The sequence below is a fragment of the Balaenoptera acutorostrata genome, chromosome 8, assembly GCF_949987535.1.
Source record: "Balaenoptera acutorostrata chromosome 8, mBalAcu1.1, whole genome shotgun sequence".
NCBI lineage: Eukaryota > Metazoa > Chordata > Mammalia > Artiodactyla > Balaenopteridae > Balaenoptera > Balaenoptera acutorostrata.
The window spans coordinates 46,527,937-46,672,115 of NC_080071.1; the positions used below are offsets into that span (position 1 = coordinate 46,527,937).

Genomic DNA, 144,179 nt, shown 5'->3' on the forward strand with positions numbered 1-144,179 from the left:
ATTGTATAAGTGAGATGAATAAACTAAATGCATGTTGGAGAGAAAAGAAATATACAGATGGTGAAATGTTTTAATGTATTAATCAGGCCAGATCTTAATCTTTTGACAATACATATTTTCTTTGGCTTACCAACATACTCAGTCCTGAGTGGAAAAAATCCAAAGAAGTTTCCTGGATAGTAAATATTTCTATTAAGCAATAGTCCATTTAAGTTAAATCCATTAAAAAAAAAAAAGTTTAGAGAAGAGCTGCCTTTTTGTTTTTGAAACTTCGAAAGATTAGTTATCCATGTCTTGTTCTTTAAACAAGGGAATGAAGATATCTCCACATTTTTCCCAGCATTTATCTCAAACTTCTCAAGTTTGTAACTAACTTTTCTTAGTACATGGAAAAAGTGTTCTAAATGCCACAAATAATTGATTTCCTACTGTTACGAAAATATAAATATATTACTTATAGATGAGGATGAGAAACAATTCTCCTCCTTGATATTCATGGATGTGAGCCAATTTCTCCTCAGTGGACATCATTATTCTGCCTAGTATGGGGGAAGGAGATTTGAATGAGACCAGATGACTTTGTTCCATGGGGCTCTCAACAACCACCCTAGTTACTCTGGGGAGGTCACTGAGGCCCCAGGTTCTCAGGGGTGGGGAGGACCTTGGAGATCATCACCAGGGCCCTTCCTTGACCACAAGGATATGGAGGTCAGAAGATGTGAAGAGATTAGAAGATGGAATATACATACAAAATTGTCTCTTCTCTTTCATATTAACATCACAAAAAATTCACTTACAACTATTTTCTTCATAATAAAACTTTAGTAGATTAAGACGATTTCTAGTCTTTACTACAATTGTTCAGTTACTCTTTTATAATTTCTTCTTAGACAAACCTTGTCAAGTTAGTGACGAATACAACCAATAATAAAGTTTGATTAAAATATTTTATTGGTAAACATGCTACAGCATGGATTAAGGGTAAAGATAATTTAAGTAAACTTTCAGATCACTTTGAATATATTACTCTTTTATCTTTGTTATTCTTGTATTGTTATATTATGTATCTTTATACCGTAAGAGGCAACTTAGTGCTAATGGGTGTGAGCTTGGAGTCAGACCATCATGCATTCAAAATCTGCCTCTGCCACACTACCTTTGTGACCTTGGAAAAATTATTCAATCTAGTAGAGAATCAGTTTCTTCATCTTTAAATTGGGCATATTAATAGAAACTACCTAACAAATGACTTTATGTATACACAAAATACTTAGCACAGTTCCCAGTACATAATGAATATACTTAATAAAAATGTTAGTTATTATTATCTCTGAACAATGGAATTAATTCCATTGCTGTGCTCAGTGTTGAGCTCAGAGGATACAAAAGCGAAAGGCATGGTTCCCGGTAGAAGGCTTCCTAGAGGACATGATGATGCCTGATACACATCTTGAAAGAAGAGTAAGAAATAGCCAGGTAGAGGGCATTGTGTAGGTTTGTATGTGGCAGAAGGATGAAGGCTGATTGAGGAGGAGGGCTAATGTTTTCTAGGAAGATAGAGACCTGTGAACAAAGATGGCATTCTGGGGACACTGTAAATAATTAATTTAATATGTAATTGATTTAATATGGCTAAAAGTACTTTGTGAGGTGGAGAGTGGTAAGGGCATGACAGTGAGTAAGATCATGCTGGGGATGTGTCGAATGAGAAATGCAGTGAATCAAAGACAGACACCAGGACAACGCTAACATTGAAGGAGCAGATTAGGAAACAAAGCCCAGAAAGGAGACAAGTTTTCTGCCTTCCTTCTCTTCTCTTCCACACACCTAAGGGCTGGCTGGCAATCTTTTGTGATACAGAGAGGAAAAGGCAGCTCTCTGTAGGGTACATAGAAGTAGAAATATAATGTTGTACCCATGAAACTTATATAATGTAATAAACCAATGTTATCTCAATAAAAATAAATATAAAAAAGAAAGGCAGTACTGGGGGGTGAGGTGGCCAAGTAAATCTCCCTAATAAATAGCTGGGAGAGGAGAGGCAAGCGAGAGTTGGACAAAAAAGCAATGTAACAAACACTGTAGGGTCTGTTGTGTTTAGTGGATTAAGGGCTCTAGAGAAATGGAGAGTGGAAAAAGGGGATTTCAGAAGGGTTTCTGTGGATTATGAACTGAATCCTCCTTGATGTTAGCTGAAAAATAAAAATTTGAAATTCCTTATGGTAACTGGACTGAGCTCCTTTGATAAGAAAACTGAGGCACATGATGATTGGAGTCATTTGCCTAGGGTCACACAACTAATTGAACTCAGGCATTTGAATTTATAGGAATCAGTAGAATCAAGATTTTAATCATAGGATAAAGCAGTAGGGGGTAAAATTCAAAGTCAAAATTCTTTTACTATTTTATGTTCTCTGTAAAAAAGTGATTATACGTAATGTCAATATATTATATAGTTGTCTTAAATTGGAAAATTGTTTATGTATTTAGTTTAAAGAGTGCCATGGGAATGGGGGAGGTGCATAGGTTTTCATCTGTAGCATAAAATACACTCTTTCCCTCTCCTATGCATACAGTACGCAGCACATTGTGGATTCTGAATAAGCACTGGCTGAATTGATATGTACTGTAATAAACTCCCTCAGTTTGCAAGGTGCTGGATAGATGACTGCTCAAGCCTGACTTCTCTGTTACAAAAATGCCTGCATTTACAACCCTGGGTGCCTTAAGATACTGGCTCATCCTGGTTCACAGTCTCCTCATAGAAATGTGGTCCTCATTCATTCAAGTTTCAGGGGGCACATGCATGTTGCCATGGCTTTGGCTTTTTCCTTTTCCTGGTTTTCTCATTTCTTCCCTCCACTCCTCTTGTCTGTTAGACCTCTGTCCTGGATCAGATGTTGAGGAGTGAGAGGGCTTACTGGGTCCAGCCAGAGTTTAAACACTCTTCTGCCCTCCCTATCTGGGTGAATTTCCAAGGGGATTGGTTCTCAGGCTTTTAAGGCATAAATGACCCTTTGGGTTTGTGTGTACATACCCGTGGCCTCTCCGTGTACCACAGAACATGGTGAGGAGAAAGGTACATTTGTATTTATGCGTTAAGTATTTGTGTAGGATTGCCTGTCTCACATGGTAATTTCCTTTAGGCAAGTGCTGGACCGTATCTTGTAATACATGCCTGAGGTTTTGCTGCATATTTTTAGTCACATTTAAAAATCAAAATATATGATGCAATTAAGTACTATATATTCAAATTAGAGACTAAAGTTTACATACATGTACCTTCACAGGATTAAACTCAATGTGCATTGTAATTGAGTGTTAATAGTTACATTCGAAATTACTGTTCTAATACTTGTAAGTTTTTAAGATCCAAACAGTGCCATTTATACTGTTTTGTTCACCAAATTCTTTAGCACGTGAGACACAATATGGGGAAGTCACTTCTCTGGGCAAAGTTTACTCATCATTTCCTCTCCATTCATTCATTCATTCAACATTTTAATGATTGCTTACTATCTGCCTGGCAAGGTGCTAGGACTTGTTAATATAAAGGAAAAGGTCAAGGTTCCTTCCTCGCGCTGGCAGGAGCCTGGGCGACGTGGAAAACACCAGCAGCAAGCAAGCCCCAAGGGACCCCAAGGTGCATATTCCTTCTTCCAACTCTAAAATCATATTTCTACCCAAATGTCCTAAATCAACCAGTTAGTTATCCGAATCATGCGACTTCCCCTAATAAACTAGGAATAAGGTTTTGACTAATCTGATGTGATTTAAAACGATTTCTGCTGATTCTTTGCCTTGCCCATCCTTTCGTGGACGGCTGAAGTTCAGCTTTAATACAACTTGCCTGGAAGAGGCTGTGCTAGCATTCTGAAAGTTTATAATTAAGTTCAGTGTTTGCGTGTGGGCTAGAGTGGGGAGGAAAACGACCATTAATTATAGAGTTTCGGTTGTGAGTGCCTGCCAGGCTTTTAAGTAGCAGACACACGAGAAACGGATAAAGCTTTCCTCACTTTTAAATAAAAGTCGCACAGCAGTTGCCAGCGGCATTCGGGTGCCCTTGGCGCGCTGCTGGACGCGGGCGGGTTGGGACGCTTGAGCATCTCCCCCACCCCGCCACCTCCGTCCTCCCGGTCCTGGGTCTGAGGCCCTAGTCCAGGAGTGCTCCCAGAGGGCTCTGAGGGTCTGGGGCCTCGGTACAGGAGCTCTGTTCTTGGGACAGCAGGCGAGAGTGCGCACGGAAGTGCGCTCGACTTGCCCCAGGCCGAGGCCGACTCTCCTCCCCCACTTCCTCCTGCGCGTTGGCTCAGCCTCCGGGGCGGCTCCTCCTCCTGCTCTGCCTCCTCCCACTAGCCGCGGCGGCACTCCGGCTGGGGGTGCGGCGCCCAGCCCTGCAGTCCCGAGCCCGAGGCGCGGCGCTGAGCGGCCGAGCGAGAGGGAGGCGAGGGGCCGCCCGCGCTGCTGTCCCCGCCCCGCGCGCCCTGCGCCCCACTTCCCGGGCGGCCGCTCGGAAGCTCAGCCCTCCTGCCTCCCCCGGCGCTGTCCGGGACTCGCCGGGAAGCGAGCAGCTGGCAAGTTTCGGCGCGCGCAGGCGGCGGGCCGCGGGCACCGTGCGCTCCGGGCGGGGTGGCCGCGTCTCCGGGCTCGGCGCCCCGCGCGCACTTCGGCGATGGCTTCCCTGCCGCGGCGGCGGCTGCGCCTTCGCCCCCGCCGCCTCCTGCTCCTTCTCCCCGGATTCCTGCTGCCTCTTTGCGGCGCCTTCAATCTAGATGTGGACAGTCCTGCGGAGTACTCTGGCCCCGAGGGAAGTTACTTCGGCTTCGCGGTTGATTTCTTCGTGCCCAGCGCGTCTTCGTAAGTGGCCGCACTTGGAAGGGGAGTCGGCCCCCTCCCCCATCGCGCGCACCCACCCTGCGATTTCCCACAGGGAGAGATCTCTGCAAGAGATTCCGGCGCCTTTCTATCCATTCCCTCTAACCCTCCCTACCCCCACTGGGCGATTTAGGTTCTGGGTGGATGAAATACTTGGGGGAGGTGAACCCGTGCACCTCCCACCACCCAGTTCCCCCTTCTCCTCTCCTCAGAGGGAGCGCTTTGAAGCAGACCTGTGATTGAAATTAGGGGAAAGTAGGAAATCAACAAAGGCTGGTCTGGCTGGACACCGCGCCGCCTCTGCTGGTGTCCGGGACTTGGTCAATTTCATTTCCGAACTTCTTTTTCTCCCGTACCAGTTAGCCTTCCCTGTAGTCTTTTTGTTTTTTGGCTTCACAGACTTAAACACCCGTGTTTTTCGCTCTCCCTAAACAAGCCCTCCCCCATTCTTTACGCCTCTCAGTCTGATTCTGTTTCTCCTCATCTCCTTTTCCAGACATTCTGATGACTAAAATGACCATTCTGTTTAGTAAATTCATTATCAGTGTCTTATCTCTGAGACTGTCAAACCTTTGCACATTTGAGGGTGAACAGATGAATTGGATGTGTCATCTGTTCTTTTTATAGTGATTCATTATTTAGGTCATTGTTCAGAAAGAACAAGCATGTTTGCTGAGTTTTCACTCACTAAAGGTCATTTGAATACTGTAGTATTTAAGAATTCAGTTATGTTTCAAATTGGCAGCGTTTCGCGTTGCCCAGGATTTGTCATTATTGGATTAAAAGTTGTCTCTGACCTTACGGAACGCTGACGTCATTCTCACCACCCCACCCCCTTTTTTAGCGTTAGAAGTACTGATTTAATGTGTTCCCTGGATGTCTTCTGATGTTTAACTCTTGTTTCCAAGAGGGAGAACTGTTCTTAGAGTTCTTTCTAAGCTCGTAGAAATTGTAACAACGTATTTTTGTTTTTAATTTTTTTCTATACTCTAAAGTATTTTTTTTTGTGGGGAGAGGGAGGATAATTTTAATGGTCAGTACTTTTTAGTACTATTTTTCCTATTCATACATGACTAATTTGAGGATGATCTAAATATTTTTCCATGACTGTTACAACATTCGGCAGGATGTATGCCTTTATAGTGCAGAGGATTTTAGTTGCTTCCAAGGGTGCTCTTTTGGATTTAATTTCTACAGAAATTCTAATAATTTTGAAAATATTGTCTTTCGTCGAGAGTTGGTACTTAGAGTAGCCAGAGTTAGCACTTAAATACTTCCAAGTGGATGGAGTGGTTTGCAAATGTGGCTCTTAATTCGGTGGCAACCCTCTGAGTTCTGTAGTGTAAAGATACATGACAAAATGATAAACTTTAAGTGTTTTTACTATGGAAAATGCAGTAATACTGAACTGTTAGCATGAGATATTTCCTATTTTTGGCTGCGAGGCTGGATGGCTAGTTTGTGATTAGTCATTGTAGTTGTTGAATATACTATGACCTCACAGGTTTGTTTACATGACCTCCCACGTGGGCCTTTAATGGTAAGGTAAAATTGAACTTGGTTTGGTTTCATACAACATTTTGAAACTTTCTTCAGTGACTTTGTACTGATAGACTAGTGAGGTCTAGGTATAGCCTAAGATAAAAAATATAAATCAACTTGGAGATTAAAAAAACCAAAATATATGTAAACAAAGGTTTCTACTTCTGAGCTTTTCAGATTTAACAAAGATTAATGCAAATTTATGCTTAATTTTGTAAAAAGGTACTTTTAAAGTTAACAAGCATTGGAATCCAGGGTGCATGTGGATGCCATTTACAATATTACCAGCTGCATTTATTGTTGTTATTTGGTGTGATAACAAACTTCTAAAGGGAAAAAAAATTCACATAATAGAAAAGTGCTAATTAAAGTTTCCTTTCTTCTGAAGGAAGAGTGCCTGTATTAATGAGGATGCAAGGGTAATGAGGTCTCCTGCTGCTTCCGGTTTCTATAGGTGTCTAAATACCTCTGGCAAGCTATAGAACTGTTTTCTGTCTCATTTTTCTTGTTACAGAAAATTGTTATTGAATTATCTCCATATTGTTGTGAAAACTAATGAATCGATGTTAATTAAAAAGAAGGAAAAAGGAAGTACTAAGCAAAAATATTAAGGTGACTCCACAATGAAATTCCTCCAGAAATGAGCCTTAGGTTTGAAGTGAAAGGTCACAAAAATTATGATTTGAAAAATATAGAAAACAAACTTATGGTTACCAAAGAGGAAAGGTGGGGGGGGGGGGATAAATTAGGATTTGGAGATTAGCAGATACAAACTACTATATATAAAATAAATAAACAACAAGGATTTACTATATAGCACAGGAAACTGTATTCAATATCCTGTAATAAACTATAATGGAAAAGAATATGAAAAAGAACATATATATGTATATGCATATGTATGTATAACTGAATCACTTTGCTGTACACCAGAAACTAACACAACATTGTAAATTAGCTATACTTAAAATAGGAAAAAAATTGTGAAAAATAAAACATTAGCACTCCCTATTATTTTTCCTGTATGAATTAATTTATGGTGACTAGATTGCCAAACTTACGTAAAATTTAAATACTGTATACAGGCCAAGAAGTAAAGGCATGTTTTTCTTGTGGAGAATAATTGGAGAAATTAAAAATTACACCCTAGGCTTAGTTATAATAATGATATCTTACATTGCTTGACCTATTTTATAATTTACAAAGCACTTTTACTTGTGATATCTCATTTTACTCTACACCACAGACCACCAGGGGAAATAGGGAAGCAGATAAATTCACTCTTACAGAACAGGAAACTGAGGCCAGAAGAGTTTGCAGCCTTTAGTTGTTTGAGTGGGATGGTGTGGGGTAAGGGAAAGGATGGGAACAAAATGCAGAGGAAATGAAATTCAAATTCCATTTAATTTTTGTATTCAAATTTTAAAATTTTAAGAAGAAAATGAATAATTTTCTTACTCTTAAGATATGTTATACAGTTCTTATTTTATGTATATATTTATTTTAAAATAATGCTATAGTGAGCAACACTGGATTACAAGGCTTGCTTTTTCCCCTGTTAAACACTATTGGGCCTTATTTACAGTTACTTCATGTCCTATGACCCCAAAGACAAGGTGTGGATGAGTGTGCCCTGGTCGCAGAAGGTCCCACAGACCATACAATGGCTCTCAATCCCAACTTCCTATTTGCAACACTTGGAGAGCTTTTAAAACCATACTGCTGCCCTGGCTTCATCTTCTATCTAAAAGTAGAGCTCTAACTTTATATTCAACAGCCTGTGGATCATTTCTTCTTGACTAGCCTGTCTTACCTCAATTTGACAAAAAATGAACTCTTTTTCACCAAGTGATGTCAGTTGTACCTCTGTTTCTATTAATGGTACTATCATTTTCTCTGTCGCCCTGCAAATAATTTCATATTCCTCCCTCTCATTTTCTATTTTTCTTTGTCTCTCCTACTGGACACCCCTAATATTAGTCAGTGATTAGTTACCAGGCAGAAGGTCCTAGAAATTCTTCCTTGTTAATGTTTCTTTTTTTTTTTTTTAATTAATTAATTTATTATTTACTTTTGGCTGCATTGGGGCTTTGTTGCTGGGTGCGGCTTTCTCTAGTTGCAGCGAGCGGGGGCTACTCTTCGTTGCGGTGCGCGGACTTCTCATTGCGGTGGCTTCTCTTGTTGTGGAGCCCGAGCTCTAGGCACGCGGGCTTCAGTAGTTGTGGCACGTGGGCTCAGTAGTTGTGGCTCGCGGGCTCTAGAGCGCAGGCTCAGTAGTTGTGGCGCACGGGCTTAGTTGCTCCGCGGCATGTGGGATCTTCCCAGACCAGGGCTCGAACCCGTGTCCCCTGCATTGGCAGGTGGATTCTTAACCACTGTGCCACCAGGAAAGCCCTTGTTAATGTTTCTTGCATCCATCTTTGCTTTCCACTTGTAGTTTGACCAGTCGTTACAAGCGTGGTCTGTGGCACTCAGGTCATCAACCCTCTGCCCATCATTTAGCTCTCAGACCTGCAAAGCATCTTACATGTTTCTAATAGTTTTACCTTTCTGAAGCATCTTTTAATCCTGGTATTCTGCTGCTAAAATTTCCTCGAAAATGTTCTCATGTCCAGAGATAAAGTCCAAACTGCTTAAACTGGATGAAGGCCCCTTTCAGTCCGTCCCAGTCTGCATCTACTTTTAAAAGCTTATGTCCCCTTTCTCTCTTCACCTTTGTAACCATCTTCACAACCCTTTACAAAATGACACCAGCTTATTTTAGCGTGGCTATGGCTATATTGGTTCTTCTTTCTTTCTTTTTTTAAAAAATTTATTTATTTATTTTTGCCTGCGTTGGGTCTTCGTTGCTACACGCGAGCTTTCTCAAGTTGTGGAGAGCGGGGGCTTCTCTTCGGTGTGGTGCATGGGCTTCTCATTGCGGTGGCTTCTCGTTGTGTAGCACGGGCTCTAGGCGCATGGGCTTCAGTAGTTGTGGCACGTGGGCTCAGTAGTTGCGTCGCACAGGCTTAGTTGCTCCGTGGCAGGTGGGTTCTTCCCGGACCAGGGACCAGGGCTCGAACCCGTGTCCCCTGCATTGGCAGGCAGATTCTTAACCACTGCACCACCAGGGAAGCCCCTGGTTCTTTTTTCTTATCATAAATAATATATATGCATAGATTCTATCATCATTATATATTTAGAAAGCAAATCCTATGTTGATTTCTCCTGATTAAGGCCCAAGGTTTATAGGATATTATAGAAGAGAAGGGAAAATGTATAGGATTTATGGTTAATGCATCTGTTTTACATCACATAAATGTTGACTGTAGCTTTTTTTTTTAGTGAAAAGTAAATGAGACTGGAATTATAGCCCTTAAGTAACATTCAGTAACACGTTTCTTTCTATATACATATATGATAATTTTTCAGAAGTTCCTTTTGGTGAAGCCTCACTGGTCAGCCAGAGTCAGCCAAAATATATTAACCATGCTTTATCTTGGAAAAGTCAGTGCTGAAAGCAGCCAAATAACTTAGTTCGTTTGGAGAGTTTAAAAAATGTACTTGTCATTGTTTGGCTGGTTGTCTCTCCTTGGTAGTCAAGGTCATGTTCCCTGAAGCAGCTGCCCTTAAAGTACACTTTGGATTGAAAGTGCATCCGAAGGGCATCCTCCTGGTTGGCTTCTCGAATCCTCTTGTCTCTCCCATTCTCTTCCCCTTCCTCCCCGTCTCCCTTACTACCTCCCCTTTCTTCTCTCCTTCCCCCTCCCTTGCCCTTCTGCCTCTCCTTCCGCCATCATTCTGTCCCTCCCTCTCTCCCTTCTCCCCCACTTTCCCTCCCTCCCTCTTTCTTCTTCTCTTACCCCCCTTCCCCCAAACACACATTTCTACTCTTTATCTTTCAGAATTTCTTGTCATGATATTAATGGCCTGCTCATATATATGTAAACCTTAATTTTAAAGTCATTTAATGAAAATGATTCAAGTCATTTAAAAACAATGGTGAGGATGGGGATCCTGATATTCTTGGGCAAACTTTTTGGAAGGGAGATGGATTCTGTCAGGAGGAAGTTGCAAGCTTATGAAACTAAGTTGCTCAGCTTCAAATTTTTGCTGCTTACCAAAGAAATCTGTCAGCCTCAGCTAACTCTGTGTATCTTCCCCAGCTCTCCACCATTGTCAGGAAATGTTGCAAGCCAATTATTACCTATCCTTTTTTTTTTTTTTTTTTCTCTTGAGAGCTTGCATTTGGGTTAATTAATGGCCCTTGAAAACAGATTTTAACTTTTATTCCTACTTTATTAGGGAGTATTTTATTGTTGTTTTTAGTTCTGCTGTCATCTTGTATTTTTATGATGCGTTCACATTTTCTAAGTTTACTTTTATCTATACTATCCACATTCAGAAATTTTCTTTTTTAAGTAATTATAGTGGGCATTGTTATTTCCATTCAACAGAACGGGAAACTGAGGCTCAGAGATTTAAAGTGACTTTCTCAGTTGATTTATATGGTGACTGGAGCCTTTAGTCCCAGACTGCCCATTAGACAATGCTGCTTATATTGCAAAATTTTTTCTGGTCTGTCACTTCTTTTACTTTAATTAAGCTGTTGTAGACATTCATTAGACATTCCTAGATGAACTTCAAGTCGTAAAGATTTAATATTTCTGTAAGGCGTTTCATTAACAGGCTGTTTTTTTGTTATTGTGGCAGAAAGACACAAGACATAAAATTCACCTTCCCAACACGTTAACAGGCTTTTGTTTTCTGTAATATGTGTTGCTTTTGTAGTCCTTAATTTTCTCATATAACATCTTTTACCATTCTGTACTCTTTAATCTCTACAAATATTTAATTTTTCTCTCCACACCTCCCTCTTAGGACTTATTTGTCTAAGACAGTCTTACTGTCTTTATCTCTCCATTTTTCTCTTTTAAAGCTTTCTATAACACTCTTAAAAGGAACTTAAATATCATGTTGACACTTTGCACAAAGAACTTTATTTCTCAGCTTTTTCCCCTCATTAACCTAGCACTTAGAAATTGAGAATGCTCACACATTCCTTTTATATTATTCTACCATTTCCGTGGCATTTCACCAATGTGCAAGACTGCACATGCAGGTATGCTTAGGAAAACTTGATGAACACCCATATTAGTACATCTAATTACCATCATTTCATGCCTATAACGTGCAAATGGTCTGATGCAAAGCAGCAGCCTTGTTCCTGATCCTATCCAAGGAACTCGAGCTCTGTGCTGCCAATAATGAGTGCAGTTTCCATTCAGAACTCTCCTACGATGCCCTTTTTTCTGTCTTTGCTGAAGTCCGTGTCCCCTAATAACTTTCCAGCCCTCTCTGTCTTTAGTGCCAATAAAGAAAGTATCTGAAATCCAAAATTAAGAAGAGAAACGTTACAGAAAGCAATTATTTTAAGGATAATTTAAATAATCGGATGTTTATTAGAGGATGATTTCTGCATTCTACAGGGGTTGGTGATAGTGGAGATGGCTTTTTATGTATGGCTGTTTTGATTGAGACTTATAACTATCAAATTTACTTGCTACTCAATTGTCAATTTAAAAAGCTTTTCTTGAGTGCTTGTTATGTGGCAGCACAAAGATGACTGAGGGTCCCTTCCATTCAAGGAAGCAGTTTATTATAAGGTAGGAAGAAGTGCTTTGACAAAAAATTATTAAAGATTCTGTAGTGTGCTATGTGAGGACAGTCCAGAAATGAGTTTGCTTGTAGGTTTCTAGGCAAATTCTGAGAATCAGCTCCTCTGTCCTGATCTCCTGGAACTGGCCATTATCCACAATATGAAAATCATACACATACCTGTGCTCGTATTACCCTTATTAGGGCTATTGCAGGAATGAGCCTATGCCTCTTCAGGTGTAGACCTGAAAAGTATACTTATCTGAAATATTTTTTTTTGCCTATCATGTACTAAAAACTCATTTAATTCAGATGTGATTTTGTGGCCAAATTTTTGGCCTGTTGAAAAAGGTAAATTTCATATATATGTGTGTGTGTGTGCGCGTGTGTATAATTTAGCTGTTAACCAGCTCTGCTGTAGAAAAGGAGGGCATAATGATACTTAGCTGCTCTCTTATTCATGGGGGCTGAGGGCTATCTTACTCAGCTTTATTTTTTTTCTTGCTGAATGAAAACTAAGTTGGCTATGAGGAGAAAGGCCAGCATTGGTGTTTTACTGATGCCAACTATGACTGCATAAAGCTTTCTTAAACAGGGTGTGGTTTGGTTGGGAGTTTTGTCTTTATTTTGAGTATGGAGTTTTAAGATAAGTGTACGAAAACAGGGTTCCAGCATTTCATGCAGCCATCTTTCGACTGGTCTAAATATGATTTAGCAGATACATCCAGAAGAAATGAAATTGATAAATAAAAGTTAAAACGAAAGCATTCCATATTTAAGATGTAGGTTTGTTCATAACTTCACAAAAAAGTGAAAAGCAATTATGAGTATTTTCTTTGCTAGAAGAATGTTAAGTGGCTTAGTGTTTAACAAGGAAATGAAATGATAATGGTGATAGCATTTATGGAGGGCCTTCTGTGTCTATCTGTATCCTGTTTTCTTCTCCTGTATTTCAGTTAGCTTCTTCTCAGCCTCTTTTACTCTGTCCTCTTTCTCTGACTCTTAAATGTTGTTGCTTCCTCTCTTTCCTCCTCTTCTCTCTGAAGCCTCTCCCTGTGTGAACCCATCCGTTCCAAGCTGACATTCTCAACACGTTATCTCTAAGGGCAGAACTCTCCTCAGAGCAACAGACCACCAATTAGGTGTCTCACAGGTATTTCAAGCTAACATGTTGGGAACCGAACTCGGTTTTCCTGTAAATACTTAGTCTGCCTTCTGCTTCCCTACTCTCTGGGCTTTTCTAGCACAGTAAGTGGTTCTCCCATCCCTGCACTCCAGAAAGAAACCTAGGTGACGTGCTTTAATCTAATCTTCCCTTTCTACCGCATTCAAGCCTCCAGCTGTTCCTGTTCATTCTACTCCAGATATTTCCCAAATCTGCCCATCCATCTCTTTCTCCATCTGTCCTGCCAACCTAGTTTACCGTCACCTCCTTCCTCAGGAGCTGAAAGTCTCTTGCTTTTCTTGTTCCATTTTTGGCCCCCTCCCCCTTAATACTTTCCCCATAAGGCACCACATTTCATCTTCTTTATTAGATTATGTCATTCTCTTGCTTTAAAAAACATTCAGAAGCGTCACATGGACCTTATGATAAAATCCAAAAGTTTTACCTGGCTAAAGGACCTTGTGTGATTTAGCTCTTGCCAAGCTCCGCAGTTTTATCTTGTGCCATTCCCAGCTTGCTCTCCTTTAGCCACACCTCTTTCCTTGTAACTCTTGGAGACTAAGCCCTTTCCTGCCTTGAGTTTTTGTACCTCTGCCTGGGGCCCTCCCATCCACCTCTCCATCCCACTCACTTAGCCCCTCACTCCCAACACACAGACACTCCTTGGCGACCTTCTTCTAATCCTGTACATCTCAATTTACTTAGAGGTAAATCCCTTTGCTGCTTTATCTGAAAGAGGTCTCTTCTCCCTGTTCTTTAAAGATAACTTCCTTAGACATCCCTTTATCCAAAGGAAGTGTCTCCCCTCCATTCCTTAGAGGTAACTTCCCTTAATCTAAAGAAGGTCTCCTCTCCTTGTTCCCAAATAATACCTCTCAGCCAATTGTTGGTTCTTTCGTAGCACTTGTAACAGTGACCAATTTTCTTGGCAAGTTTCTCAATTTCTTCCCAAAGGGAATGTAAGCTCCACTGAGAGCAGGAACCAAGGTTGTCTTATTCATCCTCGTTTCTCTAGTGCCCAGATCTGTGCCTTAGTAGAGGAGACACTCAATCCATATTTTTTTTCTGAATGAATAGAAACAACTAAAGAAAAGATCTCTTTTACTTAAAAATTTGACTCCTGATTATTTTGTCTTTTGCTAATTTTATCCTGTTAAGAAATTGAATAGTGCTTCTATTCTTTGACTAGGAATTGATTAGATTTATCCAGTGAAAAAAGACATTTCGTTAGTCACTATTAAAAAAAAAATTGAAGTATGTAGTTTTAAAACAAGATAAGTTTTCCCAATGGAAAAATGATAATATTTAAAGTTACCATACTTTAGAATCATTTATTTCTTTGTTCAATATTCAGGATATAGAAAGTGTACAGTAAATCACACAAAAAAAGCAAAAATCAAGACAAATGTCCCTGTCTCTAGCCAGCATACATTTTTAACAAATTAATTGAGCTATAATTGACATATAATAAACTGTACCTATTCAAAGTGTACAGTTTGGCCAGCATAAATTTTTAAATAACATGTAACCCTGAAGTTGCCTTATAATGTGTTACTAGGATGAGTAAACTATATTGAATAATGTATGTATGTAAAAGAGCACCAAATGAATAATGAAGGTGGATTATGCTCTCAGTGAGTGGTTTTTAAAGAATATTTGTGGATAAAATCAAGAGAATGATTGCTCTTCCTAAATCATAAGATATTGTTTATGCTTTGTGCCACTTAAAGTCTTGTCTTGCCTTTTGTATTTTAGCAGGATGTTTCTTCTGGTGGGAGCTCCCAAAGCAAACACTACCCAGCCTGGGATCGTGGAAGGAGGGCAAGTCCTCAAGTGTGACTGGTCTTCTCACCGTGGGTGCCAGCCAATTGAATTTGATGCAACAGGTAAATGCTGATGCAGTGGTCCCTTTTCTTAATTTCTGTTATTTGATATTTTCCCCCTACCTTTGCCTCTCCCTGTTTGAATAGAATTTTATTTTTTTAATAAATTTATTTATTTATTTATTTTTGGCTGTGTTGGGTCTTTGTTGTGGTGTGGTGCGTGGGCTTCTCATTGCAGTGGCTTCTCTTGTTGTGGAGCACAGGCTCTAGGCTTGTGGGCTTCAGTAGTTGTGGCACGTGGGCTCAGTAGTTGTGCTCACGGGCTCTAAAGCACAGGCTCAGTAGTTGTGGCTCACGGGCTCTAGAGCACAGGCTCAGTAGTTGTGGCTCACGGGCTCTAGAGCACAGGCTCAGTAGTTGTGGCTCACGGGCTCTAGAGCACAGGCTCAGTAGTTGTGGTGCACGGGTTTAGTGGCTCCTCAGCATGTGGGATCTTCCCAGACCAGGGCTCGAACCCGTGTCCCCTGCAATGGCAAGCAGATTCTTAACCACTGCGCCACCAGGGAAGTCCCTTCCCATTTGATATGTTTCAAAATATGATTTAATTTTTGAAAGTACTTGCTTTAGCTTAAATGTAACAATTTAGTGAAATAATATGTATAAGCACTTCAGATCCCCAGGGAAAGTTATATAAAGACAAATGACTTATTATATGATTTTTTGTACAGTTTCGTGGCATATAAAAGCCTTAAAAATATATTGTGTTTCCACACTGCTTTGGATGTCTTCAACTTCCCTGATAATGTCAATCTGCAGAAGCCTGGGGAAAATCTGTTAAAATGTTTTTGCACCTCTTCTGAGAAAGGCTTTTGTCCTTTCTCTTGTCAGCAAAATTGACTCACTGACTCCTTAATCGTGAAATAATCTAAAGTCTTGGGTTGTGCTTTCAAAACCAGTTGAGGAATATTTTGTATTCAAGTGGATTTGGTTGACTTAAAAAAAAAATTCTTATCCAAAATTTATTGGGAAAATAATATGTTATGGTTCTGCTAACATTAAAGTTTTATCTAACAGGGACAAATTCCAGTGTCAGATTGTGGTGGTAAGGAGGAAAATAGCATAAGGAAGATGAGAAATAAGAAATAAGTTTTACATTTACATCAGTAAAATAAAATATACGTAATCCTGTACACATTTGTATTGATATATTTATCTACATTTGTGAAAGTTTAGACTCCTCAAAGAAATAGTGTGACATTCTTCTGGTACAGTAGTTCTGCAAAATTTTTTACCAGTTTTGATTTGCTGGCTTTGACAGAATATTTTAAGATAAGCCTGAAGAAAATTAATATTTTTTTCCATATTGTTATTTCCTGCTAGTTCTAAAATATATTCGTTCTGGGAATTACAATACCAGTGAAACAGAAATCATGATGTGGACTGTTACATTTGATATCATGACCAGTACCAAAATGAGTGTCGTTAAGCCAGTTCTTCATAGAGATTGGGTCACATGTTTGCTTTTTTCCATTTGAAACTATCTACATTAAACTTTGTTGTTCTTTGCATATATGGCTGGCATTTGGAAAACCCCAGGAGTATGTAAATAGGCTCAATTTTACCACAAATAGAGAAATATACCTGTGATTCAGGATATTATGGGTCAGGGCATTTATATCTTCTAACAACATGTGAACACTAATAAAAAAAAATGTTGAACTGTTCAGATATATTTCTGTATTCAACACCACAGGTTTTGTGCAGTGCCAGATAATTTATTACTGGTCTTTTTTGAAATCTGGCTTTAGTATTATTTTTATTGAAAAAATTTCAGACAGTCCAAGAGGGTAGACAGTGAAAAAATAAGACTTGTTCCCATTAGCCTGCTTAGAGGCAATCACTTTAAATAGTTTCTTTGATCTTCCTAGAATTTTCTTATTCCTATGTATCTGTACATCCTTAAAAAAAAAAAACTCGCAAATAGGAATATACTAAATATTACTATTAGGTACCTGACTCAACCCCCACCCCTCCCTGCCCAATATAATCTCTCGTAGACATATATAGATATAACTCATTCTTTGCAAACCACTGATAGTATTCTGTTTTATAGTACATATAGCCTAAATTATTTCACTCATATTTCCTGTTGATAGACATTTAGATTGTTTCTGTTTTTTTGTAATTTTAAACACTGCTATAGTGAAAATCTTATACACAGGTATTTGTGCAAGTGTGTGAGTATGTCTGTATGATAAAGTCCTAGCAGGATTTTTAAATCAAAGTATATGTATTGTTTTAATACTGCAAAACTACAGTAATCAAAACAATGTGGTATTGGTACAAAAACAGACATATGGATCAATGGAACAGAATAGAGAGCCCAGAAATAAACCCACACACCTATGGTCAATTAATCTTCGACAAAGGCGGTAAGAATATAAAATGGGAAAAAGACAGTCTCTTCAGCAAGTGGTGCTGGGAAAGTTGGACAGCTGCATGTAAATCAATGAAGTTAAAACACACCCTCAAACCATGCACAAAAATAAACTCAAAATGGCTTAAAGACTTAAACATAAGACATGACACCATAAAACCCCTGGAAGAGAGCATAGGCAAAACATTCTCTGACATAAATCATACCAGTGTTTTCTTAGGTCAGTCTCCCAAGGCAATATAAATAAAAACAAAAATAAACAAATGGGACCTAATCAAACTTACAAGCTTTTGCATAGCAAAGGAAACCATAAAAAAACCCAAAAAGACAACCTACGGAATGGGAGAAAATATTTGCAAATGATGTGATGACAAGGGCCTAGTCTCCAAAATATACAAACAGCTCATTCAACTCAACAACAAAAAAACAAACAACCCAGTTGAAAAATGGACAGAAGACCTTAATAGACATTTCTCCAGAGAAGATATACAGATAGCCAGTAGGCACATGAAAAGATGCTCAACATTAGTAATTATTAGAGAAATGCAAATCAAAACTACAATGAGGTACCACCTCACACTGGTCAGATTGGCCATCATTAAAAAGTCTACAAATAACAAATGCTGGAGAGGGTGTGGAGAAAAGGGAACCCTCCTACACTGTTGGTGGGAATGTAAGTTGGTGCAGCCACTATGGAAAGCAGTGTGGAGGTTCCTCAGAAAACTAAAAATAGAATTACCATATGATCCAGCAATCCCATTCCTGGGCATATACCTGGACAAAACTTTAATTCAAAAAGATACACACACCCCTATGTTCATAGCAGTACTATTCTCAATAGGCAAAACATGGAAACAACCTAAATGTCCATCAACAGATGAATGGATAAAGAAGATGTGGTACATATATACAATGGAATACTACTCAGCCATGAAAAAGAATGAAGTAATAACATCTGCAGCAACATGGATGCAACTAGAGATTATGATACTAAGTGAAGTAAGTCAGAAAGAGAAAGACCAATACTATATGATATCACTTTTACGTGGGATTTAAAATATGGCACAAATGAACCTATCTACAAAACAGAAACAGACTCATAGACATAGAGAACAGACTTGTGGTTGCCAAGGGGGAGGGGGCTGGGAGAGGGAAGGACTGGGAGTCTGGGATTAGCAGATGTAAACTGTTATATATAGGATGGATAAACAACAAGGTCCTACTGTATAACACAGGGAACTGTATTCGTTATCCTGTGATAAACCATAATGGGAAAGAATATAAGAAAAGGAATGTCTACATGTGTAGAACTGAGTCACTTTGCTGTATAGTAGAGATTGGCACAACATTGTAAATCAGCTATACTTCAATGAAAAAAAAAGTATATGTACTGTTTTGATAGAAATTGCAAATTATTTTTCACAGAAGTTTACACCCCTCCAGTGTTTTCTGACATCCATGCCAATACCATTTATCACCATATTTTTTATCTTTGTCAATTTTATATTATATATCATTATCATTGTTCTATGTATTATATATGTATAATTTATATATGCAATGTTGTATTATTATATTATTTTATATTATATTAATTTGTATTCCTTTAATTAACAGTAAGACTAATCATCTTTGCATTTGTTTGTAAGCCATAGTATTCCTTTTCCTCTGAGCCACTTTTAATATATTTGCACATATTTTCTGTTGATTAGTGGATTAAAAAAAATGAATCTCAGTTGATGGCACTCCATCCTTTTGGTTACTTAGGCCAAAATTTGGAGTCATGCTTGACATAAAATCTCAGCAAGTCAGAGTCTAACTGCTTCTTTGTCCTTCTGCTGCTAACATCCTAGTTCAAGCCACCACTGTCTTTCACCTGGACTGTTGCCCTGGGCTCCTGAATTAGTAAAGGAAAGAGATGGCACACTTAAATTGGGATAGTTTGAGGAGCTTTTAGTAAGGGGACTATTCACAAAGTAAGTGGGCACTAGCTAAAATTTGGCCTCTAAGCCTGAAGGGAGAAAGGGAAGGGAGCAGTTACCAGAATCCAGGCAGTGGAGAGAGCCACGTGAGGGAACTGTGGCTTTTGTCAGAGGACAGTAGCCAGCCCAAGGTGACTGGAAGGAACACGGGAATAAAACCCTGGCCTCGCTCTCCTTCCTCCCTTTCACCTCTGTGCGTGCTCCCCACTGGCTGAATCCAAGTGGGAGCCAGCGGGCCCGGCTGCCCGTGAGTTCACACTGGTCAGCGTCCTGGGCAAGGAGCAGGGTGGGGAACGGTGGAGAGGAGGAGACCTGGAGGGGCAGAGGGAAGAGAGCCAGCACCCCCCTCACAGTTCTCCCCGATTCCGCCCTGGGCCACTGCTGTTTGTTCTCTAGAGCAGCCAGAGTGATTCTTTTAAAATATTCAGATTATGACACTTCCGTTCAGATTCCACTAATATCTCCCCATCTGTCCCGCCGTAGCCGAGAGGACTGAGTATTCCAGCCCACCATTTCTGTCTTTACCTTCATCTTCTAGTGTTCTCCCCTCCTTCATGCTCTTCCAGCCTCACTGGACCTCTTTGCCGTGGCTTGTGAACAGTAGGCACATTCCCACCTCGCCTTCCCCTGGACTGTTTCCATTGCCTGGAGCATTGATTCCCCCAGTGTACAATGGGTGCTCCTCCACCACCCGCTGTGGGAATTGCTCAAATGCCATCTTCTTAGTAATGCTCTGACCAGCTTATTTAAAATTCCAGTTCCCCCTTTCCCACTTTGTGCTTCCATCCACTTCTCAGCTTTATTTTTTCCTTAGTACTCACATTGCTATAGAAGTTATTTATTTTTAGTTAATGCCTCTTTCTTTCAGTTAGGATATGTATTCCACCGGGATAGTTTTTATCTGTTTTGTTCACTGCTGAAATCCCAGGGCCTAGAACAATGCCCGGTGCCTGGCACAAGTGGTACCCAATAAATTGAATAGATGGATGAATGAATCATAAGAGCTTTTTCTATAGTGTGGGAATAACGAAAGTCCTTTCGTTATATGTTTACAAATATGGGTTTTTTGTTCTATTCTCTTTTTGTCCTTGCTTATGATATTTCTCTAATCATTTTGTATAACCTCTGAGACTTCTCTTATGAAAAGAATATACAAATTGACTGCATTGTTTACATTGGAATTTTTATCCAAATAGTGTTTGAATTTAAAAGAGGAGAATATAGTTTTCAATAATCTAGTCATGAACATGTACATATATCTGGACACAACACCATTAGACTGTGTCTTGACTGTGGAAGAAATGCTTACAACTTACAGAATCCACCTGAACTTTTCTTACACCTCTGTCCCATCTGAACCCAAACACATAAACATCTCTGCCCCACTGATGCCTTTTATCTTCTCCGTTATCTCGAGGGAGATAGTGGCTTTTCCCTCTTTCTCTCCCTCACCCCTGTCTTGTGTTGGGAGACAGTAGCTGAGTGGATAAACGTGGTTTCTGAAGGCAAACTGCCTGGGACTCAAGCCCCAGATCTGTCGTTTACAGCTGTTTAACTTGCACAAGTTACTAACAGGTTACTACCCTCTCCCTGACTGACATGGTGTCCTCATCACCCCTGCTCCATAGGAATGCGTTAAATGGAATGAGGTGATTTACATGTGTTAAGGCATGTAAGGTGCTTAGTGTAGGGACTGGCACACTATCATGGCTCACTTAGTATAAGCTGTTTTATATTTTTATTACTTCTCCCTTCTCAGAAACCTTCTCATTTAACTCTATGTTCCTGCTTTTCCCCTGCTCCCTTCTTTCTTTTTTTTTTTTGAACTTTCAAACATGGTTAAATTTTTCCTACCTGAAAAACTAACCAAAACAGCTTTCCCTTGAGCATGTGTCTTCTTTTAGCCATTTTCCTTTCTCCTTTTCTTCACAAGCAGGGTATTGAACACGGTGCCTCTCTCCATCACCTCCCATGCTCAGCCATTTCAGTCTGGCAGCTCCCTAAGCCCAGCCCAGCAGCGGCCTGAACTGAAATCGCTGGTGGCAGCCTACTTCAGTGGACACTTGATCCCTCATCTTATTGAACCTCTCTCTTATAATTCACCTCACTCTCCATTCCTTCCTTATTTAATGTCTCCACTCTTTGCCTGTCTGAAACTATTGATATCTTGTCCCCTTATTCCTCCTAACCTTTTAAAAAAATATTTTATTGAAGTATAGTTGATTTACAATATTGTGTTAATTTCTGTTCAGCAAAGTGACCCAGTTATACATACGTATGTATTTTTTTTTAAATTATTTATTTATTTATTTATGGCTGTGTTGGGTCTTCGTTTCTGTGCGAGGGCTTTCTCTAGTTGTGGCAAGTGGGGGCCACTCTTCATCGCGGTGCGCAAGCCTCTCACTATCGCGGCCTCTCTTGTTGTGGAGCACAAGCTCCAGACGCGCAGGCTCAGTAATTGTGGCTCACGGGCCCAGTTGCTCCACGGCATGTGGGATCCTCCCAGACCAGGGCTCGAACCCGTGTCCCCTGCATTGGCAGGCAGACTCTCAACCACTGCGCCACCAGGGAAGCCCCTGTATGTATTCTTTTTCATATTCTTTTCCATTATGGTTTGTCACAGGATATTGAATAGAGTTCCCTGCCTCCTAACCTTCTTGATACTCTTGTGGAGTTTACCCTTTAACTCTTCTTTCTTCATTCACTCCATCCATATTTGCTATACGTTGTTGTGTCATGAAAAGGAAATAGGCCATGGAGTCACACAGGCCTGGGTTCAAATCCAGCCTCTGCCATTCTTCCAGTGTTACCTTGGGAAAATTACCTACCTTTCCACAGCTGTACTACATTCCCAGGGTGATCATGAAAAGTTTCAACTAGTTAGTTTATTTTCTCTACTTTATTGTGTTTCTGAGTCCAGAAGAGACTTTAGTGCTTAAAAGGGCTCCATCCTCATGTTTTTAATATTTGGGAAGTAAAATTTATAAAATTATTTTATTTAAATTAGCTCTTACATGATATGGTAGATATTGCAACTATTCATTAGTATCATATTTCTGGGAATAACCTCGAATTTAGGTAAGCCCCTGTGATTTTTGCTAGCCAATGAAACATGAGCAGAAATGTGTCATCTATGGGTGGAGGTGTTTAGGAGTTGGGGCATTGTTCTGCTTCTTCTCTTACCAGATGCCATAGTGAGTAGTGATAGTGTAAATAATAGAACCTCCCTCAGCCTGGGTCCCTGAGTGAGGAAGACATGAAAGTTAGACGCTTACTGACCCACAATGTATGTGTATAAAATAATCCTTTGTTATTTTTGACTAATAGGTATTGGGGATGCTTGTTACTATAGTGTAATGTAGCCTAACTAAATAATACACGTAGGGATATTAAAGTTGGGTAAAATTATCAGTAGTCAGCTTTTGGAAAAGGGCTATTAAAACCCTTTCCTATTCTGTATGCCAACTCGATCTTCTGTTAAGTTTCTTGTTCTGTTTTACCGGGTCCTGAGTGGCTAAGTGACTAGGTATCATTGCTTATGCTAAGAATAAGCCCCTGGTTGGTATATCGCATTTAGACTGGGAGAAACTGTAAATAGACTATAAATACCTGATGGGGAAGCCATAGCTTTGGAGTTACCTGAGTGCAGTGACTCTTACAACTGGCATGTCCTTTGCGGGAACTCTGAAAGCTCTGGCTGTGGGGTCATTACAAGAGATACCATTCCTATGGGGCAGGAGGCGTTGAAGCATGGGTAGCTGCTGTACCCACCAGATCTTGTTTCTTCACATCTGAGCTGTCTCCTGATGAGGCAAAGAGAAGAGCTCTGGACAGCTGTGTGTACTGCTGCACAGGGAAGTTTGTGTAAGGACTCTCATCAGGGAGGTTATGCCTGGTTCTGTCCTATAGCCTCTAAATAGACGGGTGCTGTGTGTAGCCTTTGGTAGTTTTGTGAGTCTGAAAGTTTAGTTGAGCCCCGAGAAGCCCTCCTGATAGTTGTTGCATCAACATTTGAAGTTTGTAACTGTTCGAAGTACTGCTCTAGGCTCATTTGTTTCTTGGGCTATTTCTCTTTAGAAAAAACAGAATAATGACTTTATCCCTTCCTGTGAAAAGAACAAACTTCAGCTAGCTCCAGGATCACAATAAAATTTTTTACAGTAAGGTACTTTTTGGAGATACTATAAATGCTTGGTGTTAAATAGTATATTATCAATGTCCTTTCCCATTTCCTTCTTCTTCCTTTTAGATCAGGTTCTGCTATACAGGCTGTCAGTGCACTAAGTACAGCTCTTTTTCTTCATTTAGCTGAAATTTATACTTGTTTTTCTTTTCTTTTCTTTTCTTTTTTTTTTCTGGTTATCTTATGATGTGTTTGTTTTCCTGATTAGACTGTAAACTCTCCAGAGAGGGAACAGATGTGTTTCTGCCCACCATTGTGTGCTAGTGTATGGAGAAGTGCCTGGCATATGGTAGGTTGTATATGTGTGTTTATTGCATGCAGGTGTTGGGTTCTTCGTGCAAAGCAATAAAAATTCACTTTGGCTAAATTTTGCTGAATAGGAATTTATTGGCAGGATATTGGTAACTTGATAGTTTTCTGAAAAATGGGCAAGAGAAGCTAACAGAGGAACCAGTAGTGTAGGGTTTTATTGCTATTGGAATTGCTCTTACTGACTATGGGGCAACACCATGGGAATAATTTCTTACCCATCCCTGGCTCTCTGCATCACTTGCTAGAGATTCAAAGTTTTTATGGTAGTATCTGACTGAGTCTAAGCAATATGCCTATGAAAGTCAGAGAAAGTCTATCTTATCTGGCACAGCTAAGAAATGATAGATTAGAGCTTGTTTAGAGAACTAAAACTTAGGGTCCTTCAAAAGAAGAAAAAGAATAGTAGTAAGAGAGTACCTTTTTCTCTTTTGGGTTGGAAAAAAAGATAATAGTCAGAAAACATCCTTTACAAATCCAGTGTGTATCTGTTACTGTTCAATAATTCATGGACCAATTTTATGTTCTGTTTACCACAGATATACCTAGATATTAGATGGTGTATAATTTATTAGGCTATTTTACGGTGGCTCGTCACATGCATTAAGACATGTAGTAGTATCTAAGGAAGAAAGTCTGGATTTTGGTATTACGATAGTGTAACAGTTTCTTAGCTCTTAAGGAGGAAAGATGAATACTTTCAGTGTGCTTTTCTTCTTACTGCAGGGCATGATTTTGGGTAGAGGGAGAGGAAGGAAGATTTCAAAAATATGTTTGGAAGACCAATCTAAATTTACTTCACTTTAACTCTGAGCAGTAGACACAAATAGATTTATACCAAAATAAATGAGGCATACCTGGAAAGTATCTAACTCTGCTTGGGGCCTTTGAGGAAAGCTTCCCAGATCGGTTGGTGATATTTTAGGTAGCTAATAAAAGATGAGGTAGAATTCACCAGATGTGGAAGAGGGTTCCAGGCAGAGGAAACAATATATGCATAGATTAGTAAAAGATGTTTATGAAGGAAAATCAATAATTCCATGTGACCTGCATATATGCATCTATCTATAAGATGTTTATGTGTAATGTGAGGGAGTTGAGAGCATGTTGAGAAATGAAGCTGGAAGTAAACTGAGGGAGGATCTAAATGAACTTTAAAAAGATATTCTAAACCAGCAGTCCAATCAAATAAATTCACCATCAAGCCTAACACACATAAGAACATTGTATTAAAAATAAAAGGATCTAGAGCTCAGTGGGTAGATCTTGGTTCCTTGCCATGCTAAGTAGATTTGATGTGAACATTACAGAGAAAGTAACACTTTCAGTACCCATTCTATTAATTTTCTTAATCATTATTTTTGGTAGAATTATGCAAGTTACATGAAATAATGAATATTATCATATGGATATCTCCAAAATATTGTAGACATGCCTTTTAAACAATTAAGGGATAATGTAGGGTTCTGTGATGAACAGTTTAATTTAGCAGAAAATTCAATCCAAGATGGTAAGCTTACTTAGTGCTTTGATTTTTGAATGGTATTTGTGCATTACTGAGTCTGAAGGAACAAAAGGAAACCTCAGTCTAAAATTTCTTATTTCATGGATTTGTGAAACTTAGTGCCCGAACATGCTCTCTGTTAATTTTCTTTCAAGCTTTTTACTTTTGCTTGTCTTCTTTGTTTTGTTTTGTTAACTTCTAAACATAAACTTTATTACATTTCTAGTTGTGTCCTTTTGTATGATTTGTCTTCGTTTTCTTTTTCCTGCTGATTTTCTTGATGTAATATGTAAAGAAAACCACAACTAGGATGTAAAAAGGAAAACCTAGTGTCTTATTTTACATGCCTGTATAGTGATTGAAATATTATATCTTGCTTCAAAATACTAGTTGCCCACTTGGATTTTTAAACCCCTTCATCTAGTGACTCCACAAAATTTGTAGGTTTTAACCAAGGTTTGCATAATGGCTGAAAACTGATTTTTCCCTAAATTGACAGAATAATCTGGACTTTGAAACATTGTTGAATTAGTGAAAATTAAAAGATCATTTTGGAGTATGATTTGTTTGTTTTGTACTAAGATGATTTTTTTAAAAAAATTAAGGTATAGTTGATTTACAATATTATATACGTTTCGGGTGTATAACATAGTGATTCACAATTTTTAAAGACCATACTCCATTTATAGTTACTATAAAATATTGGCAATATTCACCGTGCTGTACAGTGTATCCTTATAGCTTATTTATTTATTTATTTATTTATTTATTTTTTAAAGACTGTGGTGTGGGATGGAGTTTTTTTTTAAAATTTATTTATTTATTTTTGGCTGTGTTGGGTCTTCATTTCTGTGCGAGGGCTTTCTCTAGTTGTGGCAAGCGGGGGCCGCTCTTCATCGTGGTGCGCGGGCCTCTCACTATCGTGGCCTCTCTTGTTGCGGAGCACAGGTTCCAGATGCGCAGGCTCAGTAGTTGTGGCTTACGGGCCTAGTTGCTCCGTGGCATGTGGGATCTTCCCAGACCAGGGCTCGAACCCGTGTCCCCTGCATTAGCAGGCAGATTCTCAACCACTGCGCCACCAGGGAAGCCCTAGCTTATTTATTTTATACATAGTAGTTTGTATCTTATTCCCCTACTCCTAAAAAAAAGTAGTTTGTATCTTATTCCCCTACTCCTATTTTATTCCCCTCTCCTGATATAATCTGTTGTTCTCCAGTAGAGAATTATTTAATTATTTATTTATTTTATACATAGTAGTTTGTATCTTATTCCCCTACTCCTAAAAAAAAAGATGATTGTCATGTAGAAAACACAATTTATCTGAATGTAGATGTGGGAAAGTAGAACTTAAACAAATCTGCTTTAGTTTAAGGATTAATGATCTATGTATTTTAGGAAGTAAAAATATTCTAAAACTGTATTATGCAAAATACAGTTTGTTGGTACAGATTTGTTGGTATGCAAAACAATATCAAGAATATTTATGTAGCAGGCTAGGGGTAGTCTGTTATCTCAATTTTGTCTTCATGCTTCAATTAGTTTCTTATTGCTGTCATAACAAGTTACTATAAACTTGGAGGCTTAAAAACAACACAAATTTATTGTCTTCAGTTCTGAAGGTCAGCTGTCTCACTGGGCCAAAATCAAGATGTCTGCAGTGCTGCATTCCTCTTGGGGGCTCTAGGGAAGAATCTGTTTTCATGCCTTTTCTAACTTCTAGAGGCCACCCACCTTCCTTGGCTTGTAGCCCCTTCCTCCGTTGTTAAAGCCAGCAGTGGCTGGTTGAATCTTTCTCAGGCTACACCACTCTGACACTGATTCTTCTGCCTCCCCATTGTGACTATATCAGACCTACCGAGAAAATCTGGAGTAACCTTCCATTTCAAGCCCCTTAATTTAATCACTCCTGCAAGGTCCCTCCTTGCCATGTAAGGTCACATATTCAAATGTAAGTTTCCAGGGGTTAGGACTTGGACATCTTTGGGTGGCGGGGTGGGGGGGATCATTCTGTTACCACAGTGCCCTTTTAAATATTTTGTTTGATATTGGTTATACTATAAGCTACTTTAGGCACAACCATGCTTATGTAAGTCGGCCTTGTTCCCTCTCTTGTTGTTTTTGCTTTGGCTCTGTGGTTATGGGGAATGCAAACTAGAAGGTGATGGCTCAGATTCAACCTCTGACACGCACTAGATGTGACCTTGGGCAAGTGATTTAAGTTTGCCAGCCTCAGTTTTTCCCATCTATCAAATAAGCATAATACCTACTCTTCAAGTTTGTCATGTGGATTTAAGGAGATAATGTCTATGAAGGTACTTTATAAGCGATGAAGCAGTGTACAAATGAAGAAAGGATAGTTTACATTATGCCCATACTACAGTTGTGGGGAAGTGAATGATTATGGAAAAGGAAAAAAACTAAAGATAATTGTGGATATTCTTAAATGGATTATATCTTGGTTTGTGTTGTAACCGCTGTTATGGTGGCATTTGGGAAAATCTTCTCTTTGCAGCATGCTTTCCTTTTTTAGGAAGCAGATGTTACTAACAGACTGACCCTTGCCCAGTTTTCTTAATAGTAAGTCTTTTCTCAAAAGATAGACTGATGATGTGCACTGACAGAGGAGAACATGTAGCACCTGGCACGGTCAAAGTCCTTTGTGTAGAAAGACGGGCTTGCCTGCATGATTGTTAAATACGTCCCTTAATAAAAGGAGAAGCGCCTATGTTTATGTTCCAAATTCAGTGAATGGATGTCACCTCTCACCAACAATATCTGTTCTAGAGAAGGTCAGAAGTCACATTACTGCCCTGCCACCGAAATGGCTTGCTGGAACACTTATAACCTGTTCCCATAAGGGCTTGGCTGTAGGCTGGGCAAACCCTGGCCGTGCCAATTTTCCAGTCAAGAAAAATGCTGTGGAGTATTTTCTGGATATTACTGCGCTTTGTATTTAATAGAAAATAGAAAACTTAGCTGCTCTCTGGCCTCTCTGCCATACAGTTGCCAACTCATTGCAATTAAAACAATCAGGCCATCTGAAAAACAGCCTCCTAAGTTTGCTTTTGTCCTCTAGGTGAATTTTCTGTCTTTCAGAGTGGTGTCTAGATATCTGTCCAGTTGCAACAGTCCTGCAAATTAGAAAGTTAAAGAACACAGAGAAAAATAGTCTCCCTTCTCTTTGTTAATACAAAATAAATTTATACTAAAGAATTATATATATGTGTGTTTTTTAATGAAACTGTTTCTCCTGATATAATCTGTTGTTCTCCAGTAGAGAATTATACAATTGGAGAACTGGCAGGCAACCTAGAAATCAATTAATCCAATTCCTTTATTACTAGTTAGTTGTTATTTTAACTCATGCAGTTAGTTGGTATTTTAACATTTTAAATGTTTTACCAAAACTGAGTTCATATGTTCCTTTAAACTCATCCTCTTCCTGGTCCGTTTTGACCTGACTCACACCCATTATTTTAAGACTTAACATGGACTTGGGGTTTTTTTTTTTGGACTTGGGGTTTTTTGTTGTTTTTTTTTTTTTTTAACTTTAGTAAAGAGTTTTTGTTTTAAAATGTTAGATGCTTTCAGGATCATTTCCTTCTCATCACTAGGAGGAAACAAACCAGCATTGATGGAGCAGTGGGTGTTTTCAAAGGGCCTGTATTCTTTGTGCTGGCTCCATGAGAAGCATCAGAATTGCTCACGGAAGGAAGGAGAGGGAGATTTTGATTCTCTGTTCCCTGTGGTGGTAATAATTCAATAAATAAATAAATTCCAGTCCCCAGTGAAATGAGCTTCATCATATTTTCTCTGGCTCTACTTTTCTGACTCTTCTTGTTTGCTTTTTTTTTTTTTTTCACACACACACACACTGTATTTTATTTTTACAAGAGATAAATAGACTGACACCAAGCATTGTACATGGATGACCACAACAAAAGCAACAATGATTGCAATTACCAAACATGAAACACACTCATACTATGTCATAATATTGACATTCAGTCCAGTAATCCTCCACTGTAACAGCTCCTTTACTTTGCAGTGAAAATTGATTTGTATATTCTTTGCCTCTGAGTCCTTGTGGGATTTTTTTTTTTTAAATTCAGACAGAAAGTCACAAAAATTATACTCATCCTCATCAGTTCACTCAGTCCCATGTAATTAATTTTTTTTTTCATCTTGATCTTTTGTTAGCACTTTTATGAGTTCATCAGTTTTTCATTAGAGTTCTGAAAATGCTTATTCATTCAGTCCAGCAGTACAGTCAGTTACCAGAAACCTGTACTTGTCAGAGTCTTTTCCATGAATTTCTTGAAGATGAAAGCCTTTTATAGGAACATATTTGCAAAATCATCAGAGTACACCCAGAACTGTCTGTAAATGACAAAAGACTTAAAAATGACCACGGTTAAAGATTTGATGAAAGTTCATAATAATGCAGTTGACAAGAAAATTAGTTATTTCTGAGATATACATTTTAAAGTAATAACTAGGATTATTACTTATAACATTATACCAGAACATATACGATTTTTAGAAATTTCATGTAATTTCTGAAACATTTATATTAACATATTTCCATACATATTTCCATACAAATACAAATAAAAGATTTTTAGAAATTTCATGTAGTGTCTGAAACATTTATATTAACATATAAATATATTTCCATATTCTTGTTTGCTTTTAGAAAACAGTTATATCTAATTTTATATAAAAGATGTTTTTGGATAGCTCTAGGTAAATTAGTATCACTTTCTCATGTTCATAGACTGTGATTTCAGAACTTATTTTTAGATTCACAAGTGATTAGTTTTTCAGTAGTCTGTGGACCCAAACACTGGATTTAGAGACCTTTATCTCTTGTTATTTTAAGTCAATGCAATTATGCTTCTAGAGACATTTAAAGACACTTTAAAGTTATACAGCAAATCATCCTTGCATTAATACTGATACCTAACCACTGCATATTGTCTTTCAGAGTTTCTTAAATTAAGAAACTGTATTTTCTTACTAAGTCAAAGAAGTTATTAACTTCCATTTTGATCTTCAGTAATATCTGGAATTTTGATTTTTTTTAATGAATTATTTTTCACAGTATTCTACTCTAGTAGTTTGAGTACTAGGAAGTATAATGGTTATTGAATATAGGAAGAATAATGCTTATAAAAATTGCTAGGAAGAGCTTGCTCAATTTAAATGTTCTTGAATTTCATGAACTAAAACTCTTTTATGTGTGGGAGATGAAAATGTAAATAAAGTTAATTAAGAGGGGATGTGGAAGCTGTAACTAAGCTTTTGTATGTGAAGATTATTGGATACGTTTCCACACTACTTTTTTTTTTACCTTTTAAAACATGCAAATAATATGTATTCATTGATTGAAAAAATGAGATAACTTTGAGGGGCAAAAAGAAAATAAAAATCTCCCAAATCCCACCACCCAGGAAATCAATGGCCATAAGATATATTTGGATGGGTGTGTATAACGTGTTTGTGCACGTACCTTGTGGCCTTTGTATATACTGTTTGTGTGTGTGTGTGCGTCTCTGTGTATAAATATGTAAAATTATAATTTACTCAATTTATGTCCTATTGTGTTGGAGATAGATTCTTTTTTTTTTTTTTTTTTTTTTTTTTTTTTTTTTTTTTTTTTTTTTTTTTTTTTATAATTAATTTATTTATTTTTGGCTGTGTTGGGTTTTCGTTTCTGTGCGAGGGCTTTCTCCATTTGCGGCGAGTGGGGGCCACTCTTCATCGCGGTGCGCGGGCCTCTCACTGTCGCGGCCTCTCCCATTGCGAAGCACAGGCTCCAGACGCGCAGGCTCAGTAGTTGTGGCTCACGGGCTTAGTTGCTCCGTGGCATGTGGGATCTTCCCAGACCAGGACTCGAACCCGTGTCCCCTGCATTGGCAGGCAGATTCTTAACCACTGCACCACCAGGGAAGCCCGGAGATAGATTCTTTTTGCTGTTTTTAAAATCTATTATAACAGTGCTTTGAACATGTTTATTGTTTGTTCATATTTTAAATTATTAGGATTAATTTCTAAAAATGAAATTTGGAAGTCAAAGTGATGTGTGTTTTTTAACGTACATTTGATAGATATTTGCAAAGTAGGAAAACATCGATACAACCTATCTCTGAACCAAACTTGATATAATCTTTCTTAGTTTGGTGGGTGAAACATTTATCTTGTTTTAACTTGCATTTCTTTTTTTTTTTTTTATAGGTTTTTTATTTTTTTTTATTTTTAATTTTTATTTATTTATTTTATTTTTGGCTGTGTTGGGTCTTCGTTTCTGTGCGAGGGCTTTCTCTAGTTGTGGCAAGTGGGGGCCACTCTTCATTGCGGTGCGCGGGCCTCTCACTGTCGCGGCCTCTCTTGTTGCAGAGCACAGGCTCCAGACGCGCAGGCTCAGTAGCTGTAGCTCACGGGCCCAGTTGCTCCGCGGCATGTGGGATCTTCCCAGATCAGGGCTCGAACCCGTGTCCCCTGCATTGGCAGGCAGATTCTCAACCACTGCACCACCAGGGAAGCCCTTAACTTGCATTTCTGATTTCTAATGAGGTTAAGTCTTTTCTCATATGTTTATTAGCTCTTTCTGTGTTTCTGTTTTGTATTGTCTATTTGTATTCTTGGTCTATTTCCCTTCTGATGCATCTATTTTTTTTGTTAATTTTGAAAAAGCCTTTATTATATACACGCATTTCTGTTATGTGGCAGCTACTTTTCTACCTGACAAGTTTGTCATTTTTTAAAAACATTTTTATTGAGATATAATTTATCATAATAGTCACCTGTTTTAAGGGTACATTTTAAGAGTTTTGCAGATATTATTGTAATCTAATTCCAGAGCATTTCTGTCACTCTCTAAAAAGAAACCTCATGTTCATTGCCAGCCACTGCCCAATTACACCCCCACTGATGTTAAAATGTGCTATTTAGGTACTACTGAAAAATGCTGCTAGTTACAATTATGTCACCATTGACTGTAATACACATTCATATTTCAAAGATGTTGATATCTGAATATTTGCAGCTCTGAGTCAATGAAATACATTATTTCACAATAGCATTATGTTACAAATACATGATACTAGCAGCTGTCTGACTACTTTTTCATTTTCTCTCATATTTCTTTTATAGTATTTGTAACTCTCTGAAAATATCTTATGTACTTGTTTATTATTTCTCTCCCTTGAAAGCAGGGACCTTATCTGTCTCATTTAACTGCTATATTTCATGCATTTAGACATAGGAGTTACCCATGATTTATTTATTTAAATGAATGATCAAAGAGATTTCTTTCTCTGTCCTGTTAATTTTCACATAAATAAGTAAACCATATTGGGAGATTTTTCTTTCAGGCAAATTTGTTATAGGAAGTGTGACTGAGCAAAAGTGATGTTTGAGAAAAAGCTGCTTAAGGAAGCCTGCAAATTGTCTATTTTATTAAAGGGTGAATATGGGATGGCATTTTTTTTTTAATTGAGGTATAATTGACATACTAGTTTCAGGTATACAACATCATGATTTGATATTTATATATATTGCAATATGATGACCACAATAAGTCAATTAACATCCATCTTCGTACATAGTTACAAAATATTTTTTCCTTGTGGTGAGAACTTTTGAGATCTGCTCTCTTAGCCACTTTCAAATATGCAGTACAGTATTATTAACTATAGTCACCATGCTGTACATTACATTGTTTTAATAGCCACTTTTTTGGGGCAAAATATAAACTCTCTGAGGACCTACATCATTATTTGTAAAGTAACAAATGGGAGCTGAATGACTAAATACAGGTCACTTCCAAATAAAAGTTTACTGTTTTGCTTTTCTAATGTTTTGGCATTCTTCTGGCCTTTGGCCTTTTCAAAAAAGGTGATGTCGTCTTGTTGTTCCCAAGGATATTCTTTAGGCATGAAAAGAAGAAACAAAAAAATGTAGCTTTAGGGTGATAAGTTAACTTTGTCTTAAAAAAAAAGCATCTCCTGTAATTCTCCAGCAAGTTGAATGTTCGACAGTGTCTTTTCAAACACTTGGAGGAAATGAGAAAAAAATGAGAGGAGTTGGTTACTAATCAGCGGGCAGAGTCTAAAGCTATGACAGTTGGCGTTACCCAATATGCTTCTGTCCTGAAGTCTTCAATCATGGGAGTCTGATAAAGTGCAACTGGCAAGTTTAAAAGCCGACCAAAATAGATGTTAAATTTTCAATTCTCTGGTGATGTACTTGCTAATTAACTTTAAGGTTCTCTAGCAGCATTTTCTTCTATGAATTTCCAAAAGTGATAGTATGGAGTCTTATGTTAATTTACCTAATACGGGGCAATTTCTTCTCATTTTTACCATTGTGTGAGACACTCTTTTTCCTTTTAATTTACTTGGGAGATCAGAGCTAATATTCCAAGGTGTTTTACAGAATTATGGACAGAAATCGTTGTTCTTTCTTGACTGTTCCCTGAGGAAGCATTTCCTTCAGCACTGGAATTTCTGCTGTTGTCTGTATTCTATATCCCTTTCAAGGTTGGTGGCATGGTCCAAGCAGCCTGGGGAGTTCCGGCATCACTCGACATGGTGACTCAGGGCTGTGACTCAAAATATTTACTTCCGTCATGCGCCCTGGATTAGCTGCCAGTTTCAGCCAGGTCATGAATGAACTTCTTGTCAGTGTGTTTGGAGAACAGGCTTTCCTTTTCTTTCTCCCCACCCACCTCTATTCACACTTCCTCTGAGTGAAACTTCTGCCTGAGGTTGAATTGGGTATTTTAAGACTTGGTCTCTGGGAAAAAAGTTCTGATTGGTAAAGAAGAACTTCCCATTGAGCAAACTTCTTAAAAAGATGGTAATTTGAGGTTGTGACCCTGTTGAAGCCAAAGGCGTTCAAAGCAATGGGTGATAACATATTTTTTGGAAAACTGTTGACTAAGTTTTGGATACCAATATATGCCAGTGCGTTATAGCCAAATACATTTGACTTCTTGGGTTTGTTAATGTAATTGGAAACACCTTTAATCACTTGATGCTATAAGATATGGCTGTTGCCTTGGTTTTTCAAATGTACTTTTTAATCAAAAAGAGCCATATTGCCTGATGTTTTTTCACCTTTGACTGGTGCTGCTTCATTTTTCTTAAATGCTGTGGGTAAATTGCTTGCCATATTGGTAAGAACTATGGATTTTTATGCTCCATAATACTTGATGATAAAATAAAACCAAAATATATGTAAAATTTCTATTTATTTTCCAGGACATTTTTTTAGCTTAAGCTAAACCTTATGTCCACAAAGGCAGGTAACCATAATCATAATGGTAAGGGATGTTTTTGATGCTTTTTTTAAAAAAACAGGACATAGAACATGGTAGCAATGAGAAGCACATACTACTTGACTGTGCACAGCAGCGTGCTATGCCACCACTTACAAATTTAGAGAAAAGTCCATTTGTTTAGGGGAAAAAAATCTATGGAAGCAGTTTTTCAAAGTAGTAGGAAGAGAATGGGATAACATTTTACAGATGAAACTTCTCTTCCTCCTTTCAGAAATATAATTGAAGAAAAATTGCTTAGCATAGAGGGCAATTCAAAAATGCCATGAAGTCCACTCTTAGCATTGCATGAAAGCTCTTGACCACTGTTCCCCTCTAGACCCTTTTCTCTAGTCACAGTGAACAACTCACAAGTCTCTAAAAAATCCAAGAATATCCACTCCTTAGTTTCTTTGCACAGGATCTTCTCTTGGCCCAGAAAGCATTCCCTCACTTGTACTCTGCCACCCTTTTCCCAGTACTCTTTACACAGTCCTCTACCATTGCTCCACTGTAATTACTTGTTCCCATGACTGTCCCTTGTATCAGATATTTCCTTCAGGGGCAGACTACCATTTCATCATGCATTGGGGTCATGGACAGCTACACCTGACTTTTCAGTTAGGGTTTGGATCAAACATGGAAGCAATAAGGTTTTCTAGGTCAGAGGCCCTTGGGTACAGAGGCCTACAGGTGGGAATGAGCAGGGCTTGTATAAGGGACTGGGGACTCAGGGTAAGGGAACTCTTACATATAGAAATAAGTTTATCTTGGAATCTTGATTAAAATGTAGCCATTAGAATAATATTCTATATTACATACCATTTTCCAGAAGGTTTATCATCTTCATTTAGCAAAGAGCTCATGCTCAGATAGCTTATGATGAACTTCCGTGTATATTGGAAGAGGAAGTAGATGTGACTTTGAGGGAATATGTAAGTCTCTTAAATCAAAATAGAAATATTCCTAAACTTGAAACTGAAGGAGATACAGGGGGTTGATTAAATAAACTGCTGTACAGCTGTATAATGTTGTACTCAACAACAATGAAAACAGTACTGTAGGTCTACTTTTATTGACATATTGTTACAGGGAAAAAAGTATATACATTTATATATATAGTAATAGCTTGAATTTTTTTTAATATTGGCTTAAAATATCTACTTTGCATAAAAGGATATGCACGTATTTCCTAAAACAAGTGTTTAGGAATAGACACCAAAATGTGAGCAGAGGATATTTCTTTATGGTGGGATGGTGGTATTTAGATTCATCTTTACATATGGCTTTATTTTGTGTTTTATGTTTTCATTTGTTTTGAAATATTTTTAATGATTATTATTAGAGTAATATAATAAAGAGTGCAAATAAAGAGAAAGAAGATATTCTGTTGTTGGCCTTATAGTACATTATATCTGTACTTGCTAACTGCTGTGCTTTTATTTTGAAAAATTTTAAACTTACAGAAAATTTGAAACTGTAATACAATGAACAATATACCCTTCACCTAGATTCAAGTATTCTTGCAGACCTTGTGAAACTTTACCTCAAAACACTTCAGCAGGCAGTTCCTCATAACTGCGACCTCCCCTTATATAACCACAGTACTATCATCATCACATACTAGAAATATGTCATTATTACAATACTGTTATCTAATAAAGTCCGTTGTAACTTGAAAAATTTCTTCAGATACAAGATTCAATCAAGTATCACATCTTGCATTGGGTTGCCATAGATTGTTCTCTTTTAATCGTGGATCTTACTTTTTTTGTCTTTCATGACATTGACATTTTTGAGGAAACTATACCAGGTGTCTTGTAGGCAGGAATATTGTATTGGCAAGAATATAGTGATGTTGGGTCTGCATGTCTTTTTTTTTTTTTTAACACATAAATTTATTTATTTATTTATTTATTTATTTTTGGCTGCGTTGGGTCTTCGTTGCTGTGCACGGGCTTTCTCTAGTTGCGGCAAGCGGGGGCTACTCTTCATTGCGGTGCATGGGCTTCTCATTGCGGTGGCTTCTCTTGTTGCGGAGCACGGGCTCCAGGTGCACGGGCTTCAGTAGTTGCAGCATGCGGGCTCAGTAGTTGCGGCACACGGGCTCTAGAGCGTAGGCTCAGTAGTTGTGGCGCATGGGCTTAGTTGCTCCACAGCGTGTGGCATCTTCCTGGACCAGGGATCGAACCCGTGTCCCCTGCATTGGCAGGTGGATTCTTAACCACTGTGCCACCAGGGAAGTCCCTACATCTCTCTTTTTTTTCTGAATCGAAGTTTTAGAGTATAAGGAAATACATGGAGTCTTAAATTAATTTGAGTACCACCTCTCTAATATGGTACTTTCGTTCATGGAAGATTTCCTCTAATATAGAAAAGTTTTGCTTCTGCTTTGACATCTTTAGGGTCTTGCTGAAAAGGCTGTTTTAAATGAAAGCAGAAGCAGGAGGTAGCAGTTGTGATAATGCTGTACTTTTTGTTCAGATACATTAGATCATAAAGTCAGTTCCCTCAGGCTAAGCTTACCTGAGTTTATCATGATGCTTATGGTCTCAAGGGACAATGAATAGAAGTGAATCCCTCCAAGCACCGACTGTTTCACTGTCATACTGTATTTCTCCTGCTTCATTAATGTAAGGGGGGAAAATGCCTTTATTTCCTTTGTAGAAAAGAATAGAATAGAAAGCCAGTAACACAGTGAGAGAACACAGTTAGCTTGCAGTGGAATTTTTTAAAAATCCTATTAAATAACTTGTAAGCATATTTTTTATGGATAAAATCCTTGAAAAAACTATTAATTGAATCCAATTCTTCCAAGGGCTGAGCTTCTTTGTAGTTGTAGGTTAGTCCATTTTGGATATAGCATTTTGTTTTTAGAACATATATTACTCAAACTGTGCTAGGCTATACTGCAGTAGCAACATGGTTGTTTTGTTTTTGTTTTTTTTAATATACAAACAAATACCCAGATATCAATCACTTAAGAAAGGATAATTTCTTGCTCATATCATCATCTTGTGTGGGTCATTTGGCTATTCTTGGTGGTTTAGAAACTTGGACTGAGGCTGCTTCCATTAAGGGATTCCACACCATCTATTCTTTCAACCTCAAGGCTGGGAGAAAGAAAACATGGAGAATACATATCCACTGTTTTTGTTTTATTTTGTTTTTTAGAATGAAATGACAATTTGAGATTTCACATGTAAGTGATATAATGAAATGTTTGTCTTTCTGTGTCTGGCTTATTTCACTTAGCATAATGTCTTCTAGGTCCATCCATGTTGGTGCACATGGTAGGATTTCTTTTCTTCAGGTTGAATAATGTTCCATTTTAATTATATACCACATTTTCTTTTTTTCATTCACTTGGCCATAGACATTTAGGTTGCTTCACACCTTGACTATTGTGAATAATGCTGCAGTGAACATGGGAGTACAGAGATCTCTTCAAGGTAGTGGTATCATTTCCTTCAGATATATACCTGGAGTGGGATTCCTGGATCATACAATAGTTCTGTCTTTAATTTCTTGAGTAGCCTCCCTACTGTTTTCCATAATGGCTGCACCAATTTACATTGTCAGCCAACAGTGTATCAGGGTTCCCTTTTCTCCACATCTTCTGATAATAGCCTTCTTAATTGATATGAGATGATATCTTATTGTGGTTTTGATTTGCATTTCCTTGATGACTACTGAACTCATATCCACTCTTAACTGACTTGAATTGGAAGGGACACATGCCACTTCTGCTCTTAGCTTATTGATAAAAATGAGTTATGTGGCTTTAACCTAACTATGGGAGTATGGGAAATGTAAGGGAGCACGTGAACTGTTAGGTGATCTATAGGTCACTGATGTGTGAGGTCGGCATGTGAACATAGGCTTCAAAGGCAAGCCAGCTACTGTTGGGATACCTTGATTCACATGGTAAAAGGCATGTACTAGCTAGTTTGTTCCTCCTTCCTCCCTCCCTTTACTAGTAAATGGTGCCTTTGTGACCACTGACAAAAAACAGAGTGGTGTTTAGACTACAGATAGAGGACTTTGGAAATTGACACATTAAAAATTTTTTTGCAAAACAATGAAAATGTTCAAAGAATTGTACAACTAATATGTTAACTGTTAACCTTGCATCTTGCCTAGATGACGTCTGGCATTATTGAAATGATCATTAATTATGTATAACTCTTCAATTGGTCTTAAGTCCTCAGAATGGAATTGAATAACCATAAGCACTACCTTAGATGGGTGGGGTTTAGGGAGTAGATTTAACCAAACCTTTTGATGATATTAACATGTTGTCTGGCATTCTTAAAATTGACACTTGTCTGATGTATTTGTCCAATACAGTTATTGAAATATATGTTTATAAGGAATGATTATTATAAACAGATTTTAAGAGGAACAGACTGGACTTTAAAAATAGTCTCTCCTTGGGCTTCCCTGGTGGCGCAGTGGTTGAGAATCTGCCTGCCAGTGCAGGGGACACGGGTTCGAGTCCTGGTCTGGGAAGATCCCATGTGCCACGGAGCAGCTGGGCCCATGAGCCACAATTACTGAGCCTGCGCATCTGGAGCCTGTGCTCCGCAACAAGAGAGGCCGCGATAGTGAGAGGCCCGCGCACCGCGATGAAGAGTGGCCCCCGCTTGCCACAACTAGAGAAAGCCCTCGCACAGAAACGAAGATCCAACACAGCCATAAATAAATAAATTAATAAAAAAAAAAAAAAAAAAAAAAAAAATAGTCTCTCCTTCCCCAAGTACTTCATGCATATATTTCTGTAATTTTTTCATCGACCAGATCAAGAGCTTTCTGATGGAAAAGATTTTTATCTTTTTCTTTTTTAATCTACAGTGCTTTACATGAGTGCCTGGTATATCAGGAATAATTTCCTCAATAATGTAGGCTGAAAAATAAATGTTTGCATGTAGTGTGCCAAATCGAATTCTTTTTCCAACCAGCCAAATCATGTCTTCTGGATTCTGACTCACGTTATAATGTCATTGGTAAGATCTTAGCCTTTTACTGCTAGTGTTCTATAAAGGTGTTTCATAGCCTTCTATTTTTGTAAATATCTTCATGCCACAAAAAGAACTTTTGGGAGTACAGAAGGTAATCATAAGTGTTTGTTTAATAGTTAATTTTCTTACAATTTAGCAACTGGAAAATTTCACTTCCTGTTACTTTTTCACATCTGCATTATGATAATTGGTAGGGTTAATAACAAATCTGAGACACTTCTAAGTCATCCTGTATTTTATTTTTCTGATTAGCTGAAAATCCCCAGTGTGTGTAAAGTATATGAGATAAATAGCCAGTGTACTATTTGATTAATCAAAGGCACACTAGTCATAAACCCGGTTGGATTGAAAGAAACTATGTTATACTAAGTAAGGATATTTTGTTTCTCACCCCTCACAGTTTTTTTTAAAAAATATTTTTTAACTTAATTTAATTTTATTTTAGGCAATAGAGATTATGCCAAGGATGATCCGTTGGAGTTTAAGTCCCATCAGTGGTTTGGAGCATCTGTGAGGTCAAAACAGGATAAAATTTTGGTAAGTGTTTTAGATATTTAATACGTTAACTTTAGTCAATTTATGTGGGAACACAGGAAGTTTTATGCTTGAAAGCTGATAGTAAAATTCATTGTGCTAAAGGGCAGAGAGTTTAATCAGATAACTTAGCTCTGATCAAAGGCCACCCCTTCTAAGGATACCCTCTCTCTCACCCTTCACAGACTTGGCTTTTGCTACTTTCACCTTCATTCCTACATTGTCCGTTTTTTTTGCCCTACTCGATGGTTCCCATCAGTTTGTTTCTATCCAGCCAGGTTTAGGAATAGTGTGCCTTTGATTAAGCAAATGCCCTAGTACCTCCTCTCCTTATGAATAAAACACCCCTGCCTTTGCCTCATCGTCCCCTCTGCTACAGTCCCCTTCCTTTGCTCCCCTTTTCAAAGACTTGTTGAAAGTGGTTTCTATAGTAACCATCTCCACTTCCTCACTTCCCATCCTCTTCCCAACCCCTCCTGTCAGGCTCAGGTAGGCATGGGCAAGGTCATCCTTGACTTGCAGGTCAAGAATACTTTTCTTGCCCCCTCAAAACCATTCAACAAGGTCATTTGACCCATACTTTTTGAAATACTTTTCTTTCCTTGGCTCCTGGGACTCTGTACTTTTCTGATTTTCCCCTTTACTGCTGGTTGCTCTTTTTCGATCTCCTTTAATAGCTCTACTCTGCTCAGCTTCTAAATGTTGAGGTGTCTCTGAGCTTTGTTCTGGGCCCTTGTCTTCTTCAACTACACCTTTTACCTAGCTGCTCCTATCCTATCCTGTGGCTCTGAATACAATCTATATATCATAATCCCCAAATCTGTAGCTCTAGCTATTAATTCTCCTTGGATCTTTAAAGTTGTATTTGCAAACTACCAATTTGACATTTCCATTTGGATATCTCATATATTATTCAAAATGGATGTGGACCAAAATGGAACTGTTACCCTCCATCATAAAGGAAAAACCACAAAAATAAGTATTTCCATATAAACTGCCCCATCTTAGAGGCGCGACTCTCTACGCCATCCACCAGCAAGCCCTGTCAGTTCTGTCTCCAGCTTCCGGAATATATCCCACGGCCCTCAATAAATCATCATCTCCGCTATTTCTGCCCTGTACCAAACCACCATCGTTCCTCACCTGGGTCAGTGCAGTGGCTGTTCTCATCTCTCTGCTTCCTCTCTTGCCCCAGCTACAACCCATTCTTTATAGAAGGACCAGAGTGAAGCAGAGCATTTCACCTGCCTGATTCAAACAGTCAAGCAGCTTTTCATCACTCTCAGGGTAAAAATCTCATGCTCATCCTGGTTTTTATAAGCATCTGCATAATCCAGTCACCAGAGCTGGGCTGTCTCTTTAGCATCATCTCACTCCACCTCACGTGTGTAGCTAAACTAGTCTTTTTATTCCTTCCATACCAAGTCACTTCAGTTAGTTCCTTAGTGTTTGTCCCTCTGCCTGTCTTATGCTCATCTTACTGCTTTTCACTTGGGTTGGCTCCTTGTCATTCTGATTTCAGCTCTACTCTCATTTCCTCAGAGAGCCCTTCCCTATTTTAACTACTTGCATAGTATTTATTATTTTCTTCTTTTTTCCATCGGATTGTGGGGCATCAGGGAAGGATTTGTTTAGGAAGTGAAATTTCGGCAGAGCTTTAAAGGATGTGTCAAATTTTAGCAATTGGAAGCGAAGGGAGAGGTTGAGAATGGTGGCATTCTAGGCAGAAGGAGGTACAAAGAAGCAAAAATATGCAGAAGTGGCAAATACTCCACTCTGGAACATCAGGTACATGTAGAGAAGTGGCAGTGATTTCTTACTTTCAGTTTTTAGGGTAAATATAAAATAGCCCAGTGTTGTCTGCAGTGTTTGTATTAAAATGTTTTGCTTCAAAGGATATTATAGAAAAGTCATTGAATTTTTTCCAGCAAATTAAATTGTTATACTTTGGTAGATTACTGTGCTGTTAAAAAACATGCATTCTACCACTTTTACATGGTGTTGAAGTCTATAACTCTGAAAGCAAAAAGGTCATAGTTTATTTGGAAAGTAAATAAAATAAGCACTGCAAATTCTTTTACCCTCTTCTTATTTGATAAATTATTTGCTTTATAACTTAGGGATATATTCTACACACATGATAGTGTTATTTAGTTAAAATATTGATTTGGTCTGTGCCCTTCAGTTTAGCGCCTAATGTCATAAAGAAAGGTGCTACTCAAAATAATGATTTTGCTATTTTGAAAAAAAAAAACCTAGACTACAAATATGGCCTTTAGAAGCATATGAGAAAAGTACTTTAAAAATCTTTATCCACTACTGTGATAAGGAATTTAAGGTAAAGGATAGGTTGATTAATTTTTAGAAATGCTTATAAAGGGATATTGTAATCTGAGGTAGTATAGATTATACGAAACACTAATTTTTTTCAGAGAATTTTTATGCATGGACTACCCCCTTTGATTTCAGGCCTGTGCCCCACTGTACCACTGGAGGACTGAAATGAAACAGGAGAGAGAGCCTGTTGGAACATGCTTTCTTCAGGATGGTACAAAAACTGTTGAGTACGCTCCATGCAGATCAAGTATGTATAGGAAGTTGACCAGCTTTTACAAAGAGGGTTGGGGAGCCTAGGCTGTTAAAAAAGTGTGTGGGTGTGTGTGTGTGTATGTGTGTTAAAATTTGTAGACATACGGTGCTGTTTGATGACAGCAAAATGAAGGCAATTTTATTAATGTAAAGAAATTTCAAATATGCAGTCAACAGGCTTATCTTTCTCCCTAAGAACTAGTTTTCATCTCCCTTGGTCAGTAATAATTAATATTTGATTTTGGAAATCTGCATTTTTAGTCACTATTAGTCAAAAGGTGCTCCCTTGAGCTTCTCTAACAGAGATGCAGACCCCACAGCTAACGATTCTGATTCAGCAGGTCTGGGTCAGGCCTAGCTACCTTCATTTTTAACAGACTGTACAAGGTAATTCTGATGGATACCAAAATGTGAGAACTGCAGCTCTATATTAGTAATGATGTTAAAAGTAAAAAAAAAAATTGTCATAAGGAGCTAGAGTTTTTATAGGAAGGTGAAACATTGGGCTCAGGAGTCGGAGTCTGAATTTCCTTGCTTTTAATCAGTCTCTTTGTCAGTCTGTTGACTAAGCTCACTCCTCTTGATCTAAAAGATCTCACCCTGTTCTCTAATATTATTTGAAGTTTCCAATGAAATTTATATTGTGACTAAAGATGATTTTGAGCACTTGTAATTCTGATTATGCTTTTCCAAACTCTGTATACTTTTTCCTTCTTGGAGATTGCAGTCCTTTTGCTTCTCCACTATTGTTGAATTGGCCACCACTCCAGATCCTCTTTATATCAGAAACATAAAAATAGCTTCTTGAAATGCAGTGTGGTGTTTATACCTGGAGCACTTTTTAGGCCATTACTTGTTCTGTTCCACTGGTCACCAGGTAGTGTAGTAGAGAGAATTAATAACAAAAGTACAACATGTAAGACTCTTATTGCTAGACTTTTTTTCCATATTAGGCAACTTGTGACACCAGAGGATCTATTTAGTCTTCAAAATTCTAAGCAGTTGAACCTCTGAGAAACTGCAAATGATTTTATTAAACACTTATTTCTTAGCCCACTGCCTTGGCCCTACTTGTTGTAAGTGGGAGGTAAACATGAAAAGAATGATACGTACCCATAACCAGTTTATTAGAGTAGGTCAGAAAGCACACCCTGCGAGAACGGAGGAGGTGGGCAGCTTTATCCTTAGTGTCTGACTACACCACCTTCTGTTGGTGTTTTGGTCATAGTACTGTTGTCTTTGGTGGCATGTGGAAAATGGGAGGACTAAATTTGTGTTTTTAATTTCTGTATTGCAAAAATGTTCCTATGGTGAGAAGATAATTTCATAGCTCTGAAGGATGAGCAAACCCTTGTGTGCCAGGCTTGTAACCTATTGTTTATGTGATAGACACACCTGTAAAATCACCTTTATTCTCTTCTGATACATGAGGGAACTGAGATCCAGACAATTGAAGTCATTTTTTTCCTACATCTTATGGTAGTGAGTGATCTAGTGAGGATTTTAACCCAGATCTGTCTTATTCCAAAGGAATCTTTTCCCTGTATTACTAACAATAGAAAATGTTTTCCATTTCTATTTCCTCTGTATTAAGCACAACTTTTCTACAGAGAATACTGCTTTCACAAGTGCAGGTTTGGATAATTCCTGATGTAAGAGGACAAGACCCCTTCTGAAAACAAGCATTCTAATGATGATCCCTTGAGGATATACTGCCATGTTCAGCTAATATTTTTCATCATTTTGCCTCTTCAGTAATGACCAGTTCTCTTCTTAACATGTATTTAAAGGATTAAGACTGCGTGATGTAGCTGCTCATAATGCTTTCACTTATTTGGTTTAAGCACAGACATTTAAACCTTATTTTCTGAAGTATTTAACATCCCAATCAGATCAGCAAACTGGCTTGTGAGTCTGTTTTTGTAAATAAAGTTTTATTGGGACATAGCCACACCCATTTGTTTTCATGTTATCTATAAAGGGAGAGTTGAGTCCTTGCCACAGAGACTGTATAGCCCCTAAGCCTAAAACATTTATTACCTGGCCCTTTACAGAAGATGTTTGCTGATCCCCGATCTCAATAGGAATACCTCAAATATTAGAAAAAGCAGAGAGAACAATCTTAAAAAAATCAAAGTGAATGCCTTTCTTCCTAATAAGCTGGCTTTCGATATCTCTTGATCATTGTACGTACTTCAGGGCTCAACCTTTGATGTATTAAGCTACCTGCAGGCCCAAAGTACAAGGGGCAACCTGCCCAGAGAAGAACACTCAAGAGTGGGAATCTCAGAACTTGGGTTATATTCTTGCACTCTGCCAACAACCTGTATATCTATAGTCATGGGTGATTCATCACTGGTAAAACACTGATTTAGGCAAAAGACTTCAGAGATGCAATTTTAGTATTTTATGTCTTCTTCATACTTCAATAAATTGTGTAACCCAATGGCTGATTTTACACGAGGCTGCCAGTTTTGTAGGGCTACATTGCCAACTTCTTGATAACTGCTTGTTTTGGTGGTGGTAGTTTGTGGGTTTTGTTGTTCATTTGTTTGTTGTTTGCTTTTTTTTTTTAACACCTTTATTGGAGTATAATTGCTTTACAATGGTGTGTTAGTTTCTGCTTTGTAACAAAGTGAATCAGCTATACATATACATATATCCCCATATCTCCTCCCTCTTGCGTCTCCCTCCCACCCTCCCTATCCCTCTAGGTGGTCACAAAGCACTGAGATGATCTCCCTATGCTATGCAGCTGCTTCCCACTAGCTATCTATTTTACATTTGGTAGTATATATAAGTCCATGCCACTCTCTCACTTCGTCTCAGCTTACCCTTAACCCTCCCCGTGTCCTCAAGTCCATTCTCTACGTCTGTGTCTTAATTCCTGTCCTGCCCCTAGGTTCTTCATAACCAATTTTTTTTTTTTTTTAGATTCCATATATATGTGTTAGCATATGGTATTTGTTTTTCTCTTTCTGACTTACTTCACTCTGTATGACAGACTCTAGGTCCATTCACCTCATGCTTTTGTTTTTATGGAACGTCACGCTCTATAAAAACTTACCTTATTACTGATTATGTTTGCTTTTGGCTTCTCATTACTGTATCTATGACCATTCTTGGCATTATACAATAGGCTAAATGTCTTTCTGTTCTAAAAGTGCCTGAACCACAAATCAAATGATTTAAATACTCTTTCATCTCCATGCTCAGACTGAGTCTTTGTTCTTTCTGTCTACTTTCTGATGATAATGTTATTTGCACATAGATTTTTCTCAGTTGTGATTTCTAGTTTGTTTTTTCTTCCCCTTGATGGTTGTTTAGGCAATTATAAATGCACTGCTGGCTTGAGATAGTGCCGCCTAGTGGTGTAGACACTCCTCACCTCAGATCCATGCTCTTTTATTTACTAGGTGGCTTACCATAGTCAAGTTCCTTAATTTCTGTGAGCCTCAGTTTCCTTATATGTAAATTGTGACTAATAATACTATCTCTCATAGAATTGCTGTATAGATTTTAAAAGATTTTAAATGCTTTAGTACGGTACTGGGCTCACAGTAAGGGCTTAATAAACATTAGCTGCTCTTACTATCATAACCAATAACATTATTTATAATATTGTCAGGCTTAACAAATAGCAGAAGTATTAATTGTCCATAGAAATAAAAACAAAAGCCTTCACTGAAATAGATTATAGTCAACATAAAATTCTTTACATTCACACTGTTTAATAGGTACCTGTTAAAATTTTAAAGGACGGTCATGTTTCTAGCTGGATGTTCTGGGAAACCAAATAAAGTAGATAATTGTACAGTATGATAATCCAAAAAGGATGTCTTTATAAATAGCTTGAAATAGTTCCCCAGATGCAACTCGAATAAAGGAAATAAACGGCTGACTTGAGGTCAGAGCAGAATTCCTTAGTATGATTCACTAGACACTGGAAGCCCCAGCCCTGCATTTTCCCATTGCCTCTTGGTTAGAAAAATTTACATTGGGGTAGCATTATACTCTTGAGGCTATTTTCTAAAAAAAATTCTAAATTTAGATATTAAGTGTGTAATCTTGGGGCAGTTCCCAGGTTTTAAAATGGGTTCAAAATTTTAGATGGGAGTATTTGACAAAACTTCTTGCAAGTTGTCCTCATGACTGAAAGTAGATATTTTTGGTTCCTGTATTTGGGTGGCAAATACAGGAGTACTATAGCAAAATTCTTTAGATATTGTGACATTGACTACAAGAATTCCTTGATGACTGAAAAGCAGCTGTTTTTCATTGTTACTTATTATTCTCAAAATAAAACAAGGAAGAGTCTTCAGGCTCACTGTTCCTTATAGGTACAGTATTACTCATGATTAGAGTTAATTATTATTGGCCACTTTAATAATTGAGTAAGTTATTATTGGCCAACTTAATAATTGAGTATAAAGGAGTAAAACAATTGAGTCTGTTATCATTTGGAGAATACTTAAAAGTGTCATGTTTAAAAAAGTTGACTTTCTAAATGTGTTGTGAGAGTAGTTTTCATATTTTGCTCGTTGCAGAATATTAAATTAGGGTCTGGCCATCTCCCAAAATTCTGAACTACTTTTTTTCAGGTTTGTTGTTGTTGTTGGATGTAAATGTATGTATAGGAAATGTATGTATCAGGAATGTAGGTATCTCCTTATAAGTATTTATAATAACTTAGTGAAGACCTAGCAACTGTAGGAGAATAATAGTAAGAAATAGAAATTTCAGATTGGAGTTTTTAACTCATAGATTACAACTCATCTTTGTTTTATGAAATCCAAGTATGAGTCATAACCAGTAATTATTAAAAAATGGAATGAAATATAATGTGTGTATGTTGGGTTGTGTGGGCTATGATATAAACTATAATCTTGTTGTGGGTTGTGGTTAAAAATAAAAAGTTTGAAATCCACCATCTTAGGTTATCTTTCTGTCCCCTGCTGACTGGTCCAGGTACTTTCATCTCTCTCTGTTGCCATTTCTGATTAATGGGTGCTGATAAACATGCATACTAACTTTTTTAGAATGTGTTAATAACTCATTAAGTGCCTGAGTGAATGAACACTCTCAGAGACTAGTACATTATCTTACAGTTACAGTGATATCAGATTTTTCTCATGTTTTGTGTTGTTTGTTTTGGGGTTTGTGTATATTTCCAATCTTTTTATTTTAGAAAATATTGATGCTGATGGACAGGGATTTTGTCAAGGAGGATTCAGCATTGATTTTACTAAAGTAAGTTCTCATTTAAGACTGAATGAGATTCAGATCTACCTTATTATGTAAGCCATGGTTAAAAATTAACTGGTTAATACTTCAGGTTCTCTATAACTGTTACCTGTTTTATGAAAACAGCTAATTAAAATGACCCATGCATTTTGATATCCGTTGCTTTATATTATTCTCTCCCTAGGAGACATTGCTTATTTGAAATAGATATCAAAATGGAATGGAAGGGCTTCCCTGGTGGCGCAGTGGTTGAGAATCTGCCTGCCAATGCAGGGGACACGGGTTCGAGCCCTGGTCTGGGAAGATCCCACATGCCGCGGAGCGACTAAGCCCGTGAGCCACAATTGCTGAGCCTGCGCGTCTGGAGCCTGTGCCCCACAACGGGAGAGGCCACGATAGTGAGAGGCCCGCGCACCGCGATGAAGAGTGGTCCCCACTTGCCGCAACTAGAGAAAGCCCTCGCACAGAAACGAAGACCCAGCACAGCCATAAATAAATAAATAAATAAATAAATAAAATTAAAAAAAAAAAAAAATAGAATGGAAGACAGTAGAAAATCTCCTGAGTAGAAGATAGATAGCTGTTATGACTTAATATTAATATTAGAATTTCCAGTTGGATAAATTTATGGACTATTAAACCTTTCTATTTTTGACTGAAATTGAGTTTTTGTAAAAGCTAGCAATGGGAGCTTTCTTACAAAATCAGAGTTTAGTTACATAAAAGTTGAAAAACATGCTTATTTGCCATCTATTATGTGCCTACAGGCAACAAGTAAAGTTGAAGCAATTTAATTATTGTAAGAAATCTCATATACAGGACTCTATGTATTTTTAACTAAGCTGATATGCTCTCTAAAATTGATAGTTTTTAATCTACTTTTTAAAAATAAGAATTCCATTTATATTTTCAAAGGAAATTTTTCTTAAGTACTTTTCTTTATGTAATTTTCTTTTGTGTGTGTGTGGTTTTTTTTTGTGGGATATATGAACATTTTGAATATCAAACTGAGACTATTAATTACTCCTAGAGAAGTCTCAAAAATACATTGCTTGGTTAAAAGTAGGGCTTCCTTAGAAAGCTTAATATGGCTTTCTTAGAAAATGAAAGCAGAAGTGCCTTAAATTTATTAAAACAACAGAAACTATAATCATGATTCAGAAAAACTAATAAAGCATTTTCTTTTTTTTTTAAATTTGTATTTTATCTCTATTAAAATTTTTTTTCGAGATTAGGTACTGATAATTATAGTTGACTCTGCTTATTAAGTAATTGATTTTAATTCACTCAATTTGAAATTCATAATTCAAAACTTATTCATAATTACTTATAATTTAAAATTTAAGGAAGCAAAACAAAAAGGTAAAGTATATTAATGCATATTAGGTTTCAACTCATATGATGTGTTCTCAAATAGGTGTTGTATTAAAGCAAAAAGTGTCCTTATTTTCTGTACTTGTGCCAGTACAACTATAACCCCAGAAATATTCCCATAGTATGAACAGTCATTGCTATATTAACTGTTTGCTTTCTTCAACTCATTTCTGAAAAATGGTGTCATTTTAAAGCAGACAACTTAGAAATATCTTTTACATAGCCATGGCCAGAGATTGTTGAAAGCTTGAAAGGCTATATGTCCATTTAGAGAGAGAAAAATTTTCTCTTACCTCCAGCAAGAGGAAATTTTAAAAATATTATGTTCAAACACTAACTACCTTGAATTAGATACTTATAATTTGTTACAGATGTAAGAAATGCTAGTCAAGTATAATTTGTATATATAATATACCCTGAAAAATTTACCCTCTAACCTCACTCTTGTTTAGATATGCAAGACACTAAAATTTTTCCTTTAGCTGAAAATTTTTTTTTTTTTTTTTTTTTAGCTGAAAAATTTTTAATGATTATTAGAAAGGAAATTTGCCTATGTAGTCACAAATGTAATATACAGAATTAAGGAGTGACTTTTTTTCTTACTGTAACCAATAATCCTTTGCTGGTGGCACTTCATACCAAGTGTGTGAAGCAGCCAAGATCTACGAATTTATATGTATATATATGTTTGTATATTTTCACATATTAAGGGAATATATTATAAGTTTCCTTTTTGATATTTATTGTATTGTGTTTTAGAAAAAGTATAGTGAAAATTACTGAATTAGATGAGTTTAGAACTTATGATTTTGTTTGCTTTAATATATACATGTTTAATATATGCATATATTTGCATATATATGTCATATATACATATATACTTGTATATGTAGCTTTTATGTTTATTACATTGCTCTCCATTTTTAAAGCTACCTGTTTTAAAATATGTATCTTTTTGTTTGATTTAATCTAGGCTGACAGAGTACTTCTTGGTGGTCCTGGTAGCTTTTATTGGCAAGGTAGGTTAATCTTTTAAAAATTACCCAATAATGACTGTGTTTCAGACTCATCTGGCTTATCATGTGCCTATGAGACTTTTCAAATTGTTTTAAACAAAGAAATGGAAAAATAAAATTTAAATGTATAATCACTATCTGTATACAATTTTTTTAAAAAGGACTATAACATCATATAAGGTGTATGTAAAATATATAAATATATAACATAATATATAATATATATTATATATATATTCCTAGTAGAAAATAAACTGAATATTTTAAAAGTAAATTATAAAGTAAATTTATAAAATAATTTAAAATAATTTATTTTTATTTATGATATGTACTTTTTCATCTCTGTACTTTAGAGGAAATGATGTAATTAAGCATTAGGAAGTGTGTGGAACTGATTTGTAATAGGTAAATTGTGGCCTTCCAAAAGCTCATGGTTTTAAACTTATTTTGAATTTGTACATTAAAATATTTAGATGGTTATTTTCTCATTAATCACTGACATCAAGAATGATTTCTTTGTGTTTGGAGAGTTTTTAAAATAGAGGATCTTACTAAGTTTCAAAAGAATATATTAAACTGGCATTGACGATTGATGTAAAGATAAAACACTACATTCTTTAGTCATTTTCGGAGGACTAATAAAATTACGATTTGAACAAATGTATAACAGATCATTATTTGCTGACAGTTTGAAAATAGGTAACTATATCTGCTTATTTTCTTAGTTTATGATTCATTTATCATTAGAGACACATTTATTTAGTCAATATAGTCACATGTTTATTTTCTGCTAAAAAGTGCCGTTTACCAGATTCTGTTATTCAAGCATTGTCAATATTTGGAAGAACTGGAAAATCTATGACTATATTGATTTGCAAGTACTTTCTGATTCTGAATTTTACTTCTGTATTCTGCACTCTGCTTTCTTTACTTGCTTCCTTGTAGGAAAACCCGTGCTTTTGCTTTATAGAAAGGGAAACTAAAGAAAGAGATTTGCTGAAGGAAAACAGGATGGAAGGAAAATAAGAAGGAATGAGAAATGGGAATAAGTGAAAAATTGGAAGGGATGGCAAAGGAGAAAAAGAAAAATCAGGCAAAGAGGATCAGTATGAGAAACATACTAAAACTGAAAATATGAATTTTTATGAATTGTACCTCTATTGGAAAATGAAATGATTTAGGAAAATTATACTTGAGTTTTACAGTTTTACGGTAAAAATTAAAATAGCAGTTCTGATTCTGCGTAAGAAAACAGATATTAATGCTTTCTAGTTAGCTATAAAACATGGATTTATTTTTCTCCTTTACTGCTAGGTATGTCATTCAGTGGAAGGAAGGGAAGTATCTGACGAGCATGTGAGGGAACCAAAGATAGATTTTGTGATTCTCAGTCAGGACTCCTTGTTAACTCTGCCTTTTTAAGAGACACAGCTGTGAACATGTTTAAATGACTTGTTCTTTTAATACCTTGAGTATGCACAATGTATGCATTCCTGTTTATTATAAATTAGCACAGATACTATTAATATTATGTTCACTAGAGATTTATTATAAATGGTATATAATATGTAACTGAAAACTCAGTGACTGGGCGGAGAATATTTTGTTTTAATAAGATTAAAATCAGCACGTTTCACTGTGAATAGGTAAGATATTAGGATGAATTTTTCCATAGATCTCAGAATTGTCTCTGTAAGAATAGGGAAAATGATAATGGTGTTTTATTCCAAAGACATGGTAAATTTTCCTGTGTTCTTTGATTCAAGAAATATTTAATGAATCCCTCCTATGTGTTAGGTACTGTTTAGGCACAGAGGGTAAAGTAGTGACCCAGACAGAAAGTGTTTCTGCCCTACAAACTCAGCTTATGTGACTGGAAAAATTGGAACAAGATTAATATCTTTAGCTATTATGATTTTCTTTCTGAAATAGCAGAAATGAGATTACTTTTCATATGTTATGGAGGTGGCATTTGATAAATCAAACAACCTTTCTTGGGGCAGGGAGGCAGTCGATTTTTATGTAGTTGTCTGGATTTCTTGTGTACTTAATAACTTAAGGTTGGGAAGAAAAGTGAACTCACTCATTCAGGCTGCTTTCATAAAAGTGTCCAAATAACTTGTTAAAAAAATCAGTTTAACAAATTATTATGAAGGTAAAAGTAATTATTTCAGTAGATTTTTCAAGTTCTAATTTGAAATTTGGTTTGGAAACAATCCTTGATTTTATGATCCCATTTATTTAACATTGATTTTTTTTTAGTGAATTAAAACAAATTCTGCAGTTTTAAATTTTTGTTTTTTAGCAGAGACTAATTTTAAGTACTAGCTTGAATAGAAATAATTGTGACTTAAAAAATAATCAAATTTCAGATTTAGTATTATAAAGAAGTTATTTAAGGCTAATAATTAGAAAGACGTATCTAATCTATTTTCTTTCATGCAGGTGCTATCCATCATCTGCGTCATAATGTTCCCATTAGAAACTTGTCATTTATTTTATATATTTTTTTCAGGTCCACACATTTCAAATTATAATTTATTTTATATATTTATTTCAGGTCAGCTCATTTCAGATCAAGTAGCAGAAATTGTATCTAAATATGACCCCAAAGTTTATAGCATCCAGTATAATAACCAGTTAGCAACTCGGACCGCACAAGCTATTTTTGATGACAGTTATTTGGGTAGGTAAAATCAAAATATGGATTCATTTTCTGGTGTTGTGGTGGATTTGTCCTGTATTTACATATGCTGCTTTCACTAGGAAAATCTTTTATGTGAAATAGATGAAGATTTTCTTAAAATATAAGGAACGTATTTGTTATGAGTACTTAGGTTATATTGTATGTCAGCAACTGAAATTTAAGAGCATGGTTATTAACACAATGATAATAATAATAGATAACCTTTAAGATATGCTTGGTCCATTCTGGGCATTGTTCTAAGTGCTTACTTGTATTAACTCATTTAATCCTCACAACAGGTCTATGAAAGTGTACTACTGTTTTACTCCCATTTTATAGATAAAGAAACAGGCACAGAGAGGCAAAATAATTTGCCTAAAGCCCCTCACTTGTAACTTGCTTTTTCTGAGATTCCAGCCCAGGCAGTCTGACTCCTGAACTTTTATTCACTATGTTAAACTACAGTTTTGGTTTAGGATTTATTAACTTTTGTTCTCTCTCTTTAACTTTCTCATATTCATTAAACCAAATATACATGACAGAACTAATATTTTGCTGGTTGAGAAAACCTGTTATTTGTTGCTTCTTTATGATGAATGCAAACTTACCCTGTTTTTAGCTGACTCCTTTGCAAAGTTGATAAAACAGGTTTATATTTCTAACAGAGATATACTATTTAAGTATTTAACTCCATTATTTTCTTTGAGATACATTTATCACACACATATGAATCTATTACTCCTAGAGGACAAAATATTATATAATTAAAGGAAATTACTTGAAGATATTTTCCAGGAAAGCTTAGTCAGCAAGTACGCTGAAGATAACCAGTCCTGCCCTGATGGTGTCTTACCTTTGGTTCCCCTTTAGGTTACTCAGTGGCCGTCGGAGATTTCAACGGTGATGGCATAGATGGTATGACGCACTTGAACTATATTTAATCCTCTTTAAAAAAATTAGACTAAGCATTTGAAACAAGTGGCATAGAAAAATTTCGGCAATTAAAGAGTTTTGAAATTGAGCTTGGTCTCTGGTAAACTTTCTCTAGCAGCCAAGGGGGCTGAGGGCCTCGGTGACCTCTTGTCTGCTCCTTTCCAGCCCCCAGCACTTCGGTTATTTCGTCAGCTCCTTCCTTCTTGATTTCAGCAGATCCAGTTCTCTTGGAGAGGCATAGTTTAATAGTTTCTTCTTTCTTCAGGCCCGTAATTTGTAACCTTCCGAGCTCTGTCAGTAAGGCTGTTACCCCATCCTCTCTCTGTCTGTTATCTTCAGAGCTCAATCTGGGGATCCTAGACTCTACCTGATTTTGGTCACATTTCTGTGCCACTGCCACCTCTACCCTGTTTCACTTTGCTCTGAATTATCTTTCCTTACTGTATGTTTAGCTTTTCTTCATTCTTAAGCCCTTTTCTCTTGTCTCTTCTCTTTCACAAGACTGTGCATACCTCGAGGGCACACATGTATTTATTTGAGGCTCTCAAGAATCTTTCCATGTTTCATAAAGATTTGATTTTGTGGTTAAAAAATGCTGGGGTCATTTATTATGGAGTACCAAGTTTTTTAAATCTCTTACTCATTGTCTACTGAAATAACACTTAAAGCTTTCTGATATAACCACTTATTCCTGCAGTTGCCAATACTGGCCTTAAAAATGAGTAATTAAGTTTTTTCTTTTCAGACTTTGTTTCAGGAGTTCCAAGAGCAGCGAGGACTTTGGGAATGGTAGGAAAGTTAAAAGGTGTTTTCTAAAAATATCTGGGTTGTTTTATATTTTACTCTATTTCATATGCTTTTGTTTTTCCTACACAGGTTTATATTTATGATGGGAAAAATATGTCCTCCTTACACAATTTTACTGGTGAACAGGTATGCTTTTAAAGTGTTGTGTTTTGTTTTGTTCTTTTTTCTCCCTTAACATTTTAACACCAGCACTTCCTAATGTCTTTAAAACTTTTTTTGGTAATATTCTGATGGTTTAATATTCAATATATAGTAACTGTTTAATATTTGATATTATAGATATAAAATAAGCTTTAAATATTTCTCCTTTGTTTTAACCAAAGTGATTTGTTTAAGTAAAGACTTTTGTAATTGCCCTAATAGCTGCTTTATTTTTTTTAAAGGAAATGCAGAATCAAATTGCACACATACAAAACCAAAAAATTCCTTTTTCCTTGCTGATGACATTAAATTCTCTTTTAAAGAATGATCTATGCTTTTTAATTTTATTAGAGGTAAAACAAAGCATGGCCCAGATGTGTTTACTATAGATATTACAAGTAAACTTCATTTGTGCTACAAGAAATAAAACATTCTTCAGTTAAAAATTAGTACTAGAGGGCTTCCCTGGTGGCGCAGTGGTTGAGAGTCTGCCTGCCAATGCAGGGGACGCGGGTTCGAGCCCTGGTCTGGGAGGATCCCACATGCCACGGAGCAATTAGGCCCGTGAGCCACAATTACTGAGCCTGCGCGTCTGGAGCCTGCACTCCACAACAAGAGAGGCCGCGATAGTGAGAGGCCCGCGCACCGCGATGAAGAGTGGCCCCCGCTTGCCACAACTAGAGAAAGCCCTCGCACAGAAACGAAGACCCAACACAGCCATAAATAAAATAAATAAATAAATAATTAAAAAAAAAAATTAGTACTAGACATTCTCTACAATAATATCCTGTACTGTATTCTGTATCATGCTATTGCGCACTTAATAGACTATAGTATAGTGTAAATGTAAATTTTATATGTATGGGAAACCAAAAAATTTGTGTGACTCACTTTATTAGGCTATTTGATTTGTTGTGGTGGTCTGGAACTGAACCCGCAATATCTCTGAGGTACGCCTGTAATGATAAAGGAAAAACTAATCAATAGGTAGAGAAAAAACGTCTCCTAGTTTGCAGATCTGGGATTTAAGCCCACTTCTGTTCAGTTGACTCTGTTGGGCTTTGTGAGAGGATTGATAGGATGGGAAACTAGACTGGAGGTCCCCAGTAACCTCTTCCCATTTGTGTGGTGGTCAGGGATGACACCTGCAGTTGACAGCCATTAGGCTTGTAGCAGGGGTGGCTGTCACTTTGTGCTGTTGTGACTTCTTCACCTTAAGCAGCTTCTCCTGTCAGATGCCCACGTGTGTCTCTGGATCTTGTTGTACTTGATCCTTGATGCTTTCTCTGTTCTTCCTTAGCTCTTTTGTGGGGGGAAGCATGGGCTTTGCATTAGGACAGACCTGGGCTCTCACTACTCACTACTACATTGGGCAAGGTGTTTTCCACTGTAAATCTGGTGGCTCATGTATAAAAATAGGGATACTGGTAACTTGCTCATGGGGTTGTGGTGAGAATCAAAGGAAAATATTTTAGTGATAATACCCAGGCCAAGACTTGTCTCAGTAAATGCCATCCTTTCTTTACAGTTTCAGGTCTGATGCCCTGAAAGACCAAGGCCCAAGAATAGTATTCTGTTAAATTCCAGTCAGCACTTCATCATGGTACCCCAAATACAATGCACTTTATTACCTTGTGATTGAACACAGATTGCACTTTTCATTTTCTCAATTACACTGTATAAATTCAAAATAGATTAACGTATTAATCTCCCATATCATTCCCTCCTGATAGCTCAGCTAATCAAATTTTGGAAGCTTTGCTAACTTTACTTTTTTTGGTTTGTTGACTCATCCTTCATTTTAGTTCATCTTTAATCTGTCACCTGTCCTAGTTTTGTTTTGTATGTCGGAGTCTCTTTAGAACTTTCCTTTTTCACATGTATTTCCAGCCAGACTGCTCTGTCTGTGATGGCCAGCAGTCTCCTGTGGTGGGGAGAGGACATTCTTTCTCCCTCCGCAAAACAAGCCCATGATAAAACCAAGTACATTTGTACTGTGTGTAATTCAAAAGCAAAACCACTGGCACATAGTTGATTGAGATGTGAAACAAAAATGAATTCCAGTCTCTATCTTTTTTTATAAATTTATTTATTTTATTTTTAGCTGTGTTGGGTCTTCGTTTCTGTGCGAGGGCTTTCCCTAGTTGTGGCGAGCGGGGGCCACTCTTCATCGCGGTGCGCGGGCCTCTCTCTGTCACGGCCTCTCTTGTTGCGGAGCACAGGCTCCAGACGCGCAGGCTCAGTTATTGTGGCTCACGGGCTCAGTTATTGTGGCTCACGGGCCCAGTTGCTCTGTGGCATGTGGGATCTTCCCAGACCAGGGCTCGAACCCGTGTCCCCTGCATTGGCAGGCAGATTCTCAACCACTGCGCCACCAGGGAAGCCCTCCAGTCTCTATCTTTCCGGACAGTAATTTCTTTAGAGTTGTAGTGGTTTCACATAGGAAGAACCATTTATGACCTATTAATAATAATTATTATTTTTACTGCATAGGCATCATTTATAACTTCTTGGGTTCAATTGAAACGTCTGTTTGTGACTGTCTCTCTTTCTGGTAGTGTGTTTGTCTGGCGTGCTTTGGGTAAGTGGAGAGGAAGGGAGACAGTAGGTGGGGCCTTGGAAGGAGGCTTGATTGTACTTGGACTTAAATGGCATGTGCTGAAGACACCGAAATGATATACATGGGCTATGTCTTCCCAGTAAATCTAGGAAAGTATACAAGCCTCATTAACTGATTGTCATTGTTTTGGTAGGATAAACAAAAGGAGAAATTTAGATTGAAGCACTATATGCAGAGAAAAAAATAACCCTTTCTATTTGATAAATATACAACAAATATTAATTGTCTAAACTAGTTGGATGAAATGTAAACATTTCATTTTCATCTTATTATCCAGATGGCTGCATATTTTGGATTTTCTGTCGCTGCCACTGACATTAATGGGGATGAGTAAGTTTAAAAAAATGTTTCCAGAAACAGTTTTCCTCTGTGTTTATGAACGCTTTACTAAAACTAAACATTTTTTCTTCTGTTTCTCTGTCCCCTTCCTGCTAATCTTTCTATTTAAGGAACCAATTTGAAGCAACCTTAATCACGAATACTAGAAAACCTTTATGTTGTTAATAATTTCTTTCAATAGCTTTTATAATATGAAGGAATAAAGTAACTTTATGAATTACTCATAGTTTCTTAAAAGAGCTGAAGGAAGGTTTGAATTAGAAATGATCATTTCAAATGTGGCTATACGAGCTGTAGAAAGAGGAAAACTTGAATTTTAATAAGAAAGGAAATGATTATTAGTAGTCACATGGAATTTGATCTTGCTTTTGGTGAAAAAGGTTATGTTTTTTAGTTACGCAGATGTATTTATTGGAGCACCTCTCTTCATGGATCGTGGTTCTGATGGCAAACTCCAGGAGGTGGGGCAGGTCTCAGTGTCTCTGCAAAGAGCTTCGGGAGACTTCCAGACAACCAAACTGAATGGGTTTGAGGTCTTTGCAAGGTTCGGCAGTGCCATAGCCCCTTTGGGAGATCTGGACCAGGACGGCTTCAATGGTAAGGTCAAAGTTTATAACAGCTGTGTGTCCTGATTTTCTGTGTCCACCTGGAAAAGTCCTGTACCCCACCCGTAGAAGTTCACATGAGCAAACCTTCCTGGAAAGAAAGATTTGAGTGACACACCAGGTTCAATGACAAGTTGCTCGTTTTCCTTAAAAATCAGAGCAAAATTTTCAAAAATTGATTCTCATGAGTTATTATTCATGCAGCCTCAAATTAGAGCGTCAGAGTGGTTAATTTTTTAAAAAATTTTTATTGGAGTATCGTTGATTTACAATGTTGTGTTAATTTCTGCTGTACAGCAAAGTGAATCAGTTATACATATACATATATGCACTCTTTTTTAGATTCTTTTCCCATATAGGTCATTACAGAGTATTGAGTAGAGTTCCCTGTGCTATACAGTAGGTCCTTATTAGTTATCTGTTATATATATATAGTAGTGTGTATATGTCAATCCCAATCTACCAGTTTATCAAAGTGGTTCATTTTAGAAAGGAGCTTGCATTCCCAGGGAGCCCAGTGTGAGCTGGTGATTTTCTGTGTCTCTGTCCTGCTTAGCGGCAGTGCCCTCTGCTGTCCATTTGGATACAAGTGTAAAAAATGCCCCCAGCCATATTGTCAAGGTAATGCTGACCCTAATGCATCCCTCAAAGGTATGATTTGCCACTAATGTTTTATTGTTGTGGCTGTCCAGAATATTCTGAGGGAGGTTATATCTCCCTTCATGGGGACAAGTAAAAAGGTATAAGCTCAGTGTTTTATAATAGTCCCATTTAAAAATTTAATTAATAGCTGTAGATATCTTTAAAAATCAAAGTTGGCTTCTACTATAGAGTGAAATATAGATTACAAATTACCAAGTTTTTTTTAAAAAAAGAATACTGCTAAAAACCTTTCTAGAGGTCACAAGATGAAGAATTGAACTGTTGGTTTGTTTGTATAATCAACAATATATAGGGATATGCCCCTGAAAATGTAAAGAAAGTTATAAATTAAGATGAAAGCTTAAAAAATGCAGATGACTCTCAAATCTCCCAATTAGTAGTAGAAAAGGAAAATGTTTGTTTGGCCTCAAGACCCCACTCCTGCCTTGTGGATAGTTTTATGTCACACTAGAAGTGTCATCTCTCACCCTAGAAGTTTTCATTGTTAGTGAAAAACTACTCAAGGGGACATTTTGCTTCCTAAAATAGTCTTAAAGATTTTTTACCACCAAGAGAACTTAACATGAATCAATTGGAATTCTGGTATAAAGTTCAACATAGAACTGTAGAAGAATACTGTAGAACAGACCAAATCATTACTTATTGATAACAAAGACTACCTAGAAAACACAGGGCCAGATTCGAGGTTCTACCTTGAACACATTTGAGTTCTTCGCTATAGCTGGGCCTGTCTCCAGGTGCTTTGGTAGAGCCTGGACGTGTTTGCTGTCACCTTGTCTTGAGGATATTCCACACACTTTAAAGAATGTTTCTTTAATATCATGATCCAGACAACATCTCATCCTGTTTTCCCTATTTCTATTAAAATGTATTACCTGTGAACACAAAAATTATAAGCAATGACAGCTAAAAAATATCGAAGTTTTACAACGATTTTACAAAGAGATTTTATGTTTGGAGATAGATACCATAGAGGATGATTTTATTCTCCCCAAGTGTCTCCTGGGGTCTTATTGTCCCAAAGAGTAGATTGTGAATGACAGTGTCTTCAGGAGAAAATGATCTGAGCTGTTATTTATGTAACTATATTTATATAGTTTATATGTGTATATATATGTATTTGTAGTTTACATGTATATATAGTTTATATATACATATAATGAAGTATTAGTTGTAACCTGGATCTTTTCCTTGTTCAGACCTGATGACATTGACTCTTTGTTATGTCTTTGCTGCTGTTTTCCTCCCTTTCTACTTACACCCACTGGAAAAACCCTAGGTATCATCAAGAGGGTTGCCGAAAACAAAACAATAAAATTATGTTCCACAATTATGTGGAGTTTTTGTCAATACTTCTCCAGAAAGGCAGAGGGAAAAAACACAGAAAAGAGAAACTAAAATGATCAAAGGAAGAGACTGATGACATGAAAAAGTAGGGCTCTCCAGACTAGACAGATACCAGCCAAGAGAAAAGATGATTAGAATGTACAAAATAATGAAAGGTTTAGAAAAGGTAAGGAGAATTTTTTAAAACCATCTCTCAAGAGTAGAGCCATATTCTGTTGGAAAATTGTATTTTAATAAAAACTTTCTTCATGCACATGTCAATTTAGAAGTTATATTTATCTTCTGAAACTTAAAAAAAGATAAAGAAGGACTCTTACATAATTTAAATACTACTTTTTATTTAAGGATAACAAATTCTTAGTTGGCGCTTACTGCAGGCCAAGCACTGTTTTAAGTGCTAAAAATGAGAGGATAAGTTAGAGCCCATCCATGTCCTTAAGGAATTTAGCATCAGTAGGAGCAAGTTTAATGTGAACAAGTAAACACTAGAATGTAGTCATCACAGTGTTTGAGATATTCTAGGGCATAATGGTCTTAAAGAAAAGATGAGTGACCAAGGTGTCTTTGATGTCTCAGGGGTTGCAGCATTGAGGGGGCTGAAAACATTTCGGGTATATTAAGTAAATTGAGTCAGTTTGGAATGGCTGGTACATAGGGGCTGTCATAGGCAAGATGGACACATCCTTGCTCTCATGAAATTTATGTTTTGTGGAGGAGCCACAGAGTAAACACATAAAGGGGAAATTCAGATAATAAAGGCTGTGGGTTTAAACAAAAAAAGGCAAGGTAACGTGATAGAGAGTACCTAGATGGAGAGGGGACAGTGCATTGCTCCATAGGATGGCCAGGGAAGACGTCTCTGACAAGATGACATTTGAACTGTGATTTGGACAAACAGAAGGAGCAAAGCTTGAAAAGCTCTGGAGCAAGAACTGTTGAGGCAGAGGGAACAGCAAGTATAAATCCAGAGCTAGGGACTAGCTTGCTGAGTTTAAGAAACAGAGAAAAGGGCCAGGATTGTTAGGAAGAGTGAGTGAGGGTAGAATTGGGGTTGGGAGTGGGGTGGTGAATGGACAAACCAGGTAACACGTAAATGCTTTGGGAAATAAGGATTTTAAGAAGGAAGATAACATGATATTAACATTTGGCAGTTTTGAAGAGAATGGATTATAGGGGCAAGAGTAGAAGTGGGAGGCCACTTAGGCTGCTTTAGGGGTCCAGGCAAAGAATGAGAATGGCTTGTCCAGGGTGGGACCAGCAAAGATAGAGGGAAGTGGACATAGTTATTTGTAATATATTCTAGAGTTAGGAAAGGTCATAGTGACTGTTTGGTGTACTGTTTTGTTTTGTTTTTAAAGCATTTCAAACTTTTTATTTGTTTATTTCATTTCAGTATAAGTTGAGCAAGATAGAGATGAAATCATAACTTTCAACTTTCTGAGTCAGGTTGACTTCTCAAAAAAACCTGAAAACCATGCCCAACTAAATTAACTAGAATTTTAAGAGCTAGAATGAACCTTAGATGAATCTTTTTACATGTCCCTTCCCCTCTATTTTAAGGATGAGGCATTTGAGGTCCAGAAAGGTTAAGTGATTTGTCCAAGGTCAGACCTGGAATATCTGGCTCCAAATTAATGTCATTTCCATACAGTTTTGCTTGAATCTCCTTGAATTTGGTTGTTGCTTTTGAATTAAGAGTACCCTACTGCCACCACGCATGGCTGCTTTGCCTGAAGTAGAGAGACTGGCTGCCCAGAGGACTCATTCCTTCTTGGAGGGCTTCCTACTCTGAGTAGCAGGCTGTCATCTTGGACATCACCACATGAGGGTGCCGTGGGACCACAGCTGCCTCTGCTTCCTGCGCAACTCCCCGCCACAGGAAGTCTCCTAGGTCCCATGGGGTAGCCCAGCCAAAGGGAGAGGAGAGAATGGCCAGGATGTGTCCTGGAGTGGGGAATGGGAAAAGTTCTTTCCCAGAAAGAGAAGAGAATTGCACATGCAATCCCAGTGGAAATAAAGGTTTTATGGCATTGGTTAAAAAAAAAAAAAAAAGAGTACCCTACTGAATTTCGATAAACATGATACATGGGTTCTAAAGATATTAAGATCTTTTCCACGGAAATAATGATGAGTACTAAGACTTCCTTCTCTCCATCCTTGCCCTCCTCCCTCCCACTCTCCTTTCCTCCTTTCTTCCTCACCTTCTCCCGTCCCTCTTTTCCCTCTCCTCCCTCTTCCCCTCTTCCTTTTCCCTCTCAGATATTGCAATTGCTGCTCCATATGGGGGTGAAGATAAAAAAGGAATTGTTTATATTTTCAATGGAAGACCCACAGGCTTGAATGCGGTACCATCTCAGATCCTTGAAGGGAAGTGGGCTGCTCGGAGCATGCCACCAAGCTTTGGCTATTCAATGAAAGGAGCCACGGATATAGACAAGAATGGATATCCAGGTGCTTTCCTAGAAATACAAAGAGCGTCTTAGATTTTTTGGTCCTAATAGCAAGTAGTATTAGTTACTGCTCTCTTGATTTCTGTTATTAATCATCTAAATTCAGTATTTCAACTACTGTTCAAGCCCCTGCTGTGTTCAAGGCACTGTTCTCGTCACTGAGGGGATACAAAGCACAGACAGCTCTGTTTCCTGGGAGCTTCCAATGTAAAGCATGTACTCTTAGTTCTTCTTTCATTGTCTTCAAGTCTGTAATGAAATGTCAGAATGTGGAAGCTATAAACAAAAGCTCAGTCTAAGTTTTCAAATGTCAGCCATCTCTTTTTGTTTTTAATGGTCTAGCAGTTTTATGGACTTGACTAATCATCGTGATTTTTACGAAATATATTATATCAGTAAATTCTCCCAATAAGGCTGGTGAGGAATATGAGCTAGCTCAGCTCATTATTACGTCATTTTCTGGATGAGAAAAAAGACTGAGAAAGGTAATTTGCCCAAGGTTGCCCACTGGTTTGTGCCGGTACAGGAAGTGAGGCCTTTTTCTGGCTCTTATATACTTTGGAATATTTTAATGGATCTAGGATCATAATGGATATATTCTTTAAATGAAATATAATGTGGAAAATTTAATTACTTAGCTGTTGAAACAGTTAATGAGCTCAATATATAATATATTGAAATGCTTTTAGAAATAGGACATGAAGTAGATTCTTATCTATGTTAGTGTTATTTCAAGAATTCTTTGTTATAAATGTAATATATTTATTATAGAACTTTTAGAAAATATAGCAAAGCATATCTTACAATATGCTTTCTTTTTTCCAGTGCATTCACACAATTTTTTTAACAAAATAGAATTATGCACTGTTATTAGCATATTTTATTCACTTAAAGTATTAGATATTTCCCCATGTTATTATTCTTCTGAAGCATGAATTTATGTTTTCCATTCTATCAAATATTTGTATCATATCTTATTTAACTTTATTTTGGGGCATTTGTATCCTTATATATAATTCCGGTGCATTCCTCTGATTATTTCCTTAGGACAAAATTCTAGAATTGCTATGTCAAAGATTAGGCACTTTTTTTTTTAAGGCTGTTGTTACACCTTGTCAAATTACAATCCTAATCCCTCTAAAGAAAGTTTTGCAATTTTTTTAAGCACTCACCAGCAGTAAGCGAGTTATTTTCCCTCATTTGTGCCCACACTGGTTGTCATCTTTTATTTCTTCTTAAAATAACTTTATATGATAGGTGGAAAATGTTATTTTGTTTTAATCTACAGTTTTGGATTATTAGTGACGGAAATAAGCATCTTTGTTTACTTGCATATATGTATTTACTTTTGTGAATTTCCTTTCTACATCTTTTTTTCTCTATTTCTGTTGGAATGTTGTTTTTCTTTTCTTTCATTCATTTTTTTTAAACTTGTGGCAGTTCCTTAAATATTGAGGGTTTTAACTCCTTAACTCTTATATATATTTCTCAGTTTTGTCATGTTTTCTTTTGGGGCATAAAGAAATTCTTAATTTTTATGTAATCCATTTTACCTGTCTTTATGGTTTCTCATGTACTTTCTGCTTAGAAAGGGCTTCGTCAAATTTAGCTTGGGTATAAGAGAGAGAGTTCTGATTTCATTTTTTCCTAATTGTGAACCAGTGGTACCAGCTACGTATAAAAACTAATGTGTTGTATTCTTGTTGATTTGGATGCTATCTGCTGTCATTCTAAGCATTCTAAGTACAGTTGACCCTTGAACAACGTGAGGGTTAGGGGTGCCAACCTTCTGCACAGTCAAAAATCTACATATAACTAACTGTACACTCGGCCCTCTGTATCCACAGTTCCACCTCTGCGGATTCAGCCAACCTCAGGTTGTGTAGTGCTATAGTATGTATTCAGTGGGAAAAAAGTCCACGTATAAGTAGACCCGCGCAGTTCAGACCTATGTTGTTCAAGGATCAACTGTATATGTATTGTGCTGTTTTGGTTTTGTTTTGTTTTCGAAACAAAATAAGTAAATGAAAAAAAAGAGAGAAATTTGTAAAATCCACAGGCATCTATAAAGCTTTTTCCTTTGGGAATGTGTGTGTTTGTGTGGTGTACACTTCCTTATTGTTGCTGATTTTTACTATGTATCCATTAAAAAGATTCTTGTCTACCTGGATGGATGAAAAAATTAGTTTTATGATGAGTGTTTGCCATTGATGATAGCATATTTAAAGTTTTCATATACATTTTAGCCTTTTAGATGTTGTCTTACAACCACTTAATGAAGAATAGTTTTGAGACTATGTCTGTATCTTTATTATATGCATTGAGAGCTTTATGGAAAGGTATGTGAGTTAAAAAAAAAATTATTATTAACATATTTTTCTGCTCTCTTTTAAGACTTAATTGTAGGAGCTTTTGGTGTAGATAGAGCTGTATTATACAGGTAAGCATTTCCATATCTGGTAATATAGGAATATTATGAATTATATGAAAGTTTTATAGTTAAGTACCAGTGTTTGAATTTCAGTTTAATTTTCTTGAAGTAATGATAAAATTTGTTCTTTCTATTCAAGATTTGCTTCAGGCAAGTAGTAATGATACAAGGAGATCCCAAAGTAGAGAAAGCTATAGATTTTTTTTTTTAAAGATTGATTGATTGATTGATTGATTGATTGCTATGTTGGGTCTTCGTTTCTGTGCTAGGGCTTTCTCCAGCTGCGGCAAGTGGGGGCCACTCCTCATCGCGGTGCGCGGGCCTCTCACTATCGCGGCCTCTCCTGCTGCGGAGCACAGGCTCCAGACGCGCAGGCTCAGCAGTTGTGGCGCACGGGCCTAGCCGCTCCGCAGCATGTGGGATCCTCCCAGACCAGGGCTCGAACCCCCGTCCCCTGCATCAGCAGGCAGACTCTCAACCACTGCGCCACCAGGGAAGCTCCCTATAGATTTTTTTATTTAGGAAAGCATTCAGAATTTTCCCTTTTTGTTCTTGAATTTATGTTCACAGATGTTCTCCTGTGTTTTAGATTACATGAGTTTAAAACTATAGGAGTTTACATTTTCCTCTAAGAGACAAGAACTTAACTTGGTGTTTGTGCCACAGCGTTCTGTGACCACAGGGGCAGTATGTCATGATTCCCCAAATGAATATTTTTATTAGAGCAATATGTATAAATCCACATATCTCCATTTCCCAGCTTCATACATATTCCCAGTATTTCTCTGAATTTCATCAATTCCTCGTGCCTTACAATATCAACTAGCATCCCAAGTAGATTAAGATGTTTACACCTCTATGGACTGTGCGTATACATGGCAGGAAAACGAACACTGGTACTGTGTAGTGGAGGTTGTGATGGGTCCACTTGATTGTGCTTCTCGGGGCAGCTTGTGTCCGTACAGATTCCAGGATTTATCATGATTGAGACAGATACACTGCCCTGAGGCTGCTGTATTTTTGTACAGAGTGTAAACCTGTGCATCTGAACTTTGGAAACTGTATTTTAATTTATTGTTTCAGTTTTTAAAATTGCTATTAACAAAGTAATACATACATGTGGTAAAAATTCAAGCAATGTAAAAAGGGCATACAATAAAAGAAATATACTTCCTCTCACACCAGTTACTAGTTTATTAGTATATCCTATCAGAAATATTCTGTGCATTGAAAATTATGTGTGTGTGTATGCATCCTTTGTACATGGTGTTTTTTTCCTCTCATTATGTCTTGGCTAATATCATCCCATATTAGCACAGATGGCTTTACAGCACTCATTTCCCCCACTGTGTTGTACTGCATTAGGTAGATATCCCATAACTTGTTTAACCATCTTGCTTTAACAGGCTGTGTTCAGATAGGTTGTGACCAGTGGTCCTGCTTTGCCTGGAACTGAGGGGGATTTACCAGGTCATGGGACTTTCACGGATAAAGTCAAGACAGTCCTGGGCAAGCTGGAATATTTGGTCATGCTAAATTTAGGTTGTTTCTATTCTTTTTGCTATTATAAACACTGCTTTAGTGAACATCACACTGTATACGCAGTGAATGTGAACCTGAAATGCTTAGATCAATCTAACATTTTAAATAACTTTTTTTTTTCTTATCTTTTTTTTTAAACCAGGGCCAGACCAGTTATCACTGTAAACGCTGGCCTTGAAGTGTATCCTAGCATTTTAAATCAAGACAATAAAACCTGCCCACTGCCTGGGACAGATCTCAAAGTTTCCTGGTAAGGCTGTTTGTTTAGTAATAGTTATTATTGTGATTATTGGTTCAGTCATTATAAAAACAATTGAAAATGGAGGGGGAGGCTGAAATATTGCTAAAGCAGTTTCTGTGGGTACACTCTATTTTCTTGTCATAGATTGAATTATAGAAATATTGTTCCAAAGAAGATATGTAGAAGGCTCTAGAAATACGCTATAAACTAATAAAAAAGTAATTTTTAAAAATTATGCATGCTCAGTGAATATATTCAAAGATAAAGTCAATAAGATTTCAGAACTCATATTTAATGCTAAACAAGCCTGTGAACATTTTGATTTTAATTTTTAAAAACTAATGATCTTTTTCAGATTTAATATCTGTGACTAGCTGTACGAAAAAAATAGTTTGCTTTAACGTATTGGTCTTCTACTTGTTCTTTTACTAGTTTCTAAAGAAAAATATATTTTTTTGTAAGCTTCATGTCTGAATTCTTCTCTAGTCCAGTATTTCTTAAGTTTCCATTATTTGTATGTTACTTTTCTCTATGTTGTATGATTTTTTGCTATGTTTTCATTCTACCTGTATTTATAATTTTTTAAGGCTTTTTTCTTTAAACTGACTCATGATTTACTTTAAAACATATTAAAATAAAATAGAGAAACCAGTGTCTTTCTCATACATGTCAAAATAAACATAAAATTAATAATGAAAAGTCTTGACCCATATATAAACTCACCATGGGGAATTCCCTGGTGGTCCAGTGGTTAGGACTCTGCGCTTTCACTGCCACGGGCCCTGGTTCAATCCCTGCTCGGGGAACTAAGATCCCGAAAGCCGCATGGCATGGCCAAAGAAAAAAAAAAAAAAAACCTCACCATGAGTACTCCACTTCGGGAAACACTGTTCACTTCACGTTCCTTGCTCACATAGAAAAATCAGAGAGAACTTACATAAGAAGCGTAAAATGATTGGAAGCTGGGAAAATTTTCCTTCAGAAGAGCTAATGAAAAGATATTTTTTCTGATTTTGTTTTTGAATTATTTATTATTGTTATTAAAATCATTTTTCAAAATTTTGTTTATAATAAAATATATTAAACATGCATGTAATAAAAAATTTTATTTCTTTCATTGGATTGCATTAAAAATTCAGTAATATTTGGTCTTTATTTTCATTGACTGGCAGTGAAGTTGTTTTCAAGATTTTGTAAGTTTTACTGACCTTCATCCCTTCACTCACCCTTTGTGTCCTGGTGAAGTTGCTGCACATTGCTGATGATGTGCTTATGATTATGGCAAAAAGGTGAAGGCTTTGAATACACTAACTAGAGCAGTAGCTTTCATATGTTTTCGAATATGGCGTGTAGGATGAAATACATTTTACATCATAATCCAGTAAACACATGCATGTAATTAAAACAAAAGTTTCATGAAATCTTACCCTTGATACTTAAGTCAATTTTACATATTCATTTTTTTAAGATGCTGGACACACCCATTAAACTGATGTCATAACCTAGTAATAAATAGTGAAAATACTGTTCTAGAGGAGCTTGCTAATTAAAGGGAGCTTTATGGGGCTTTTTCATAAGTGAGACATTTATTTTATTTTATTTTATTTTTTTTATAAATTTATTTAATTATTTATTTATTATTTATTTTTGGCTGTGTTGGGTCTTCGTTTCTGTGCGAGAGCTTTCTCCAGTTGTGGCAAGCGGGGGTCACTCTTCATCACGGTGCGCGGGCCTCTCACTGTCGTGGCCTCTCCCGTTGCGGAGCACAGGCTCCAGACGCGCAGGCTCAGTAGTTGTGGCACATGGGCTTAGTTGCTCCGCGGCATGTGGGATCTTCCCAGACCAGGGCTCGAACCCGTGTCCCCTGCACTGGCAGGCGGACTCTTAACCACTGCGCCACCAGGGAAGCCCGAGACATTTATTTTAAATGTGGACTGTCATTTCCCCCATTTAAATTTATCAACAGATTCTATAAGCTTGAGAGGAGGTTAGGCAATTCTTTTCTTTTCTTTTTCTCTTTTTTTGGTCTCATTCCTTTCCATGAAAGGAAACATGCCTAAATTACTGAAGGATGAGTTAGATTATTCTGTATAGCTTCATGTTTTAAAAATAATGTTAAGACATAAAGATATAAGGCTTCACAATGTGAACTAAGTATTAGAAATATGAGATTTAAAAAGAAATGTGAGATTTGGGTGATAATAAAAAAATGTCTAGCTAAATAAATATTATCAGTGTAACAAAAGTGTAACAACAACAACAAAAAATAAATATTATCAGTGTAACAAAAGTGTAACAACAACAAAAGTTTTAGAATCGTACAGACCACAGTTTGTATTCGAATTCTGTTCAATATGTGTTCCATGAAAATGGGAAAATTAATACCATCCAAGCCTCAGTTTTCAATCTGTAATGTAGGGATGATAGCTTATCTAATAGGTTATTATGAAGAATGAGAGTGTATAAGGTATCCTAAACTGGCATAGGGTAAATATTTAATTTTTTAAGCAATATACTATAATTTCATCTATTTTGTGTATTTTGGGGGGAAAGGGGGAAACTGTTACATGGTAATATCAGATTATGTCACCTATAGTGAGTTTTTCAAATAATAAATAAGAGAATAAGAGAGGCATAGATAATCTCTTTTACTGTCTTTTTAAAAAAATTAATTGTAGGCATTGTGATGAGACTTTATGGTATTTTAAAGTTCGAATTGTAATTCCAATTCCAAGATAAATAAATAAACAAACAAACAAATAAATAAATAATGCTATATAAATGGGAAAAATGTCTAACCTGGATTATGGGATTTGTATGTATTTTTTATTTTTCTACAGTTTTAATGTCAGGTTCTGCTTAAAGGCAGATGGCAAAGGAGCACTTCCCACGAAACTTAGTAAGTGTTCTGTGGAAAAATTATATTATTTTAATGATGCTGCATACACAGCACTTAAAAAATGTTTTAGGACATTTGAATAGTTATTCAAGTAGTTGTTATTGCTTTTTATTTGAATGTTTATGCTTAAAGACATTTAATATTGCAACATAATTATTTTGTTTGACAACTCTTAAGCCAATTCAGAAATAATACATTTATTGACATTGTGAACAATTAGTGGTAAATATGGCCTTCAGAAAGTTAAACAGTTATCATTGTGAGACAAATGAACTCTAGGAGAAATAAGTATCATTGTTTATAAGTCAATGACCTACTGAAAAGTTTATACTTTATGTCTTAGAGAAGCTGCAGTAATCTCCAGAGTAGAGGTGGTTTAGAAAGAGACAGAAGGAAAAAAAGTTAGACCACTAAATTTAGCCCACACAGCAAATTCTAACTTGACTCTTCCGTTCCAAAAAATGGTTTATGTGATTATGAGAGCAAGGTAAGAGAGTTAAGTAACTGTTGTGGAGATTTGTCGGTATATGTGCTAAGGAAAAACAGTAAGGCTCCGGATAGAGGACTGAGTCTGTTGGGGGGGGTGTTTGTGCGTGAAAGTTCACATAGAGTAGCAAGAAAGGGTCTATCTGGAAGGTAACTTTTCAGTAAAGACCTGAAGGAAATGAAGGAGCTAAGGGATGTCTGGAGGAGTATTTTGCACAGGGGAAATGACAATTTCAAGAGGCCAGAAGCAGGAGCTTGCTATTTCTCAAAGGGTGGGTGGGACAGAACGAGAAGCAAAATGACCCTGGCTTTTCACTCAAATTTGACATGAAGTTCAGCATTTAGAGAAACTTAGGAAGAGATTTGTGGTTTTAAAGATCTGCACTCTTATCTCCTTTGAAGAAACTATTTAAAGAAGAACTGATGTTAGAAGGCAGTAATCTAGCAACTGTGCTTCAGACTGTTCACTGGCTGCACATTCATTTTAAGATGATTCTTGACCCAGTCAGCTATATTTGGTCATTTGCTTCTTGAGGGACATATTTACCTGATAGTTTGATACAGTAGCTTCATTAGAAGTAGGAGTTGCAAGTGATGCAAACTGCTCATTCGTCATGATGGTGAATGTAATGGTATGGGGTGTGGGTGCATATTAGTAAACATTTCTTAATCACAGTCAGCAAGAGTCCTGCTACCTGCATTAGTGATAAAAGTCTTAATTCATATATTTTATTCCTGAACTTCCTCCTCTCAGCTTAAATTAAAAGAAAAAATTTCCCCTCTATCTGATAGTTGTTTTATTGCCATCATTATCTATTGTCTCCATTTAATAGATGACATTAATTTGGGGATAGTTGGATCAGTTATTTAATTATTAAATATTTATTCAGAATTAATCTGTTGTCATCTCACTACAATGTATAGACATTTTTAATGAATCAGGAGCAGATTACTTCTTAAGGGATAAATATGTATCTCTGTTTAAATGAAAACTCGAGATATTTAGGACAGATAGGTGTCCATAAAGATTATGTTGGTTATAAATCCTTTGGTTTGTATAGACTTCCAGGTGGAGCTTCTTTTGGATAAACTCAAGCAAAAAGGAGCAATTCGACGAGCACTGTTTCTCCATAACAGGTCCCCGGGTCACTCCAAGAACATGACCATCTCAAGGGGGGGACAGATGCAATGTGAAGAACTAATAGCATATCTGCGGGTAAGAGATTATCCATTATCTCTTCTTTCTACTTGTTATTTTTTCTTTTCATCTAAATGATTTTCACTTTCTGTAAATTTTTTTGGTAGTAAATCAAAAAGAAGACAGAAAAATACATTTGAGGAAATTGGGCTTTTTAAAGAGTCAAACTTGAGTAATGGACTTCTAGGCTTGTCAGACTGGATATTGCACGTGGCCTTTCCACAACAATGCTACTGAATAAATTATGACAAATATATTTCTTAAATATTGCTGGACTCTCAAGACAGTAAAAGAAATCCACCCCACCCCCCTGCCCCCCACCATAAGCAATCAATGAAAAAACTCCATTGGCTAAACCTGACTTGTGAGTTGTAAGCAAGTGTGTGAGCCAGGATGGCTAGGGAGGGAGGGATGGAGCCTGGGCGGAGGGTGAGCTGTACTTGCAGACACCAGCACAGGGGTTCAGGCTCGCCTGGGGCCTTCTGCAAACCAGGGGTCTGACCTGAGCCTCCTGCATTAGGTCCAGAGTCTTCCACAAGGCCAAAGTGTTCCCAAAACAAAGATGCGCCCTGACTCCTGCAAGAGTAAATACAAGGTCTCACTGGAACAATCTGGTATGGGTCCCATAGGTTAAGTTCAATCAAATAGGAATTCATTTCTAAAAAAAGTACTAAACACACCAGGAAATAAGCCATTAGAAGACACAGCAAATAAATCTTAGTCCTGCAAAAGCTTGACATGTTAGAATGATCAGTTACAAAATATAAGTGTGTATAAAATGTTTAATGAAATAAAGGATGAAATTTTTTTTAAAAGACAAAAACATCAGGACTTCTCCGGTGGTCCAGTGGCTAACACTTCATGCTTCCACTGCAGGGGGTGCAGGTTCGATCCCTGGTCGGGGAACTAAGATCCTGCATGCCCCATGGTATGGCCAAAAAAAAAAAAAAAAAAGACAAAAACATCGGTAAAGATTTAGAAGACTCAACATAATTAACAAGCTCGATTTAGTATACCTATATAGAACTTGACATCCAACAATTAGAGAATATAAAAGTTCCCCATGTATACATATAAAGGAAGTCTGAACAAATCTGAAACAATTGGAATCATAGAAAATATGCTATTTGATTACAGTGCAATTTTTAGAAATCAATAACAAAGATAAATTGGGAATTAGGAATTGTGATTTTAAGTAACTTATGGATCAAAAAAGAGATCATATTAGAAATTTACTTAGAAGTGAATTATAATGAAAATACTACATATCAAAATGTGTAGGGTATCCCAGAAGCAGAATGTAAAGGTAAATGTATAGCCTTAAATGCTATTTAATTTAAATGAAAGATTGAGAAAAAAATGAAGAAAAAACAAACCCCCAAAAACCTCCACAAAAATAGGAATTGAAAAAGGATGTACCTATAGATAATGGAGGAATTAAAATAATAAAATATTATGAATAACCTTGTGCTAAGACATAGAAAAACTTGAGAGAAAGCAAAGACATTCTTAGAAAAACACAACACAGCTGTCATTTGAAGAACCCGAACAATTCATTTAACCATATAAACCATTAAAAAAAATTGAACTGGCAGTTAATAATCTTTACACAAAGGAATCACAAGACCTAGATGATTTTATAGGCAATATCTACCAAACTGTCAAGAATTTGACATTCCAATGTTAAACTCTTAGAATAGAAAAATAAAATATATTTCCAGCTTATTCTGTGAAGGTAGTGTAACTGATACCCAGACTGACTGAGGCTAGTATAAGCAAGAATTCATGACAGTTTTATACAAAGACATAGATGTAAAATTACTAACCAAATAAGCAAAGTAAATCCTAGCAGTTTATAAAAAAGATTAAAAAACAGACCAACTTGGATGTATCCTAGGGTGGGTTAACATTGAAAGTATAGAAGTGTAACTTTACACATGAATAGACTGAAAACATGACCATCTTACTTAAGTGCAGGGAAAGGTTTTTGATTAAATTAAATAACTATTCATGATGTGAGCAAACAAGACAAATACCTCAAGTTACAATTATGAAGAAATACCATTTTGTACTCAAAGTCTGCCAGTACCTATTGCTTGGTCAAGATGTGAGTTAATCAGAATTCTTACACATTGCTCGTGGCAGTGTAAATTGCCAATATGAAGAATTTGGAAAATAGTATTGTATCTTACAGAGCTGACAAATCTCCTTGCCACTATGTAGAACAATACATTACAACATTACAACATTTTTTTTTGTAATAGCAAAAACAAACCAAAAACCCAAAGCAGTCCAAATAACCTTTGACAGAAGAATTGATAAATAAATTGTAAATAAATTATTATATGATAAATATTACTCAACAGTAAAAATTAACCTCGCTACATGCAACAGCATGAATGAATCTTAAAAAGTGTTGAACAGAGAGCAAATGACAGAAGAATATGTATGGTCTCATTTTAAAATAAACAGGAAAAGCAATCTGAAGAACATATTGTTTAGGGACACACACACTAGAGTAAAACTGCTGAAAGCAAGCAAGGGAATGGTTACCTCTGGAAGGAAGACAAAGGGATGAAAAGAGAAAAGAGCATGTGGGTAGCTTAAGCAATATAGGTTATGTCCTAGTTATTATTTATATTGGGTGTGTGTTTGAGTGTTCATTTTATTAACATGCCTCATATATTTTTGTGTGAATCAAATATTACATTATAAAACAAAGTTGATTAAGGGTTCTCACTGGATAATTATAATCTTCTTTTGGGATATTCTATTCTTGTATAAGTGTAGTTTTTCAAAGAGTTTTTGTAGAATTTGATCAAGGAGTGAATACAGCTGGCTTTGTATTGTGCACTTATGGATTTCTCCAGATAGCTTGATGTCATAGGTTGATGTCATCATTAATTCAAAGCTTTTCCATTTTTAGGATGAATCTGAATTTAGAGACAAACTCACTCCTATTACTATTTTTATGGAGTATCGGTTGGATTATAGAACAGCTGCTGATGCGACAGGCTTGCAGCCTATTCTTAACCAATTCACTCCTGCCAACATTAGTCGACAGGTACTGTACTTTATTAATTTATCATTAATTTTATACTTTTATCTTTTTCAAAGTCTTACAGTTCATATTGTTAAATAGCATAAGGGATTGCTTTTATAATGTTGGGTTTTAGTCAGAGAAGTCAGAGGGGAAGGAATCTGGATTTTCAGGTCAAAGACATTTAAAGCCACTCAGAACTTAAGACAGGGTTGCATTTCATACACATAAAACAGTAAAATAATTCAAGGAAAACAACAAAATGCCAATTTACTTACATAGTATTTTATATTTTGCTAAACAAGTTTATTTATATTACCTTTGATTTATACTTTAATTGTAAAAAATAGTATATGTACACACATATATGCATATATAGTACATAAATCATTTTTTTCATAAAACCAAATATAGCAACATAAAATTTTATAAAGACTATATTAAAATATTTTTAGAAAATCCTATGTAAAACCCATACATTCAAATGTTATTGTATTTCCTATTTTTTCCTCTTTTATTACATGTTCATATTTTTAGATTAATATTTCTGCTCTCATAGAATGCTTTACCCTAAATTTAGGTTGTTACTTCTTTGTCTAACTTGCTAAGATCTCATAAACTATTTTATTTTCATAATTTGAGAAGACTATACATGACAGCAGCATGAGGCAAATTAAAATTTTTTAAAGTCTTTTGTAATTTTTATATTTTAACAATTTATTTTATATTTCATTTTGCACGTGAATAGTATACGTGCTGCTTTCTACTACCCATTAATATAGAACTTGTAAACATAGTTCTGTGTTCATATTTTTTACATTTTTTATTTTTAGGGGATATACAATATTATGTTGATTAATAATTTAATAATGAACAGCTGAGCCTCTTAGAGTCTGTCATTCAATTTTACATTTTTTAGAAAAGTTAATTGTTACTTGTCCTTTTACATTATGTGTTTTGTTATAGGAGTTATGATTATTTTCTCTTTATAATTTTAGAATTTTTTGGAAACTATTTATTAGTGTTAACATTACTTTTGTTTAGTTTACTGAGATCACCAATCTCTTTAATACCAATACAGTTTAAAGCCAGCTAATCAAATTGGTTAACTTTTGAAACCACTTTGAGGGAATAATAACTTCAGTAATATTTGGTTTTCTTCCCTGTCCCCACCCCACTTTCTTCATTATTTGAATCTTTGTTTCCTTTGTGTTCTACATTTGTTTCAGCAACGACATTACCTACTCTTAGGCATCTTCTTTTCTGTATTCTTAGCTTTATTATGTACTCTCATTTCAATGTTAATTACCTATCCCATCATTCTTATTTACTTCTCTCTAAAATGGCCCTTTATTTCACTGGTCATATTACAAACTTTTTTACTGTACTCTCTCTACGAAGTACTGCTGTCTGTTAGAAATATAATGTTAGCCACATTTGTAATTTTAAAAATATTGGTCAGTAACATTAAAAAAAACATAGAAAACTGGTGACATTAATTTTAATAATATATCTGTATTCGTTTGCTAGGACTGCCATAACAAAATACTACAGAATGGGTGGCTTAAGTAATAGAAATTTATTTTCTCACAATTCTGGAGGCTTAAAGTTTGAGATGAAGGTGTCTGCAGGGTTGGTTTCCTCTGAGGCCTCTCCCATTGGCCTGTAGGTGGTCATCTTCTCCCTGTGTCTTCACATCATTTCCCCTCTGTGTCTATGTCCTGATCTCCTTATAAAGCGCCAGTCATATTGGATTAGGGCCTGCCCTAATGATGTCATTTTAACTTAATTACTTCTTTAAGACCATATTTCCAAATAGTCATATTTTCTGTGAAATTTTTTAAGTTCTGTTTTTTATGGTCTTCAAAATCCAGAGTGTATTATATACTTACAACACATCTCAATTCAGATGCTAAAGCTTCATCAGAAATATTTTTTCTGTATTTAGAACTCATATAATTTATAATTGAAAAAGTAGATTCACATAGCCAAGTTGTTCTAAACATACTAAAAGTTTTTCAGTAGCAGAATCAAGTATCAGTTTTTAAATTTAAATTAATTAATATTAAATGAAATATAAAACTCAATTCCCCAGTCACGTTAGATACATTTCAAGTGCTCAAAAGCCACATGTGGCTCACTAGTGGCTACTATATCATACAGGGCAGCTCTTGAGTTTCCCTTTCTGTACCCTGATCCTTTGGAGTTAGAGATTTCATGCTTCCTGCAGAAAGAGGGTTTTTTTTCCCCCACCCTCCATTTATTCATTCAAATATGTATTAAGTTCTTACTCTGTACAAGATATTAAGTATGTAACTGTAGAGATTTAGTTCTCTGTGAATGGAAGACATTGCTTTGTCTTTTCCATCTCTGAAACTATCTTTCCTGATAGCATATTTTAAGGCTTTAGCTGCACCAACGCCAGTTTAATCCTCTCTTCAATGTAGAGTGGTAGTTAAATATCCCTTTACCATAGTTTATTAATATTTCTTAATAAAGGGTAAGCTGGGAGGAAGTGAGAGAGTTGTATTGACATATATACACAAAAGCTTGGTGCTTTGTGTTCACCTAGAGGGGTGGAATAGGGAGGGTGGGAGGGAGACACAGAGGGAGGAGATATGGGGATATATGTTTATGTATAGCTGATTCACTTTGTTATACAGCAGAAACTAACACACCATTGTAAAGCAATTATACTCCAATAAAGATGTTGAAAAAAAATATTTCATAATACTTTTCATTCCAAACTTCAGATACTCATCATTCTAACTGGGACTTTTAATACACACCGTATCACATATCATTATATCCGTTCTTTGTTCATGAACTAAATTAGCAGTGATTGTATTTGGTATCACTTATGGAGTCACCTCAGATTTCTTCTACTGGTCCTGGCCTTTTCCCCCCATCTTCTTGAAGTGCATAGCAACTGTTTACATCTAGGTCATTGCATTAGTTCACAGGTACTGTTGGGTTTCATCCCAATTAAACTGACCGTTAAGATCTCTACCATACAATTCTCTTCTGGGGAGCTGTGCCTCCCTTGTGACTTGGAAACATACAGTTTTTGTTTTGTTTTGTTTTGTTTTTTAAGAAAGCCTGTCACTGTTTTTTCCCCTTTAAATCTTTTTCTCTCCTTTTTGTCTGCCTTTGGGCCTGAAGCCCTTTGGATGTTAACAATAGACAAACCAAGAATGGCTTCATCTTTTTTTTATTTCCTCTTTTATCAATTTCTTCTTGCACATCCTGCCTGACTTCTTCAGCTTCCTCCCACTATTGCTATCGGGTTTTCTATAATGTTCCAGCTGGCACATTTTATGGTCATATCTAGAGGGAGAAAGTGCAGGTCTTTGCTTATTGTACCTATCTTGGATCTGCTAATTCTAATGCTTTTGGTTCCTTTTTCTTTATCTCCTTCCAAATGGCCATGCCAATGCTGGGCTCCTTTTGTCCAGTTTCTGTTCCCTTTGGTCTGTCTGTCTGAATTGCTGCTGTATACCCACAACTCCTTATTCTTTTATGCTCTGCAGAGGCATAGTCTGTAATGAGAAATTCTAGAAAGGAGTTTATTTTGCCCAAGATCACACAACTTAGCTAGCAGCAGCTGAGTAAAGTAGAACCCTCATTTCTTGAATATTACTTTCTCTTCTGTACTTCATTCCAAAATCATAACAGCTTAATTTGAGATAGAACTAGGTTCTATCTAATTGTTCCAACTAATTGTAAAAGGTTCCAACTAAAGGTTCCAACTAATTGTATTATACCCTATGAATCTTTTTCTTCCTTTTCATTCTTACTAGCTAAGACTGACCTATTTAAAAACAGGCAGCCATGATCCCTTTTGAATTCAGGTATATATACAAGTAGAGTATATATAAATACATACATGTGTGCATAAATGTATATTCATATACATCCACATATATATTGATATACACTGCATATGTGACCTGTACTGGTATTTATTCATGTAGAGAAAAATAAAATTTTTTTCTAGGCTCATATTCTGCTTGACTGTGGTGAAGACAATGTCTGTAAACCCAAACTGGAAGTTTCTGTAGATAGGTAAGTTTTGCTCCAAATAATAGACTGTATAATAAGAAATTTAAATGAAAGAACACATTTTTCTATTAAAGTAATAGTAATGAGAATTAGTTATGTTGGAGGATAATGCATGGTTTTCAGTAAAGCTATAAATATTGAGCTTTAAAAAACTAGGTGCTATGTTTTCACTAGCTACCTAGGTTAACAGATCTCTTCCTATTCAGCATTGAGTAGTGTCACAAAGTAACATTATATCCTCTTAAAGATACTCTTAACTAAAGGACTTACTACCATTTTATACGATGTATAAATTATAGCGAATATTGTGAGTATCATGACAAATGATTAATTCAGCCTTTAGAAAAAAAATCAGGGGATTAATAAGTACAAAGGGATATAAAATTACTTCCGTAATACATATGAGTGATAGTGATATGCTAAAGGCATCAGTGTTTTCTTTTACTGGGAGAAGCATTGGATTTGCACCCAGTGTGCTCTTTCCAGTTTTCTGTTGAGCTGTAGAGTAGTCTTAAAAAATCTCGAGACACTGTTGAACATGTCAGTGCTTTGAATAGTCATGCTCTCGCCGTGCAGTCTTTTTTCATTGTCTAGATTTGTGTTAACTCGTAGTGATCAAAAGAAGATCTATATTGGGGACGACAACCCTCTGACCTTGATTGTTAAGGCTCAGAATCAGGGGGAAGGTGCCTATGAAGCTGAGCTCATCGTTTCCATCCCACCGCAGGCCGATTTCATCGGGGTGGTCCGCAACAGTGAAGTAAGCAAGCTGCCTCTTTAAAAATCGAAATGCACTCATAGTTCTCATTAACGTTAATGAGCTGCTCCCCTATTTAGTGTAGTACAAGCTTACCCAGTCTACCTAAGGCTAAATTGCTAGACAATGGAGTGCTTATCTTACATAATTCCTTTCAAGCCTAATAACTTTACATAATGCATTGATAGGACATTTAAAAAACTGCTAGCTAAGTGCCTGAAGCAGGGTCAGTTGGATAAAGTGTCTAAGCCTGGCCATCAAATAATTTTTCAGAGGTAATATGGTTATGTATCTATGTCCTCTAGGGATCGTTCAGAAACACTTTGACTTTATATGTGGCAGTTGTACACAATTCTGGTTTCCCCCGTACCCCTCATTGCTCAAATAGATGCATTTGCTTTGTAAAGCAAGAAACCTAAACATCCAACTGCATGATATTGTCTAGGAACTTTAAAGTCTTATTATGGCTTCTGCATTTTTTTTGGTCGTTAATTTATTTTCCTTTCAATCCTTTTTCTTTGTCTGTCAAAGGCTTTAGCAAGACTTTCCTGTGCCTTTAAGACAGAAAACCAAACCCGCCAGGTGGTATGTGACCTTGGAAACCCAATGAAGGCTGGAACTCAAGTAAGACATTTTAATTAAATGGATTTTATTTTTCTTTTATAGAGAATAGCATATTTTTCTGTGGGTTTGTCCATAGTCATTTTTTAATAAGCACTTCAAGATAGTATCTAAACTGGCTTTGATTTAGAATGTAGTGATCATCAGAGTTTAGTTTTGATTAAGATACTAAAGTAATGGGTTGTGTTATTACCTGTATTCAGTAAGCTGCTCTTCACCTTCAATTTGGTAAATGGATGAGAACATGGTTGACACTAAGGACTGAGATTGTAACTTTGATATTTTAAACTAACACTTTAATGCATCCTCAAAGCTACTCTGACAAATACCAAGACTGTCATTCTTAAGTGAGTTAGAATGATCTCATTAACTTGAAACCTATATGGTCATGCCAATAGGATAAAAGAACACAGTGGTTAGATCAGGCTCCCCTTCAGGGGGTGGAGAAGGGAGCCCAGGAGCTTGAGAAGAAGCACTCAGTGGGCTGCTTCCCAAATCCTCTAAAAAGGAAACAAAAATATACCTTGTAGAATTCCTATTATCAAGGAAAAAAAAAAAAAAAAAAACAGCAGTATATTTCATGTTACCTTTTTGATAGAATTTAATTTAATAAGCACATAGATATTGGTAATTTGAAGATCTATGATAATATGGGACTGACTATTCCGTATCTACCCATATAAACAACATCTCTCCTATTAGATGTTGTTTAAGGGTACAGACTTGCAAGTAAGTCTAGAGCTCTAATGTGCAGCATAGTGATTATAGACAACAGTAACGTATTATAATCATCACACTTGCAAGAGACAAGGTCTTAATAATTCCAACCAGAAAAAAGAAATGGTAATTATGTAATGTGACAGAGGTGCAATTATTGCCACAGTGGCAATCATATAACAGTGTATAAATGTATCAAATCAACCTTAAATTTACAGTGTTATATGTCAAATATATTTCAATAAAAATAAATATTTCATATTTCTTTAAATATATTTTCCATTAAAAGTCATTATTATTTCTAGATATAAGGTCTCTTAGGGAAAAGGGCTTGAACAAAGTACCCAGAGTTGCATTTTTTCACATGTATTTAACACAGTTTTTAACTACAATGTTTCATTAACAAGTGAGCATGCTTTTTATTTTCTTATATTCTCGTTCTCGCTAGCTTTCTCACTCACTGCTCACTCAGTATAGATAATTCCAGGTTGATTCTTGTGGCCGGCTCCAAGCTTTGTAAAGTGGGAGGCAGTTTGACGAGGTCCCCTAGAAGGGCCATTTTTAGATGTCATTTATGTGACCCCCCAAGAAGGCTGCTTTCCCTTACCTTGTAGCTCAGTTTTTTCTTTAAAATAACAGTTTTCCTCCTGTAGAAGTTAAGATGTTTGTTATTGATGGAGTTGTGGGTGACGTGGAGAAATTCTGGTTCTGGCCCTACATCTGTCCTTTTTAGCCAAGTTCTCTCACTCTTGTAAGCCATCTGTTTCTTCCTTCCTGCTCCATTAACACAAGTTCATGTGTTAGCTTCCTGTCACCAAATTATTGTGCATAACTACTATACCGTCATTGGGTCAACAAGCAATTCCTCTTGCATTTTTCAGAAAGTTAATATTAGTTAGTATAATAAGGAGATAATCAGTTAATATTATAAGGAGATATAATTATGGTTAATCATTGTTAAACAGGCTCCATTATGGATTGGCCCAAGTGTCTGAAATAATAGAGATTTGATAGAAGATCAGACTTAACTATCTTTGCTAGAGTACTTTCAGTTTTATTGTAAGTTCAGAAAAACCCTATTCTTTTTTCTTTGGACGCTGGATTTGAAATTTCACTAATTTGACACTGTTCTAACTAACATTGCCATCTTTCCCTCCTCCTTCAGCTCCTAGCTGGTCTTCGTTTCAGTGTGCACCAGCAATCAGAGATGGATACTTCCGTGAAATTTGACTTACAAATCCAAAGGTAGGAAAACAACTTTTTTCCATTTATAATAACTATGGAGGAAATGTTATTTGTTATAAATATGTTATGCAATATACTTAAATATTCTGGAAAAGGATAGACTAAAATTTTAGTACTTAATTATAGCATTTTAAAATCAATATTTACATCATAAGAATAATTTATGTTGCTTTTGAGTTTGTAAAACAAAACTAAAAGTTAAATAAAAATCATCTTCTTGGAATTAAATGCTAATGAAAATAATTATTTTGATTTGTGCAGTTTGTCATTTCTTTACCGCTTTTAATTTGTTTACTTTTAGTTTCACTGCATTTGCCTCTGTATGCTATTGATGACGATTATGCTCAAGTCAGTCCTACATATATTTTTTTCTTTTTCAGCTCCAATCTTTTTGACAAAGTAAGCCCGGTTGTATCTTACAAAGTTGACCTTGCTGTTTTAGCTGCTGTTGAGATAAGAGGGTCAGTATGATTACCCAGTTGAGTATCTCATTCTCATGATTTAAACTACTTTAAAAGTAGTTACTTCTTAAAAGTAAGTCCTAGGGCCCCTAGCTTCTTTTGGATAGTAGACACTCCATGTTTCGGTGTCGTTTTACTAGAGCTGTAGCTTCTGTAGAAAGAAGAAGGTCCTGGGTGTATTCCAAAGCCCCGAATATTTATTTGATAATCCTTTGGAAATAAACCAGGCATGGCAAAAGTGGCACAAAATAAATTTATTGAACTTTTATGTAAAAGTTCACCTGTTATCAATTCACCTGTTACATTAGATTCAATAAAGAGTAGTTTGTATGTCCATCTGTGCATGTACACATACAAGTATAGTTTTTGTTTTTGTTTTGTCTGTTAAATGTATGGTTTTTTTTTTTTTAATTCTGATTTTATTCATTTGGACACCAGGTACTTTTGAAAATGAACTGACCATATCATTTTGATATTCATGGTAGGTTTTCTTTGGTCATTGTTTAGAGTCTCAAGTCCTGATCATATCTTTCTTCCGATTCCAAATTGGGAGCACAAGGAGAACCCTGAGACTGAAGAAGACGTTGGGCCAGTTGTTCAGCACATCTACGAGGTTTGCAGCTGTTGGATTTAACTGATACCTGGTAGAGAGCCAACAAAGAGAGGAATAGATAGGCTCTTTTTAAAAAACAAGTCTATTTAACTTTTATGTAAACTCTGCATAGTTTAAGTATGTACCAGAGATTTATTTGAATTTTTTCCCTATTCTTAAGTTCATTTTTATTAGACAGGTAGCTTCCAGTAGTAAAAGAAAGCTGTTTATACAAATTGTTGTTTAAAACCAATTAGTAAAAAAAAATAATAAAATTAACTTAAAAATAACATTTTATTATTATTTTAATAATAAAATAAAACCAGTTAGTTCTACTTGAATAAAAGGAATACGTCACTGAATAAAATTTTGGTTCTGTAGGAAGAAAATTTTCTATGCCACTTATCAGTAACTTTTTCACGTTTTCCTCTTTTGTTTATGTATTCATCCTGACTTATACTGCCCTACGCAGAGGCAGATGTTGAATTTGATTCTTTTGCATAATAATGATCATGTTGTAATATTAGAGTAACTATGGAAACACTGCTGTTATTCAAATCCTGTTGCTTAATGATTCCTAAAGTTGCTGTAGGGGAAGGATTATAGAATAGATTTTTGCCCAAAGTATTTACATGTCCTTCTCCTCATTAGCTGAGAAATAACGGTCCGAGTTCATTCAGCAAGGCAATGCTAAATCTTCAGTGGCCTTACAAATATAACAATAACACTTTGTTGTACATCCTTCAATATGATATTGATGGGCCAATGAACTGCACTTCAGATATGGAGATCAACCCTTTGAGAATTAAGGTAATGTGCTTAATAGCAACTGTTTATTATGATGATATTTTATTGCTTTTCTTTCTAAATCTATAAAAGAAATGCATGAAATAAACAATTGTTTTAATAATAAATCTATCCTGCGAAAATATTTTAGTTCATAACCAGTACACTATGAATTAAATTGTTTGTTTGTGTAATGAGTAAGGATGAATTCTGTGAAGTCCTAGTAAACCATTTATTTATGTAGTGTTTAGTGAACCTCCGGAGATACTCTTTGTGTTTTTTTTGGCCGTGTCTCGCAGCTTGCAGGTTCTTAGTTCCCTGACCAGGGATTGAACCCACGCTCTTGACAGTGAAAGCGCGGAGTCCTAACCACTGGACCGCCAGGGAGTTCCCATCCGGAGATATTCTTAAGTGACCCAATTTGACTTTGGTTTTATCGCAGAGTGGTTTATCCACATGTAATATGTGTCAAGGGTGTTTGGATGTTGAAACTTTTGTCTTTGGGATAAGATATAACATTTTACTCTTGGCTCTTTTGACTTGACCTAGAAAAATGTCATTTTATGGAATTCTATTTGGATATAGTCTTCTCCATCCTAGCACATATGTTTGGATAAGAAGCTATCACAGGGGCTTCCCTGGTGGCGCAGTGGTTGAGAATCTGCCTGCCAATGCAGACGACACAGGTTCGAGCCCTGGTCTGGGAAGATCCCACATGCCGCGGAGCAACTAGGCCCGTGAGCCACAACTACTGAGCCTGCGCGTCTGGAGCTTGTGCTCCGCAACAAGAGAGGCCGCGATAGTGAGAGGCCCGTGCACCGCGATGAAGAGTGGCCCCTGCTTGCCGCAACTAGAGAAAGCCCTTGCACAGAAATGAAGACCCAACACAGCCAAAACTAAATAAATAAATAAATAAATTTTAAACTATTAAAAAAAAAAAAGCTATCACAGTTTGGAGTAAGGAAAGTTAAGAAAACAAAGCAAAAAATGTATACTCATGATTGACATACATCACAGATGTACACTGTGAAATTTCAAGCTTTTTCTAAGTATTTTATCAGTTTCCTCTCTAGCTATGCAAGGGGAGAAAATGATGGCTAGGTAGAGGTAATTTTTTTCCCGCATATTAAGGACTCTAATCTTTATTTCCTTTGCTTAATTTTAGCCATATATTAAGTGGTAAATTTTCTGTCATACCAAATTTTTAGTCACTATATTTCAATCACGTATAACAGTTTATGCCAAAATGTCAATGCAAAATATTTTCCATTGTTATTTACCACCAGTTTAATTATGTAATCCTAGATCTCAAATTCGCAAACAACTGAAAAGAATGACACAATTGGTGGGCAAGGTGACCGGAACCATCTCATCACTAAGCGGGATCTCACCCTCAGTGAAGGAGATGTGCACACTTTGGTAAGTGGCATTTCAACAACAAGCACCTTAAATATTTTAAAATATGTGATTATAGAACTGATGCCAGAGAACATTTCAAAAGGAACAATAGCTGTGCTAGAAAGAACTCCGTATATTTTTATACCATTCACTCCTCTTACTTTCCTTGTTCCTAATTGAATTAATGCCACATTTTCTTCAAATGATCTGTCTTTGTAGCTTACTAATAAAAATATTTTATGTTCTAACTTATGTCTCTGACTGCACTCCTTTAACTGACCTCTTTCTCGGTCTCACCCTAATCTTTGAAGCTTATGTTCAATATTGCAGAAAAAAACAGAAGGGCTCAACAGAAATATAAGAATAATTAGCATTCTGATCAACTTTTATTGAGTCAGCCTGTCTAATAACTCTAATGTTATAAAGAGGTTTGTCACTTAAGTTTTTAAAATTTAACAGATCTGCAAACCATCAACTAACAGAGAACCTGGTATAGTGTTTATGTTCATTAGTGATCACCAGTTACTTTCACATCTCCAGATTCCATGGTTCTTCTTAGTTTTCATTCAGTTCAACTGCACAGTGACTTTTTGGCACAATTAATCACTTCCTCCTCTGTGAAACACTCCTCTCTCACTTCTCGGGCACTACTCTCTTGGTTGTCCACCTACCACAACTGGCTACTTTGTCTTAATCTCCATTTCCAGACCTTTAAGCTCTAGAGAGTATTCCAGGGCTCAGATCTCAGAGTTCTTGTCTGCTCCGCCTATGGTCATTCGTTAGATCTGTGTAGTCCAGTGTTGTAGACACCAGCCACATTTCAAGTGTTCAGTAGCCACATGTGGCTAGTGGCTACCACTTCGGGAAGCGCAGGTATCTCCACATTGATGATTTCTGTCATTGTAGAAGGTTCTATCTGACAGTGCCATATGAGACGATCTTAATCATTCATATGGCTGGTAAGTACCATTTCTATGTAGATGACTTTGATTAATATTTCCAACCCGATACTCTGCATTGAACTCCAGACTCCATTATCCAACTACCTACTGGAACTCCTCTTAAATATTTAATAGGAATCTTAAACTTAATTCTAAGAACATATCCTTGAGTTTTCTCAACTCTGATCTTTCTGTGGTGGTCCGCATTTTAGTAAATATCAACTCTGTTCTCTGTCCCAAATTTGGGCATGGTGCTTGGCTCTCCTCTTTCTCTCAAACTTCATAATCCTACATATCAGCAAATTCTGTCATTATCTACTTTCAAAATAGCCAGAATGTGGCCCCTTCTTGCCGTCTCTACCACTGCCACGACCTAACCTAGACCACCTTCCTCTCTCACTTGAACTATTGCCAAACCTCCAGTTGGACTCCATATTTCTGCCCCTGTCACCACGACAGTCTATTTGCCACATAGAAGCCATAACGATCCTTTTAAAAGTAGGTCAGGTTGTGTCACTCCAGTGTCTTCCTGTCTACCTCAAAGAGAAAACCAGAGCCTGCAAAGCCTTCAAGCCCAACAGGTCACAAGCCTTTTTTTAAAGGCTATTGCCTTTAAAAAAAAATTTTTTTTTGTAGTCATCCTCATTGGAGTGAAGTAGCATCTCATTGTAGTTTTATTTGGATTTCCCTAATGACTAATGATGCTGAGCATCTTTTCATTTGTATATCTTCTTTCGAAAAATCTCTATTCAAACCTTTTGCCCATATTTAAATTGGGTCGTTTGCCTTTTGTTGTTGAGGCATGAGGAGTTCTTTATATATTCTGGATACTACCCTTATCAGAGCTGTTACTGAACATATTTTCTCTAATTCTGTAAGTTGTCTTTTTTACTTTCTTGATAGTATTTGTTGATGGAAAAAAGGTTTTAAATTTAAAGAAGTCCAAATTTCTTTTCTCAAGTCTATCTCTTCTTGTGTTGCTTAGATTTTTACTGTCATATTTTAAAAACCATTGCCTAACCCAAAGTCCTGGAGATTTTTACTTTTTAAAAATTTTTTACTTTTTTTACTTTTTAAAATATTTATTTTTACTTTTTAAAATATTTATTTATTTACTTTTTACTTTTTAAAATATTTTTACTTTTTAAAATATTTATTTATTTATTTGGCTAGGCCGGGTCTTAGTTGTGCACGTGGGATCTTCGTTGCCACGTGCGGGATCTTCATTGCTGCATGCAGGATCTTTTAGTTGTGCCATGTGGGATCTTTAGTTGTGGCATGGAGGATCTTTAGTTGTGGCATGCGGGCTCTAGTTCCCTGACCAGAGATCAAACCCCAGGCCCCCTGCGTTGGGAGCGCAGAGTCTTAACTACTGGACCACCAGGGAAGTCCCTGGTTTTCTAAGTTTTATACTTTTAGCTCTTACTTTTATATCTCTGATCCATATAGAGTTAATTTTTGTATACGGTGTGAAGTAGAGGCCCAGATTCATTCTTTAGCATGTGGTTTTCTAGCTCTCCCTGCATCATTTGTTGGAAAGACCTGTCTCCTCCCTTTAAATGGTCTTGGCTCCCTTGTTGAAAATGAATTGACTGTGAATGTATGGGTTTATTTCTGGACTCAATTCTATTTCATTGATCTATACATACACCCTAATTTTTTTGATCATTGTCCTTCTGCAGTAAGTTTTAAAATTGGGGAGTGTGAGCCCTGCTGTGTTTTCATGTTTTTCAAGATTGTTTTGGCTAGTTGGGGTTCCTGGCAATTCCATACGAATATTAGGATTAACTTGTCCATTTCTACAAAAATGGTAGTTGGAATTTTTTTTTTTTTTTGGAATTTTGATAGCAATTTTATTGGATCTCTCTATCACTTTGGTAATATTGCCATCTTAATATTAAGTCTTTCAGTCCTTGAACATGAGCTGTCTTCTGTTTATTTAGGTCTTCTTTAATTTCTTTCAAAAATATTTTGTAGTTTTCAGTGCACAAGTTGTGCACTTCCTTAGTTACGTATTTTATTCTTGTTAAATGCTATTTAAAATAGAATTGTTTTTTTAAATTTCATTTTCATATTTTTCATTGCTAGTGTATAGAAAAACAATTCATATTTGTATACTGATCTTGTATTCTATACCTTTTCTGTACTTGTTTATTAGCTTTAATAGTTTTATTGTGGATTCTTTAAAGTTTTCTGTAAGATTCTATCATCTTTGAATAGAGATAGCTTTACTTCTTTCTTTCCAATCTGAATACCGTTTATTTAATTTTTTTCTTGCTTAATTGCACTGGCTAGAACCTTCTGAACAATGTAGAATAGAAGTGTCATGAGTGGGCACTGTTGTCCAGTTCTTGATCTTAGGGGAAAAGCATCCATTCTTTCACCAGTAAGTATGATGTTAGCTGTGGGCTTTTCATAGGTGCCCTTTATCAGGTCAAGGGAGTTTGCTTCTATTCCTATTCATCAACTGGAGGTGTCACTTACTGGATAACACTGTTGTGAGGTGTATGCATATGACATGTCTAATGCAGTTTGACCAGCATGTAGAAGGTGGTGAATATTTATTACTTTTGACTGTCTGCCTTCAAGTTACTGATAAAAACACTCATGGCACTTGATTTCTACAGGTCTGACGTAGAATAGCTATTAAAGATTCACTCTGTTTCTTTTTCTTTTCTACAGGCATATTGTGATCTGATTTTCATGTCTTACTAAATAAAATCACCATGCTCTGGGTTTGCCTAAAGAATGTTGAGTTCTAGATATAACAATAAATATTTTAATATTATAGCACTTATCCTTCCATAACAAATCACATTAAAACCAACCCCTTCATAACAAGAAGCATTCATAGATTCAACTATTAGCCTACTCATTTTAAACGTTACTGCTGTTAAGGCAAAAGAATCTAGATCATCTCTTTAACCTTCACATAAAACAAGTCAATTGTCTACTTTTCATATATTGAAGAGATGATAGAATGATCTTTTCTTTTAAGTAAGTAATTTTTTGGCAGGGTTGTGGAATTGCTGAATGCTTGAAGATTGTCTGCCAGGTGGGGCGACTAGACAGAGGAAAGAGTGCAATCCTGTATGTAAAGTCTCTACTGTGGACTGAGACCTTTATGAATGTAAGTGGGCAGATGCAGCATTCAGCAAACTTATCCATTTTTTCGAAGAAATAAAAAAGACCTGACATATAGAATATCATTTTATTGTTATTCCAATATAGAAGGAAAACCAGAATCATTCGTATTCTCTGAAGTCGTCTGCTTCATTTAATGTCATAGAGTTTCCTTATAAGAACCTTCCAATTGAGGACATCTTCAACTCCACATTGGTAAGTCATTGATTTGGGGAAATGGAATAAATGCACTCAGTTCAATACCGTAGATATTTTAATTTTATTTTAAATAATGGCAGTTAATTATTTTGATAATTTAAAGTAACTTGAGTTATTTGAATGGATTATAACCTAGTATAAACTAGTTTAATATTACTATTTTCCTCCCCCCATCCCAGAATTGTTAAAGGTAGACCTTTTACTTTAGCATCTTGTCCTTTGTAAGATACTTAGCATCACTAAATTTCATGAGGGAAAATTTGGGGAATTTCTCCCCACAGAGTTAGAAAGTTGGAAATTAACTGCAGTAAGTGAGGGCATTTTATAAATCTTTAATTCGAGGATTAAAATGGGACCAACACATCATAAACTGGGTTGGATTATTTAAAAATCATTTCAGAGTCAGTCAGAGGTTAACCTGTTGAGAGTTTCATGTGTGTGTGTGTGTGTGTGTGTGTGTGTGTGTGTGTATGCTATTGATACCAAATGTGTAATCATAAATTATCATGTACTAGAAAAGAAAATAATGTAACATTGACATAAAATATAGTAGACATTCAGGTATTTGTTGAATGATTCAGTGAACTATTTTTAAAACTCAAGAACTTTTTCCCTCAACAGGTTACCACTAATGTCACCTGGGGCATTCAGCCAGCACCCATGCCTGTACCTGTGTGGGTGATCATTTTAGCAGTTCTCGCAGGATTGTTGTTACTGGCTGTTTTGGTATTTGTAATGTACAGGGTAAGTGATGGACTTAGGAAGAGAGGGAGGGAGGGGAAGCAGAAGAAAAGGAGAAGGGAGGGAGCAAAAGAAGGGAGGGAAAGAAGAAAGGGACCTTTAATGATGATGCATGATGAGCACTCCTTATCATTTGAAGGAAGAAAAATTCAACTAAGTGCCATTTAAATTTTCTTGGTCATAATATGGTCACTCAGAATACTTTCAGTATTCTTTATTGATGTGGCAGTAATGTGAGTTTTTTTTTTCACCTGGCAGATGGGCTTCTTTAAACGTGTCCGGCCACCTCAAGAAGAACAAGAAAGGGAACAGCTTCAACCTCATGAAAATGGTGAAGGAAACTCAGAAACTTAACTGTGATTTTTAAGTTGTGCTACATCCTGTCCCATTAGAAGTACCAACTTCATTATAGATTTTAAAATTTCCTTCATGAGGAATAAAGTTCCAAGACTGTACTGCTGATGGTACCCATTGGTATTAAGCACAAAGTGAGAGCAATATTTGTCAACCTTTTCATTATAATTAAGTTCAGACATACATTTAATACACATCCACTGACTTGTATTTTTAGGTATTTAAATAATAACATTTCAAGTGATAGATCTTCTTCAATGTACGTAAGACAGGTAGTGCCTGAGTTACCACTTTATCTAAAATAGTACCTCCTACAATTATTGTTTCTGATTTTGTATGTTGGATTTTGTTTGTTGTTGTTTTTGTTATTTTAAAGCAATCCACATTTGGACCTTAGGATCCACATCTTTTGTAGAGATACTTACTGTTAATACACATTACACTACAGTTGAGTTTTCAAGCTAACTTTATAACTGCATAAACTTGGATTTTAATATTACCTATGTGGTAGAACTTTAAAAAAAGAAGAAAGCATGATCCCATCAAAACTCTTTCCTGTAATAGCAAAGGTACAGTTTTTTGTTTTAATCTGAAAATTGAGTACATGCTATTAAATTTTTATTTATATTTTTATCCAGTCCATTTGATTACATTTTATTTTGTGTAAGTTTAAGTTCTATTTCAAATCCTTTAAGTCAACTTATACTAAAAATTAGTTTTATAATCAAAAATGCCTCTTTTGTGTAGTCATTTAATTTCTGCTAAACATCATGATGCTTGAAGCCATATGGAGTTGGAAATCATTTCCAAAGTACATTTATTCCATTGCATTAGTCTGGCTATACACAATACAATCCAAAAAAAAAAAAGAAGCATTTAAATTAAAAGACTATGTTTGTAGTTCTTTGACAGAGTTGATTATTAATAGTTTGTTCTTAGATTAAAGCAAGAGTTTTCAGTTGGGATTAATTTATTTTCCTCCTATATATGTATTTTTCCTTACGTTTCCAAAACTGTTACTGAGAATGTGTCAAGATCAATGAGGAATCTTTACAACTTAGAGGAACCTGCACTCAACCTCCCAACCCTGCAAGAAATGCTTGGAATTGAAATTCTTAAAGTAGCTCACTGGTTTACTTCTAGCAATAGTGTGGTGCTGCTCAGATGGATATTACCTCAGTTGAAGCCAGGTGTAACATGTAAAACCAGTCTATAAACCAGTCTAACATGTGAAACCAGCTATCAAAATGACTTCTTAGAGGTTATTTTATAAGCAATTCGAGTTATTGGAAACCTTTTTAAACTTTCTTAGGTTTATTAATATAAATTACTTTTCTAGGATTTTTAATTAAAAGCTGCACAGGTGGCAAGTTGTAGTTTTGTAAGTCTGTAGGGTGATGAACCTTCTAGAGGAATATGTGAATTATTCACAGTTCCTCCAGGCCTGGGGATAACTATTAATTATACCTATTTTTGTGCAATTACATCATGTTGTGCATTAGAAATTGAGAGTTTGATAGCTTTTTAACTACTGTCTTCATTAGGCAATGATAAATATGTCCCTTAAATAACTGAATAGTTTTCTATGTTTTAAAAATAATTGAAATTTATCTTGCCATGTCTTGTGTTATAACTCCCTAACAAGTGCCTAAGCTAGAATATATTCATAAAATAGAAGCATATGTAGGTGAGTTATACAAGTTAGAACGTTGACAAGACCCTATATTTAGCTTTAGTGATTTTCAAAATTAATAGGTGTTGTAATATAGATTTTATTAGTAGCTCAAAAGATCTTAGTCATATGCAGTAAGTATTTTTATTACCAATAAATTTAAAGTTTTTTAAGAAAAAAATATTTTTATCCTAGGGCCTGCCACCAGACAGTCACTGAGTTGGTCTAGAACAATGTTCACCTTACCTATTTTCCCACCTAATAGCAGTCATTCCTGAAAATACCTGTTGGATAGAAAGTCACTCTTTTAAAAAAATGTTACTATTTGCTTTTGCACAATCTATTCCTTTTATGGCCTCTTATCTCAAGGTATAATCTTTTACTGGAGATTGAAGGAGGAGCCAAAATAGCTCAGTTGGGAGAGCATTAGACTGGAGGAGATTGAAGGATGTTGTCATGGAAATTAACATGATGCTTTAAATTGCTCTTATGGAATGTAGTTTAAAGCAATAGTATTTTCTTTAAGAAAAATGAAGATTTATATCTGTACAAAAATATGGTAGGAGTATAATTTAAAAACCTAGTCTTTGAGGAAAATATTTGGGAAATGGTGAGTTTCTTTTTACCCTAAAGTAGCATGTGAATGTTTTGGTTAAAATGTCAAAAAATAATCACTGCTGTGTTTGTGATTTATTGAGAATTGAAAGCCATTTTGAGTGTAAAATTCTTACAATCTGATTCAGTTTAAGAAAACACACATGGTTGGGGTTGAGAATATTTAAAACATTTGATATTGGTAAGAAATATTGATGCTGTTGTTGATTTCTTAAATAGGCATTTATTTCAGACTTGATATTTTGAGAACCATTTGTGTGAGGGAGGCGCTTTCCTTTTCTTCCCTTTACCTTTTTCTTGTAATTGGTGGTTATTGTAATTCTGATTAAGTTCTTAATACTGAATTGTAAAACAATTAATCAAAATATTAGTGCCACAATTCTACCTGTTATGAAACTACTTAGTCATAGTCAATTCTCACTGATACTTTATATAAAGAGAAAATTCAAGTATTAGAGACGATACTGGCTTCCTTAAGAGGATGTGAAAGATTTTTCATAGTGAATCATGACCCTAAGAGAGATGTATGTGGCAAAAGTATAGTATATAATAAATAGATCTGCTGGTTTTTATAAGGCAAACAATTGTAAGTTGATTGATGTTCCTGTGTTAGAGAATGTAGTGTTGAGCTTGGCAAAGAATAAGTCATTCGTGGAATCCTTGTGTTTGACTGTTGCTTATCTCAGTGTCACTGTGTTAGTGCTCTTGGATAGCTTGTATATGTGATAGTTTGATTAATAAGAAAAAAATATAAAATTTGAAAATCGAATATAGGATCCAAAATGGTGAATGAAATGACTTAATACTCAAGTGTTTTGGAGAGTATTTCTTTTAACCTGTTGGTAGGCTAGTTTGAACGATGAACCTATGGATATGTAGAATGCATATATGCTTGTATTTCATTGTAATTTCTGATATATAATGAATTTCTTGGGAGAGGTACTGAATCTTTGATTTTTCTTGTCATTCTTCTCAAGTGCAATATAACAATGTAACCAAACCTAGATATTTCAAAGTCATTATTAATTTAGTAAACCTAATCTAAATGGAGATTTATTAGTATTTTTTGTTAGCAGGAAGGAATGATTTTGAGATGGATATACGAATGAAGTTATTTACCCCTAAAAGGTCCATTTTACACTTTATTTCAGGCTGGACATGAACTATTCCCTGCTAGTTTTGAAACACTTTGCAATATCTTAAAGTAACTTGGAAGCTGTGTATATCAATTAATTTCCTACCTAAGTAACATAGAAAATAATTTTCTTTATTTAGCTCTCTTGTGATCACCCACATTGGGTGAGACATAAAATGAGTGTCTTCTAAAATTTGTCATTTACTAACTTGATTTGAGTTAGTGAAAACTGGTACAGTGTTCTGCTTATTAGTCTCCAGTGTGTAACTTGTGTCTGTTCAATAAACTTGAGCATATGGTGCCACTTATGTGCAAGGACTTTATATTTTCCTTCTATTATGTTGTTTTGTTTTTTAATCACATGAGCTAGCAGTAGTGCACTAAAAGGATGACCTCAAAGAGGTGACACACCTCTTTAAAAGCCCACATTCTTGGGGCTTCCCTGTTGGCGCAGTGGTTGGGGGTCCGCCTGCCAATGCGGGGGACGCGGGTTCAAGCCCTGGTCTGGGAGGATCCCACATGCCGCGGAGCAGCTGGGCCCGTGAGCCACAACTGCTGAGCCTGCGCATCTGGAGCCTGTGCTCCGCAACAAGAGAGGCCACGATAGTGAGAGGCCTGCGCACCACGATGAAGAGTGGGCCCCACTTGCCGCAACTGGAGAAAGCCCTCGCACAGAAACGAAGACCCAACACAGCCAAAAATGAATAAATAAATAAATAAATAATTTAAAATGAATATCTGCTTAAAAAGAAAAACATATGAATTTTTTTAAAAAACCACATTCTTAAGAGTGTTAGTTATTTGAAAAAAGGTGTCACAAACAGAGCAAAAGGAAACTAATGTTAAAATACACCAATTACAGATCATAGAATCATAGACATTTAAAATTTTGAAGGGGCTTCCAATTTCAATAATGGCAAAGTAGCTTGTATCAGGTAACAATGAATGAAATGAGGAATAGGAAGCAAAAAAAGAAACTTTTAAAGACACTGCAGATACTAAAAGCAGCAGAAACTGGAGGGAATTGGTCTCAAGGAAGGGAACCACACTTTTCCGTGAGTTTACTCTCTGTTGTGTGGATTGAATGCAAGCAGAAAAGTGCCCCCCCATTTCCTAGAATGATGGGACTGCCATCATGGCTAGAAATTGAGGGATGGGGGAAGGGAGAAGCCACATTGTGGGAAAGGGGAATATTTTCCCCTCAAAGCCTTGGCTGACACTGACTCTGCTCTAGTGAGGGCCCAAAAGGAAAACAGCAGATGGAAGTAACTGAGCAGTTATTCCAGCTACTGTCCAATGCAGGAGAAACAAAGAGACTGTAGTTCAAGTCTTACCCAGTGACATGGCCTTGGAAACACCCGAGTCTTTCCATTGAAACACCAGAGGATCTATTCCTTGGGAGTAAATACTACATCCCAAGACTGATTGATTCACCCTAGGATGAAGAGTAAAACCAGTGTCCCACCCTAACAATGCATGAAACCAAGTTTCCACAAGTTTAAGGTGATCCACCTGAAATTTAATTGTCTGCTCATAAAGGCAGTTACTTTCAGAGGAAGATAACACAACCAAAAGACTGCAGTGTATCATTCATAAGGTCATGTGTGTGTGTAAATGGGAAGAAAGGAAGATGTGATGCTTGGCTTTGAGAAGAAATAGTCAATAGAAACAGACCCACAAACAATTTAACAGGTATGACTTTAAATAACTATGATAAATATGTTAAAGAGTCTGTAGGAACACATGAAAATTATGGATGAAAAGACAGGCATTTCAAGAGAGGTTTGGAAAGTAACAAAAGAGACTCAAGTGGAAATCTTTAGACTGAAAAAATATATCTGAAGTCAGAAATTCATTGGAGGGGGATTACAAGTAGACTGGGTAGGACAGAAGAAAGGATCAATGAACTTAGAGATAGATCAATAGGACTTATCCAAACTGAAGCACAGATGGCAAAAAAAAACCCCAAAACAAAAAAACAGCCTCAATGATCTGTGGGACAAATCTAGGTGCAAAAGGAGTCTTAGGAGAGAGAAAAATGGGACAGACAAAATATTCGAAGCCAAAAAGTTTCCAAATTTCATCAAAAAGAGCAACCTGCAATTCTGGAAGCTCAACAAACCCTAAACAGGACAATTGCAGATAACACCTTCTATGCAGGTCATGGTCAAATTGCTAAAAAGCACACGTTGGAAGGAGTTTACCTCACTCCCTTCGTATTGTTAACCATGCCCAGAGGGTTCATTACTTGTCTAAAGCAGTTACCGGCAGGATTGGGACTAAAGCTTGCATATTCAAACACCTAGTGCGTTATGCATTCTGCTGTGCAACACTGCCTGAACTACTAGTCACAGTTTATAAAATAGATTTGTTATTATCTAGGGGATAGGTTGGGATGCCTGAATATCAATTGATGTACCACCAATGCTTTTCCAATTACAGTTGACTCTCGAGCAACAGGATTTGAACTGCATTGGTTCCACCTATACGTGGATTGTTTCAATAGTAAATACTGTTGGGCTTCCCTGGTGGCGCAGTGGTTGAGAATCTGCCTGCCAATGCAGGGGACACGGGTTCGAGCCCTGGTCTGGGAGGATCCCACATGCCGCAGAGCAACTAGGCCCGTGAGCCACAATTACTGAGCCTGCGCGTCTGGAGCCTGTGCTCCGCAACAAGAGAGGCCGCGATAGTGAGAGGCCCGCGCACCGCGATGAAGAGTGGCCCCCGCTCTCTGCAACTAGAGAAAGCCCTTGCACAGAAACGAAGACCCAACACAGCCAAAAATAAATAAATAAATTAATTAATTAATTTTAAAAAAATTAGTGAATACTGTTGTACTGCCTGATGCTTGGTTGGTTGAATCCCCAAATGTGGAACTTTGGATATGGAGGAACCACAGATACAGAGCACTGACTATAAACTGTACTTGATTTTCGCAGAGGGTCGTAGCCCCTAACCCCTGTGTTCAAGGGTCAACCGGAATATTTTTACTCATTTTCTAAACTGTCCTGAATTGCCTAGAGAATTATATAGTTAGATTCCCTTTTACATTCAGGTTCACTTTCCTTGTCAACCTCACTTCCTGAAGCATAGCAAATACATAAATTGGTGTTGTTTGAATAGAAGGAGGACTTAGATTTTGAACTTCACACAGTAACTTACCTTCATGTTGTTAACCTAATTTTTTTCAAAGTAATTCTCAAAGTTCTTCTACATCATTTCTCAGATATTAGAGTGTTGAAATGGAATCTTTAGGGATTACTTTTTAGTCAATCTTGTAGTCAGAATATTAATTACTCATTACAAAGTTATTCACAAAAAAGCACTAAGTAATGTACAAATGTAGCAGTATTTAATTTGGAGAATTACGCTCTCCACTTGAGTAATAGAAGTGATTCTTGATTTTGGATAGGGTCATGGTAAGTTTACCATAGAAAGCAAGAAAGTTCTGGTGACTTATAAATTTTCTCATCTTTCAACAGTGCAGTTAAAGTTCTTTTTTGGGATTATAAGTGACAGAAACCCCTTTAAAATTCAGAAATATCACCACCTGATTGGCAGACAAGTGAATAATTTTGAATTTTTCAGTACACCTTAGTGAGGAAATGAAAGGAAAGAGTTTATTAAAGAATAAGCAAATTTCCTACTTCTTAGTAATACCAGTTTTGACTTTCTGACTTGAACCTTTACTACTAAACCAGAGCGAAGCACTTCACTATCATGTGGTACTAAATTACTAGCAAAAATTGAACCTGAAGGTTCTTTTCTCAATCACTCCCCAGGTATTCAGTGATTACCAAGTAATAGTTAGAGATGACGGAACAGAAACTAATTTTACCATATTCCCACTGAACAGCCCTAGCCTCTCAAGGGAACCCTAAAACAGCAGCAGTATAGGAGTGATTTAATGACAGAGCTGAGAATCTGGTTTACACACTGTACAGAAATAGTCCCCTCTTCTCACCTCTAATTCTCCAAATCCAGTTCTTAACATTATCTACTCCATATCCTTTCCTAGATCCACACAGGCTTGGTCATTGTGTGAGGCTAGTGACCTCATGCCTTGGATAGTGAATTAGTTTTAAGTTATTGCAGTCTTTTTGCCGTGATAGGTAACATATTCACAGAATCCGGCATTAGATCATGGACATCTTTTGAAGGGCATTATTATGTCTACCACAGTCCATGGTCTGGCCCTCAAAGATTCACATCAGTCTCACATGCAAAATACATTCAACCCATTCCTAAAGTCCCCCAAAGTCAAACCACTGCAACATCAACTCAAAGTCCAAAACGACTTCTTAATCTCAGCAGCTCGAATGTCCCAAATCTCATCATCTAAATTATGGGCAAGGCTTGGGTATGATCCATCCAGGGGTACAATTTGTCTCTATATGTGAACATGTGAAACTAAAGAAACAAGTTTTCTGCTCCCAACATATCACAGTAAGACAAGCATATGATAACAATTATAGACATTCTGGTTAAAAAAAGGGAAGAAATAGAAGGAAAATAAAAGAAGTCACTGGTCCCAAGCAATTCCAAAATCCAGCTGAGCAATCTACATTTGGTTTCAAAGTCTATGAATTTCTGTGGTTTCAAACTATGTGGTTCTCAAACTCTGTGGCTCATGGCTTCACCTTCTGAGTCATCGTTTTTCCCCCATGAAATGTAGCAAATGTTTACAGCTGGGTATTGTTATCATCTTCTTCCTACTGATAAGACTGTGTGGGTTCAGTATGCTTTTATTTTTGGCTTCTTTTGGGTTGTGTGAGGAGAATCTATGAGTCACACACTTAATCTCTTCAAAGAAAAATTTCTGAGATATTAGCAAATGTTTGTACAGTCTCTGTGTTCTTTCTAGAGCAAACTCTCTTTAAAGTAAATCTCTAAATCTCTTAATTTTAGCATCTTCTGCAACCTGGATATGTTGAAAATTTCCCAAATCATAAAGTCCTGGCTTCCTGGGTTCTACTTTTTAAAGATTCATATCTATTTCATGAATTTAGATAGTTAAGGTCAAGACACACAAGAGTGGGGTCAGAGGGCTTGGCACATAGACAGGCCCTCAACAGTCTTGTCCCTAAAACAATCCAAGCTTTTGAAGATCTAGATCTGGTCTTGGAGTAAACTCTGGCTTGAGCCTTTTAATCTAGGTTGAGCTGGCTCCCTCCCTTCCCACTACACATTGGGCCATCCTAGCTGGAGTGCCTAATGAACTCTTTTCTACCGAGCCACCATATTTGGAGCAAACTTGTTGGGGGTGAGGGTGGAAAGTACCTGAAATGCCATGGAGAAAAATTGCACAGCAGGTAATCCATGCATGCTGACCCCAGAGAATCTTAATGATTTACATGCCTGTACCTGAGAAGGACCTCTAAACCCAGAGTTTAGTGACTATTTGAACCATATGACCCACTTTGGTTAATAATCCCAAACTGTCCCTATCGGTATGGATAACCCTACCTGGATAAATGATTCTTAGTCAAAGAAATTCAAATTTGAACTTTGTTCAACCCTCTTTAACAGTTAGTCCTTTGGTTTTCAAACTCAAATTAAATGGCTCACTATCAAATGAAGGCAGCAGTGTTGGAGGAAGAGTCATAATTTAAGGAAACAGTCAATTACTAAAACTTGCAAATCATATTTCCAAAAAGGTAAACTTTCTTACCCCTCATGTAAATATATATCTAATATATTTAATATGTTATTAAATCTAACTAACTCTGTTCCTCTAGGAACAATGGTTCAGTATTTGCTAATTGAGTGTTTGCAGTGACTATATAAAATATAACAAGAAAAATAAGAATTGATTACATATAAAATAAAATTTTATATACATTATAAAAATATACAAATGAAACAGAACAATACTACATAACATTAACAAAAGAAGTAATGGCTGACATTTACTGAACAGTTCCTATAGCAAGAAGCTCTAAGTATTTATATGTTATCTTATTTTGTTATCTCCTTTAGGCTCTGTTATTTCTCCCACTATACAGTTGAGAAAACTGAGGCCGAGAATCTTCTGTAAATCACATAGCTGTGAGGGGTGGATACCAGAGCCGTCTGACTCTGGGCCATTCTCCATTAACTAACAGTTATGCCTCTTAAAATCGATTTGTTGATTTAATCAACCAAGTAATCAAACAACCACTGTTGGGCGTTGTGGCAGGAGCTGGAGATACAGCTGTGAATGTGATGGCCCTGACCCTTGTGGAGCCTACACTGGTGAGGATACAGGCAAGAAAATATCCATTTTAAGTAACAGAGTCCTAAGGGGAAATACGAGGGTCATGAAAGTTCATAGCAAGGGCTCCTAATCAAAGCCAAGGGTGTCGGGGAAAGTACCCTAGAGGAAGTAATACCTAAGCTAACCTTGAGGCTCTGTGGGAGCCTGTCAGTTAGGGATGAGGGAGTAGAGTTCCAGACGAGGAAATCAGTATGTGCAACCTAAATAAGTCTAGTTCAAGGGAGTAAAAGAAATCCTTCCTTTCCCTTCCCTTCCCTCCCCCCACCAACCCCCATCTCTGTGTTTATGTAGGAAATATTAAAAGATGAGCCTGCATAGTCAGAGGATATATTGTGAAGGGCTTTGTAAATCTGTTGGGGATTTTGGACATTATGCTAAGAGCAATGAGGAGGTACCAGTAGATCTTAAGCAAGGAAGAATTATTATATATGTATGGTATTACAATCTGCTTTCCGATGGCTCTTGCAGTATATTTATAAAAGCGAAGACATTCTAACATTAATGATTACATTGTATTAAGAATGAACAGTATTATGGATTAGGAACCTGAAAATAACTTCCTAGATCAACCGGCATCTTCCATTCCTTTGTAAAACACACTGGCTGACATGTAAAGTACATGAAATTGGCAGAATACCCTTTCCTGAACATCTGCTTGGTTTTGCCCCCACCAGTTGGTCTGTGTCTGTGCCGAAAGTCAGTTATGTTTGTTTACACAGTTGTTTTTGGCAGTTCTATGTGTTATAAGGTATGGATGAAATATAAATTTAAATGAAGTATATTTTTTCTATGAAAACTAAGTTTAATACTAAGTGGGTGAGAAAATGGTAAAACTGGGGAAAAATTGAAAATAGAAGGATTTGGCATTCGAATTGTTTGTCAAGAGTTTTTAAGCACTCCTTCCACTTAACCGAAAACTGCAAATAATAGGGATGCATTGTAATTGTGGTTTACTACTTCAAACCCTAGGATGTGGTTAGATTTAAAAAAAATTATTGGCCCGGCGGAAGATGGCGGAAGAGTAAGACGCGGAGATCACATTCCTGCCCACAGATACAGTAGAAATACATCTACACGTGGAACTGCTCCTACAGAACACCCACTGAACGCTGGCAGAAAACGTCCGACCTCCAAAAAGGCAAGAAACTCCCCCCGTACTTGGGTAGGGCAAAAGAAAAAAGAAATAACAGAGACAAAAGAATAGGGACGGCACCTGCACCAGTGAGAGGGAGCCGTGAAGGAGGAAAGGTTTCCACGCACTAGGAAGCCCCTTCGCGGGCAGAGACTGCGGGTGGCGGAGGGGGGAAGCTTCAGAGCCACGGAGGAGAGCGCAGCCACAGAGGTGCGGAGGGCAAAGCGGAGAGGTCCCCGCACAGAGGCTCGGCGCCGAGCAGCACTCACCAGCCCGAGAGGCTTGTCTGCTTAGCCGCCGGGGCGGGCGGGGCTGGGAGCTGAGGCTCGGGCTTCAGTCGGAGGGCAAAGCAGAGAGGTTCCCGCACAGAGGCTCGGCACCGAGCAGCACTCACCAGCCCGAGAGGCTTGTCTGCTCACCCGCCCGGGGTGGGCGGGGCTGGGAGCTGAGGCTCGGGCTTCGGTCGGATCGCAGGGAGAGGACTGGGGCTGGCGGCGTGAACACAGCCTGAAGGGGTTGGCGCACCACAGCTAGCCGGGAGGGAGACCGGGAAAAGGTCTGCAGCTGCCGAAGAGGCAAGAGACTTTTTCTTCCCTCTTTGTTTCGCTGCGCGCAAGGAGAGGGGATTCAGAGCGCCGCCTAAACGAACTCCAGAGAAGGGCGCAAGCCACGGCGATCAGCGCGGACCCCAGAGACGGGCGTGAGACGCTGGGGCTGCTGCCGCCGCCTCCAAAAAGCCTGTGTGTGAGCACAGGTCACTCTCCACACCTCCCCTCCCGGGAGCCTGTGCAGCCCGCCACTGCCAGGGTCCCGGGATCCGGGGACAACATCCCCGGGAGAACGCACTGCGCGCCTCGAGCTGGTGCAACGTCACGCCGGCCTCGGCCGCCGCAGGCTCGCCCCGCCTCCTCCGTACCGCTCCCTCCCCGCGGCCTGGGTGAGCCAGAGCCCCCGAAGCAGCTGCTCCTTTAACCCCGTCCTGTCTGGGCGGGGAACAGACGCCCTCAGGCGACCTACACGCAGAGGCGGGTCCAAATCCAAAGCTGAACCCCAGGAGCTGTGCGAACAGGGAAGAGAAGGGGAAATCTCTCCCAGCAGCCTCGGGAGCAGCGGATTAAAACTCCACAAACAACGTGATGTGCCTGCATCTGTTGAAGACCTGAATAGACAACGAATCAGCCCAAATTCAGGAGGGGGACTCTGGGAGCAGGAGATATTAATTTTTCCCCTTTTCCTTTTTTTTGTGAGTGTATATGTATATGCTTCTGGGTGAGATTTTGTCTGTATAACTTTGCTTTACAATAGCTTTATTTTACTTCACTATATTATAGCCTCTTTCTTTCTTTCTTTCTATTTTTTCTCCCGTTTATTCTGAGCCGTGTGGATGAAAGGCTCTTGGTGCTCCAGCCAGGCATCAGGGCCGTGCCTCTGAGGTGGGAGAGCCAACTTCAGAACACTGGTCCACAAGAGACCTCCCAGCTCCACGTAATACCAAACGGCAAAAATCTCCCAGAGATCTCCATCTCAACATCAAGACCCAGCTTCACTCAACGACCAGCAAGCTACAGTGCTGGACACCCTATGCCAAACAACTAGCTAGACAGGAACACAACCCCATCCATTAGCAGAGAGGCTGCCTAAAATCAAAATAAGGCCACAGACGCCCCAAAATACACCACCAGACGTGGACGTGCCCACCAGAAAGACAAGATCTAGCCTCATCCACCAGAACTCAGGCACTAGTTCCCTCCACCAGGAAGCCTACACAACCCACTGAACCAACCTTAGCCACTGGGGACAGATACCAAAAACAACGGGAACTACGAACCTGCAGCCTGTGAAAAGGAGACCCCAAACACAGTAAGATAGGCAAAATGAGACGACAGAAAAACACACAGCAGATGAAGGAGCAGGCTCAAAACACACTGGACTTAACAAATGAAGAGGAAATAGGTAGTCTACCTGAAAAAGAATTCAGAATAATGATAGTAAGGATGATCCAAAATCTTGGAAATAGAATAGACAAAATGCAAGAAATATTTAACAAGGATGTAGAAGAACTAAAGAGGAACCAAGCAATGATGAAAAACACAATAAATGAAATTAAAAATACTCTAGATGGGATCAATAGTAGAATAACTGAGGCAGAAGAAAGGATAAGTGACCTGGAAGATAAAATGGTGGAAATAACTACTACAGAGCAGGATAAAGAAAAAAGAATGAAAAGAACTGAGGACAGTCTCAGGGACCTCTGGGACAACATTAAACGTGCCAACATTCGAATTATAGGGGTACCAGAAGAAGAAGAGAAAAAGAAAGGGACTGAGAAAATTTTTGAAGAGATTATAGTTGAAAACTTCCCTAATATGGGAAAGGAAATAGTTAATCAAGTCCTGGAAGCACAGAGAGTCCCATACAGGATAAACCCAAGGAGGAACACGCCAAGACACATATTAATCAAACTGTCAAAAATTAAATATAAGGAAAACATATTAAAGGCAGCAAGGGAAAAAAAACAAATAACACACAAGGGAATCCCCATAAGGTTAACATCTGATCTCTCAGCAGAAACTCTGCAAGCCAGAAGGGAGTGGCAGGATATACTTAAAGTCATGAAGGAGAAAAACCTACAACCAAGATTACTCTACCCAGCAAGGATCTCATTCAGATTCGATGGAGAAATTAAAACCTTTACAGACAAGCAAAAGCTGAGAGAGTTCAGCACCACCAAACCAGCTTTACAACAAATGCTAAAGGAAATTCTCTAGGCAAGAAACACAAGAGAAGGAAAACACCTACAATAACAAACCCAATACATTTAAGAAAATGGGAATAGGAACATACATATCGATAATTACCTTGAATGTAAATGGATTAAATGCTCCCACCAAAAGACACAGGCTGGCTGAATGGATACAAAAACAAGACCCATATATATGCTGTCTACAAGAGACCCACTTCAGACCTAGGGACACATACAGACTGAAAGTGAGGGGATGGAAAAAGATATTCCATGCAAATGGAAATCAAAAGAAAGCTGGAGTAGCAATTCTCATATCAGACAAAATAGACTTTAAAATAAAGACTATTACAAGAGACAAAGAAGGACACTATATAATGATCAAGGGATCGATCCAAGAGGAAGGTATAACAATTGTAAATATTTATGCACCCAACATAGGAGCACCTCAATACATAAGGCAAATACTAACAGCCATAAAAGGGGAAATTGACAGCAACACAATCATAGTAGGGGACTTTAACACCCCACTTTCACCAATGGACAGATCATCCAAAATGAAAATAAATAAGGAAACACAAGCTTTAAATGATACATTAAACAATATGGACTTAATTGATATTTATAGGACATTCCACCCAAAAACAACAGAATACACATTTTTCTCAAGTGCTCATGGAACATTCTCCAGGATAGATCATATCTTGGGTCACAAATCAAGCCTTGGTAAATTTAAGAAAATTGAAATCATATCAAGTATCTTTTCCGACCACAACGCTATGAGACTAGATATCAATTACAGGAAAAGATCTGTAAAAAATACAAACACATGGAGGCTACACAATACATTACTTAATAACGAAGTGATTACTGAAGAAATCAAAGGGGAAATCAAAAAATACCTAGAAACAAATGACAATGGAGACACGACGACCCAAAACCTATGGGACACAGCAAAAGCAGTGCTAAGAGGGAAGTTTATAGCAATACAAGCCTACCTCAAGAAACAGGCAACATCTCGAATAAACAACCTAACCTTGCACCTAAAGCAATTAGAGAAAGAAGAACAAAAAAACCCCAAAGCCAGCAGAAGGAAAGAAATTATAAAGATCAGGTCAGAAATAAATGAAAAAGAAATGAAGGAAACAATAGCAAAAATCAATGAAACTAAAAGCTGGTTCTTTGAGAAGATAAACAAAATTGATAAACCATTAGCCAGACTCATCAAGAGAAAAAGGGAGAAGACTCAGATCAATAGAATTAGAAATGAAAAAGGAGAAGTAACCACTGACACTGCAGAAATACAAAAGATCATGAGAGATTACTACAAGCAACTCTATGCCAATAAAATGGACAACCTGGAAGAAATGGACAGATTCTTAGAAATGCACAAACTGCCGAGACTGAACCAGGAAGAAATAGAAAATATGAACAGGCCAATCACAAGCACTGAAATTGAAACTGTGATTAAAATCCTTCCAACAAACAAAAGCCCAGGACCAGATGGCTTCACAGGTGAATTCTATCAAACATTTAGAGAAGAGCTAACACCTATCCTTCTCAAACTCTTCCAAAATATTGCAGAGGGAGGAACACTCCCAAACTCATTCTACGAGGCCACCATCACCCTGATACCAAAACCAGACAAAGATGTCACAAAGAAAGAAAACTACAGGCCAATATCACTGATGAACATAGATGCAAAAATCCTCAACAAAATACTAGCAAACAGAATCCAACAGCACATTAAAAGGATCATACACCATGATCAAGTGGGGTTTATCCCAGGAATGCAAGGATTCTTCAATATACGCAAATCAATCAATGTGATACACCATATTAACAAATTGAAGGAGAAAAACCATATGATCATCTCAATAGATGCAGAGAAAGCTTTTGACAAAATTCAACACCCATTCATGATAAAAGCCCTGCAGAAAGTAGGCATAGAGGGAACTTTCCTCAACATAATAAAGGCCATATATGACAAACCCACAGCCAACATTGTCCTCAATGGTGAAAAACTGAAACCATTTCCACTAAGATCAGGAACAAGACAAGGTTGCCCACTCTCACCACTATTATTCAACATAGTTCTGGAAGTCCTAGCCACAGCAATCAGAGAAGACAAAGAAATAAAAGGAATCCAAATCGGAAAAGAAGAAGTAAAGCTGTCACTATTTGCAGATGACATGATACTATACATAGAGAATCCTAAAGATGCTACCAGAAAACTCCTAGAGCTAATCAATGAATTTGGTAAAGTAGCAGGATACAAAATTAATGCACAGAAATCTCTTGCATTTCTATACACTAATGACGAAAAATCTGAAAGTGAAATTAAGAAAACACTCCCATTTACCATTGCAACAAAAAGAATAAAATATCTAGGAATAAACCTACCTAAGGAGACAAAAGACCTGTATGCAGAAAATTATAAGACACTGATGAAAGAAATTAAAGATGATACAAATAGATGGAGAGATATACCATGTTCCTGGATTGGAAGAATCAACATTGTGAAAATGTCTCTACTACCCAAAGCAATCTACAGATTCAATGCAATCCCTATCAAACTACCACTGGCATTTTTCACAGAACTAGAACAAAAAATTTCACAATTTGTATGGAAACACAAAAGACCCCGAATAGCCAAAGCAATCTTGAGAACGAAAAATGGAGCTGGGGGAATCAGGCTCCCTGACTTCAGACTATATTACAAAGCTTCAGTAATCAAGACAGTTTGGTATTGGCACAAAAACAGAAATATAGATCAATGGAACAGGATAGAAAGCCCAGAGATAAACCCACACACATATGGTCAACTTATCTTTGATAAAGGAGGCAAGCATATACAGTGGAGAAAAGACAGCCTCTTCAATAAGTGGTGCTGGGAAAATTGGACAGGAACATGTAAAAGTATGAAATTAGAACACTCCCTGGCACCATGCACAAAAATAAACTCAAAATGGATTAAAGACCTAAGTGTAAGGGCAGACACTATCAAACTCTTAGAGGAAAACATAGGCAGAACACTCTATGACATACATCACAGCAAGATTCTTTTTGACCCAGCTCCCAGAGAAATGGAAATAAGAACACAAATAAACAAATGGGACCTAATGAAACTTAAAAGCTTTTGCACAGCAAAGGAAACCATAAACAAGACCAAAAGACAACCCTCAGAATGGGAGAAAATATTTGCAAATGAAGCAACTGACAAAGGATTAATCTCCAAGATTTACAAGCAGCTCATGCAGCTCAATAACAAAAAAACGAACAACCCAATCCAAAAATGGGCAGAAGATCTAAATAGACATTTCTCCAAAGAAGATATACAGATGGCCTACAGACACATGAAAGAATGCTCAACATCATTAATCATTAGAGAAATGCAAATCAAAACTACAATGAGATATCATCTCCCACCGGTCAGAATGGCCATCATCAAAAAATCTAGAAACAATAAATGCTGGAGAGGGTGTGGAGGAAAGGGAACACTCTTGCACTGTTGGTGGGAATGTAAATTGATACAGCCACTATGGAGAACAGTATGGAGGTTCCTTAAAAAACTACAAATAGAACTACCATACGACCCAGCAATCCCACTACTGGGCATATACCCTGAGAAAACCATAGGTCAAAAAGAGTCATGTACCAAAATGTTCATTGCAGCTCTATTTACAATAGCCAGGACATGGAAGCAACCTAAATGTCCATCGACAGATGAATGGATAAAGAAGATGTGGCACATATATATGATGGAATATTACTCAGCCATAAAAAGAAATGAAATGGAGGTATTTGTAATGAGGTGGATGGAGTTAGAGTCTATCATACAGAGTGAAGTAAGTCAGAAAGAGAAAAACAAATACAGTATGCTAACACATATATATGGAATCTAAGGGAAAAAAAAAAAGGCCATGAAGAACCTAGTGGCAAGACGGGAATAAAGACACAGACCTACTAGAGAATGGACTTGAGGATATGGGGAGGGGGTGGGGTGAGATGTGACAGGGTAAGAGAGTGTCATGGACATATATACACTACCAAATGTAAAATAGATAGCTAGTGGGAAGCAGCCGCATAGCACAGGGAGATCAGCTCGGTGCTTTGTGACCACCTAGAGGGGTGGGATGGGGAGGGTGGGAGGGAGGGAGATGCAAGAGGGAAGAGAAATGGGAACATATTGTATATGTATAACTGATTCACTTTGTTATAAAGCAGATGTTAACACACTATTGAAGGCAAATATACTTCAATAAAGATGTTTAAAAAAAAATTATTGGCCCTACGTCAAAAGATTGGTAAATGAATATATATTTGCCTATTTTAAGATAAAATAAGCAGCCTAAAATATATTTTAAATATATTGATTTTTTTTGGTCTCTTGACCTACTTTTTTGATTCACCAAATATTAGCCCTGATTGCATCCAATAATATGGCTTTTGTATATTGCACAGAAATTAAGCGTAAACTATACGAGTAACGGAGCATTTAAAAACCATCTAAAACCCATCTTGATTAGCAAAGCTTATTTCTTTAAACAGTCTGTAGTATTGAAGGATTTCATGTCTACCCTCCACTGAGGGCTGTGAAATCAGCAACTTTGCCTCTGGAAGGTCAGCTTCTAATATATTAAAGATGACTTGGCCACCGTAAGGCAGGATGACAGAAATTCTGGCAGCATTCCTTTCCTTCTGATCTGCCAGTCAGGATTCTGGAACCATTTCCATTTTCTCCTTTCTTCTCTCCAGGAGCAGAGGTAAATTGGAGGAAAATGCAACAAAAACAGCTTGATGAAACTAATGAAGACTCTCTGCATTCAGCCTCCCCCCAATAATTCCTGCTCACACAGGCGAGGCAAAGCCATGATGGAATAGTGGTGTTTAGTGTGAGGGACCTCACTTTGACATCTCTCTTCAAAAAATTATGTAGCCCACATTATGTAGTTTATTTCCATCTAAAAATCACTAAAAAACAACGCAAGCTCATGGCGAAAGTTTCAAACAGCGCTGAAAGGTAAAGTCACTTCTTATTAGTGTAGCCTTGGGCAAGACAGTTGCCTCTCTGACCTTCAGTGTTTCCATTTGCTAAACAGAATAATGAGAGCTAATTTGTAGGACTGCTTTGAGGATACGAGATAATGTATGTAAAATGCCTATTATTATTATTAGTTATGGTTATATAGGCACTAGTTTCATATCCTTGACCAAAGAATAACTTTCCACTAGTGAGAAATTTGTTCTTTTCCAGCATGTTGGAAACATTGGGACAAACACACAAAAGAGTGGTGAGTGTGGAAAGGGACTGTCCAATCAGCGAAATCATCTGAATCAACTATGATGGTAAAGGATGTGATGTCACAGATCACATTTACATTATATTATGAGATGTCCCACAGACATTCCAAATACAAAGAGACTACAACTGAACAAGCCATGGCTTATCACCTATTCTGTAGTCAGTAGTAGCAGCTAATCTTGACAATGTCATAAGCAGCCACCCAAGATCTCAGTCTGGCAATTTGAGTGTCATACTAGACATACCCATCTTTCTCCTTCTCTCTTCCTCACCCAAACAATCAACCAGTTTTGCTGATTCCAGCCCTACATACTGAATCTCCCACACCTTTCTTCTCCTTTCTGGTCTCACAAGCCTTTGGTATCTCCTCACTGGCTTTTGCAAACACCACTAAACTGGCCTCCTCTCCGCCAATCTATCCCTCTTCCTCTTCCATACTGATAGCAAAGTGATCCTTTGAAAACGCAGACTGGTAGCAAGTCCCTTCCCTGATTAATTTCTTTCACTATTTCATAATCACTTGCAATGTAAATTTCAGTTTCCTTATATAGCATCCAAGGTTATTACAGGAGTTAATGTATATAAAGTGCTTGAACAGTGCCTGGACACAGTAAGTACTATAGAAGTGTTTGCCGTTATTTTTTTTTTTAATTTTATTTATTTTTGGCTGCGTTGGGTCTTTGTTGCTGTGCGCCGGCTTTCTCTAGTTGCAGAGAGTGGGGGCTACTCTTCGTTGCGGTGTGCGGGCTTCTCATTGGGTGGCTTCTCCTGTTGCGGAGCACCGGCTCCAGGTGGGCAGGCTTCAGTAGTTTTGGCCTGCTGGCTCAGTAGTTGTGGCACACGGGCTTATTTGCTCCACGGCATATGGGATCTTCCCGGACCAGGGCCTGAACCCGTGTCCCCTGCATTGGCAGGGAGATTCTTAACCACTGCGGCACCAGGAAAGTCCCTGCTATTATTTTTTTAATGACCTGATCTCCACCTTCCTTTTCAATCTAAAACACTGTCACTTTGTCACAATCATTGCAGGACAATTTTCCAAGCACACTGTACTGTTACACACCTCGGCGCGTGTGCACGGGCATACACACACACACACAGCTATACTTTTTAGATGACCTGGTTACACCCACCTATGTGTGGAACTCTTATGCTTCTTTAAACCCCACCTCTCCTAGTGTTTCATAGCCCCCTTCCATATACCACATTGTTAATTTCTTCCAATTCAATGCAATCTCTGCATGCTGTAGTGTTTCTCCAGTGGCAGGCACCACCCTGGATTATAATTTGTTTGTATGTTCCTCTGTCCTAACAGGTAATGGGCTCCTAGAACGCAGGGATTGTATGTTGCTTATTCCAAGCACCTGACTAAATACTGGCACGTGGTAAGCACCTAGCAGGCATTTAGAAAAATATTTTTTTTGAGCAAATGAAAAGTATAGACTATAATTAGACAAAACGTAATTAAGAATATTTTACGATATTGAAAGAAATTCCAATTTGGGCAGAAAGAGGAATTTAATCAAAATCTGGAGAGCCGCAGTTTAATTTCTAGCTAACTAGTGATGGCCGTGATGCCCTAAAGCCCACATGGTTAAGAGATCCTGGCTTTTTTGATCCGCCGGTGCTGCGTTAAGTGTTGTGGGAGCGTAATCAATACACCACCTTCTCTTCTACTTTGCGGTCAGGATGTGGGGAATTTTATTCCACTTTCTGCAAAATTTCCCGGTGTCTCGGTGGGGGCTAGAGGATCTGAAGGTCTACCAGCCCCCCAAAAGGCTCTCCTTTTTCGTTTACCCTAGGAAGCCACCACCAGCACTGCGCCCCAGCACCCCGCCGAGCGCGCGCGTCCGGAGCAGCTGAGCCCGGGGTGATAGCGGAGACGCGGCGCCTGGCGCGGGGCTCGCCCCACCCCGCCCCGCGCGTCACGTGCGCGAGGATGCTAACTTCCCCCTCCTCCTTCCGCGGCGTCTCCTCCGCCGCCCCAGCCTCCTCCTCCTGGTGAGGGTGTGCGAGGCAGACCGAGCGAGGGGGACCGAGCGAGCGGGCGAGAGCCCGCAGCCCTGGCGCCCGCCGCCGCCGTCCGGACCTCCGCCGCAATATGCCGCCGCGGCCCTCTGGCTCTCGGCCATGGCGAGGCTCAGCCGGCGCGTCCCTTGCACCCTGCTCCTCGGCCTGGCCGCCGTGCTGCTGAAGGCGAGGCTGGTCCCTGCGGCCGCCAGAGCTGAGCTCAGCCGCTCCGACCTCAGTCTCATCCAGCAGCAGCAGCAGCAGCAGCAACGGCAGCGGGAGGAAGCCGAGGAGGAGAGGCCAGAGGTGCCCGGGGCATCCTCTACCGTCACTGCTCCCGGTAGGTCCCGGCAGCCCGGCCCTGCCTTTCCTCCTCTGGTCTTGCTGGCCTCCTCGCCGCTTCCCTAGCCAGATGGTTTCCCATCGCCTGTCTCTACCCACCCCCACCCCCACCCCACCCCGCACCTCCCCCGTCTCCCCAGCCTGCCTGCGTGACCAGGATTCGGGCTCTGCTTTGGTTTTGGGAATCTGCCCTTTGGGTGGTGAGCTTTCTGGGAAGCGCAGAGCACTGCAGTGAGGTGGGGAGGGGTCGGGAGGGATGGGAGTGAGTGACTGCCTGGATTGATCTTTTGCTTCTCCCTCCCTTCCTGAATTTTTCCGTCCGCCCTGGGAATGATTGTACACACACACACTTCTCAAATCCTTTTAGCCTTCTGTTCTTTATCCTTTTCTCTCCTAGAGACTGAAAAATCTTGCGGTAGACACCCACACACCCCTTTTCACCATCTCGCTCCGCCTATATATTTAAATTTAGCCCTGGAGAAAAGAGATCTTGATTTATTTTATTATTTATTTCTCTCTCTTCTTATCCCGGGAATGGTTGAAGGCAGTTTGCAAGAATGCCTTCAGTATAATAAGATGAAACAAACCAAAAACGAAATAGGAGTTTGTGGCTGAAGGAAAGGGAAAAGGAGAGGGGGGTGGATGAGGTCAAGTCTGTAGAGGATGTTAGTGCAGCAAAGCCTGCCCCCAGAGAGGGGATTCTCCTTTACTTGTTCGTAGAAGGTAATGAGGCAGATTCTCCACACTATTCAGCTGAGGGTGAGGAAAGCCCTTTCGGTATACGTGGCTGTAACAGTCCCTCAGTTCCTGCTTGGTTCCCCTCCATTAAAGCTACACGGGTAAGCAAAAAGCTGGATTATCCATTTTAATAGCTTCTGCCTACCCCCTACCCCCAGTCCCCTTCCCTACTGTAGAAGCTGCCTGCTCTTTGGAAAGAAAAAAAGCCATCAGTTTTTTTTGGCAAGTGGGCTTAGGTTTCTGCAAAACCAAAGTGAATTATAACATTTGTTTTCGCTTTAAAATCCTGCCTAGTAACGTTTTGCGAGATGCCGAAAATGAGATTTTAAGAGTAGGATTCGGTATCTTATTTTGTACTGCTTGTCATCATCAGAGAGCAATACTCAGGTACACCAGCTGCGATTCCTGACACAGCCAGAATGATTTAATTTATCAGAGTGCTCTGAGCATAGGATGAAATCACCAAAGTGTGCCGGAAAGCATGTGTTTCTGACACCCTCTCAAACCGTTTAATAACACTTGAGCGTGGCTGAAAGTCCTGAAAGATGTGCTGTGTGTGGTGGTTTTCCTACCTGGCTTTTTATAACTGAAAGTGCCTAACCACAGGGTATGGGCGAGACAGTAGTTAGATATGCTGTTGGGTAAACTTAAGGAAATGAGAGATAGGAGAGTGATCGGGAGCCTGTCTTCATTATGAGAGGGATTTCATAAATTATGAAATAGAAGTCTGAGAGTGGTGATGGATTTTATGATTTGCAGTATATTTTTATTTCGATTTATCGTCTTTCAGGAATATTAGTTAAGTGGGTTTTGACTACTACCATGTAGATAGGTTGTGATGAGGGTTACGAATAATGGAAATAATATGAGAAACTTCTGTATCCAGCGTACGTGTGAAAATATTTGCTTTCTGATATTTGTGATGTAATATATATATATATTTTAAATAAATTTATTTATTTATTTATTTATTTTTGGCTGTGTTGGGTCTTCGTTTCTGTGCGAGGGCTTTCTCTAGTTGCGGCAAGCGGGGGCCACTCTTCATCGCGGTGCGCGGGCCTTTCACTGTCGCGGCCTCTCTTGTTGCGGAACACAGGCTCCAGACGCGCAGGCTCAGCAGTTGTGGCTCACGGGCCTAGTTGCTCCGCGGCATGTGGGATCTTCCCAGACCAGGGCTCGAACCCGTGTCCCCTGCATTGGCAGGCAGATTCTCAACCACTGCGCCACCAGGGAAGCCCGTGATGTAATATTTTTGAAAAGGGTTATTTTTTGGGAAGCTAGCAGTTTTTGTCTTATTTACCTATTAGATTAATGGAGATAAAGGAACCACTAGCCAACAGATCAAACTAGAGCCTGAAAAGTAACATAAGATGACTCTTGCATTTCCCTCAAAAACTCTAACCCTCCAAGCCAGTGGCAAACAAGAGAGCAATTCAATTGACTGCTGTTTTAGTTACAGGAGTATTTGAGTTGTATAATGAAACATAACCTATAAACAAATGAACTTAAAATGTTCCTCTGAGCACATTGTGATCTCTAGATTGAACTGGCCTTCCTGCTTCAACCTTTGTTCCTCTACTGTCTGTTCTCCTCACACAGTTAGTGATCTTTTAAAAAAACATTAAATAAGATCATTTCTGCCCACAGTCCTCCAATGGCTTCCCATCTCCCTCACACTAGATGCCCAGACCCTGAATATGGCCCACAAAGGCTGAGATCCTCTGCGGCCCTCTCACTCCCGGCTCCCTCAGCTCTGACACTAACTCAGCGCTGGGGCCACACTGGCTTTTTGTTTCTTCAGTTTGCAAGTGGGCTCTGGTGTGGGGCCTTTGCACTTGTCATTTTCTCTGCCTGGAATTCTGGACCTTCAATTCTTCAGGTTTGCTCCAATCACGCTAACAGAAGCCTTTCCTGACAGCTGTATTAAATAGCCATCTGCATGCCCTTTCCTACTGATTCTCCTCCATGGCACTTACTATCCTCAGCCCTTCTTGTAAGCCTGTCTCCCCTTACTAGAATGTAAACTCTCTGAGGGCATGAACTTTGCTTTGTTCATTATTACATTGAATTATTACATATATTTCTAGCACCTAGAAGAGCACTTGCTACTCATAGGCACACATTTTTTTGAATGAATGAATGAACAAAAATTCTGGCATCAAGGATCTCCTTTACTTTATGAGTATTTGTTATTTCACATCTTGTGAAATTCTTCACTGGAATTTAGCAGGGTCATATAAACATAAGGAAATGTTAGGTAGAAATGTTTGTAAGTGGAGGTTATAAAGTATATATAGTTCGGACTTTTAATTTTAGCTAATTTCAGTGTTTATCTTATGTTCACTACAGAGAACTGCTAGATACAATACTTAAGTCCACTTTTTAGGTTGTCAAGAAGATTCTTTACCCAGGTGCACTTATAATCCTCTTATGGGTATTAACATACCTTTAAATAGCTCTAGGAGGGTATTAACATACCTTTAAATAGCTCTGACTGAGCCTGAATTCATCCTTTGCCTCTGTATGGTGCTTCTGATTCTTTGGACATGTTTTGTGAAAAGCTATAGGACTTTTCTCAGGCAATATTTAGAAAACTAATAAGACTTGTTTAGTGACTGATACATGATTGAGCCTCATAACTCCATAGTAGAGAAATTGACTGCTGACTCTGGTTACTCTAGATTTTATTATTTTGAAAATTTATGTCTCTTCATATTGCTGAGAAATAAGGTGAGGTTAAAAGAAGTTGAATATGAGATTTTAAAAAATTTGGATTAAAAAAAGTAAATTTTCATTTTCTCATTAACTTCTAAAACACCATCCTCAGAGAGTAGTGAGAATAAAGACTAAGGTTGAGATCTGTTTTCTCCAGTGTCTGCAGCAGCTCTGATTTCTCCATCTGCACCAGTATTTGTTATAAATAAATATTCGAGGGACGAGGGAAGAATTAATTTGGGGGTTGGTGGTAGCTGAGACAACCATATCATATTCAGTCTGATGGCCCATTAGATGGGAGGCGTGCTGGGGATGGGGGCAAGGGGAGCTGGAGAAAATAACAAGCTCCATTTCAAATTCTCTGTGTGAAGCACAGACACTGGGGATCTCCGTGGATTTTTATAAAAGTCTTCTGCATACAGAGAAAGCCTCTTGAGGGATAAATTTTCAGAGTGTAAACATTTTTGATTGTACGTTTCACCGATCTATATTTTTAAACCTTTTACCTTGAAAAATGTCAAATATATAGAAAGTAAACAGGATAGTATTAAAAAAAGCCCATACCCATTACCCAGCTTTAACAATGATCAAATTCTGCTGTGACTGTTTCACTCACACCTCCATCCATTTCCATTATGTGGGATTATTGGGGGGAGCGGGGAGGCAAAGTGTACATGCATTAAAATGTACATACCTAAACTGTACTCTTTTTTTTTTTTTTAAACAATAAACTATAGTTTATTGGGTGGGGAAAGTGGTGTTTGATTTACAGAGTTGCCACATTATATATATATTTTTTTAAATATTAAAAATATATATATATTTTAATTGACGTTAAAATTTTATTATCACTCTAGGTTTGCCTTACAAAAATATTCAAAAGTCATTTTCAAGTGAGCTTATGATTATATACATTTTGTAAGTATTGGTTTAAAAATATAAAAGTCATAAAATGAAAAAAAAGCTGTAAAAGCTACTTAATGGATATCCATACTTCAGATTCTGGTATTAACATAAACTGTATTCTCTTGACAAATGGATATACCTGTGTAACCATTACCCATATCAAGATATAGAACATTTATATCACCTTAGAAAGTTCCCTCATGCCCCCAGGCAATCTTTGCCCCTGACCCATTGACAACTGTTCTGATTGTTTTCGTCACTGATTAATTTTGTATTTTCTAGACCTTCATAGAATAGAACCATATAGCATGTACTTTTTTGTGTCTAGCTTCTTCAGCTCAGTCTAATTTCCATAGGTTTCATCCATGTTGTTGCATGTTCAGTAGTTTATTCCTTTTTACTGCTGAGCAGTATTCCATTGTATCAATTACTGCAGTTTGGTTTATCACTTCTGATGGATATTTGGGTTATTTCCAGTTTTAGCTATCGTAAATGAAGCTGCTACATTCTTGTACTTTTAAAGTTAAAGATTTTTTTCATATTCTATGTAGCTGGGACCTACTTAACAAAATTTAATTTAAAAATACTGAAATTCAGTATAGAATATTACTGTATACTTTTTATTAAATTCAAATAACTTGATTTAAACTTTGATTTAAGCAAACCTGATTGAAAATCTCGCATCCATGAAAGCATTTGTTTACTTTTTTTCCGTTCAAGGAATTTGAAAATCAATAGAAGTGGGACTAGACATTGGCTGTTTTATCTAAAGTACTCATGCTTTGAAGGCCGTATTCCCAGATGGGGTAATTATGATTTCTTTCCAGGATTTTAATAACCAAAGGGAGCTATTTCTTGGTGTTGATTACAGGTTGAAAAACACATGCCATTGTGTTGAATTTCAGTCCAGTTTGTTTTAGTGGTGGTTTTTCAGTGTTCTTAATGTGCCTGAACAGAAACTACCAAATATTTTTCTGAAACAAAACTCTTCCCCCTAAGTATATAAATATTGAACTTAATTCTCTTTCAGTGTTCTGTCTGACTAGGTACTAGCTGCAGTATTGTTGTCATTCATTGACTTGGCTTAGTGTAATGTGTCTTAATTTCCTTTCCTCCAAGTTGCCTTAGCTAGGAAATGGACATAATATTTTCCATCTGCTATTGATAAAAAGTATGCTTTGGAGTAGTTACCTGGAAAATTCTAAAACTATGAAAGCTATGCATTGTAGTGAAATACATCATAGGCTTAAGAAAACAGCTTCTGTTTGCTTTGAAGATTCTGTTTGGAGATGTATCTTTAATTGCCCTTTTGTGTAAGCACAATCCTTATGTCCAAGACATATCAGGTTCTGTGCCTCTTAAATTTTTTTTTTTATGACTGTCTATGTTATGAGTACTAGGCAGTATTCTTAACTACTTGTTGATAATGTCTTGGAGTATAATTAGGCGAGTTCACTTGGGCCTGAAATGAGGAATGATTTCTGGGTGCCCTTTCATGTAGGGTAGAGGGTGTCAAGGAAATGGCAATTGCTTTCCACATTAATAACGTGTCAAATCTGTGACCTAGTGAATCTAGACTGTAAAATGTCTCAGCGATGTCTTGGGCTTCTCTGAAGCCTTGAGTTGATAATGCCTGTTAATTTCTCCATGTTAAGCTTCTGTGTCTTGCACAAAAACCAAGATTTAAAATTAATTTTATTTATATGTGACAGAGATTTCAATTGTTATTTAATGTTTTTTTTTCCCTCAGGTAGGTTTCTATATCATGACACTTGAGGGTCTAATTTAAAATTAAACATTTGCCAGTATTATCAGTTATTGTACTTAGTTTAATTTTGTTCCTATTCAGTAGAGAAACAGCACTTAGAAACTATATAGTTTTAATCCACTTGTTAGTTCTGCTAAAATGTAGAATACATACATAGCTAAGCCATTAGCAGTTCATATCTGTAGACCTAAATACTAGTTGGGCTTTCAGTGACCACTTGATCAGTTGGAAGCTCGTAGAAATGTCCAGCCTCACCTGGGGCTCATGCTGTAAGGCCTTTGGCTTACCTCGGGGGTAAGTGCTCCAGGGATGTTGTAGATTTCCATATTCATTGTTCTTTCTAAAATAAAATAAGACCAGTGTCCATGGTTTTATTCACACCTACCTGTCCCACAACTTTTTTGTAATAGGAATGTGACACAAACAGAAACAGGATGGGTAGATGGATTATTTGTTTTTTCTAATGGGTTATCTATAACCAGGAGTTGAATAGAAGCTGCAAAGGTCCTGGATTTTGTGACCCATTCCACCCTTGCCTGTCTCCCCCCACTGCCAGTGTTTTTGAAAATGATAGAAATTAAGCTGTCAAAATATGGCTCTATATAGTTAAATGGATTATGTTTCTTCAAAACTTTAAACATGCTGCTAATGTTTTCATATTTGTATGAGTAGGATTTGTTTATAAATGTCTGGGTGACTGAGAAAGGATTACCAAAAGAATATCCATTTACTGTAAAAATGAAGTAGAGGAAGGCCACACTTTGTGCGTAAGGGGAAAAATGTCACCAAGAATAATGGGTATAGTAGGATTTATTTAACTATTTTACTAAGTAAAATGAACCATGCATGGATCAATAAGTGTGTCATGAAGCACAGATTATGATTAATTCAGTTTGTGTACCTGAAGTTAAAAAAAATCTATCTGGTCACTTATTTTTTAATGAATTGGTGTATTCCAAATATTTGCATTTAAAAACAAATAACTTCTCCTCATAAAATAAGTACTTTCCAAAATACAGTTTACAATATTTTTGTGCTGTTAGATTCTGGACTTTTAGCAGAAAAGCTATGATTTAATAATTCCCCAAATTCCAGTGTTTCTTTAAAGTAATCAGAATTTAAGTCTCATTCATAATCATATGCAAGAAAAGTATCTCTGTACTAATGTATGAAACAACTAACCTGACCTTCTAATGCTATTTATAATGAAATGATATCTAATATCAATTAAAATATGCAGTAATTTAAAAAAACCAAAAGTTTTCACTTCATAGATTAAAATAAGACTTGGAATCATAGGCTCTTGGAATTGGGATGAGATAGAAATGACCTTCTCCTAAGTGCTTTGCTCTGGCAGTGTTTTAAAAGTATATAACAAGCTGGAACACATCTACATCTTTTTTTTTTTTTTAATCTGGTAATTTGTAAATTTTCTTTTTTTTTTAAGACAGTTATTTTATTTTTTATTGAAGTATCATTTATTTACAATGTTATATTAATTTCAGGTGTACAACATAATGATTCACAATTCTTAAAGGTTATTATACTCCGTTTATAATAATTATTAAATATTGGCTATATTCTCTGTGCTGTACAATATATCCTTGTAGCTTATTTATCTCATACATAGTAGTTTGTACCTCTTAATCCCCTACCCCTGTCTTCCCCCCACCCCTGTAAACACTAGTTTGTTCTCTATATCTGAAGTACTATTTGTTTTATTTTTATTTTAAAATTTTTATTGAAGTATAGTTGCTTTACAATGTTGTGTTAGTTTCTCGTGTACAGCAAGCTGATTCATTTATACATACATATATATCTTGAATATATATAGTTTTTCTTTTTCAGATTTTTTTCTATTATAGGTTCTTAACAAGATATTGAATATAGTTCCAGTGCTATGCAGTAGGTCCTTGTTGTTTACATGTTACTCCTAAATTTCTATATATGTTATTCCCAAATTTCTAATTTATCCCTCCCCCCACCTTTCCCCTTTTGTAACCATGTTTGTTTTCTATGTCTGTGAGTCTATTTCTGTTTTGTAAATAAGTTCATTGTATCATTTTTTTAGATTCCACATATAAGTGATATACGATATTTGTCTTTCTGACTTACTTCACTTAGTATGATAATCTCTAGGTGCCACATTCACATCTTAAAAGAAATTGTGGTACCACCTGGCAGTTACAAATTCTGATAAAGCTGTTACTTAAGGATAATTTGATGATTTTCTTCATAAGATAAGTGAGCTTTTTAATAGTTTTTCCCTACCAATGGATTCAATTTTGTGAATCAGAATAGTCAAAAGAATGTGTCTTTTTAAATTGCTTTTGTGTCATAGTATTTCAAATAGGAAAGAAGTCTTGTGAATCCATAAAGCTTGGTGAATATAGGGTGTCAGGGTGTAGAAGGTGAAGACTTTGGAGGCTCATGAGAAAAGAAGAGAGAGGTAATATAATTCACTATGACAAGTTTGAGGGGAGGTCAAGTAAGTTCATGGGGAGAGAAAAGTACTCACAAATGGTGAATCTTCTTCTCCCTTGTTTGTGTAAGGGACTGACTGTCCCTTATACCCTATATAGCAGAGGTTCTAGGGAACCAGTGGAAGGGTGTAGAGGGTTTATGAGCACCCTGAAATTAATTATACAATCTCAGTTATCTAGTGCTGAGATCATCTGTAAGATTTTCAAAGGAATCCTTGACCCCCCAAAAGGTTAAGAAAACCTGCCATGGTTGATTAGGCCTTTGTAAGTGGACTCAATAAGAAAAGAACAAAGGTAATGTTCAGACTCAAATAACATTTTTGTGTTTTCTTAACATGTGAGGTTTCTGTTTTTGTGTACATGTGATGGGTAAAATTAGTAAGCGTGACAGCAACATAACCAATCCTGCCAGAAGGCCTTAACCCTTGAAGAAACTGATTGCGTGGGATACACGTACCTTGGTTGATTCTTTCAACCTTTGGCTTTTCCATTCTGTTTGTAGAATGTCTACCAAAATGGAATAATTATCTTTTGATAAACCACATGACTTTGAATTGTTTTATATCCAGGTTTCATTATATAATAACCTACTGGGATATCTTATACCTGAAAAAACCCTCTGTTCAGAATTTTTTGGCAGTCAACCCAGAAACTCTCTGCATCTTGGCTCCTGGCTCTTGCACTGAGGGATAGGGTCACTAAGATTAAGTTAATAATCTTAATAAGGGCTCTGATTACTTTGTGAGTCATCCAGTCCCTCAGGCCTGATTATAAACTTCAATGCATTTTAGCAGATGAGGGCCTGCCCTGGTTGTTATTAGCCTTCAGAGAAGGCATTTATAAAAACCTAAGCCATTTCCCACCTGCTGAAACAAGTATTAATCTTTGGTTTTTTAACAGTTTGGGGGTCAAAATAGTAATTTCAGGCTACTGTGATTTAAGTCTGTGATTGAACTTGCTCTTTTCATCACCAGTGCACTTCTCGACTTTCAGAATTAATATCATCTCTAAACTCATTGAAACTCATGTTTTTCTTATTTACTTCTTTTGATTCACACCTCTCCTGGTTTCACTAATAACTGACTACATTGGAAAAGCTAGATGCTAGGAAGAGTGAATAGCAGAGCGATTCCTTGTTTTGAGGAATGGCTTTATATTGCAGAATTTTTCTTTCACTTGAAAGTCCAAATGGAAAAATTTGTATTTCAACACATTCTGATGTTCCAAAGATAAATAATAGCATGTGTTGAGACTTGGAAAGCTACAGCTTCAGAGAATGGCATGGGGGCACAGACAGGGAGGTAAAAAAAGATATAAGCTCCCCCTGACAAATCCATCTTACTGTGGCCTTTGTGTTTCCTGTATGTAAGGACTGGCTCACAGACTGGAACTGTATATGGGGCCCTTCATGGATCCAGCAGCTTAGAGATGGATCTGACAAAGGAAGATGAAAATATGGTGACCCAATTTACTCCCCTTTCTTCCCTATCAATATTCTTTGTCAGTAATACAGTCTCAAGTCTGTAACTCTTAAATAATTTGCTATGCAATAATTACATTATATTGTAAAATTATACTTAAGTATTATAGGCATAAAATATCTGATACTGTAATATGTAGGTAATTAAAATATCTTTATATTCTAAAAGTAGAAAAAAAAATTTTCCATTTAATTTAACATTCTCTCTTCTCATTCTCCTCTCTCACAAGGTGATCTCATCCACTCCAGTTGCTTTAAATACCACCTATATGCTAAGACTTCCCAGCGTGCACTCCTGAATATATCCACCAATTATTTTGACATCTTTATGTGGATAGATCACAGGTATTTCAGTTTAAGCATGTTTAAGTCTGGACTCGTCATTTCTCACCAGACCTTCCAGGATAAAAAAAATCCCCTTCTTATTTTTTTTTAAACTAGGGTCACCATGCTGTACATTACCTTCCAGAACTTATAACTGGCAGTTTTCACCTTTTGACCACCATTCATCCTTCCTTATCGTTACTAAAACCCCCACTGTTATTAAAGTGCCCCTCTGGCCAATAAGGAGAGTTGAGGGTGCTGTCCTTGCCGCTTCCTCTACCTTCCTTTCCTAGTCCATCACCAAACCCACCAAGTCTATCTCCTAAATATTCCTCATCTGTTAACTTCTCTTCATCTTCACTGCCCCTGCTCTAGCCCAGGTCACTCTTAACACTCTAGTTCAGGTTAGCATATTAATTGGCCTCCTTGTTCCATTCTTGGTGCTCTAAAAATCCATACTCCAATTATGGGGATCATCCCCCAACACCCTACAAATAGTGTTTATTTTTTAAGAACAGATTTTATCAGGCTTCCCATGACATTGAGAACCAGTGACCTGTAAGGGCCTGCATGCTTTCCCACCCCAGTCTCAGCTCCAGTTCTCTGTGCCTTGAGTGTGACAGGTTTTGTACCTCAGGGCCTTTGTACAGGTTGTTCCTCTGTATCTCTGCTTGCAGTACTTCCCTGATCCAACACACACACACATACACACACACATGCACACTCACTCTCTCTCTCTGCCCTGGCTAAATTCATTTAAACTTCAGGTATTAGCTTAAGTGCCACTTCATTTAAACAGATTTTCTTTAGCTTTCCAGTCTAAGCTAGGTTCCTCTGTTAATGTGCTCTTGTAAGCACCTCCTAATTGCTCATGGTCTGTAGTTGATCTGTAGCTAGGCATCTATTCCATAATTCCATATTTGTCTTCACCTCTAGATTGGAAGCAAGATGAAGCCAGGTGCAATAACTGTTTTGGTTGGGACTGTATTCCTGTATAAATAGTTGTTGAGTGAATAAATGAATGACTGCATATAGATAAATATTTGTGCAGTTGATTATCTTCTTTCATCCCCAAGCTTGAGCGGGCTTCTCTAGAGAGTATATATATGAAAAGAATATTATATAGGGAAAAGACTGTAAGACATGCAGAATGAAGTGGCCAAAGTATGCAGGTTTTACATCAAGAGCAATTCCATGATTTGAAAAAAATATACTGAAAGAGGAACTGATATTTATTTGAATTTAACACATCATATGTTGGTTTATAAATGGGGCTAGAGATAACATAAAGATTCCCACAGTAAATGATTTCATTCATTTTTTTTTCTTTTTTTTTTTTAAACAAATCTCACTAATTGCAGAGAACACTTGGTGGGGACATAGAGAGACCACAAATGATAACAGAGTGTGATAAGTGCTTTATTCGAGGAGTATAAAGGAGACTGTGGGAACACAGGTTTGAGGGGAAATAATTTGGCCTGTTTGCTGGAAGAATGCACACTTAAAGTGTGTCCCAAAGTGATATAGAAAAGCAAAAGGAAATAATTTATTATTTTTGATTTAGATCTATTTTTTCAATTTCTTTTGTGATTAACAGTATAATTCTGTTCCTTTTATCTTTAGTATCCTCTAGAATTCTTTTTTTCTTTAATTTCTCTTTATTTCATACTTCTACCGCTCATCATTCCATACTGTTAGAAAAAAATAACGTAGTTCTTCCACCGTTTCCTCATTTCTTGAAGACACCAGATGTGCACTCTCCTTTCTAAACAAAGGAATTGAATTCAGGATTCAAACATAAGCCCCCTTTCTATCAATTTAGGTCTGCTGTGAATTAGCAGTGACTGTGTCTTGCCTTTACATTGATATATAGCAGAAATACTCTCCCCTGCCTTTAACAGTGGGGTATCACCACCTTGACCAAATTGTGCTGTTTTCTTAACATCTCAGTTCTCGACATGAACACAGCCCAGAAAGCTGTGTCTTGACGTCTCCTGTAACCTCTCTCTCCCATCTGGGCCAGCCTGTTGGCCATTTCCCCACCCTATCATGGGAACAACTTGGCTTCTCTTCTTTCCTCCTCAGTGACCCCAAATTTCATTTCCACACCCCACCACAAGGCAGTGAGTGATTTAAGATTTGTTTTGTTAATTATTGTGTTTGCACCATCTGAATTGAGACTTTAAAAAAATGTAATTGCACATAGCAGTTGCCTGGTTTTCTGCTAAATCAGAAAGTATATGAAAAATAATAGATAGGAGTTTTATGTATTCATGAACTTTGTCTCCATTAAGGTTAATCTAGAGGTGTACTCATAGCAAGAGGCCATTTAGCTGAAATGACCAATGCATGAGAAAAGTCCTCACATTTACTTGACGCTATATACATTGCGGTATTTTTGTGGCTACAATCAAAGTTTGCTCTTACCGCTTTAAAGCACCCTATCATGCGGTTTTTGCATTTTTAAAAAATCCCTGAAATTCTGTAAATCTTCCAGGCTAGGGGAACTGAGACACTGAAACAGGTGGCTTAACAGGGGGAGCATATGGGCTGACTCTGGCTGTTTTCCCCCAGGCTCTAGCCCAGTGTGTCTGCCTCTCGTTCTTAGGGTGCTTGTGTGGTATGTTGTCTTTGGGCTTTCACAGACTAGGAGGAGATTATACCACATACACCGCCAGTCAGCATATGAACTCTATTTACATGGAGAAGGCAATATATTAACCTATTTAATGAAAGACATTGTCTTAACCCAACAAATCTGTTCCCTGCTTTAGACCTTATCCATTTCTATCCCTTCCCTAATCATTTGACCTGGGGAACCAGGGATCGTCACTGATTCTGTCTTCTCTCTCTCCTGCACTCACCTGTCACTCACTGGGTTCTTTTAAGTATTCATCACCGTCTTTAGTATCCATTCCTTCTGTTTCATTTTCACAGCCACTTTCTCAGTCCAGCCCATTGCCGCCCCGCCCCCCATCTGTTTGGACTTATACAGTAATCTCTTAGGTCTCTCTATTTTTTACTACCTCTAATTCAAACCATACCCTTTCTACATGTATCTTCCTGAAACACTACTTTCATTTTTTATGCTTTCATTATATTGTTATTTAAAATTTGAAGTCTTCTGTCAGGCTTCTACTTCCCTCCAAATTTTTATAATGAATACTTTGAAATACTGTATACTGAAAAATTCAGTTAGTGTCATGGGTATCCATATATCCTCCAAGATGCAACAGTTGTTAAAATTTGTCATTTTTGCTTTACCTCTATTATTATCTGTCTTTACACACACACACACACACACACACACACACATGGTATTGCAGAACCAGTTGAAACTTAAATTTATACATCCTGACTTCTCATCCCTAAAAGCTTTAGCATGCTTCTCTTAAGATCTGGGGAACATTCAGTGGGCAAGTAACACTTTTTTTGAAATGGTAAAACAATTATTAAAAACTTTTAATTGAACTGTATAAAAATCAATGAAGAAAAGGTATAGAGCTTCAAGTAAAGAATGAATGAGTAAATGAATCTTATAGATTGTATGTGGAATTTTTAAGAAGGTTTCACTTTGGCGTTATATTTGTGCTAATAACATATTACACATCCACCAGGTTGTGATAAGACTGAGTTTTGTATAAAGGTAGCATTTTAGCTACATTATGCTCCAAAATGGGAGGTTCTGCCAGGCTTTCAAGTTACTTTGTTTTTTGGTCATTTCCCACCAATCTAGGATCAATTCCCATTAATCAAATTTTTACTTGTAACTTTTATGGTAGACGTATATAGAACTGTCTGGTACCTCTCTTCCCCTTTCTTCTGCTTATGCCACCCTTATCCATCCACATTTGATGTTGGAAATGGTAAGACGTAAAACCTGGGAGTTGTCATCAGCCATGCTGCCCACCATGTGGAGAAAGCCAGTCAGCCTATGAATGGAAATGATGAAGCCAGTATTCAGAGATGGAGTTCCTGGTCCCTGTCATTCTCCAGATCAGCTGGACAGTTGCCATCCCTGTGGTTTTCTTGTACAACCCTTTCTTGTATCCATCAGTTGATAAATTTCCATTTTGCCTCAGGAAACTCTGGTTGGATTTCTGTAACTTTAATCGAAAAAGTCATAACTAGCTTAATGTGTTTTTTCCCAAGCTAAGTCCTAGCTCCAAGGAAATTTTAAATCCTTTGACTCTTTTCCCTCCCCACTGGCACTGCCCTACCTCTTTTTTATCTCTAACTCCACCGGAAACCAACTTAGCTCTACTTTTTTCGTGAAGCTTTTTCAGTCCACAATTATTTTTCTCTTACTACGTCAATCTCTATTTGGTGATTCAGTACTTGATAATACGGTGTTTAGAATTAGTCCCTAATTGTTTCTGGTGTGTTTATTTTGTCTTTCTTGCGCTTCTGAATTCCTTTAGAGCATAGATATATTCCTTCATTCGTTTTTACATTCCAGAATACCTAACACTCAGTAAGTGCTCAATAAAAGCATGGCATGTTGATTCATAAGTATATATTAAGAGAACTATCTAAGAACCAAGGATCTTTTGTTATTCATATTATTCATTTACTCCTCAGGCCCATCACGGTGCTAGACACGGGGTAGGTGCTCTAAAATTCATGTTAATTAAAAAATATTTGTCCTTAGATTTATGAGTTTGGGGTAAATGCTGATGATATTAAAATGAATTTGCAGATGATGATTCGAATAATACTATATGATGCTTTAAGATTGTGAACTCAGTCAACCCTGTACAGTTCTTAAACCCAGAGTACTTTGTCAGAGCCCTTTTCTTTCCCTTTTCTATATTTTTGTCTCCTTTTACTTCTACCTTTATTTTTTCTCTCTCATTAGCACTTAGTTTTGTCACTTTTTGGTCCATGATGAAAACCTCATGCCTCTCACTCCCGCTCCCCATTTTTTCTCACTTACATTTCCCCCTCACTTCACAGTACTAATTTAGATGTCCTTAGGTTTCCATAAAGGGATCTTTTTTTCTCCTCCGAATATTGCCCTCAGGCCTCTGACTCACAGAAGCAAATTTCTAAATCTACATTGCAAACAAGTACATTTAATTAATCAGTCCTCAATAATTATCAAATAAAAGTTCTTTGTCACAAAAAGCATAATAATTGAGGGCAGTCATTAAAGATTTTTTTTTTGGCACTTTAAAAAACTGGGCGACTAGCTGAATTGCGGTTCATGATTGTAATTTTGGAGGGGAAAGGCCTTGGTGAGTTTGAGCCGTGGAAGAAGTACTGTGTTGCTGCCCTGGGGAGAGGGAGATGAGAGGGTGGGGGGACGGGGTGGAAAAGGGACGCAAGGCTCAGGTATGGTTGGTTATGGCAGCACATTGGCTTCCGTGCCCTCCTACTTGCTTCTGTGGTTGATGTCTTTACCAGAAGAGGAATCCTTCTAGGGCTGCGTGGTTTGGTGGCTAGACCATGGCCTTTGGAGTTTGAGCAACTGGAGTTCAAAATCTGCTCTGCCTCTTCTTAGGTATGCTCTTGGGCAAACTAATTAAGCTTTCTCTGAGACAGAGATAATGATACTTACCTTGCAGCATTGTTAAGTATTAGAGTTGATGTATGTGAAATACCTAGAACTTAACAGACACCTATCAATTACTGCTAGTATTAGATCTGATTTTTAGTAAGTTAAATATTTCAGAAATATGAATATTCTGTCTTGATTTATATTCTGTGGTGGTAAGGATTGAATAAGTAGACGGAAAAGGTAACGTGTCAGTTTTACCACTTTCTAGTAAATGAGGCTGGATTTCTTTTCATTGCTTTATTGCGTTTCCTACAAATTGACTCTGAAGAGAATATGTTTATGTAGTAAGAAGTATTAAAACATATCGTGGAATAAAATTTCTGTTTTTCTTTTAAAGCAACCTAGAAACAACATTGTCTTTGGAACGTTACCTCAGGCAAGCAAGCAAAATATATTTGAAAGCCAAAAATCAGAGGGAGGGTATTCATCTGTGAGCTTCATGTTTTCACTACTATATTGATTCCTTTTGTTTTGCTGAGAAGACAGATTGGCTCTTAAGAAAGGCTGAATTCAAACAGTAGTTTTTATTATTCTTTTTTCTGTCTAGAAAATCTTAACATGAGCTGGAATATTCTCAGCGTACAAATAAGCCAACGAATACTGGCTGTGGTCCTTTGGAAAACTTTGTATGGAAAAGATAGTGTTTCTTCTTTATGGAACAAACAGGAATGTTTTGCAGCTCGCCTCCTTTCTCTTTTTGCTAGCCTTGGCATTGTGCTGGGGAGTCAGATCTGTCCATTAAAATGGTGTGTCTTGAAACATTCTCTTTAGAAAAGAATTCTGCAAAGCAGATGAAATCTTAATTTATTTTTGAATACATGTCTCAGAGGAGTAGTAAATTATGTTTCTTTGTAGTATCGCAGTGACTACCCCACAGCAGAGAAGGGCATTGACATCCTAGTGGAGCCAGCTGATTGATTAACATATTGATTAGATCTGGAAGATTGTGTTCTGTAAAATTCAAGGCTGATTGAATTCTCGATTGGTGTGGCAGTTGCATCTAACCAGTTTAAAATTTTCTAATGTTAACAATATTCACAAGTAAAACAACATTTTAAGAAGTTTTCATTAAAAGATGGGATGAAAGAATGAAATAGAAGTATTATAAACTACACATTAAGAGAAAAGGATTCAGAAATTATTTGCCATTCTTCTTTCTGTAAGTAGGAAGCAGGAGACAGTCATGAATTGTAAAGGCCAAATAGGATTCATCAGGAGTTTACTGAAAATTCCTAGTCATGATGATACAGTTGTGTTCAAATTTAAGTAGTAAACCAGATGAAGGTTTACAAAGTGAGTAGGACAAAAATAAATCAGAGCAAGTAGTTTAGGACTTATTTTTAGTCCACTTTGAATGTACATGGAAACAAAGGATTCAGCCGTGTCAGACTCATTTTTTTGTTTTTTCTCTGTACTTTCAGAGCCTGGCAAGTGGCAGGAAGGCATTATCAACCCAGGACTTGTGTTGGGTTCACAGTAATAGCTTCCTGAATGGTTGGATCAGTGGATAAATGTATGCTTCTTGATGGGTTAGGTGGAATTGATTGACTGGTGTGGCAAAGGCTAATAAGGCAGCTGTGTCTAAATTGATGGCTGGCTAAATATAAGATTTGATCTCTACTGCTCAGTTCTTAACCTAAAGCAGCTTATGCTATCTTCTCAGGCATTGTCATAAGAGAAAGAATTAGAAGCACTTAGTTTAGAAGTGGTAGTTTCTTAATCTATTAAGTCCAACAGTTAAAAATTAAATATGATATACTGAAATTCTAAGATGGAAAATTATTCAAACAGTCAAATAGAGAGATGGGCATATAGTATAACACTCAAAGTCAATATAGCAACTGCAGGTGAACGTTTACTATGCAAAGTCTCTTTGACTTTTTGAAGGAACTTTGAAAAGTAAGGTTTTTGCTCTCAAGATACTTAACATTTAATCGATGGAGAGGGCATAAACATATGTAAATATAATTTAACATAAGATGCCATAATATGCCCCATTAAGAGTTTCAAAGTGCTGTGGGAACCTAAGGGAAGGAGAGACAAACTTTCAATCATTAAGGGACTGATTTCCCAACTGCTTATGGCTTAATTACCTGCTTTTTCGTCACCACAGTTTTAGAGCCTACATTACAGGGGGTGGCTGGAAAGGAATAAGGAGAATGTTTTTTGTGCTGATTGTCTCTCAGTAGAAGGCCAGCTGGTAGAAGGAGGAAATAGAAACTAAGATTTTGGTTTGTGTTTTTATATTTACTCACCTATTCACTGTAGGAATACATTTTCCCACTTCTATTCTGTTTGTATTTTTTAAAATTTCATCTTAATTATAAAAGATTTCAAACATATAGAAATATAGTCTATATAGTTTCATCACTGAAATTAATCAAATATTAGCTTTTTGCTCTATTTGTTTCAGATTTCTCTCTCCGTCTTTTTTTAGGAAATAAAAATTAAAGATCAAATCAAGCCGCACTTTCATCCCCTTTCCCTCATTATCCAGAATTCATCACTATCCTGAAACTGGTGTTAATCTTTCTGTTTCAAAAACTGTAACCGATGTGCATACTTATTATACATATCCTTTAGCAGTTTGATTTTTTTTACTCAATATCATGTTCATTGTTGATACATTAACATCTTGTTAATACAGCTTAATTGCTACATAATATTCCATTGTATAAAAAAGCCACACTGATGGGCAGTTAGATTTTATCTAGTGTTTTTTCAGTTTTCAATAAGCTTCAAGAAATATGAGAAAATTTAAAAAGCACCTATACTTTTTATTCAACACGTACAGTTATTTGTATTTGGTGCATAATAATTATTTAAATATGTATTCTGTTCTCTTTATTTATGAAGTAATACTGCTTTCAAAGCATTCAAAATGAAAGCAATTCATAAGGAAAACGATTCATGTCATACCTAGTATTGGTGTGAAGGATGCGGTGCTAGGCTTGGAAGGGTGTTAGCAAAATTATTGTTTAATGTGGAAAATATTGCTTTCGATGTTTGCTTAGACCTGATACAGCATGCTTTGTGTCGAAGGATGAGACCCCCATTCGATATCTGAGACCAAAGCAAGATGCTGAATTTGTTGCATGCTTGATAGGGAGAGCTATGTTGGTCGGGCACAGTTTTTCTCAGTAGAGCAGGAAACTGACCTTACATGGAGGTTTTTGAGGAGGTGTTGAGTTCTGGGATTGGCGGACTTTCAGAGGTGTTGTGGGATGACACTGACGGTGGAATCTGGTTTCTCCGGTGAGGCTTTTGCTGTTTGGGTGGCAGGGCAGAGGCACAGTCGGTGGAGTGAGTCTGCTCCCGATTGGCTGGTGCTCAGGAGTGTTGGTCGCTGAGGGGTTGCCTTACAGAGGCGCGTTCACTGAGGCAACTTGTCAGTGTTTGATTGGTTAAAGGAGTTTCAAACCAATTCTGTGAAACCGAAGGCCCCTAACTTTGGTGCCCTTTCTTATGCTAGTCCTTCCTGATGTGTCCTTGCGTCAAGTCTGTATTTTAAAATTTAGCTACTCTTTCGAGTTTAGCCTCAGTTAATTCCTCCTTGAAAATACCTCACATTCTCTCACTTAGAATTCATATTTCCCTTTTCTGCATACCTATAATACTTTGTTCATATCATTTTTGTATGCCTTTCCTGCTAGATTTTGAACTGTTTCAGACCTCAAACTAGGTACTATTAAATAGAACAACATAAAAATTTAGCAGAGCATAGTTTCTGATACAAAGATGGTGTTGAATAAATAAAAGTTATGATATGTGCTTCACTGGATCTGGCATTTAACCTGATGCCTGGTCAATATTCAGTAAGTGTTTACTCAAGTGAATTTCATCTGGATTTTTGAAAATATTGTGATGCTACCTATGGACCTTTCTTTCTTACAAAATGCATACTGCTTTATCTTTTAAGATCTTTTGATTTCATGTTATTTTTTTCACTGAAAAAAGAAATTAATGAATGATTTGTTTTGCTTGAAATTTCCAGGCCAATATATTGCCTCTCTGCTAATACTGTAAACTGCATCCCATTCAGGCTGTAGTAGTCATGCTATGGTCATGCTTTAGGCACTCGTTCTTCAAACACCTGAATTTCTGTTTACTGGTCAGTATTCCTTTCAGATGTCTAATTAAAGGGAAATTGCTACATTTTACTAAGTTGTCAGAGGAGCATTGGAGAAAATTCTGGTACTCATTCTGTTTAAATCTCACCACTCTCCCCACAGGGTGCGTCTCATCTGCTTAAACGAAATGCTGACGGTAAGTTTAAGACCCTTTTAAAAAAGCCATGCTAAAGCATGTATCTGGCAGGTTCTAAATAAGTTCCATTTTCTCTGTACTGATTTAGACATATTTTGCATGTAGAAAGAACAAGGAGAGAACAAGGAGAACGTCTTCTGAAAAAGGGAAAATGGATGTTTTATTAAGTCCTTTCCACTTTATTTTCCCGTGAATAAAGTCTATGACTTCACCAACGCCATCCCAGAACAACAAAATAGGTAGTATATGTTGGGCTCTTTGTCAGGCTATTGTTTGTCTATTTAGTTCTGTTCATAAGAAAGCTCTCTCAACCTATCAAGAGGGTGTGAAGAAAAATAAAACAACTAACAATGATAGGAATGCAATTTAAAGTAAAAGGAAAATAGAATAAATGATTTCAAAACTTTACTGAATATTTTTCATGGTAACTCCCTGGGGAGACAGGAGCAGTCATATTGATACATCAACTACAGCAAAATAAAATATGAATACTCTTCTGTTTACACTATAAATTGGTATCATATTCTGGAAAGCAGTTTAATAATACATATCAAGAAGCTTTAAACAGTTTATACATTTTGGCCTATTATTTTTCCTCCCAAGGAAATAATTGAAAATTCAGATGGAGATATATGTGCATGGATTTTAATTAAAGCATTGTTTGCAAATGTGAAAAATTAGAAATGACTAAACATACACTAATGGGAGAATAGGTAAATGAATAAAAACCCACAGAATGTTCTTCACTAATGAATATGGTAATTTTGAAAAATATTTAATAGCATGGATACATGTTCACAACACAATTTTAACTGAAAAACACAGCATATAACATTATTTATTTTCTTTTTTCTTCCTACTATAATGCACGCTTACTGTAGTAAGTCACATCACATGTTGTAGTAAGTCAGATAGTATCACCCCACGACCCAATTAATATAGTCAGTGTTAACAATTTGGTCAATTTCCTTCACACCTTACTTCATGCTTATATAAACATATACACAATTATATACATATGTACAATATGTTTTTAATTTTATAAATCTATTTATAGATTTTAAAAGTACTGGGTGGAATCCAGTACTGTATGGAATCCAGTACTTTTAAAATCTATAAGTAACTTGGATGGAATCCAAGTTATTTCTGAGAAATTGGATTAGGAAATATTTTTTTATTTTTCTGTATTTTCCAAATTATCCATATAGAACATTAAAAAAACACTGAGTGAAGCCATACCTGAGTTAACCAGGTATTTTGAATGTGAGAAGGACACAAAGATAAATGATTAAAAAATAACAGATATCAGTGATTAAAAAATACCCAAAACAACCAACAATAACTATTCGTAGACATAGCCACCAAGGTCAGCTTTCTTTCATGTCAGTATCCCACGTCTCTGATTCTCTCGGGTGCTCGTGCAAGCCATGGAATAAATGTGCATGCCTGTTTCAAAGATAAGAAGTTTAAATTCTTTTATAGTAAAAGAAACAGAATACTTGAAGAGGATGGCTTTAGGTCATGACCCTATCCCCTTGGGATATACTTATTTTTTAAGTCAGTGGTTCTCAACCTTGGCTGTACATTAGAACCATCTGGGACCTTATGAAAATTTGATTCCCTGGACTGCATCTGCAATGATTCTAACTTAATTGGACTGGGGTGGGGCCTGGGACTATACTAAAGGTTCCCCGGGTAGTTTTGTTGTCTACACAGGGTTGAGAACCACTGTCCCAGGCCAAGAGAGTTGCACATGCTGGAAAAGGTAACAATAGTAACACATCATGCAAATTGATAATTTTGAGGTTTTGTTAGATTTTCATTTAATATTTCATGTATTTGTTTATTCAAGCAATCAGTCACACATTCAGAAAATAGAGTAGACACATGCGTGTTTACAATTCTAAATGTGGTTTTTTCCAAAGAACATTGTTTTCTGGAATGTTCTTACTAAGACAAAGTGAACAGGCACTTTTAGAAAGATGGATGCTAAGTGTTCACATGTGACTCATTTCTTGCCTAACATTGTTAACCAGAATAATTTAATCATACAATTCTCTTAACTCAAACATCTTATGTGCACTTTTTTTGGTACTATCACTCTTTTCATTTGATACTCTCAGGTACATGTTGAAGGCAACTAATTTCTTTGTATCTCTCACAGTGACTAGTACAGATCATGCATATTGTAGGTGCATGTGTAGCATAAAATGACTGCTCAAACCCAGACTCTGGAACTTTCTTGGTTCACAGTCCTTTTTAGTGCCTCAGTAATTTTTTTTTTTGTGGCCGGACAGCAATTTCTAACAACTTAGTAGTCATTTGAAAAAAATAATACATATTTGCTAATTACTTAATGGGATGTACTTGTCTGTTACACACTGCACAACTTCTCTGACCCTGGAGTGAGATGGAACACTGCCATTCTCATTTCCTGTTCAACATTGGTTTTCATGCAGTGTTTACTTTTTAGCAGAACAATTACTGAGCTCTCAACTTCACAAAGATCTCATGTCATTGATTTGAGTATAGAATGTTGAATTATGGACTCTCAAATTAGTTTGCTTTCATGAAAATTTAAAATATCTTCTGACACCTCTGAGTTTGTTGTGTCACCTTTGGTGGCTTCGAGCATAGTTTAGGTTATTGTGGCCCCAAATCTGGGGCTTTTGATGTTTTTCTGTTATAGGCACGACAGAGGATTTGTCTACTAAGTTTTTGTTGATTATGTTGTTTGCTTTAGAAATCCAATTGCTAAGCCTATGCATACATTCTAACAGAAGACTAATCATAGTCTTTCTTTATAGCCTTAAGATGTGGAACCACTAAAAATAGACACTTAAAAAAAGCACTTGGGTTCAAGGCACTGCACTAATAAGTACTTTATAGTACCATATTCTTTGATTCTATCATGTTTTTGAAATTTGAACGATCTCACAAACAATGGTAAAGAAAACTTCCCTGCTGCAGGACAGAGAGGAATAGGCTGTCTGTCCTGTTGCGTCGGGTTTAGAGATGGTGGGCTTTGGGCAGTGCTTGACTGTTCTCTTGGCAGGAGGTGGAGGGTGCTGGCCATTCCAGTTGAGATGGACCCTGACCCTACCGTAAAGCCCATTCTGGAGAAACATGCTAATGTGGGCTCCAGGAATGAGTTCTCTCTTACGCCAGGTCCCCTGGCTTGGAGTTGTGCAGCTCAAAATCATAATCACACTTTACAATTATTTGCTCTTTGAAGTATTACGTCCTTTCTGGCAACTTGGTGGGGAATATTTTGGGGGGATAATTTGAGGGAGACATTTTTAGTTTGGTAAGCTAAATCTTTTTCAGGATATTAATTATATAAATAGCAATAGCTTGATTCTCCTTTTGGCCTGGATGACATAGTCCTTTCCAGACTTCATCCATCAATTTTACTAAATTAGGGATACTTAAGGAAATTGACTCATTAAGTTGCAAAGGAGGCTAGAGTACTCTGTGTTCAGTTCAAAGAGTTCATACTTAATTCATACCCAAGTGGGTATTGTACCCCAGCTAACACATCTAACCTGATTTCCGTTGTTACATTCACGAGAGGGAACATTCATTGATTGTTGGTTCTCTAAAGGTCTCCTCTCCTATATACTATCATTAATATATTTGAAATACCTAAGGGAAAAATATTTACCACTCACAGATTCCTAATGGACTGCTCCTTTTAAATAGCATTTTATTAAGAAACCTAAGTCTGTGTGAAATAGATTTTGTAACGACTTTATATTTTTAAATTCTTTAATTATTTTCCCAAATGGGTTTTTTTCCCTTATAGCAGTCTCTTGTTTTCACCCATATTACTTGTTTCCATTTTTATTGTCAACTTCAATTTTGGCTCCTTGATGATCTGCTACAGAGATTTTTCCAATTAATTATTTAGAATTGGGTAATAATTGGTAGAACTTAATCTTCATTTAATTGCTTTTCTAAGGAAAAGCCATAATGGTTGCCCTAATCTTGTTTTTTAAAGTTCTTTCTCAACATCACAAGAGTGAACATATCTGTTGAAGAAGTTATTGAAGGAAGAACTGGTAAAGAATCAAAGAATCTGTACTTTGCTTAAAGTATATAACTTATGAATGTTCTCTGCACAGAAATGGTTGCTTACACATTATCTCCTTGCCCCTCCCTCCACTGCAAGGCTTATCTACCTCATATCACACATTTGCATCCTCCCTTGCAGTTATTAAGTGGTCCTGAGCTAGTAGTCTCACTTCATGATTTCAGGGTAAGGAATTCATTCATTAATTCAATCATCCATTCAAAAATAAGGATTGATATTTGAGGATACAGCAATAAAGAAAATGAAAAATCTCAATACCTCACAGAGCTAACATTCTAGTAGGGGAAACAGAAAATGAACATAATGAGTAAATTAAACAGTGTGTAAAGATGATAGTATGGAAAAAATAGTTTAGGGTGTAAGAAAAGTGATAACACAGCAGGTTTGGTTGCTCAATCCTTGCATGTCTCCAGGGGAGCCTGGAACCATGATTGTTCCTTGGCCAGCTCCTGAGACAAGGCCCTTGGAATGTTCTTTATGTTACTAATGAATGACGATGTTTTATATGCCCAGAGCAAAGGGGCGTACTCTTCCAGCTTGTCAAGGCTTCTCAGGATTATTTAGCGAGTTTATGATACACACCTGGTATCTATGCTGGGGTCCTGTGTTTCAGCTACCATGGCTGGTTACGTAACAGGAACGTGTCTATGTGACCAGCACCCCCAAGGCAGGCTTGGACCCTAAGATTCTGTGCAGGGAAAGCCAATCCAGACACTTCGCATGTGTCCCTGCAGCTCACAGTTAGAGAAGATTGTGTCTTGTGTAAATTGAGCAGGAGAAGGACTTGGAAGCCCATGCCTGACCTCTCTGGGCTTGGCTGATGCGTTTATTTATTTATTTATTTATTTATTTAATTTATTTATTTTTATTTATTTATTTTATTTATTTATTTTATTTATTTTATTTATTTATTTATTTTATTTTATTTTTTTTAAATTAATTAATTAATTTATTTATTTTTGGCTGTGTTGGGTCTTCGTTTCTGTGTGAGGGCTTTCTCTAGTTGTGGCAAGTGGGGGCCACTCTTCATCTCAGTGCGCGGGCCTCTCACTATCGTGGCCTCTCTTGTTGCGGAGCACAGGCTCCAGACGCGCAGGCTCAGTAGTTGTGGCTCACGGGCCTAGTTGCTCCGTGGCATGTGGGATCTTCCCAGACCAGGGCTCGAACCCGTGTCCCCTGCATTAGCAGGCAGATTCTCAACCACCACGCCACCAGGGAAGCCCCAATGCGTTTATTTTTCACGTTGTTTTTTACTCTTTATCGTTTTGCTGTTACAAATCTTAGTTGTGAGTATGACCTGCCAGTAAGTGGTACCTTTTGCCTTCTGCCGAATCACTGAACGTGAAAGTGGTCTTGGGACCCCCGAGACATAGAGCAAGAAGGACTGGGAAGGTAGGACTCATGAGAATTAAATTCACTAAATTCCCATCTTTCCTCTAAAGAGGAATATCTGCTTCTCACGTTTTCTTAGCTCAATCATTTCTGTTTTTGGTGGAGACTTCACATATTCTGTTTAACCTCATTGTTCTTTCCTCAGTCTTTAAATTTTTTTTTCTGATTTTTCTTAGGAAAAGAAATCTCACTTTTTTTCTCTCAGTCTTTTCATCTGTGATGCCACTGGGCTGTCAGTTCTTCTGTCACTCCATACTTAGCGCCTTCGTATATAGTGTATGTAATTAATGCATGCTGGGTGAAATTTGTGAGTGAATGAATAATTATGATTCTGAGGCAGGATGAAAAATTGAGAAGACAAGATAAAAGTTAGGATGAGAAATGCCTGTGGAGTGAGCTTGGACAATATGTTTTAGGATTTTGATTTGTTTATTTATCAGACTGATTTATTTCTACGGAGGGAAGGGGCCCTTCGGGTAGGCAAGAAGGAACTGAGTCCAAGTACTAATGGTTCACTTTCTCATTTGTTCCCTATTCAGTCATCTGCAATGTGCTTGTTCTTAAGTTACAAGGACTCTTTTTTATGTCATTCATTTCATTAGTTTTGGTGAATCACACTCATTTAAGATTCTGGTCCTAATGGAGAAAATGTGCATTTTACTTGGTCTATAACATTTTTCACCTTTGGCGATCATGTCCTTATTCTGTCTCTGTAATTTCTTCTTAGATTTGACATTTTCTCTGCAATGAATATTAGTGCAATAAATTTGTTTTTCCTTCAAACAGGCACAGATTTTTTTTTCTCTTTAACTCCACAGCCAGTAAGAATTTTGGATCCAATCTGATGCTTAAGCAATGAAAAGGAGGCTTTTCTAATTTATTGAACTTTTTCTTTAATTCAGCTCCCTTTTGTTCCTTTAAAAGAAGGAGGCTGTGTGTCCATATTTGAAATGCTGTAGAGATTAAACTGTTGAAGCCATTTCCACCCTGCTTTACAGAATGTGGAATAATATGTTCCTTTCTTTCACAAGCCCCTTTGTTGTCCTCACTCTTTCCTAAACTTTCGGCCCTCCTTCCAATTAAATAGGGAAATTGTGCTGGTACCCGGGAGAAAGAATTTTAAAACTACTTTGTTCGTATTGTTTTGTAATAGTGAAAGTAAGGTTAATCTTTGATGTAATACAATTGCATTATATTTATTTAGCAAATTTTGCTACTTATGTGTTCTCTAGTCAAAATTTCCAAGTTAAATTTTCTTAGAAGGAAGGAAAAGTCGTATTAATTTCCAAAAGGAAAAGGAATCTTAATATTTGTTTTTGTGATTATTGTAATAATGTAAAATATTTCTCATTGGCAACTGTGGGATTAAGCTCAAAATTTCACCAAATACTGGGGCTGGAAAGCTGGCTGTAATTTCAAGTGGCTTCTGTAGAAATCCTACAATTATCATTCTTTCCCTGGTTCGTGGTCACTTCTGATCACCTCTTCCTCTCTTCCTACATTTCTTCTCTTTTTCCTGCTCTTCTCATCTTCCCTCCCTTCCTCCCCACCCCTGTTGCATTCATCTAGAATCTACATGCTAAACTCTGGCAAAACACAGGCTGAGTTTGAAACAGTATTGGCTGTCAAGGAGATTGTTCTCACAGAGAAGACAAATGCACAGAAAGTAAAACATACACCATAATATACTATGTGCTATCAGACGAGTCAGTACAGAAGAAAAGAGCCCATCTAACTGGGATAAGGCCACATTTATTTGAAGAGGGTCGTTTGACCTAAACTTTGAAGGATAGATTAGGATTTTTGATGGGTAGAGATTAAAATTAAGATTTTTTTCAGATAGAAGAAAGGAATGATGTAGCAGGAGAGTGGGTTGGTCTTGGTTAGTGACTAGTGACCCATTCATGTGATGATGTAGAGCAGGGTTCTGCAAACTTTTTCTGTAAAGTGCCAGAGAGCAAATAATTTCTTCGTAGACCATATGGCCTGTGCTGTTGAAGCAAAAGCAGCCATAGGTAATCCATAAATGAGTATATTGGCAGTGTTCCAATAAAACTTTATTTACAAAAACAGGCTGCAGGTCAGAGTTGGCCTGCAGGCTGTAGTTTGCTAATCCCCATAAAATAGTGGTTAGTGGGAAATAAAGCTGGAATGGAAGGTGGTGGCCAGATGTCAGCTTTTGAATGCTAGGCTAAAGACTTGGGAATTAATTGAAACTCTCTTTAGTGAAACCATGATGATGTCTCTACTAAAGGCTTTAAATACCTTGACATTTAAATGTGGAACCAGATGTTTTCTATTTACATCCTAAGATATCTGTATAGCTAGCTCTATACCAAGATTTCTCTGACTGAATATTTTGTATGAAAATGGTGGGTGGAGAACAAACTCTAGGCCTCTGAATGCCCCCAGTAAAGTTTGATTTGAGTCATAACATCTTTTGGGTTCTCACCATAAAGTCTCCACTGGAATGGATCAAAAAGTCAGATCATGGAAAACAGGAGAGAATGAATGGGCAGGCCCTTTGGAGATCTGAGCTCAAAATGTCAACAGTTGCCCTGTTCAAAAAATGATAATGTGAACTGATTCCAAAATAGATATGAGATCCACATTTTTTAAAAACCATTTATTGAGGCATGATTGACATGTAAAGGCTGCAGATATTTAATGTATGTAACTTAATGAGTTTGGGGATAACTATACACCTGTGAAAACATCACTACCATCAAAACCACAGACATATCCATCACCTCCCAAAGTTTCTTCCCGCTCCTATTATTATTATTATTTTGTGGTAAGAACACTTAAAGTAAGATCAGTCCTCTTAGAAAATGTTAAATATATAGTACAGTATTGTTAGCAATAGGCACTGTGCTGTATACTAAATCTCTAGTATTATTTATCTTGCATAACTGAAACTTCACACCCTTTGACTATCACCTCCCCATTTCCCCCTCCTCTCAGCCCCTGGCAATTACCATTCTAATCTCTGCTTCTTCTATGAGTTTGACTATTTAGTTTCCACATATAAGTGAGATCATACATTATCTTCTTCCTGTGTCTGGCTTATTCCACTTAGCATAATGTCCTCCAGCTCCATCCATGTTGTTGCAAGTGGCAGGATTTCCTTTTTTTTAAAAGGCTGAATAATATCTCATTGCATGTATATACCAGTTTTCTTTATCCATTCATCTGCTGATGGACGTTTAGGTTGTTTCCATATCTTGGCTATTGGGAATAATGCTGCAGTGAACATGGGAAGGCAGGCATCTGTCTTTGAGACTGATACTTATAGGAATAGTTACACATGTTGATTCTGAATTTCTACATAATTTCATAGAAGATTGTATTAGGTACTATAGAAAGTTGTTGTTTGTTTCAATATTGCCTTTTTAAAACTTCCTCTATAGTAATATCAGATAATTCTGCAGTACTGTTTTTTCACGTTTCCTTAGAATCTTCCTCAAGGTAAGAATGTATCCTATTAATGTTTGCAGCCCCATTACCTAGCTAGTGCAGATCTGGCCAAAGTCAGGCAGTCAATAAATATTTGTTGAATGAATCAATGTAGGTAAACATTTCTAATTGTTCCCAACCAATTATTTAATTTCACTATATTTTTGTGTTCTTTATTTATTTTTTTTTTTATTTTTTATTTTTTTTATAATTTTTTTTTTCCCCTACTTTATTTATTTATTTATTTATTTTTTTTTGGCTGTGTTGGGTCTTCGGTTCGTGCGAGGGCTTTCTCCAGTTGCGGCAAGCGGGGGCCACTCCTCATTGCGGTGCGGGGACCTCTCTTCATCGCGGTGCGCGGGCCTTTCACTATCGCGGCCCCTCCCGTTGCGGGGCACAGGCTCCAGACGCGCAGGCTCAGCAGCTGTGGCTCACGGGCCCAGCCGCTCCGCGGCATGTGGGATCCTCCCAGACCAGGGCTCGAACCCGTGTCCCCTGCATTAGCAGGCAGACTCTCAACCACTGCGCCACCAGGGAAGCCCTGTTCTTTATTTTTTTATAGCTCTCATTTAGAATGCATAAACCTCAAAGTTTGAAAATTTTCATTGTTAAAATATTTTATTAAATTTTATCTGTGATCTGTTTATAAAAACGTTATCTACCTAGTATATTTTTAGCACTATATTCCTAGAGAGGAAAAAAGTTGTATATTAAATTATTGTAGATGCTTGAAACATAATTGAAAAGAAGTAGGCTAGTTTTTGTACTGGAGAAATCTGAGAAAGTTTCTCCATGGGTATAGTTGTAACCTACATAATAGTAACAACATAATAAAATGATGTCAGATTGTCTTGAAAAGAAGTGGGGTTGTAATTTCTCAGCCCACCCCACTCCAGATGTCGTCAAATAAATAGCTATTCTGGACTTTGATTTACCTATCTATATCCTGTAGCAAAACCATAATACAGTGTTGATTCTAATATGCTTTTTCAAGAACATTTCTTTATACCTATTTAGTAGTCTTTTGAATTTTAGTGATTCTCATTACTTAATGCTTCTAATCATGTGCTAAATAGTTAAATCTTTGCCAGCAACCTCAGACCTTGCTCATGGGTGTATATTTTATTTTTCCTTGTTTCTCTCAACATTTAGATTATATGTTTTCTTAGGGTGCAGTTGAAATCATTTGATATTGAACCATTTTTAAACCAATGGTGACATACTGAAAAGAAAATTATGTGGGCAAGACATAATGATTATAATTACATGACAGAGAAAATCATATGGACATGGAAGGCTGAAAAAATACAATGGAGAAGAGTAGGTAGATTATGGAGACAAAAGCACCTCTGGTTGAAAACCATATATTTAATCACACAATCTGCCCAGTCTAAATGCCAGAGTATTTTTGTTGGAGAAGAGAGCTAGTGAGGGGGATTATTATGGATATATATTACCTCTGGCTGCCAGTGCTGTTTGCCTGGTCAAACTTGACATCACAGAAGTCAGAGGCATCCTGTTTAAGTCAATGGCAGGTAATTCTTTATAACTTTTTATTTGAAGGAAAAAGAGTTGTTTGTGCCTCTTTAATTGCTGTAACCAGGCTTTCAGCCAAGATTTTGTTTTTCGGGTTTTGTTTTTTTTAATGCTATTTTTGCTGCTGCTTATGTCTGGGCCAGAAAAACCAGGCTGAGAGAGGGGAGGAGCAGCTCAGAGAATCAGCAAATGAGCACTTCCTTCTCTGCATTGGTTGGGAGGAAATAAGTGAGCTAGTGAATATGATGGAAACCAAATTCCTAAGGCTTTTCAATGAGAAAGAATGTGGAGTAAAACACATGGAACTTGGAGTAAAATGAACCTGTTAATCCTGCCTGTAATTTATTAGCTGCTTAACTTTAGCCTCGATTTCCTTGCCTTAAAAGGAGGAAGTCTTGCAGGTTTGTATTAGGATGAAATTGGACAACACGTGTAAAGTTTCTAGCACTGGGCCTGAGGGAGCAGGGTGTGTGTGCATGTGTGTGTATTATACAAATAACTAGTTTTTCCCATTTGAGCTAGAGAGGACAGTGCTGGTCAGGCCTACAGTATGTCTTAAGTCTGTTAGGCAATCTAAGGTACAGATATAGGGGATCTCCACAGACAGAGAGGCTGTGAGTTTGATAGCCAAGATTTGACCTTTGCAAATTGTTTTTTCTGAATTTGATACTCATTTTCTCATCAAATTTATTACATTAACATTATTAGCACATGTGGAAAAAAATCATCCATTCTGGATTAGAAAACATTTTATGAATCAAACCCAGCTTCAGAATGCCAGGAGGTTTTAGGGTGTCTTATTTTGGCAACTGTACTTTTACAAAGATGAAACATATGGAATATGCAGAGTTTTTTTTTTTTTTAATGAGTTTAGCTTAAGATCTTACTACACATTGGACTTTGTCTATAAATCCAAAGGCTCTGAGAATTTCTGAAATCTTTGGAGCAAACAAATTAATAAAAATTCCCTGTTGGGTCCCATTCCTGAAAATGCTGTTGAAGGAACCATTGCAGGTACATGTGATTTGAATAAGACCCATTACCAAATTTTAATAGGGAATGTTAATTCTCTTATCTTCTAGTTATGTGCAGTCTCCCTCTTATATGATTTCTCATATTTTTGGTACATTAGCCTTCCCTCCTTTGCCTTCTCTTTTAAAAGATAGGGTAGCTTATTAAATAAAATATCATATATTTACAGTTGTATCCCATGTCATTTAAGGTACTTGCTTTGGAAGCAAGCAACAGAATCC

At 37.2% G+C, this 144,179-nt stretch overlaps 2 protein-coding genes across 3 annotated transcripts in view; both read left to right on the forward strand.

Moving 5' to 3' along the window:
• The first annotated feature begins 4,363 nt into the window (after nucleotides 1-4,363).
• ITGAV (integrin subunit alpha V) lies at nucleotides 4,364-94,732 on the forward strand. Of its 2 annotated transcripts, none has more exons than XM_028168587.2 (30): nucleotides 4,364-4,857; nucleotides 14,975-15,105; nucleotides 40,246-40,337; nucleotides 42,804-42,918; nucleotides 48,112-48,173; nucleotides 50,515-50,560; nucleotides 53,118-53,243; nucleotides 54,114-54,158; nucleotides 54,922-54,965; nucleotides 55,053-55,109; nucleotides 58,022-58,074; nucleotides 58,478-58,680; nucleotides 62,958-63,149; nucleotides 65,543-65,588; nucleotides 67,264-67,371; nucleotides 70,203-70,261; nucleotides 71,809-71,963; nucleotides 74,872-75,009; nucleotides 78,983-79,050; nucleotides 79,660-79,807; nucleotides 80,336-80,428; nucleotides 82,308-82,387; nucleotides 82,768-82,848; nucleotides 83,356-83,461; nucleotides 84,092-84,250; nucleotides 85,532-85,645; nucleotides 89,582-89,695; nucleotides 89,797-89,904; nucleotides 90,529-90,651; nucleotides 90,907-94,732. In XM_028168587.2, the coding sequence occupies exons 1-30, from the start codon at nucleotides 4,673-4,675 to the stop codon at nucleotides 91,000-91,002; spliced, it is 3,147 nt and encodes a 1,048-aa protein (XP_028024388.2). In that variant the 5' UTR covers nucleotides 4,364-4,672; the 3' UTR covers nucleotides 91,003-94,732. The 2 variants fall into 2 exon arrangements, with proteins under 2 accessions (XP_028024388.2, XP_028024389.2); XM_028168588.2 differs by having other exon boundaries at nucleotides 4,525-4,857; nucleotides 14,978-15,105.
• A 17,094-nt stretch (nucleotides 94,733-111,826) lies between these two features.
• Nucleotides 111,827-144,179, forward strand: part of FAM171B (family with sequence similarity 171 member B) — a 66,745-nt gene continuing 34,392 nt past the window's right edge. The window contains exon 1 of the mRNA XM_007190363.2: nucleotides 111,827-112,207. Within this exon, the coding sequence (XP_007190425.2) occupies nucleotides 111,988-112,207 (220 nt within the window). The 5' untranslated portion in view covers nucleotides 111,827-111,987. The remainder of the gene's footprint in view (nucleotides 112,208-144,179) is intronic.

Bases quoted from the DNA above. Each gene is read 5' to 3' on its own strand.
- ITGAV (XM_028168587.2), top strand. From the start codon at position 4,673: ATGGCTTCCCTGCCGCGGCGGCGGCTGCGCCTTCGCCCCCGCCGCCTC. The intron at 42,919-48,111 runs GTATGTATAGGA...TTTTTATTTTAG, and splicing joins GTACGCTCCATGCAGATCAA to AAAATATTGATGCTGATGGA. The intron at 90,652-90,906 runs GTAAGTGATGGA...TTCACCTGGCAG, and splicing joins TGGTATTTGTAATGTACAGG to ATGGGCTTCTTTAAACGTGT.